Source organism: Semicossyphus pulcher, unplaced genomic scaffold, assembly GCF_022749685.1.
Source record: "Semicossyphus pulcher isolate SPU_LCO1_2020_fin unplaced genomic scaffold, fSemPul1.0.p SCAF_12, whole genome shotgun sequence".
NCBI classification, from domain to species: Eukaryota; Metazoa; Chordata; class Actinopteri; order Labriformes; family Labridae; genus Semicossyphus; species Semicossyphus pulcher.
The window spans coordinates 30,160,720-30,286,833 of record NW_027211626.1 but is presented as its reverse complement, the minus strand read 5'-3'; the positions used below and the strand labels follow the sequence as shown (position 1 = coordinate 30,286,833).

Below are 126,114 nucleotides of genomic sequence, written 5' to 3'. Positions count from 1 at the left end.
GATCCCCTTATTTATAGTATTCTTCTATGTTGCCTACAATACTTTAGTGTCTTTTGCCACCTGTTGACGTATTGATTTGATTTAAATGTCATTTGAAATAGTTAGTTTAATACTGACTGCATCTAGCTTAACATTACGGCAAGTTAAGCTAACTTACGTGCTGTATATTTATTTTATCTGTGCAGGAGTTGGAGTGGGCTGTGTTATTTACATGGAGGTTCTTTCCTACTGTCTTTGCAGGTATGCTCTGCTGAATATGTGGTTTTATTCCCTCTTTAATTTTATGCCAACACTAGAACTACCAAGGAAAATAAACCCATGTAACTATCAGACCCTGTTTTTTCCTAAATGTGTGTATATTTTATTTTAACATTGTTATTATTTAAATTACATAACACAAAATAGTCCTGAGTATTTCTGCCTTGAATGGCCACTTGAACAGGGCATCGGGTTGTTTTGGGGTCAAACACTGAGCGACACTTCAACATCACTGACGCTTGTTGATCAATTAGGCTACTCACAGTGAACACAGGTAATTTCCACCTTCCATGTTCAGCTCCCACACACTACCTTGAGAAATTTGTCGTAGGTGTTATTATTTTTACTTGCAGTTTCTTCGCACGTTTCATCTGCTGCTGCTCCTGTATGCGTCCTGGCTCTCGCATCATCAGCTGTGCGTTTGCGCTCATGTGGTCTGAGCAAAGTTAATTTTTGTATATGTGGCGCAAGAGCATGGATTTAGCAAGCTTTTGGTCAGCTGACTGGGGCTATGCATTTTTTCAAGGAGACCATGTCCTGAAACAGATTGTAGGAAATCATGCTACCACTGTTATTTTACTGCTTGATATTTTAATTACAATTCTACTGCATGGTAGTTTTGCTCAGTCAAATAAATATAGATTTCTAAATTAGTTCCTATTCCTGCAGTTTAGCGCATTTCATGTGTGACATTCAGTTCGACCGTTGACGTAGCCATTTTGGTATATATGTGTTTCATACAATAAAGGTTCCATAAAGAGTTTTAACTATATATTGAAATGCATGTTTTTATAAGTTATTGTATCCTAAGATCAAAGGAAGAATTAATTTGCTTCAATTTTATTAAGAAAATAACTAATATTGATCTAATTTGAATTTGTGGGTATAGTTACATTAGGAGGTTCTGTGGTTGTCAATTAACTAATACATGTTCATGTTCATTCGATTTAAATTTTGTTTCCTGATGTTAATAAATACCTGTCATAACATTGCAGATCCATTTATTCTTAGAATTGATGTTGATCACTGAAATAATATGCAAATAAAGTATGAGCAGTCAGAATGACTGCTATGGCCATTCTAGTAGTTGTTCCGGTAGTTTGAGTGTTGATATGATTCGGAGGTTATGTTCCACTGTGTCTTTGCCAGATTAAATAATAATAAATACTAATATTTAATAATGGTGCACAAGTAGAGATTCCCTGTGCCACAGTGTCATTTATCAGTTTCCAAAACAATACAGAAGCCCACCAGTTGCACATAAAATGCGATTTTTCCTGAGACAGACACATTGTTCTGTGTTTTTCAGACCAATGTGATGGACATAGGATTTTGTTCCCTAGGTGTCAGTGACACTATGAAAGTTTTGAGCAACCAGCAACAGTTGTTTAACTGATTTTACATTTTCAGGAGAGATGCCAAGCTATGAACTTGGTCATCAACATGCACAGCAAACAGCCAGTCCGATACGAGAGACGGAGGCTGTTTTACTGCATCCTTGACAACATCAATGTACAAATGGACACAAGATTTAAGATCTTGATTATAAAAGAGTTGACTATAAAAAGTTTACTAAGCTGTCAGCCCACTGCTCAAAGAGTTGGGACTGCACAGCGCGACAGAGACTTTCCAGAAGTTGGTGGATGAGGTGTTGAAGAGCAGAAGACTCCTCCTTGGCCTACATTGATGACATTGTGGTTTTCAGCACAAAGTGGGAGGAGCATCAGGAGCACCTTTCTGAAGTATCCCATTGCATAAATGCCAAGAAATGCCTTTTTGACAAAGTTGAAGTCCAGTATCCATGGCATCTGATCATTGATGGGGTAAGAAGGTGAAGGTAAATGGTCTGTACTTATACAGCACCTATGCCTACTGGAGCAATTTGGGGTTCAGTGTCTTGCCCAAGGACACTTCACCATGTAACTATAGCAGTCAGGGGTCGACCGACTACCACTGAGCCACTGACGCCTGTCTCCTACCATATATGTACTAAACCTGCTTTCCCACTGGTCAAAAAACCCACTAACACCCGCTTATTGAATAATGGGAAAGGTTACAATCGGCTTTCAGACCCGGGTCAAATGACTCTGCAGTAGCCCTGGGTAATAATCGCCTCGGCTCTGATCGGCATTGAGCGGCACAAAACCCGTGTTGAAACGCTAATCTCCTATCCCTTTCTGGCACGATGCTATGCTCCATTGGTACCTTCTGGAGCTCCTTGTCATCTCAGCAACAAATTCCGCCCGTCACCATCCGAGCAGCGCTCAAAAATCATTCCAAATTTGTGCGCACTATGTTTGATACACAGACTAAAGAAGTAATAGATACAATAAAGACCTAACCACTGTAACATCTTCACTGTTTACTAACCCTGTCTTCGCCGCGTTTGTGACGTCAGATGGTGACGCAGCAGAGAAGAGACCAAAAGCAGTATACTCCACTGGCAATGGGAAAAGAGACAATTGGCATCTATAAGCGGGTTGATTAGTAAGTATATCAACTCCAGGACAAATGTAAAGTACTTTACTTAAGTATTGGATGGCTGTGGCTCAGTGGTAGAGTGGGTCGTCTCTTAATTTGGAAGGTTGGCAGTTGGGCAGTCAGGCACTTTGCATAACAGCCCATGAATGTGTGTGTGTGAAGCTGGAATGTGACATGTAGCTTAAAGTGCTTTGAGTGGTCTGGAGACTAGAAAAGCTCTATGTAAGTGCGGTCCATATATTGTAATTTTTATTGTATTGCGACTGATTACTGCTGATACTGTAAGTACAGGCAGCTGATAATACTGAAGTACGATTTAAGATGCAGGATTTTATTTGTAACAGACTATCTAAGATTATATAATTTGCACCTTTTCTTCAGTAGGCTCAGAGTACTTCCTACTCCTTTGTTGTGTATGGCAGAGGTCCTGGGAAAGGTCCTGCCTGGTCTTGGTCCAAGTTTTGGACTAAATTCAGCTGGTCCGAGCCAGACTAATGAACCAGCAGAGACCCCACAAATCAACCTGAGACACAGACAACAGAAGGCAAAGTTTTTAAGTGAAGGAGATTTAATTAAAGGAATAGTTCACCAAAAATGAGCGAGCTGTCATGTAAAGGGGAGCACCTCCTCTTGCTGTTGTTTGAAACTGTTCTCAGATCAGTTTGTGGCAACAGGTGACCCAAGTTCAGATGATCAAGTTAATTTCCAAACATTAACCTTCAGCTTCTCTCCACTTCTCCTTTCTCCTCTACTCCTGTCTGTCCTTCTCCTCTTCTTTCCTTCTCTGCATCTCCTCTTTCTATGTTCCTCCCCTCTTAGTTTTTTTAACCGGCTATCGCAGCTTCCTTGCAGTCTCTGAGGAGATCTGGATTTGCTGTGGGATGTTTTGGTCAAATCCAGACTTCCATGTTGTATGAAAGGAGAGGTCTGATCCCTTCTCTCCTCCCCCCTTATCCTCCCGGCTGGACTTCCTAAAACAAGGCGTCCTCCTTAATGAAGACAATCAGCTATTCTTTCCTACTGAAAGACGCTCTGAGGACTCGATTGCACTGCCAAGGACAGAGACAAAGACACCAGGCGGCAGGGGTTGGGAGGGTGGTGGAGAGAGAGAGAGAGGGAGGGAGGGGGAGAGAGAAAGGGTGAGGAGGAGGAGGAGGAGAAGCAGAATGTCAAGGCAAGGGAGTTTTTTGTCGGGTGTTTTCCGCCTGGTGACAGCTGATTTATATTCAAATAGAGCTTTTGAATGGACAGTTCACACACACACACACACACACACAACACACACACACTCAGATACTCATTACAAAGAGGAATGTAGCTAAGAGAGTGATGTCATCCATGGAGGAGGTGTAAAACTATTAGAGAAGGAGAGGAGGAATCCAGTAAGGACAGGAAGAGGTAGGAAAGAAAATTAGGAGGTAAGGAATGCAAGGAGGACTTGGGAAATTCAACATGACTTTAATTTATGTTCATGTGATGTCATAACATGTCTGCAGCACATTAAATACAATGTCAACAGAAAATCCACAGACTAACCTGACTGAGGCCCCACAATGACAAAAACAGATATTAGTAGTCTTTGCTGTTGTCTCGTCGTGGTCGTGTTGAGTCTCTTGAGGTTGTTTTTTGTTCGCTTTGGGGTTGCTTTGAGTTTCTTCATGGTCCCGTCTGTGTATTTCTGACTTTGTGGCTGTCTCTTTGTGGCAATGTTTTTGCGAATGTTTCTTTGAGTTTGCTTTGATTCTCCTATGGTCATGTCGTTGTGGTCATGTGTTGGTGGTTGTCCCTTTGTAGTAATCTCTTTGCGGTCAGTTTAAGTCTCATAGTGGGTGTCTCGCTGTGGCCATAATTCCGTTTCTTCTCTTCAACCCTTTTCCCACCGAAATTAGCGCATTGATGCAGGTTTTTCAGACCCAGGAAGATCTGCTTATAGATGCCAATTCTCTCCAAAGTCTCTGTTCCCATTGCCAGTGGAGTATACTCCTGTCGGTCTCTTTTCTGCTGCGTCACCATCTGATGTCACAAACGCAGCGAAGACAGGGTTAGTAAACAGTGAAGATGTTATAGTGGTTAGGTCTTTATTGTATCTATTACTCATTCAGTCTGTCTAACAAACACGGCACGGACAAATTTGGAACAATGTTTGAGCACTGCTTGGACGGAGACGGGCGGAATTTGTAGCTGACATGACAAGGAGTCGTAGAAGTTACCGACAGAGCATAGTATTGCACTGGAAAGGGATAGGAGCGTTACGACCCAGGTTTTGTGTTCCCATCAATGGCAATCGGAGCCGAGGCGATAATTACCCGGGTCTGAATGCCGATTGTAGTCTTTCCCATTATGCAAAAAAGCTGGGTGTTAGTGGGTTGTTTGACCAGTGGGAAAGCGGCTTTAGTGGTCTTTTTGTATCCCCCTTGTGGTTGTCTCTTTAGGGTAATCTCTTTGTAGTTGCCTCTTTGTGATTGTATGTTTGTGGTCATCTCTCAGTGGTCGTTTAACCTCTTTGTGGTTTTGTCTTTCAGGTCTTCTCTTTGTGGTCGTGTCTTTGGGACTATTTTATACTATTTTGCTGTTATGCCTTTGTGGTTGCGTCTTTGTGGTCATCACTTTTGGGTGGTGTCTTTGGAGTAATCTCTTTGTGCTTTGTATTGTATGTGTGCAGTCGAGTCTTTGTTGTAGTCTCTGTGGCCGTGACTTTATGGTTGTGCTTTTTTGTTGTGTATTTGTTATCATCATTTTTTTGTCATGTCCTTTTGGCCATCCTTTTATAATTTAGTTCTCTTTCTTTTGTATTTTTGTCTCTGTGGTTGTTGGTTCTTTATGGCTGTCTTTGAAGTTGGGTCTTTTTTTGGTTGTGTCTTTGTGGTCATGTCTTAATGGTCCTTTCTTTGTCCTGTGTGTCTGTAACCAACCTTTTGTGCTTGTGTCTTTGTGGTTATTTTGGTTCTCTTTGTAGTTGTTTCACGTAATTTTGTGGTTCTCTCTTTGTGGGGATCTCACTTTGGCTGTTTCATTGCAGTTGTCTCTCGTTGGTTCTCTCTTTGTTGTCTTGTCCTGGTAGTTTTGTCTTTGTGGTTGTCTCTTTGTGGTTTTGTCTTTGTTGTCGTCTATTTCGGTTGTGTCTCTGTGATCATCTATTTGTGGTTGTCGTTTTTGCTAGTTTGTAGTCTCTTTGTGGTCATACATGGTCTCTCAGGTCATTTTGTGTCTTTGTGTGGTGGTCTCTTTGTGGTTGTCACTATGTAGTTACTCTTTGTGGTCATTTTGTATATCATTTTAGTCGTTTTTCATCTCTCTGTGGTCATTTGGAATCTCTTTGAGGTAGTTTTGTGTCTCTTTGTAGAAACTTGTAGCATTTTAATGTAGATTAAAAGGTAGTTATGGCAACACTCTGCTCTGCAACAGGTCGCTATGAAAACAGAGTCACTGAGTTGCCTGACCTTAAACTGAACAACTGAAAGAGAACTGAACGTTGGAAAGCTTCTCATGGTCCAGCAGCGGAAGGCCGTGTTGTTCTTTTTGGACGTTTTTGTCCTCAAGTGGGGGAACTGTCGAGCTGTCCATCAGAGAAACCGTGGATCTCGATTGGCTCTGCGGGAGCGGAAACGGATCTCAGACAATTTGGAGTTGATGCCAGAGCCAATTACCCCTCTCTTGGCAAGAGGGAACCGAGCCAAGATGGCATCTGAAAAACAAAAAAAGAGGAAGACTGTCACAGATAGCAAGGACAGATACAAATATGGGAGCTACAAACTAAACTGAACCTACTGAAGATGGCATTGATCTTGTGCGGGTCGAGCGCGCTGCGTTGTGGGTGAAAGGCTGGCCGGCGGCTCCGTCCACCTCGCAGGTTACTGTTCATCAAAGTGTTCATATCAAACACACCCATCAGCAGTGTACGAGCCATTGCAGTTGGAGACTGGGCCTGATTAGCTGCCTGCCATGAGCGGACTTCGCAGAGAACACCAGAGCCTGGGTACACCTCCACCTGGCTCAGCTGGACGGAGCAAGTAAGTGTTTTCAATAACAGGCTGTTAAAAGGGATGCTAAAAAGCTGATAACAACAAGTAACGTAGGTTGTAAAGAGGTGTTAACAGGCTGCCAAAGAGCTTTTAACTATACTAAATTGATCAAGTTGAACTAGTTTCAAGTGTTATATTTAGTGTAAATTGGTCCAGACGTATACTCACCTGACCATTAAGATGCCCGCTAGTGCACTGGCTCTCAGAACAGCTCCTTCTCAGCTCTTCCATGTCGGTTTGGCTGCAGAGTGGAGCCTCTTCTGCCATGTGGCTCCCAAGGCCCAAGTCTGCTTCTCCTGGCACCTCCTCATGGTCTGAGCCCAGGGGTCCCCAGGACTCTGACATGTCTCCGCAGAGCTCCTCCTGTAGCTGCTGAACATAGACCTGTGGGCTGAGGTCTCCTTCCAGATTGGCTGTTGGCAGTTGGTGATGCGAGTATGGAGTGTAACTGTCGCTCCTGCCTGTTGCCATGGAGACTGATTGGTGACTGTTGGCCTGGCCCAACGTCTGCCACATGGTGGACAGGAGCCCAGGGATTTCTTGGAAATTAAGTTATATTAAATGTTACACAATCATACCAAATAAAATTTAACCGGATCAGAACTTAATCAAATGTGAACCAGATCAGAAGTGAAAGGAAGTAAAAAAATTATTACATTTCTGTTTGGTCACAAATAGGTCACCCGTGCACAGGTTGACTAGGTGACAGTAATCTAGACCTACCTTGGACCAGCATGTTCTTCAGTGTCTGGTTCTCTGCTGACAGCTCTGCTTTCTCTCTTTCCAGCTCTCGAACCCGTGACCGCAGGAAGTGAAGCTCAGCGGTGTGTGAATGGGTGAGGACTGGCACATCCGACACACTTGACTCCACCTTCACTACCTGCAGGATGGTGGTAGGGAGGTCATCATTTAACTTTAAGTTACAGAGGTAACACCAGTTCTCTGAAAACATAAGTGAGGTATCTCACTATGATTTAGGCTCCTCTGCATAGTCCTCAGAAGCTTTGTCAAGACAACTACATCAGGAGGAGGTCAATCCTCTACCTACATAGGGGATGATGCAGTATCATCAGCTGTTCTCGCTTCTGACTCAGAAAGCCTTATCTCCTTACACGACTAACAATGGGACTGTTAGCTTAACTGTCCACGGACTGAGCTAATTACTCAATCACTGGGCACTAACTTCCCCGTGTTGTGTACAGAATCCTGAATTCCTCGCCATAAAAAATTCCATATTTCTGTCAATAAAAACCTATAAAAACAAAATCCTGCATCGTCCTGCGGGGTTATACGGAGGCATCATGTTAGTTGAGGGCGAACACACTACATGAAATGAATGTACACAAGCTACATTTTTTATCGACAAGTAACCAGTAAAAAAACGCTGATTTTAATAATGTTACTGTACATTCATATAATTTCTTAACCCCAATTCAATCAATATTATTTCCTTGACCTGAATTCATACAAGGTTGATTGCATGGGGAATTGTTTTCTCCCTTCCAATGAGTGTATTTAGAGATTCCCCTGAGAAACAGATGAAGTGGTGGCACTTTAACACTACACTACACTACTAAGACATAGGGTGGAGTCAATACGTTTGGACCATCATAGCTCTATTATTTTTACAGCCAATCACAATGACTGATCTTGCATTGTTGCTATAACACATATTGACATTTACCAATAGTTTTTATTGGTCTGAGAATGCTGAGGTGGGCGGGGCAGAGTGTTACATAAAGTGAAGGTGGGAAATTGTACGTTAAGTGAGCATGACAGCAAAAATGACTTATCACTAATAAGGGGGAAAAGAAATTGTATTTAAGTTTACCAACAAAGCAAAATGTTTATGATCAATTATTTGACAGGCTTTAAAAAATGTTACATAAGAACATTAATATAATATATTATGATAAAAAAAAACTTTTTGCACTGGCCCATTTTAGCTTAACCAGCTAGCTAAAATGGGCCACGAGTTTCAGCTAAAATGGGCCACATGAATATACACTCTTTTAATATACACTACACTCAGAAGTTGGACAGAAATTTAGGGTGCAAAACAAGTTCATAGCTTTAAACATGTATCCATATTGAGAAAAATCTTAATAATCCCTTTTTAAAATATGTGTTGCAGACGGTAAGGCAGGAGGACAGGCAGAGAAAACAAAAAGAGGGAGAAGAGAGACAAGAAAAAGACAGGGAAAGGAAGAAAGATTAGTATACAACCAGTGGAGAAAGGACAGAATGAAGGGTGCCATCAATGAGTACCATGAGATAGTAGAGAGAGGGAAGATGCCAAGTGTTTGCTTTTTAGCAAGAGCTTGGAATACTCCCAAGACCACTTTGCAAAGGCGTATAAGCGGCAAAGTTGCTGGCTCTGGCTATGCATCTGGTAGTAAGCCATACCTGCCAGAGTATTCTGAAAAGGAACTAGCCTGTACTGCCTCATCAAGCTCCTCTCGAGGTTTCCCCCTCACCAAAAGAGATATTCCGGGAATTGCATTTAGTTATGCAAAGGCCAAAAATATCAAAGGCTTCTCTGAAGTAAAAGCTACTGCTGGGTATTGCTGGTTTCATAACTTTTTGAAATGACCTCAGCATTAAGAAGCCAGAGGCTCTTTCAGTAGCAAGAGCAGCAGGGCGGAATCCTGAGGTAGTAGGAAAGTGGTTTCAACAAAATGAAGACCTGCTGGAGGAACTTGAAATCATTCCATCACATCTGAATTGTGATGAGTCTGGCATGCAAGACCAGTTTTGCTCCACGTGTTTGATTCGGGAGATGGGCAAGCCCTGTGTTGAGGTAATCACTGGGGAGAAAGAAGAGACCAACACTCCTTTCAGCCTTCAATGCGGCAGGAACATTCAGTCACACAATGGTCATCTTTAAAGGGAAGCAAGGAGTGAGTAGCTTTATGGTTGCCCAGAAAAGGTTGCTGTTAGGGTCTCAGACAACAGCTGGATAAACAGCGACCTGTTTCTGGAGTGGGGTCAGATCTTTACAAAATAGCTGCCCAGAGATGATCGAAGGCCCCATGTACTCCTGTTGGATGGCTACAATAGCCATGTCTACAATTTGGACTTCATACAACTGATAAATGCCCACAATGTGCATGTGATGGCCTATCGATCTCATAGACTGAGTGTGCTGTTGTCCATGCAACTTATGGTATCACAAGAGCTGTGGAGAGGATAATGGCATCTGTGATGAAGATGGTTACATTTGCAAAGACTAAACACAGTCAGGAAAAGCCCTAACAAGACCTGAGTGGGAGATGAGTGACTGATGTTGCTGAGCAACAAGAAATATTAATGCTTTTTGGTGTTTTGAGTTTGTCAAAAATGTTTGAGTTTTTAAGAAAATGTTTGACAAATGTTTCACACATGCATAAACACGCACACACACACACACACACACACACACACACACACACACACACAAATACAGACACCAATTCACAGAAACACATCCATGATCAGTTCATTTAAAAATGTATTTTTCAATTAAATATTTGTTTAACTTTATATTGCATGAAATTTATTTACAGTGTTGTTACTATGTTACTACACCAAAGACTTGTTGTGAATTTGCTGTTATAATTAAAAATACTGAAATCACTGTTCTCTGTTGGCCCATTTTGTGTGAACATTGGGGCGTAGCTCAAGATATTGTAGCTCTCGTAATTCAAATACAATTATATATATATATTTTTTTTTTTTAACAAATAAATCTTTAAGAGGCCATATATAAAAAATATCATTCAAACATAGTATCCACCAAAGAAACAGGTAAAGTCGGCACACGTGAAGTCAGGTACACCAAGAATGACCAGGGAGTGATTCAAGACAATCGATCCCCCCGTTTGCAAAACCTGCCCGAAAAAAGTTGTGGCAAAACACATCAAACTTGATGCAGCATCTGCGGATCACCACCCAGCACTTAACGTCCAACATAATTACTGAGTGGTTTTACATTTTACAGGGCGGCTGTGGCTCAGTGATAGAGTCAGTCGTCTTTCAATCAGTAGGTTGGAGGTTCGATCCCCAGCTCCTTCAGTATACATGTCGAAGTGTCCTTGGACAAGACACTGAACCCCAAATTGCTCCCGGTGGCATAGCCAATGTGTATGAAATAACTGATGGGCACTTTATGTAGCAGCCTCTGCCATCAGTGTGTGAATGGGTGAATGTGACATGTTGTGTAAAAGCAGCTTTGAGTGGTCGCAAAGACTAGAAAAGCGCTATTTAAGTACAGCCCATTTACGAACTTAGCTATTACGATGAAACATTGAGAAATTAAATAGAAACGTGTCACTTACAATCATTGACGTAGCAGTGAAAGTTGGGCTTTTAGTGCAACAGAGACAAACAGCAGTAAAGCGGCATGTAGTCTATGGAAGACAAAATAGTCCTCTCAAGTGCTGCAGTCAGTGGCTGTTTAACATTGCTTTCTACCATCTGTGTGGAGTAAATGCTGGGCATTGGAGGTTAATATACAGGTGTAAAACACTAACATAACATCAGGAGCTAGTTGACTTCCAGCACTATACCATGGGATTTAATTAATTGCAATTCAGTTATTAATAACCCTGCATGAGAGATGTTTCAATTTCTTTCTATTATTTTAACTTAAACTTCAAACAAACAATTATAGTCAGGATTTTCACAGGCCACATGTAATATTAGATTAATTATTAAAAATAGATGATTAAAAGATGACAAGAGGATGACATGGGGCATGGATGATCACAATAACACTTCATTTCACTTCTTTATTATCATTGTTAAAGTATTATGCTTTAAGAAAACAAACTGTTGCTGCTTCAAAGGGCAGCAACAGTCAAAACGCCAGCTAGATATTTTTTCATCCATGTTTCCCCTTCAAAAGGCAAAGAATTGTTTTTATCTTTACATATTATTTTTGGACTGTATTATTTCATTTGATTAATTAACAGTACAGTAACCTGCCGAGGAAAAGTGCTGCTGGTTGTGCTGCTGCATAAGAAATAATTGAAGTTTGTTGTCTGTATTGCTGTGTGCACCATTTATACACTGAGCTCTGTTGACTGAGGATGTTATTTAAGCAGTGTATGCTGTTATTGTATTTTTAATGCAGAATATTGCAAAGTAAATGTGCAGTTTGTCTGTTTGTCCTTTATACCTCAAAGTCATTTTTTTCTGGAAAAAAAGATTGTCCACCTATTTTTGTACTGGCCCACATTAACTACAATTTCTGCCTACACTTCTGAGATAAAGTTTGTGGAAATTGAGAAGAAAATTTAAATATTTAGGGATAACAGTGTGCTTCAAGGATAAAGAAGACTATACTTCTATGAAAAAATTAAAATGAAATTGTTGTTGTAAAGTCTAAAAAAGAACACATTAAGTATAGAAAACAAACTAAGTTTGTTGAATTTAACAAAATAAAGAATTTTGGTGGATCAGGATCAGCTTGGAGCTGCACCTATCAGCATGTTGCCTGTACAAATGCTTTAAACAGTTATGCAGAGGATGAGGATGCAGGTGGTGATTAAAATATGTAGTAACTTTTATTTTAAAAAGTTCTTAGTCTTTGTCTGTTTGTAGTTAATGTTATTTGATTTAGGGACTATCATATTAATTAATTCTCATATTCTGTCCATCAAATTGCTTCAAAATATCAAAATATCATCATCAAAATATCTTATAGCCTCACTAAAATTCCCCTGTTTATGAATGTATATATAAATTAATTTTATATATTCAGATATGAAGTCTGTTTTTAAATATTGCATACTGTATTTTTGTATTAATTCATCTTACAACGTGTGTAAAGGACTAGGTGAAACTTCTTTTCTTTTTTCATGTTAACGTAGATTCCTGAAGCTACACTGTGTCTTTGCAAAAGAAAAGATTAAAAAAATCTTACAGCCTGCGGAGTCACAGCCTTACATAAAATACACACATTCCTCCTGTATGATTTAAAGAAATATATATCCACATTCACCATTTATGCAAATATACCGTTTTGTATATGTATAAAACACAGTGACACACTGCAGGTGAACGTGTCTCCGGTGTAACCGTGCCTCACCGTCGGGCCGTTGCCGCCGCTGTGTGTCCGCTGCTGGACGTTGCTGTCCGGACTCTCCGTCATCTAAAGACACGAACAAGAGACAATAACGGCACTGTTATGACTGAGAAAACCCTGTAATGTACCGGTGCTGTGACCGCCAACCGCCGCTAACTGTAGAACATGAAGAACAAAAAAACAAGTTTATTAAAATTCATAAATACCTCAACTTCCGGTGCTGATCCGTACGTCATCTCCGCGTGACTGCGCTGTTGTACTACAGAGGGACGTCTGACGTTTCTTTTGCGTACAGCGGGACTACAGTTCCCATAGTGCTCAGGGAACAGCAGACTGTAAACATTCATGGAGTTTGAAGGACGAAGTGACGGATGATCGGTGAGTGTACGAAAATGAATATGAATTCTGCTGGACTGATTCTCATCGCAGTTTTGTTTGTGTGATACCGGGTCGGCCAATCAGCAGTTTCTGACTGCCAAATTTTGACCAATAATGTAATCCATTAGCTGGTTGAATAATCTCATCTATACCGTGCTCAGTAGGTCTGAGCGATGATTGAGGTTGTTGTGTAAATGAGATTCAAGATTTAATGTGGAGTAGAGCTCACCTCTTACATGTGTGCGTCTCCTCCAGTGTTTGTGCGCTATAATCTGGGGCCAGGTGTGGCTGTGGAGCTGCAGGAGGAGGCGAGTGTGGCCCAGCTGAAGGAAGTGGTGGGAAATCAGCAGGGCGTCCAACCGGAGCACCTCAGGGTGCTGTTCGCTGGGAGGTCCCTGAGAAGCAGCTCCAAGCTGCAGGTCAGTGGTGGAAAGATCTAAAAGGAGTGAGAAGAAAAAGGATGGAGGAGTCTTTACCTCGCCGTCCTGTAATATTCATGTTTATCTCCATTTGTTCTCTTTTTCTCCTTTTCTCCTCTTCTCCTCTCCTAGCCTCCTTTCCTATTCTTCCTATTCTTCCTATCCTCCTCTAATCATCTCATCCTCTCCTTCTCTTCTCTCCTTTTTGTGTCAGGATTGCGACCTCCCAGAGCAGAGTACCATCCATGTCGTCCTCCCTCCATCAGGTTCTTCCTCTTCCCAGCTGGGCCTCTTGCAGGAGAGACTGGCTCGAGGTGGAGAGGAGGAACCGGACAGTCTGACCAGGCTGGATCTCAGCTCCTCACGCTTGCCTTCCACTTCCTCAGGCCTGGCAGTGATCCTAGAGGGGAGTGATGGAGGAGGAGGCGTCAGAGGTGCAGAGGAGGCGCAGACTGCATGTTTGAAAGGTCAGTGAAGGTTATAACAATGTGTTCTCCTGGTCTCTTTCAGTACTAGTATTCTAACAGTGTGTACTTGTGTTTACAGACGTGCATGTCTGCAGTACTTTCTTTGTGTACTGTAAGAGTTGCAGGTCGATCCAACCTGGAAAACTGAGAGTGCGCTGCAGCCGCTGCAGACAGACCACACTGACACTGAGCAGGGTGAGCACAGTACTTATACTACATGGTACTTATGCTACACAGTACAAAAACTACACAGTATTTATACTTAACAGTTCTAATACTACGAAGGATTAATACCACCCGAGTATCCAGTCTTTATATTACTGTACTTAAACTAAACAGCATTTACATTGTGTAGAACTTTTACTGCACACATTTATTCAGTACTAGTATTATGTGTATTTTAAGTTCTTCCAGCTGGGGCCATTATGTGTTTTCCTTTGCAATTTAGATACATGCAAGTTAAGTTAATTGATGATTCTAAAATTGCCTGTAAGTGAGTGTGTCAGTGTCAGGGTGTACCCTGCCTCTCACCAATGTAAGCTGGGATCGACTTAAGCCCCCCCTGACTCTCTAAGAATAAGCAGTATTTTTAATTGCTTGAGTAGATATACTAAAGTATAGTACTTATACTGCACATGTTAGGGATGTGCACCGGTTAACCGTTAACCTACCGTTAAGAATTTTAATCGGTTAATACTACCAGTTAAACACTTAAATAAAATGTAGTCTTTTTTAATATACTGTACATATATATTCGGTAAACACATTATTTGATATCGTTAGCTTAGCTGAGCCTGAGAGAAAGTAAAATGAAATGAGCAGTTGCAAATGTTTATTTACTTATTGTTGCTGCTGGATCACATGGCTGTATGGTCACGTGCATGCGTAAAAAGGACACTGGACAGTGCATTCATGTCTGTGGGCCCAATTGTCGGTGCCACAGGTTATGGCTGAGGATGCTAATAAATTTACCTCATAGTTGTGTGTGTGTGTGTATGAGTGTGTGTGTCTTTCTGCGATTATTAGGGAGAGTGTGCATCAGAATGAGCGTGCATGATGGCGAGGTTGTTGTCAGTCTCCGGCTTTTCTTTCTAAAGAAGACTTTTATCCAATACAAAAATTCAATTTTCCAAATGCACATCCCTAGCACATGATTTATATTACAAGTGTTTATTGTACACAATGTTTAAACCACAATTACTTGACAGTATTTATACTGCAATTTACTTATACTACACAGTACTAAAACTACACAGGATATTCTACACAGTATTTATACTCTTAATTTAGTATTAACACTGTTGAAAAAGCTGTATTTCTACTGTTTAAAGGCAGAATTTTTATCTGAAACCCTGTGTGTTTCAGATACAAGTTTAATGGTTACCGATAAGGGAGAACATCAGCAGTTTTCCTCTCTCTCTCTGTCAGGGTCCGTCCTGTTGGGATGATGTCCTCTTGCGAGATCGTATCCATGGTTTGTGTCAAACGGAAGATTGTCATGGCAACATTGCGGTAAGGGGGCAGGGGTGCTGTTTAATATGGCAGTCTTGTTCTGAGCTGTGAAACTGAACATTTGTCTATTTGAGGTCAGTCCATCCAGTGGCATTCTGGGAGCTGTTGTTAATGTGTGTGTAGCTGTGCGTGTGTGTGTTTGTGTTACTGTCTTTTTAACTCTCTGTTTGTGTGCAGGAGTTCTACATGAAGTGTGCATCCCATCCAACCTCAGATGATGACCTCTCTGTGGCCCTTGACCTCATTATGACTAACAGCAGAGACGTCCCCTGTATTGCCTGCACCGACATCATGTAATACACACACACACACACACACACACACACACACACACACACACACACACACATGCTTTTGAATAATTTCTATTAAACATAAACATACATCTGGCTCACCTTCCCCTGTCTCTCTTTCTCTCCCTCCCTTTTCACTCTTTCCCTGTCATACTGTCTCAGGGACGTGGTCCTAGTCTTCCAGTGTTTGGAGCGTCATGTGATCTGTCTTGACTGCTTCCGTCGTTACTGTCAGACACGGCTAAACGAGCGACAGTTTGTGTGTCATCCTGTGGTCGGCTACTCGCTGCCATGTGCTGGTGAGTGTGTGTTGTGAATGTACTGTTGAAAACAGTGTGATGTCACTGCAGTTTTCTGAGTCTAAAAACTGGAGTCTGAAATTTTATCACTCATCCAACTGCTCCCTAAGATCACTCCACTCTTTAAAATGATCACAACAGTGCTCCATAAGATCAGTCCAGCACTCCACAAGAACCATCAGCATCATTGTCATCATCTCTTCATTATCAACTCTGCAGTTTTTTGTCTTCATTAATGGCTGGTTGTCATCACTAACATCAGGGTTCATTTAAGAGTAGAATCTGTTCCAGTGATTGACACAATATAGAACTTAATTTTAATGTGGTATATGTTTTTTTAATTACTATAATATAATTACAGGTGTTTAATGTCCTTATCTGTGTCTCCAGCTGGATGCATCGACTCTCTCATTAAAGAGTTGCATCATTTCCGGATTTTGGGAGACGATCAGGTTAGTGTTCCTCCTCATACAGTACACACACATACATACAGTAAATATGTATATCTACACATACTATTGCTGGGCGGTATGACTGAAAATCTGTATCATGGTATTTTTTAATATTCTGGCCGTTTTTTACGGTATATCACGTTATTTGTTTTTGTTTTTTCTCATGATTGGGTCTTTATATAGGTTTATAGTAGGGGTGGGCGATATGACCTAAAATTTGTGTGTATTATTATTTGTTTTCCTTTTGGTGGTATCGGTATTATCTTGCGGTATTAAAAATTGACATGGTACTCTACTCAAAACTAGTTGTAGCTCTTTTTGCTCTATTGTCGATACAAGGGAACACATCAATGTGTTTTCATGTACATATAAACAATTAACAATTATACTTTATATTATTTGGGACTTTATTTTCTATTTTACAAAACAAAAATCCACTCCTACTTTTACCACACTTGGTTCAGCGACTAAAAATAGACTTGTGGGCTCAATTCAATTCAATTTTTATTTCAGTTCTTTTTTAATAGACAAAACAAAATACAAAGATAGAACATAAAAGCACCATCAAAATCTTTAGCAATAAATCAAAAAGGTGTAGGCAGAAGCTAAAGCTTTAAAAATTGAACTTGTGGGCTGCAACTGGTTTACTTATCATCTACTGTTGGTATCTAATGGTGTTCAAATGTATGTTTAATCAGCGTGACCAGCCCTGTGACAGTAACTTTTGGAAACGAAACTCACACATCCTACTTCCTGTCACCAAAAGCACAACCTCATGCCGTGTGTGCGCAGCAGGTGAAGCTGCTAAAAGTAAACACTCCACGGCATCTCTGCTCCGTGAACAGTCCGTTCATGTGGCCACAGCTTTAAACAGCACCGGGGCGAGGTTACGCTAATAACGGGAACACATTCACTGAAAAGCCGACATACATAACTGCGTGTCTGACTCATCATCAGACATTATATTATGACGGCTGCAGCATCGTGCACATGTTTACAGGCAAGTGACACACACACAACACTGCATGCAGAGCGTCAGGTCTCTGTGTGCTCTGCAGAAGAGATGCACTATGTGATATCAGACAGACTTTTCTTGTAGATAAATTGTGGAAAACGAGTACAAAAACCAAAACATTTGTGTTTACCCCAATATTGACAGTATTGCAAAATCCTTGTCGTGGCAGAACGTGACACTGGTGATGGTGTGAAACCGGTATACTGTATACTACTACACTCTAGATTTTCCTTAAATCAGCATTTTATGGCCAGCCCGATCCAGATCTGATCCGCATTGAAAACCTCCTGAATGTGATCAAGAGGAAGATGGATGGTCACAAGAAATTGAACAAAGAATTATTTCCACAAAGAGTGGCATAACGCATAACCCAACCGCAATGTGACAGACTGATTGAAAGCATTCCAAGATTCATGAAAGCTGCAATTAAAAACCAGGTTATTCCACCAAATATTGTGAATTCTTCCTAACTTAAAAGATTAGTATTCTGTTGTCTTAACCAGTTGTCATGTTATGCAAATAAAAGACCTGAATAAGAATAATTTATTTGGGAGTAGGGAGAAATGTTGTATACAGTAGAACAAATGTTCATGTTACACAAACACATACCTATAAATAGTACAACCAGAGACATCGTTTTTTATGCAGTGGTCTCTTATTTTTGTCCGGAGCTGTATATGTGTGTTTGTGTACATACTGTAAACCTATACACAAACTCTGCAATGTTTCCACTCAGTGAAATGTATAAACCGCAGACTTCTTATTCTTATTCTCAGTAAGGCCAGATACATTGTTATGGCTGGACTTCTACACCAGAATCAAACTTAACTCTTTAGAAAAAAAAACTTCTGTCCTGTTATATATAAAGAAAAATTTCAAGGTGGCTCTCTGTGTTTATTGGCATAGAAATTCTACTAAAACATCAAAGAATATTTGAACAAACATTGAACATAAACATTGAATTGATTGTTTTTCTAGGATCCAGACTTCTTTTGGAAGACCATGATTTCAGACTTACTAGTTGAAAGTCAGTGCCCTGTTCTGACAGTACTGCTGTAGGAGGTACATCTGCTGCTGTTGTCCTGTGTGTGACAGCAACAGCAGGTCATCAGCATAGAGCAGGAATTTTCCGTTCTTATTATTAAGGGATCCAGATTGCTCCCACAGTACTGCTCATTAATGTAGATTTTAAATAGAGCTGGCCACAAGGTGTTGACACCTCTTCCTTAAGTGAAGTCTTCTTGGCACAGACTCCAGATTAATAACCTACATACAGTATATTGACTTAACTATGTCATGAGGTTTACCCCTTCACTTATTTGGGGAATTTGGTGATATTATACCTCTTGCCAAAAAGAATTATAAGCCTGTTTAAAATCAGTAAAACATGCAAAAATGTTTTGCATTGCATTGTTTTTTCATGATGAATTTTAAGCATCTCTGTCCTGATGCTGTCAGGTTCACATGCGTTGCCCTCTGTTGCTGTTTTGTTCGCTCTCGGCTGGCTGTTTGCTTGCCCTTTGTTTGCTATGGTGTAATATCCACTATCAATATTAATTTGCACTCTCTAACTAGAAGGTGCAGAACTCAAGTCAGTGACACTGATGCACAATGATGCTGATTTATTTGTGAAATGAGGGGGCGCCCAGTAGGCCCATGTGGGCTCTCTTTACTGTCAGCCCTCAGTCACATCTATGTACGCTCTCTGTCAACTCTTTGTTGACTTTATGTCGGCTCCTTCCGCTCTTTCATGGCTCTCTTTTGGCTCTCCTTTGGCCATTTGTTAGCCCTCTGTAGGTCTTCTGTTGGCTCTAAGTCACCAGCCGTCTCTCTCTGCCCTCTGTCGGCTCTCTGTTAACTCTAGGCTTTGTCTTCTTTCTTTGTTGACTTTCTGTTGTCTATCATTCACCTGTTGGCTCTATGTCAGCTCCCTATCAGATCTCTGTTAGTACTTTGTAGGCCTTTTGTCGCTGCTGCACAGATTGCAAACATGACAATTTTATTTTGATTTATAAAAGTGTTTCGATGCAGCTACTGATACAGAACAGAACTCTGTCTATCAAAACTGAAGGGAATATTCTTGAGCTGTCTGACTTTAACCTTTAATTTGGTCCACTAATAGAAACATCCAACATGTCAGCTGCTTATTTCTACTCTTTTCCTCTCTCTCCCTCTTAGTATGGCCGTTACCTGCAGTACGGGGCAGAGGAGTGCCTGCGGGAAATTGGAGGGCTCATGTGCCCATCACCTGGCTGTGGGGCGGGGCTTGTCCCACTTGAGGGCAGCAGAAGGGTGGAGTGTGACAGACAGCTGGGATGTGGCTTTGTCTTCTGCAAAGACTGCAGGGAGGTGTACCATGAGGGGGCTTGTCACACAGAGCCGGCCCCACCCCCAGGTGAAACCTCACAGGTAAACTAACCATTCACTGGGCTCCACTATTCACCTTGTGCTGCCCCACCCATTTTTCCTAGTTAGTTAGTTATTCCTGTTTATTGCTTGCATAGTTTGCTAGCTATGGCATTTTCAAATCAAAAAAGAGAAGGGTCTGAAGTCTTGCAGATATGCTTTACTGCAGCACACGCCCACTTCACTACACGCCTACCCCTTTAGTTTGTCTCCTAAACCTAACCTTGTAGTTTTAGTTCCTAAACCCAAGGGGCATTTCACACAGCATTGTGAGCGAGTCAGAGTAGTGCTAAGCTCGCGATGATTACACTAAACAAAGTAATTGTGATATTACAAAATGATGCGATGTGGAGGAATCCTAGTTAAATGGTAAATGGTAAATGGACTGTACTTATATAGCGCTTTTCTAGTCTTTGCGACCACTCAAAGCTGCTTTTACACTACATGTGACATTCACCCATTCACACACTGATGGCAGAGGCTGCTACGTAAAGTGCCCAACTGTCAATCAGATATCACATTCATACCCGTTGGCTGTGCCACCGGGAGCAATTTGGGGTTCAGTGTCACTGAAGTGACACTTCGCCATGTAGCCTGACGGAGCTTGGGATCGAACCTCCGACCTTCCGATTGAAAGACGACCGACTCTACCACTGAGCCACAGCCACCCCCAGGCAAAGAATTCTGTAGGCGGAGGACAAGATGTCTGGTGCTGGAAGCATTCTAGGGTGCCTTTGTAGTTGGAGTTGTATTATCCACTAGCGTTTCAATGGGCTTTAACTGCATGTGGGAAAACGGTAACAAAAGAACAACGGGAACAAAAGAGTTGGAACGCATCAGCCATCATCTGACAACAAAAGCAGACATCTGCATATGAGTGAAGCTAACAATCCGACCACAGACATCGTTTCTCGACTCCAATTCCATATTTGTTTCTCAAGTTGCTAGTCGGATGTAAACAATGTGAACACGTACTTTAAATACTGTAACAGTGCACAGTAAAGGAACTCAGTAGACCCGGAATAACCCAAAAGTTTCTCCTCTTCCCCTCAATCTGTCTCCTTCTCTGATCTTCCCTCCCTCTCTCCTTCTCAGGGTTTTGTGGTGGAGGAGGAGGCGTCCTTCAGAGCAAGGTGGGATAGAGCCTCCCTGCTCCTGCTGCAGGAGACAACTAAACGCTGCCCTCAGTGTTCAGTTCCCGTGGAGAGAAATGGTGAGAATGAACGAACTGATCTGAACTAGTCTGAACTTGTGTTAACTGTTGGCATCTGGTTTGAATTGGTGTGAACTGATCTTAACTGGTCTGAACTGGTTTGAATGGTGAGAACAGAAGGCCGTACTATGAAGAAAGTTAGACATACACTGGCTTTGTGTAAGCTGGCTCAACAAAATCTAAAGCCCCTATATTTTTGTGACAAATGCACAAACAGTAGTGGTGCTCCTAAACTTTGGATAAATCTCAACAGTAGAGTCAAGAAATGCATTAAGGTCTGCCCTGTCATATAATGAAAGAAATGTGCATATCTCTTAAATTTATGGCCAAATTATCCATCCATTATCTATACTGCTTATCCTGTTCAGGGAGCCCAGCTGTCATTGGGAGAGAGGCAGGGTACATCCTGGGCTGATCACCAGTCAATCACTGACACATAGGCGCATCCTACCACACTCACGTCACTGTGCAGCCCCTGGCCAAATCAGAGTAAGATTAATTGAACATAAACCTCTAGCTGCTGTGCCTTCCTCATTCTTTCAATGTAAGGATAATCTGCTGTGTGAAATTTAAATTGAAACCAACAGGAAACAATGAGAGGAGTAAGACTGGGGGGGATATCAGATTTCCTGTGGTGTGAAGCTTACAGATAGTGCTGCTGTAACCGCACAGCTTCACTCCATGACATCACCTATGCAAGGTTACAGTTCAACACGTTTTCAAAGGCTTGTAACATATTCTCTCTGCTGAGAGCTGAATCAAATCTGAATTCTGAAATGTTTTTATAGATGAAACAATAGCTGTGATGAAGAATCTGATGACTCAAACTCAACAGAGAAAAAAAATCCATCAATTTATGTCACATCTGTACTTTACCATTATGTCAGAAACCACCATAACACTATATCAATACTGGATGTTTCTGTTTGTGATGTGTGTGTAATGGGTGTGTGATGTATTATCTCCCCCTGCAGGTGGCTGTATGCACATGCAGTGTCCTATGTGCAGAGCAGAGTGGTGTTGGCTCTGTGGAGTCACCTGGAACAGAGAGTGTATGGGAAACCACTGGTTTGGATAATACACACACACACACACACACACACACACACACACGCTCACAGTTGTCCACAGACACTTCAGCAGCTGTAAGGAGGAGCTGGGAATCAACCCACCAACTCTGCTCATGCAGCTGATTTTAAATGAACTTTGCTTGGAAACCAATGAAACTGATTGGATGAGACTGACAAGTATAAGACATTCACAGGTGCTGTTTGCAACACAGAAACTCATAATTGCAATAACTCTTATTTTACATGAACGCAGCATAACAATCAGGAAGCTGCAGGTGATTATGGGAGATCTGGTTAAAAGTGGATCTATATCAGGATCCAGTGTATCTGAAATTAAAGAAAGGAAGTCAGATGTAATCTCTCAACAAAAACAACGACAAGCTGTCAACATTTAGGTTTCCTTTTATCTCATGTTCACTTTCCTCCAGGTGAAGCATCACCTGCACCTGTTGTCATACATGTATTTATTGTAATGAAAATGTCACTGGTTTGAGCCTGTATCCTGTACATTCTCCACCACCAGTCTATCTAATAAAAGTATTTTGTTACTAAAAGTTTATCTTTCTCATTTCAAATAAGAAAACAAATTGCAAAGAGGCGTGGCTGCTGTGAAGGGCATGATGGGCTCTTTCACAGTAAAACACTTTCTGTTCAGCAGCTAAATCTCAATTTTCTTAATTAAAAATATATTTCATCAACAATAACTTTTCTTCAAGTAATTGATCCTCTGTCTTTCCTGGAAAGTAAGTTTGGATCAGAGGTCTGTTAACCCTATTATATTTATTTATTCATTTATTTATTTACAGCAAACATTTTTATTCATTTAGCTCATATTCAAATATTAAATCATAGGGATCAAATAATCTTTTCATGGAATCTCTGTGTGTATACATTTCAGTAACAGCAGGAGAGAAATTCTCAAACAAATGTAGAAACAATTTGTACACCAGGAGCTCTGACAAGTCTGTTTTGACAAGTCTGTTTAATGTTGATCTTGTACACCTTGTACACTACATGTCACATTCACCCTTTCACACACACACATTTATACACTGATGGCAGAGCATTCTATGCAAACTGCCAAACCATCCATCAGGAACTAGCTAGTCATTCACAGATTGACAATCCCAGGCCTGGGATTAAATGGCTTAGAAGATGACCCGCTCTACCACTGAGCCACAGCCACTCCATGATTGTTAATCATCAATATGGGCAGATTACTTATGCACTATGTTTATCTGACGGCTTCAGTTACTTTACAGATTCAGATTATTATCGCAGAATAAAATCAGACGATAAATAAAGATGTATTATTAAAGATTAAACTACTCAGCAGCATATAAAGTCCTTAAAGGCAAGGCAAGTTTATTTATAGAGCACCATTCAGAGCAACTCAAAGTGCTTTACACAGTTAAAAACAGAGCATTCAGAACATTAAGAGCATTTAAAAGAAATTAAACAACATTAGTGACATTAAGAAAAAAACAAAATGTATTAACATATTAGATCAGGTTCGGTCAGAAGACTACAACAGTATATGCTTAAGCTCAAATCTACTTTCTCTTTAATTCTAACTCATCAGTTATAGAATTCCTTGAATTGTTTTTTTCTCTCTTAAAATGAGCTTCATCCCACCAACTGCAATATTAGTCCATCAGTAATTATTATATCATATCATATTTATATACCTTTAAATGATCTTATCATCTCAGCGAGTCCCTGTGGTGAGTAAGAAGTGTCCCATTAGGTGGAGCTTGTTAGTTCAAAAATATAAACTTCAGTTTTCCAACTGAAGGGGTGTGTCTGTCTTATTAAAAAACGTGTTGTTAAGAAATCATTGTCTTGATTTCAGTTATTTGTTTACATTCTGATTCTTGAAAAGCTGACTATTTTATTTAGAGCTGGACCTAGACCTGGACCCTTTCCACCCTATGATAAGACAAACCATAAAGGCTGATAACATCAGCTGACTTTATGGGTTTGTTTTGATCACCTAGAACAAAAACCATGAGGTTAAGACTTAGACAGCTCCAGATCAGCTCAGTCTTTCAGAACCACCAGGTGAAGACAGATCCAGATCAGAGACTAGACTGGACACAATCTGGAGATAGTTTTAAAGGTTTCCAAAGGTCTGGCTGGTTTTCAGAGGACAAACAGGTTTCGTAAAGTTTCAGGAGGTCAGGCTGCTTCCTGGAGGTCAGGCTAGTTCAACAGTGTGGAGGTCTGGAGACCTGAGCAGCTGGACTGAGGATTTAAAAAAAAACAGGATGAAGAGGGGGATAAGGGCTGGTCTAACAAGTCTGCAGAATCCTGGACTGGAGCTCGAAATGACAGGAAGCACCAACACAGCCCAGGTGAGACTGTGCTAGAAACAGTGTCAGGTCCACCTGCAGTATGAGTGTTTTTGATTCAGTCTGTTGGGAGTTTAAGGAGGAGCTCATCACTGAGCTTCAGAAAATGTTTTCTTAATAAAAGATGATAGACTTTTCTTTTAGAGAGTTTTTTTGACCAAAAGATTGAAAGACAGAAAGACATTTAAAAACATAAGAAATAAATGAAAAGTTTAAACAAAAGCATTAAACTCCACCCATCTGGCTCATCCAGCAGAATAAAGCAAACACTAACGCTTTATGTAACAGATATTTTAATGTTCCAAATACAAACACCAACAGATCAAAAAACATCATGTAACCTGGAAAACTCTTTATACACATCAAACTGTTACACTAACACTTGTTTTGCTGGTCCTACTACTGTCCTCAGATCTCAGGATGTACTCAGGTCTCAGGTGGTCCTCAGGTCTCAGAGAGTCCTCCGGGCCAAGGGTCGGGGTCCACTATGTCAGGAGCAGTAAAAGCTGTTGCTTGGTGGGCCTCGTACTCCTGCAGCCGCTGGAAACAGAAAATCAGAAAACTGAAAGGTGAGACACAAAGGCTCTGAGTCCAGGTGTTTTTTTCTGATCTGAATTTCTTTAATGATGTGATTTGAATTCAGGCATTCAGATGGAGACAAGGTACAAAGGTCTGGCTGAGGATGATGAAGGTGATGAAGAGCAGATGGACGAAACCGACACGACTAGTAAAAACCAGCAACTCAATAAAAAACTACTGAATCACTTCAGACAGCTGGCTGGTACCAACCAGGACACAGACCAGGTAACACAGACTTGGCTACACAGACCTGAAATCACAGACCAGGTGTCAGAAGTTTAGGCTAAACCCAGATGCAGATGAACAGTTAGGGTGTTAAATAACAGTGCTTTATTAAGAAGGGCTGGCAGGGAGGTAGCAAAGGGAGCTGGCTGGAGTTTGAGCAGGGAAGTGGGGCAGTTATCCAAGAGGTGGCTGGTGGGAGTCCTGGGCTGAGGATTGGTGGAATAATCTGGGAGGAAGTGAGCTGACAGGCGGGCTTGGTGAAGTCAAGGTGACAGGCAGACAAACAAAGAGGAAGGCAAATCAGGCAGGCAATGACTAGACTAGAGATGGACGAAAGGCAAACTGTGTATGGCACAAACGATCCAAGTTCTTGTAGTAGGTGGTGATTTGTTGAAGGTAGACAGGTGTGTCAATGGCAGATCCAGGGCAGGTGTGCAGAGTGTAAAAGAGACAGGGGGCAGGGGGGGGGGGGGGGGGGAATTCAAACACACCAAGTACTCCTCACTAAAAGGATAATGAACAAAAAAACAAACAGGCAGGTGTCACAGAGGAGAGACTGTGACACCAGGTAATACATATGTGTAATAACCAACCAGGTAACACAGTTCAGGTAATACAGAGCAGGTAACACTGACAGGCAGGGGGAAATTGGCAATGCAGATGGTGAGGTGGTGAATTAAAGCAAGTTTTTTTATTGATGCCTCTAACACATTTAAGTTTACTTAATATCAAAAGTTAATGACAGATCTACATCATTCAAAGTAACCATGTATGCTTGCCCGAAGTGAGCCGTATTCCATAAGCACCTTTTAAGTTGAAAAATACATACTGAGCCTGGTGATCAATAGATCTTTACACCTAAAGAAACATTCATCAGCTGGCTCATTAATATGCATACATTTATTTTTGCAGCACACCATTTCTCTGTTCTATGCATATGTAAGCTTTTAGTAGGGATTCTACGCACTGTTTTATCAAAGCTCCTGTGAGGAGTTTTTAACTGCTTATGAAACAGACAAAGAGAACAAACTGATAATTACTGCAAATGAGACCATGAGCGGGAAGATTCACTATTTCTTAAGTTATTTTTAATGCCTCTAACCGCTGCCATAGGTTCGGTTAGGTGTCAGATGAGGCTATAAACGGCACACTGCTGAAACAGACTTTATTTATATTTTCCACAGTGAGTGATGGGTTTGACTGTTAAAAGATTTTTCAATCAAGAAAACTACTTATGCTTGTAAGGCCAAGATCAGCAAAGAATTAAATCGTATCGCTTTTTCACAGGGGTCCCCAAGATTGCCACAAAATGTTCCTCGTAGCTTTAATCAGACCCTAGGGGGCTTGTCAGTTAGACCACAGTTTGGATGAATTTAAAATTGGTGTGGTGAAGAAAGGAGGGTATGAATGCTGTTTGACATGTTTTTGCATTTGGTGCAGGTGGATCTTCAGTTTCTGGACGAGGTGATCTCTGACGGGGCCGATCCAAACAGCTCAGACAGATATGGACAAAGCATCCTGCACGAGGTCAAGATTAATTTGAATATTTCTTGTGGGACAATTAGATAAAAACACTGTTAAGAATTGGTGTAATTTTCTTATTTTAATTCCATGCCCTGGGTTCAGATCTCCAGGGCATGGAGTGTGGATGTGATGCGGTTCTTTTTAGACCGGGGTTCAGACCTCCTCCGACCAGATCAATTTGGAGTCACGGCACTTCATGTGGCCTCGGCGCTGGACTACCAGGACATGGTTCAGTTTCTGCTGGACCGGAAAGGTCAGTGTAGGCAGTGTGTTAAAGCAACACTCAGACCAAGGGTCAGTCTACAGCTGCTGAGACTAATGGGTACTGTAGTCATGGATGGGATATTGACAGTTAAACTGGGCTCTGACCAGTGGCCACCTTAAAACTTAGGACAGCCTATAGACACAAAGAGACACAAAATGGCCCAAAACAATGCAGCTGCACCTTTTGCATGTCTCTCATTCTGGGGGTGTTTCTATTTTATATAGGATGGGGGGCTCTTATACATTCTGGCGCCTAGGGTCCAACTTGCAAAATCTGTCCACGACAGATTGTGTTCATTCTAACCATGGGTTTTCGCACAACTGAATTATGTCTCTAAACAAAGGTCTGCTGCTGACAGAAACATTTTAATACAAACAATGATAGCAAATCATCTAAATCTGAAAGCAATCAACTAACTCTCTTATGAGGTTATGATATTGAACTTTTGACAACGACTTATTGAAACTCTGGTTGTTGAATGTACGATCAGATTAGATCAGATCAGATCTCTGGAGCCTGATCAAAAGGTGTGCGTGTGTGTGTGTGTGTGTGTGTGTGTGTGCGTGTGTGTGTGTGCGTGCGTGCGTGCGTGCGTGCGTGTGTGTGTGTGTGTGTGTGTGTGTGTGTGTGTGTGTGTGTGTGTGTGTGTGTGAGTGTGTGTGTGTGTGTGTGTGTGCGCGTCTGCGTGTGCATGTGTGTGCGTGTGTACGTGTGTGTGTGCGGTCCTCAGCTGATCCAGAGGCTCTGACTTTTCTGGACCAACAGACTCCTCTTCACTACGCTGCCAAGAACGATGCTGCAGGTTCCATCAGACTGCTGCTGCAGGCCGGAGCCTCCATCAGCTGCATCGACTACAAACACAGGACACCACTGCAGCTAGCGGCCAACCTGGGTACTTCTGACATCACCCCTGATATCACCACTACAGACATCACAAATGACATTATCACTGAAATCACCACTACTACCATTACCCCTGACATCACCACTTACAGCATCACTGACACCACGACAGACATCGCAACTGACATCACCACTACAGACATTGCTCCTGACACACTACTTGCTTGACTGGATCAGTACTGGTTGTATGTCTTTTTAGAGCGCAATGAAGCAGCTCGGGTTCTGTTGGAGCTTGGGGCAGAGGCTGGGATGATAGACTCTGATGGACAGCTCTGCATAACTGCTCTGATTGGTCGGATGAGCCCGGTGGTAATGTCCCATTCATTAATCATCATGTAAACAAGACATGCTGCCATTGAGTTTTTCTTTTTAGTTATTGACTGATACTTTTACCATTTGTAAAACCTTAAATATAAGTCTGACTTTCTAAACTTATACCTGCTCCATCCAGGGCATAAAAGATACATTGGGTGCAACACAAATCGGGCTTCAGTCCAAATGTTGCACAGTGCATAACTTGTTGTGACTTACAGGTCTTGGTCCAACAACAATACACCCAGGCGTAGCTCAGCTGGTGCGCTCAGCTCCTGATGTTGCTTAATGGTGTTGTATGTTGTGTTTAGGCCATGCTGGCGCTCAGTCAGTTCCATGTGACGGACAGATTGACCAGACAGCAGTTCTACTACCTGAACCTGCTGGAACCAGAACCACACTTACCTAAGACTCCCCTACAGGGTAACACTGCTACTAATGGATTTTTTTCACTGGTCTTTGACTGACTCCCCTGTACCTCCTGTGGTCTTTCATTGGTCCTTTACCGGACTTCCACTCTCTCCCCACTGGTCCTTCTCTGACCTCACACAGCCCTCATTCTATTTTCAGTGTTATAACCCCCTGTGAAAATATAGATAGCATTTTGGTGCTACCTATGTACTGTTACTTCTACTGACCATCTTGTTGTGTTTTGTAGAAGCGGTCGTCAGTGAGCCAACATCTCCAGTAAGTTTCTCAATTTTACTTTAGTTCAATTCAGTGTGAAGTTAGCAGAACTGGGCCCGATTAACTACACTGTGTTGTATTGAACAGTTTTCAGCTTACAGTGTGCAGTCACAGTGTGCAGGGTTCAAACTACAGTGTTCAGTAAATAGTGTGTGTGAAAAGTGTATGGTGAACAGTGTAAAGTGGGCAGTAAACAGTACAGAGTGTACTAACAACAGTGTGCATGGAACATTGTAGGGTGTAGTGAGCAGTGTATGGTTAACAGTGTGCTGTTAACAGTAAAAAGGTGAGGGTGCAGTGAACAGTTTGTAGTGACCAGTGTATAGATTGCATTGAAGAGTGTACAGTGCGCAGAGAATAGTTTGCTTGGAACCATGTATTGTGTGCAGTGAACAGTGTATTGTAAACAGTGAACAGTATACAGTTAACTGCTCTGTGTTTATCTGTTTGGTTCCTGCTGTCAGCTGGAGGTGGTGGTGCAGCAGGCAAAGCTAGACCTCATCATGAATCCAGTCTTTCTCAAACTGATACAGATCAAATGGAAACTATACGGCAGGTACATTCCAATGTGACCAGTTTAATTCACTGTACATCTTCACTAAGAATACTCTAAGGTTACTGGTCCCTGTCCTAACTGTTCGTCTGTCCGTCTCTCCACCTATCTGTCTGTTCGAGCCAGACTGGGGGCTTGGCTTCTACTCATCCTCAACATCATGTTCAATGTCTCCTGGACGACAGTGGCCATCTCTGTGTCTGTCCACAGTGAATCACCTGATCGCTACACCCTCCCCAAGGTGACGTTCCTTTCTGTCTGTCTTTCTGTCTCCACCTGTCTGTCCGTCTTTTTAACTGTCTCTACTGTCTTCTGTTAATTTGCCTGTCTCAGGACTGGTGGCGTGTCCTCTCCGTGGTCCTGGCACTCCTATTGACTCTGGAGGAGGTGTTGAGGGAGGTGCAGGACATCTTGCGTTCCAGAAAGAAGATCCGCCTCTGGCGGCAGTGGGCAGAGCGTCGTCTCCATGACGACCTGCGCTGCTCACATCCTATGTGGCCTCAGGTAGAAGAATGATAAAAATACAGACTGAAAATAGGGGGACACAGCTATCTTAGCGTAAAGGCTCAAAACAGGAGGAAGGGGGGGGGGGGGTATATTGTTGGAACCTCTGATTTAATGTGTGTATGTGTCTGTGTGTGCAGGAGAGAGTTTTCCTCTCAGATCAGAATGATCAAATTCACAAAGCGAGAGGAAACTACCGCCAGGACATGTGGTAACACACACACACACACACACACACGCACACACACACACACACACACACACACACACACACACACACACACACACACACACACACACACACACACACACACACACACACACACACGCACACACGTATACACACACGCAGACAAAAGTGTGTCAAAGCTAAACCAGAGGCCAGGTCTTGGATAAAAACTCAAAAATGTATAAAACAAAGTCTGTTTAATCACAATCAGGTTTCGGTACACAGTAGGTCAGTCAGTCAGGAAGGGGTATCCAAATGAAAAGGCAGAGGCAGAGTCAAAAAACACAGAGAGGTCAGATCAAAGCTTACGAGGAACAAGAGGGAATGATGAAACCAATCAAGACAAGCTGGCACAAAAGGAGGGGAACACAGAGACTCTAGGAGAGTGGAAACCATTAGACACAGGTTAAACACATTAGGGTGGAGCAGGTAATCACAAACAAAAATAAAACACAAGACAAAACATAACGGTAACAAAAGGGAACTTAACTGGCCAGGCAATGTGACAAAGTGTTTGCAGTTTTATGAGGAAAAAGTATATAATATTACAAGTCATAATTTAATGACAACAACAGCTCATATTTAACACAAAAACACTCAAGTATTAAGTGTGATAGAAAAGTATAAATCTTTAAAAGTATAAGAAGATAATTGAAGAAATATAAAGACGAGTAAATAAAAGAAAATATAAATGTGGAAATGTAAAGACAAATGCTAAATACAGAAGAGTTAGTATTACATTTTTTTCATAACATTTAATGTTATAAAATGTCATATATATGCTTATCCCTTTTTCACTTTTTCCCCCCTATTGTTTTATCTATTCCAAGGGCCAAGTTGGGTGGGTGTTTCTTGTAATGCTTTTAATGATATATTATAGAAAGAAACAAAAATATATTTTTTTAATATAGCGAAAAAATCAGCAAATCAATTTGCATAAATGAAATCCAAAAATATTTTTTAATATACTGGTATAGACTGATAAATACGTCAGAAATGAAGATTGAGAGAAATTATTCATTTATATTTATGTATTAATTTTATCTTTATTTATTCTAGTCATTCTTTTACCATTTTAGATTTTTTTTTATGGCACTGCCATGACTCCATAATGAAATTACATAGAGGTCAAATTTGTGTGTGTGTGTGTGTGTGTGTGTGTGTGTGTCTCATCAGGAACGTGTTTGATTGGCTGGTGTACTCACTGCTTACGGTGTCGTTCAGCATCCACATGGTGGACGTGATTCATCCGTCGGTCGCTCTTCATACACTCAGTCTGCGTCTTTTCTCTGTCACCATCATATTCCTGTGGCTGCGACTGATGAAGCACGTCAGAGCCTTCAGGTAAACAGACACCTGTTTAGTTTGACGGTTACAATCTGTTGTTTAAACGTGATCATTTTACCGTGGTACTTTGTTGTCTATGGGATAATGATCTACATATCGGTGGTCAGGTTACAGCCCAGGCCCCCACCTTACAGTTGCCATAACAACAAAACAGCCCAGGGTGGCCATGTGTCCAAACAAAGATCGTCTCTACTGCAGGGAGGTCTCATTGTTTTGGGGACTCCTCTTTTAAACCTATTTCATACAGTTAATCAAGCTTATCACACTGTGATCAGGATCAGGGCTTTAATTAAATTCTATGACTCCTCGGGGCCCCTGGACAAGAGCCTGGTAGACTCCTTCAGTGATTGATTGATTGATTGATTGATTGAGTAATAGGTATCCGTACTTCTAACATGTTAATAAGATAAAATAGATTATTAACTAAACAAAAAAAAACTGCTAAATCAAACAAAAGGCATATAGGCATACTTGTTCAAGTAGTATAAAGCATAAACGTATTAATTTCTGCCCCTAACTGTAATGTTAACCTTTATGGACAATTTTAGTTGTCTTTAAAACCCAAATATACCACCAGTGTCGATAGCAAAGAAAACTGCTATCAAAACCTTTCCTCCTCTCTGTACATATCAAGAATTGTGTTTTTTGTACAATTTCTTCAACAGAATAAGATTATCCTGATGTCATAGGGTGCTTTTCATTATGCTTATTTGTGCTTCCTCGCATCCTCTCTCCTCCGATGAAACGGAAATCGTCGTCCAATTCCTTAAATGCACCTCAAGGAGCCGAGGAAAGAGGAAAGGGGAGTCTTATGGAGGGGCTTGGAGCAAGGAAACATTTAGTGTGTGTGTCTTTTATCTAATGGCATGTAAATAGAGAATAAACACCTAAGTGTAATAGAAAGCACCCAAATTGTCTTACTGTCTGTGTCTTACTGTTTACTGTGTGTGTGTGTGTGTGTGTGTGTGTGTGTGTGTGTGTGTGCAGGTTAATGGGTCCATTCATTGTCATGTTGGGGAACATCGTCGGGGATGTGATGTGTTTCCTTTTCCTGTACGCTGAGATCTTTATTCCCTACGCCTGCAGCTTCTGGATTATATTTGGAGGTCAGTGTGTGTGTGTGATTTCCTGTTTACTTTCTGTAGTTGGCTTGATTGGTTCTTGAAGGGTTCATGATACTGATACTATTAGCCAATAAATCCTTGAAATAATGATATTAAAGGGAATTTACATACGTATTAAATGAGAGATTACAGAGGGCTGAACAAGACACAGGAAGAAAAACATACAGCATAAACATTACAGATAAACCAGCCACACACATAAACACACTTAAATACATATATACATTTATAAATACCTTGATACCTTGATACACACATGAATACATACATATAAATGCAAATACACACATAAATACACTTAAACACAGAATTACACAAATTGTGTAAAATATTGCTACAGTAGCAAAATATCTACACACATTATTATTATTTTCTCCATTAATTGATAAGCTGTTTGGTTTGTACAAAGTTCCACATTCACCATGCTTCTTTTACCCAACCAACAATCCAAACCTGTGAATAATTACAAATACGCTGAAATTAATCAAATCATTTAAGGTAAATTTGAGGAGCTGTGACCATGAAATGTTTATACGTGAAAAAAGACCTCAACCATTTACAGTGTAGCTGTTTAGATTTCTGTCAATCGCCGCCTTCCCCTTCTAGGCTCCTCATCAGTTCCCAGCATGCAGTATGTATCAGGCCTGCTGTTCAGTCTGTACCGTATCACTCTGGTGGATGAGTACGAGTACACTGCCATGGCTACTGTGGACAACGTCATGGCTCCTCTGCTGTGTGGGACATTTTTGGCTGCTTCCTCCATCCTATGTGTGAACCTGCTGATCGCCCTGCTGACTGACACCTTCCAGAGGTCAGAGGTCACACTGTCTTCAAACACCTGTCCCTTCTCATACTGTAGCTGAGCAGCGTAAAACATCACTATTTTCACACTGTCTTTGACACAAAGTAGAACCAATGACATAACTATATATTAAACAGCAGCACTTTTATGGGATTGGGTAGTTAACTAATTGGTGTGCAGAATTTGTTCATATTGTAGCTGATGCTTTTCCTGCTGTAACCCTTCACAATAAGAGTTCTGTTGTATCATATTTCTCCTGATGTGATGGTTAGAGCTGTGGATGCTTCCTGTTAAATGATGTGTCATCAAAGGTGTACAAAAGTGTTTAGGTCTGTAAGGTGTCCCAAGTATGTCAGCAGCCAGCTTAACACTCCTAACAGTAAAACAAATGTAGTCAGTAGCTGTTCAACACTAACAACAATGAATACAATGGTAAGATACAAATAAGAAAACAGTGACTTATTAAATCCAGAGGGTAAAAACTTTTTTAAAAATTCTTTGTAATAGATATTTTTCCATTTCTGTCTCAATACATGGAAAAAAACAAGTCTGTTGTTTTTATTTAGTGAGATGTAACTTTAATTCTTCCAGACTGACGTCATTATTACCAGTATTTATCAAATATTTAGGTCAGACATGTCCACCATATTCCATATTACCGTTTTTACTCTTAACGGCAGATATTAGCATGCTAACATAGGCTTTGTCAGTTAGCTACATAAAAGTTACTTTTGAGGGATACACTATGGAGCGAGCAAGATTTATCGGTAAGAGAGGTATGTCGAGCCTAAAGCAAGAATGTTAGTAATTCCACAGAACAAAGCCACACAGTTACAGTAGCACAATCAGTACAGTATATGTATTGCATCTTTGTAATTAACATGTATTCAGTTAGTACTACAGAAAATGTATTCAATTTAATTTTGTATGTGTGTGTGTGTGTGTGTGGGTGTGTGTGTGTGTGTGTGTGTGTGTGTGTGTGTGTGTGTGTGTGAGTGTGTGTGTGTGTGTGTGTGTGTGGGTGTGTGTGTGCGTGTGTGTGTGTGTGTGTGTGTTTGTACATATATTGTGTATACATTCGAATGTAAACATATATGTAGGGTGCATGATAACTCTCAGGCGAATGCTGTGATGCAGCAAGCCACCGTCATTCTGCAGGTGGAGGAGTCCATGCCCTTCCTACGTCGTTTCTATGACAACCAGTATATCTCCAACCACTGTGCACCACTGGCCGAAGCCTATGACGATGATATTACAACAAACTCCCATTACCATGATGAGATGGGCCGCATCACTGCAGAGATTAAAGTGTGTGAAGACAAAAACTCAGTTTTTATTTAAAGTGAAGTTCTGGAAATAAAGTGTGTGTGTGTGTGTGTGTGTGTGTGTGTGTGTGTGTGTGTGTGTGTGTGTGTGCGTGTGTTTGTGTGTGTGTGTTTGTGTGTGTCTGTGTGTGTGTGTGTGTGTGTGCGTGCGTGTGTTCCCTGCAGAAGACTCTGGATCAGTTTTTGGTCCTGCAGAGAGACATGGACCCAGAAGGAGGCCCTGGGTATGAATCAATGAGACATCAATCGACTGATTGTGTGATGAACAACTTTAGAACCAAAACGCATCAGTCAAATAAACGTGTTTTACTCTACTTACAGCTAATCAGAACACAGTTTTATCAGAGCTCAGAGCCAATGAAACATTTTAATCACATTTCATAGACAGTACAACACAGTTCACTCTTAGCTCACAGCCAAAACACAGTTTACTCCCAGTGTTGTTAGTGCTATGAGATAACTGTATGACCCCACCTGCGCAGGGAGAACACAAAACTTTTCACATTTATCAGTCATATTACCTTCTGATGGAAATCTGTAAACATAATCTGATGATATACAAAATATGTATATATATGACAATATACTAGACAGGGAATAATGTCACTAAATAAGTCATGAACCAAGTACATTCAGGCAAGTACTTTTAACTACAAAGGGGTGGTACTTGTAGAAAACACAAAATACTTGTAGGTTGAGATTATTAAAAAAAGATGTAACAGTTATAATTGCTAAACCAGCAGCAACATCTATTCTTCTTTCTATTAGAGTCCAGAAAGATCAAAACCAGGAAAAAAACCTGCAAAATCAGGAGCTGTGTGACCAGAACCTGCACAAACAGGGTCTTCAGGGCCAGAACCTGTGCAATCAGGAGCTTCAGGACCAGAACATGCACAACCAGGAGCTTCAGGACCAGAACCTGCATAACCAGGAGCCTCAAATCCAGAACCTACACAACCAGGAGCTTCAGGCTATCCAAGCAGAGCTGAAGCAGCTCCGGACTCTGGTCCAGCAGCTGGTTCAGACCAGGTCTGAATCAAGTTAACAGATCTAAGTCTGAGGGGAGATAAAACCTGACTGATCTGTCAGGACCAGACCAGAAGAAGACAGCAGTCCTCTGTGGACTTAAGAAAAGTGAAAAGTGAAAGTGTGAATCAATACAAATTGATGCAGTTCTCTCACATGGCAGAAATAAACTAATTTTAACATACATGTCTGACAAGAAAATGGATTAAACTGCAGAATACTACTAATAATATACTTATATATAATATATACTAATTTTATACTACCACTAATAATAATAATAATAATACATTTTGTTTATAGCCGCCTTTCAAAACACTCAAGGTCGCCATAAATGGTAAATGGTAAATGGACTGTACTTATATAGCGCTTTTCTAGTCTTTGCGACCACTCAAAGCTGCTTTTACACTACATATCACATTCACCCATTCACACACTGATGGCAGAGGCTGCTACGTAAAGTGCCCAACTGTCAATCAGATATCACATTCATACCCGTTGGCTATGCCACCGGGAGCAATTTGGGGTTCAGTGTCTTGCCCAAGGACACTTCGACATGTAGCCTGACGGAGCTGGGGATCGAACCTTCGACCTTCCGATTGAAAGATGACCGACTCTACCACTGGGCCACAGCCATACAAGGCAGAGTTGAAAATGAAAAACAATGCAACAATAAATCAACAAAATTACTAAGGGGATGTTTGTTGTTTTTAAAGCTTCTTATACTCTTCTTATACTGTAGTATCCTGTTGCTAAATAGTGTATCAAAGCACAGTGCAAGGCAGATGGCTGTTCAACATGAGTGTGGTTCTGCTCAAGGTTTCTGCCTGTGAAAAGGGAGTTTTTCTGCCACTGTTATCAAATGTTGCTAAGTACTGCTCATGGTGGATTCATGTTGGGTCTCTCTCTAAATGATTAAAAAAGAATACGGCCTAGACCTTCTCCTTTTGTAGAAGTGTCTTGAGATAAGCTTTAAAATAAAATTATATAAAATTTGATTGATTGATTGATTGATTGATGGAGTTCCACTCGCACAAGACAAGACAAGAGAAGAAATGTAAGTCATTAACAAAGAAAATACACTTAAGACCAAACTCTGACTTATGATGAAATAATTTAGAGATAATTTATTTAGACAGTGATGAGATGGTATACCAAAGTCATGTGATCAAAGGTTCAAATTTTGAATAACTTAATAAAATAAGTAAAGAAATATTGACGTTATCATAACTCATTGTTTATCTATAGATTTTCTTTTACAGGCTGCCATGCTTTTGTACCTTTCGGAACTTGCAATTTAAGTAAACAACCTGGCCCCGCCCCCTCAGCTGTTGATGATTTCCGGCTCCGGGTTCTTCTTTACTAGGAGCCACAGAGCAGAGGGAGGAAAAATGGCGGCGGCCCAGTCCGACAGAGATCTTCCGTCCGCTTTATGTTCTGAATTCCTGAATTTCTCCGCTAAAGACACCGCGTCGGTAAGCGGCTCCTCGAGCTGTAACCCCTGCTGACCCTCACACTAACTGTCACTGCGTCACACTCAATTGTTTCACCTGCTGAACGACACATTCAGTGTTAAATCTGCCTCCGGCTCGGCTTGTTTTTCAGCCCAGCTCGGCTACATGGAGCTAATGCTAAGGCTAGCTTCGCTGCTTTGAGTGATATGTAAAACATCTGGATGTGAGATTAGAAATGCTAGAAACAGCTGTCTGTTGCCCCGAGCTCACTGCTTCAACACCAACTGTCAATGTTATTCAATCATGTCTGCTTGTTAGTATCGTTTAAAACTGAGTCCCTGAACGTGTATTTAAATGATAAACTCTGTAAACAGTCTTGCAGTTTACCAACCGCCACACTGGCGTTAAGGTAACCTCTGCGACCATTCACATCCTGGGACACAGGTTCAGATATCACGAAACTGCAAGCGATTATCACAAACTACATTACATATTTGACATATTTGTTTAAACATGGAGCCTGAACTACAATCAGAAGAGTTCAGAAACAATAACAGGAGAGTGACATTTACCTGGTTCAACACCTGGACCATAGCACAGTCTATGACTTCACACCTAAAGAAATGTGTGACTTTGTACTGGATTTATGACAAGCAATTCTCTATTCACAGCTGATTGAGCATGTGGCAATATCTGTATATTGTATTGTATGTCTATTATATGATGATATGCAGTGACAGACCAGGTGTTACACGGTCAGCTGTAGGCTACTGTTTGCTTGCTGCATTACTGAATGATAATCATGAGTGTGACACAGAATGACAGACATACAGGTTGTTACAACATGAACATACATGTTGTCATGTGTGTTGGTGCCAAGATTGGGACATGTTTCAGCCTAATTTGACCTGATGATGATGATGATGATGACTAATAATAACAAACATAATAATGATGTTAATACATTTGTATTCAGGCTCTTCCATTACTGACATGTTGTAAAATCATGGTCCATTGCTTCAATATATTAATGTAAAGGTTTAAAGGGGAATTGATTATTGATGTTAAATTTGGTCTCTAAAACAAAACAAAACCTTCTTTCTCCTCATTCAGAGGGGTGTACTACAAAGCAAGTTTGATGTACTCTGGCTTTCTCTGCATAAGCTGGCTTGACAAAACCTAAAGCCCAGTTATAGATAACCCTTATAATGAAGGTAGTTATGAGGTGTTTTTTTTTTTACTGTGAACCAAGGCTTAATGCTTATTATTATTATTATTATTATTATTATTATTATTATGAATATTACAATTATTGTTATTATTATTATTGTTACAGAAAACTCTGCTGCTAAATATAGGGCAAGAGGGGAATGCTGCAGAAAGTTGTTCATTTGTAAATTAATTTATTTGCTACTCGATGCACTCTCAGCTCAGGCCGTTTTTGTAACACTGCAAATTGTATAACTCTAAAACTTAAATATGGATACACATGATTTCAACAGTCGGGTCATTTAGGTCTGGCACTGGCTCTTAATGAAGGATACATTGTATTCATATAATCTGTCTAAAATATATAGACTAATAAACATTGTTATCTGCATTGTACCTGCAAAACCAGTAGTGGAAAACAGACTTGGCTGTTTTCACAACCCAGCATAAAAGTGTAGGCTAATCCACAGTTGATTGTAGCTGCTGTGCCTTTGTCATTTTTTCATTGTACTGATGATCTTGCTTCCTAGTACACTCCTTTATGTCTTTAAAGGGCCAGTTGGCTGATTTTCAACCTCAGTCCTATCATGCTATTATGGGGAGCTAATGCCATTATGGTAGAAAAAAAATCCAATTTTGCACTGTGCCTTTTGAGGCTATACGCTTCTCCAATGGGCCCTGGTTTTACGTAGCCCTGGTTTTACGTTGTCCAGGGAGCTTGCTAAACTACAATTCCTTTATATAGGATGCCTGCCTCGGATGTCTGCAGTGTTTAGTTAATAACCACCACATACTGTAAAATGTTATCATTTGTTCCGTGAGGTCCCTTGAAACGCTGCCTGCTCTCCTGTTTTCCCTTCCCAGACATTCCACATTTATAACTGATTCTTGTCTCATTCAAAATCGATTGTCAGGTTTGAAATGTAGACTAAAGTTTTTTTAGACAAGCCACCTGTATATTCTCGTCGTATTTTGGATTCTGTGCCGCTCTGAGCCGTTGCCTGCAGCGAAAAAGGTAGTATTTCACTCCAGTGTCTCTCGCTGGGCTGTTCCTTTCATAGGGAGGGGTTGTAGGGCTGTGGCTCAGTGGTAGAGTCGGTCATCTTTCAATAAGAAGGTCGGAGGTTCGATCCCCAGCTCCCTCAGGCTACATGTCGAAGTGTCCTTGGGCAAGACACTGAACCCCGAATTTCTCCCGGTAGCATAGCATATGAATGTGATAACTCTGCCTCTGCCATCAGTGTATAAATGTGTGTGTGAATGGGTGAATGTGATATGTAGTGTAAAAGCAGCTTTGAGTGATTGCAAAGACTAGAAAAGCGCTATATAAGTAAAGTCCATTTACCATTTGTCCATTTGTAGCACTGTGGAATGGGTGAAACCACAAGCTGTTTGTACAACTTTCTCCACAGCTATGGCATCAATTTCAAATATTAGTGCTTCTATCGGTTACAGAACTTTGACCGACAGTGGCATTTTCCAGGGGCGAATTTCTCCTTTAAGGTTTACTGTGATGGTTAATTAGATGACCACTAACCTACAGCAACACTTTCATATTCTTTATTGTCTTATTAATGTTCATGTCTTTCATCCCACAAACAGTCTAACATCCAAAGAGTCAGTTTACAGTCATAACCAACTAACTGACCTTCTGTACTACTTCAAGCTAATTTCAGCAGGTTAGCATTGTGGCTAACACACCACTGTTGCAGGGCATCCTTTGATCAGATCTATAATCCCTGTGTCAGGATGAATAATTGGGGATTGATGCTGTAGCAGGGTTAGTTTGATGTTATTCTGGTGTTAGCTAAATGTAAGCTCAGTATTAGCTGGATGTTAGCCTGGGGTTAGCAGTGTGGTCAGGAAGTATTCAGGTCAGTGTGTCACTGAGCCTCAGCAGGTAACACTAACTAACTGTGACGGAGAGCTGATTAACCTGCCGCTGATCACTGACTGCACACACACTTCTGCTGTACAATTTGAAAGGAGTACTACAGTAAAGGATAGGAGTTCGACAATACAGGGCAAAAGTGCATAACCAACTAAATGGGGTGGGCGGTATACCAGTTTCACATCGTCACTGGTGTCACGTTCTGCCATGACATGGATTTTGCAAAACCATCAATTCTGGGACAAAAGACAAACACAAACGTTTTGGTTTTCGTACACATTTTCCATAACTTCTCTACAGGCAAAGTCCATCTGATATCACATAGTGCATCTCTTCCACAGGCCAGACGGAGTGTGTGTGTGTGTCTCTAAACATGCACACGAAGCTGCAGCCATTGTATATAATGTCGGTGGGATGATTGATCAGATGCGCAGTTACGCAAGTCGGCTTTTCAGTGAACGTGTCCCTGTTATTAGCGGAACCTTGCCCTGGTGCTGTTTAACGCTGTGGCCACATTAACGGACCGTTTACGGAGCAGAGGTGCCGTGGAGTGTTTACTTTTACCGTTAGAAACTGTAGATGACAAGTAACCCAGGGACAAAGAGAGGTCTCTGCACAGGGGCATATAGCAATTTGGCAGTGTTATTGCAGAGCAATGCAGAATTTCTTTTTCCTCCAAGTGAGGAAAATCACAGTTCACATGATCCTGTTAAAATTCTTAAAGGTCAAATTTTTCATATTGACATTAAAGGTGTGTTGATTTTGCTTATTCACAGTTCAGCTCATGCATTAAGAAACATACACTAAACACAAGTGGGAACCAAACACACCAAATATCACTGTAACAGTTTAAATCCAATAGAATCTTTGATTTGGAGGATAGTTGCACTGTGATTACTTCTGTAACTATAAGCTGTAGGAGGCATTGCTCTGTACACTGTGATATCTGGTCATACATGTACTCTTCTCTCTTCCCCCCTCATCCTCCTCCTTCACAGCGATGGCTGGCGGCACCTGAACTGCAGCAGGAGGTTTACCATCACCTGGCCTTATATGTACCCAGAATCCTTTGCCTGGGCCCGAGCCGGGGCAGCAGCAGCAGGGAGGAGCAGAGAGAGGAGCAAAGGGAGGAGCTGGCCTGTCAGCTGCTCCTTTTGGCTCCTCTGGAGTGGCTCCTGTTGGGGGAGGAGCCGGCATCAGGCCTGGCTCTCCTCCAGGAGAAGAACCTGCCATCACCTCTTTGTGGACATGTGTTCAAGGTGGGAGAGCCCACCTACTCCTGCAGGTAACGCACACACCTACACCTACACACACACACACACACACACACAGACACACACAGACCAGGTTAACCACAATGTGTGTGCATGTGTGTGTGTTCTTGTTTAGGGAGTGTGCAGCTGACCCTACCTGTGTTCTGTGCATGCAGTGTTTCCTGGGCAGCGTTCACAAAGAGCATCGATACAGAGTGAGTACACACGCACACGCGCAACAGCTGGCTGATGTGACACTGCAGAATGCTGCAATTGTTACAGGTTTACAAAGACTCTGCTAATAGGAACACCTGCTGTATACCTGATGCGATGTCATCAACAGAACTAAGACTGTTAAAAAACATTCATACAGTTGAGTATTGTGATAAGAATTTGTAACGTTTTTTAGATGAATAGTTAAGGGGTTCATTTTGTGTTTAAACTCTGAGCAGTAGATGGCCTGTGTTGTAATCTATCTTGAGATATTCGATCCAATGACAAAATGTAAGTTGAGAAAGGAAAATTGAAGAACAGAACAGGTGTGATATACTCAATTGTAGCTCCTCAGTGTTTCCCTCACATAGACTTTACATATGTACTAGCTGCTGCCCAGATATATTAATGGCTGACCCGATATATTTACAGGCCAGGTGTATTTAGTGCCCCATAAGAGGGGTAAGTCCCTGAACCCCAAATTGCTCCCCAAGGCATAATCATTTTATGTGCATATGTGTGAATGGGATTAGATTTGATGAGCAGCCTGCAGTCAATTTACCATTTACTGTATGTCTGTGGTTGTAATAGTTTCAGCAGCTGTTGAAAATGGGAAGAGAACACATAGCTATTCTTGTGAATTCCTCTTTGTTGTTTTTCATTACGATCTCAAAATATACTTATCTGTTAAGTCTTTAAAGTGTTATTTGTGCAAAGTAGGCTACTTATGCTCAGTCGCGTTTTGAAAGTTGCTTGTTGTTTAAAACAAGAAGAGACCAAGTCACTTATTAAACGGAAAAACTGGTCCCCCGATGTTTGGAGTTGGGATGGGCATTTCCAGTCATCTCAATATTCGAGCAATCTAATTATGAACGAGTAATTGAGTACTTACAAATTCTATATTTTTATTACCGTTAAAAAACAAAAAACATGTCGGACACAGACCTCCCGGTCCGGAAATAGTAGGCTATATGGAACATTACTATCTAACACTTTTACATTAATGTCAATAAATCAACAATGGAAAACAAGTGCAATTTCATATGCAATGAACAACCTTAACAGGTAACATTCCGTTGTCAAACGTCACAGCGGTAGCGGACTGTATTCAAATGTTTTCAACTCTCGTAGCTGTTGTCCGGCGTGATGGTGGCTTGTACACCAGCTCAGCATATGCCATCAGCTTACGGAAGCCTTGTCCTTCCGCTAAACTAAATGGGAGCATATCTCCAGTCACTATTTTCCTTATTAGCAGGCTAATCTTCTCCGCTCTGGTATCATCACAATGACGTGTGCTAACAGGGCTAGCAAATGATGTGATGCGAGACTGTCTGTGGTCTGTCTCTGCTGGCATAGTATTTCTATGATATACAAGTTTAACACCACATATCTTGCACAGCACGTTATTGTTGTCATTTTTGTCAAACTACGCATGAGCGGGTGCGCGAGTAGTGTACCATTACTTGAATAATGACATCAACACTGAGTATTTGAGTTCTTGATTATTTGTCCCCATCCCTAGTTTGGAGGTATTTTGGGTTTAGGGCAGGTGATGTTAAGCAGTTAAAAAATGATATGCAATCAAAGAGTGCATGAAACCTGTGTCTGCAACACAGCTAACTTTTTCAACCACCTGAAAAAAAACCACAAAGTGCAGCATGTGGGGGTATAAAGGCCAAGAGGAATAACATCACTACTCCCCGTCCTTGTCAGACATCCACAACAGAGACACTGTACAAGACTAAATCTGCAATTAATCAATTAGTAGACAACCTCTTCTCACTCTATCTCTTGGCTCCCCTTTTCTATTTTTTGTCTATTCTGTTATAATGTTGTACTGCGTTGTGTAGGTGTTAAAACATAAATATGGGGAAACAGATTTTTCAATACTAAAACTGTGTGCCACCATGCATGTCTATTTTGCAATTTTTAGGGGTCGCACCTGACTTAAACTCTTTCAAAGCCATTCATCCAATCGACTGAAAAATGTTTTCAGTGTGTAGAAAAGGCCTTAACAAGTGAAAATCTTTGAGTGCTAATTTGGCACATAGCCATGGCTATGTGCCAAATTTCTCCATAAAACAGCAAATTGTTGTAACCCTCATACACCCTGTTCATCTGCCCCAAATTTCATATGTTCAAAAGATAGTCCAGCCATGAACACATTTACATGCCAATTTTTATCCCATAGCCACCAATTTGGAAAAAAAAACTTTGCAATTCAGGATAATCTTTGGCTAAATGATATACATGATTTTAAACGTTGGCAAATCACCAACTACATTTATTACCTTAAGAATTTGCTTTAATATACTCGTCATTTAAGCTGGTATGCTAATTTCTTTTGTTTGTAAATAATACTAGTAATACTACTAATAATACTACTGCATGTATCTAAGAAAGGCCGAGCCCCCCTAGCCCACACACAGGTACACCAAAACAATAAAGTGATTAATGCCAAATCTTTATTGGAAAAAATTAACACCAATCAGTCTATAGTTCTTTTTGTTTTTCAAAGTTACCTTAAGTTATTATAATAAACACCCCTTTTAGTTCAATTTAAATATGTGGATGTAGGAATTTCTGCATGCATGTATGAATGTATGTCAAAAATATATCTGTGTGGATGTATGGATGAATATGTTTTTTTAATAGTTGAACAGACTTTTGATTATCAAGTTCTTCTTTAATGATTTTATTTAACATCTACAAATCTAATCTTGACAATCTCAGTGCAGACAAAGCCTCGCGCACCCCCAGAGATCTTTGGCGCTCCCCTAAGGGGGGCCCGGACCCCAGGTTGGGAACCACTGAAACCCACTAACCCACTGGTTTACCTTGCCCCGCCCTTCTCTAATCCAAACATTTTAGCTTTTATACTGTTGCCTCAGTTTTTGTGTACCTCTTGTCCTCTCTATGTTCTGTTGTTAGCTGTTGACAAGTTGCTAGCTGGTGTTTGCAGACTTCACTGGTGATGGTAAACTTGGTGTGAGTCAGTTGTATTTCTCTTTTTATCTGAAATCACCTGAGTAAGTGAACCTCTGTAAAGTAAATGTGTGTGTGTGTGTGGAGTCCCCTGCAGCAGCAGAGATGTCATAGGCATTAACTGAAGGATTAGCCAGTGTTGTCACCATCATACCAAAGTACCTTTGTCTACTGCACACACATTTCGGACTGCTGCAGAGAGCTCCGCTGCACTGCAACATTATTGTAGGGAAATGTAGCTTTGCACTGCTTAGAGTTAAGCTACTGAAAAGCTTTTTAATGACGAAAACAGCAATGCTACCACCAAACTTCTGAGAAATGTAGTTGAACTACTAAGGCTGCTGTTTGTAACGCCAGTACTGCTAAAAAAAGTGGTCCCCTTTTATGGAAAACTGAGAAAGTTGATTACCAAGTGTGTTAAATCTGTTATCCTTTTAGGTTTTATCAGCTAGCTGTGCTTAACTGTCTTCATACAACAGCCCCCTGGAGTTACACTGTGGTTTTATTCATTGTGCACTGAACTTTGGTTTGATTCTGATGGTTGATTCTGTCTTGGTCTATAGATCCAACCTGGATCAGGTTAAACCAGTTCCTTGTGTGGTCCTTAGCAGAAAGTGATGCTGCAGCTCACAGGTTAAAGGTCAAGCTGTCAGCTGCACAAAGACCAGCTAAGACTATCACACACTTCAGCTAAGAGCCTGTCTGCTGCATGTGACGCTGCAGCACACACAAATCAATCATCATGTGTGTGTTTGTGTTTGTGTTTGTGTGTGTTTGTGTGTGTTTGTGTGTGTTCGTGTGTGTTCGTGTGTGTTCGTGTGTGTGTGTGTTCGTGTGTGTTCGTGTGTGTGTGTGTGTTCGTGTGTGTGTGTTTGTTTTACAGATGACAACATCAGGAGGTGGAGGTTTCTGTGACTGTGGAGATGCTGAGGCCTGGAAGAAAGGTCCTTACTGCCACAAACACACACCTACAGACAGCAGCAGGCACTCACAGGAGGTGAGACACATATAGCTACATACCTTTCTCTCTCTTTACCAGTCTGTCTCTGTGGCTCAACAATTCTCTGTGGCTCTACCTGTTCCTGTCTACTTCTCCAGCTGTTTTTCTCCCTGTTTGCATTGTAATTACTATTTACTGTTCGTCTCTTCAGGATCCTGTAGCTCAGCTGCCAGCTGACATGGTTGCCCGTGGTTACAGTGTCTTCTCCATCATCCTGAAGTATGCTGTGGACATGCTGACATGGGAACAAGAGGACCAGCTACCTGAGGGACTGGCACCACCGTACGCATACACACTCGCACACACACACACACATACTTACTTATTATGGTTATTCTTGATGAATCCAGAGATTTCAGTCGCAGCCGAATATTTCACATTCTAAAAGTACATACATTAAGGTCATTAGAGTAACAGTGGGGCAGCTCAGTTGAAAACACGCATATAATGGATGAATGACTTATGAGATAACATCTGTTGATTAAAACACAAAGACACTCTAAGAAAACAACACACCTGGAACCTTGTCCTTTCCTTTTTCTGGAGTTCTTTCACAGGCTAACGCTAGCAACCATAGCTAACTAGCAAAACTGTCTGTAATACAAAAAAAAATACAATACCTCTTAACAATTATTTGGACTGCCAAATACAGCAGGCAATGAAAAGTGATCTGTAACCTTTAAGACTCCACCGATTAAGCTGTCTTAGCCCTGTCTCCTGTACAGCAAAGCACCCCATCTGGGTCTCACTTTAGTAATGTTACAATAGGTTATGGCCTCTTCTTCATGACCACTGATTTTAAAAGGGCCTGCTTGCCTTCACCTACCAAGGTTTTTTTTACTCCGTTAATCATGAATGACAAATGACCAAATTCCAAAATCTGTGTTGAATAGATGACTTATTTTACACATTATGTAGTCATATTGTCAAATATCCTATTCCCTCTGCAAATCATATGCATTATACTGTTTTTTTTACTCTAATACTGGTACTTGCTGTGTTTGTGTGTGCTTGTTTTCAGGGAGAGAGAAGACACTTTCTACTGCATGTTGTTTAATGATGAAGTCCACACGTATGAACAGGTGATCTACACTCTGCAGAAAGCTGTCAACTGCAGCCAGAAAGAAGCCGTCAGCTTTGCCACCACTGTGGACAGAGATGTTAGTAATCGCTTTATAACCATGTTACTTATATTAAACATGCTATATATTATACACGTTATATGGAGCCATCCTGCACTTTAATTTCCTTCTGTATTAATAAAGTTATATCTTATCTTTTAAAAAAGTTTGATATACTTATTATATACATTTTATATGTATTAAACTTGTACATATTTGATATTATTCCTTTTCAATACGTTACATGTTATATACAATTGTTATGTAGATGTTATGTACAGCATTCATTATTTACAAATATATTTTCCAGTCATCATTTTTATTGTACATAACTCTGTAAATAAATATTTAACACATTGGTCATTATAAACATGATATATAATACTCAATATAAACATATTTAATACATCACTTTCATTACATACATCTTACTTATATTCACATTATACACATAACTTCCTGTCTTTGTGTTTGTGTGCAGGGCAGGAAGTCGGTTCGATATGGAGATTTCCAGTTCTGTGAACAGGCCAAGTCTGTTATCGTGGTGAGTCTCTGCCTCCTGCTTAAACTACTAACATTATTCCATTGGAAAACTATCCCACTGTAAAATTTTTAATTATTTTTAGGGTAATCATTTTAAATTTGTTCATTCTCACTCTGTTTTCCCAACCTCTTCCTCTTGGCTGCCCCCTTTTAATCTGTCTTTCCCCCTTCACACCATCTCTCTCCCTGTCAGAGGAACACCAGTCGTCAGTCGAAGCCTCTCAGGGTTCAAGTTATGCACTCATCAGTTGTTGCTCATCAGTGTTTTGCTCTGAAGGCCCTTAGCTGGTTGGGACAAGTCATCCAGTACTCTGGTATGTCTGGAGTTCTTTACCCACAATTCCTCTGTGTGTGTATGTGTGCATGTGTGTGTGTCAGTGTGTCAGCGCTTAATGTGTTTACCTTTCCTGTTTCAGATGGTCTGAGAAGGATCCTATGTCAGGTTGGACTGCAGAGAGGTCCAGAAGGAGAAAACTCCTCGCTGGTTGACCAACTGATGCTCAATGACTCCAAGATGTGGAAAGGTAACAACACTTACTTAACTTACATATGTTTATATATCATAAGGTAACAAAACTCATGCTAAATGTATTTCTATATATGTTAAGGTAACAAATTAAACTTTCCATTATTTTTTTTAAACTTTTATTTATTTAGTTACATAGATATATTTGCAATTTTTCTCTTCAATATTTCTACAATGTTCTTTGTGCCTGTCCCCCTCTGTAGGAGCAAGGAACATCTACCATCAGTTGCTGATGAACAGCCTCCTCATGGACCTCAAGTACAAGAAGATCTTTGCTATCCAGTTTGCCAAGGTAACACATCTTATACTGATATACCAAATCTAATACACCTTAATCTATACACCTGATCAACACAACTGATCATGAAACCTAATCGCTACAACTGATTGTTACACCTGATCACTACACCTAATTGCTACACTTAATAACACTGCTGTGTGGGTTTATCTTTACTCTGCTGTTTTTTTGTTTATATTCAAACAAGTTTGTATTGCTCCTCAAACAGTTTAACTGAACAGCTGCTGTCAAATTTCAAAACCATCTCACCTTAAAGGTTGTTCAGCTTTTGATCACACAACAGTTAAAAAAAACAACAACTCAGGGCAACTGGGCTCAGTCCATATGTTGAGAAACTTCATGTGATTTGATCAAAATGTTCTGCATGGTATCACTTATTAGTTAAGTGCCCACATTCCATAACAGTCAGTGTTACAGGTTTAAAACATTGTTAAATAATTCTGTTTGTGGTTGTATCAAGGATCTACAGCTGGGATCAGTTTACGTGTATGAAACTCATTTCATATTACACATATCAGAGTCACCCATTCACTGCACGGACCTACACCTACACTCGTTCACAATCATCAGTGTTTACAAAGTGTCACGGAATAACTTGAAAAGATTATTAACAGGAAAACAAAATCACTTGATTCTACTTGAATGTATGTATAAAAGGATTGAATTGTCGTTGTAAACTGTATGAAAGCTTGTCTGTTTGAGAAGAACTCATTCTGGGTGACAGAGTGTGAAAGCTGATGATTTAACTGCTGGTGTTTATGCACATGCACATGAACAGTGTTGTGGTTGTTTTTTCCCTGAGTGCATCTCCTCAGGCGCTCCACCTGACCTGTTTAGGTCAGTGTTTCTTAGCCTGGAATTGTCGAGATTAGTCTACAATCCCTGTGAGAAGCAAGATGTGACAGCAGCAGCTCTATGAAACAAAAAAGTGTATTTTTTTTAAAATAAACAAAGACATAATCCAGGCAACAGAATCTGCAATTTTGAAATATTATTATCACAAGATAAATCCGAGGGGTCACCAGATGATCAACAGAAGAGGAAAGGAGGACAAAGTTAGGCTAATTTTATTTTTCAGACGTCCCTTTTGTCTTTAACTTGTGAACTACTGCATACATAGAGTTCTCCAGAACTCTCTAAAAATTGTTCAGATAAATCACTGAAAATGTGGGCAGACAGTGAGCCGTTGCCAATAGAAGTTGGATCGTTTTTTAAGAGTTCACAAAGGTTTGATCAATCAAATAGCAGCCCATCAGCAGCGACCTCTGACCCAGAGGTGAAATGTCGTCCCCCTCTAGAACTACAGACGTCTTCAGACAGATTTTATGGAGGATGACCACGAGAGAGTGGTGTCAGTGACCTCTTTGTCTGTTCAACTCTTCACCGTCCCGACCATGGTGAGTACTCCTCCTCCTTCTCTGCACCCCCACACACCTTTCTCTCTCTTTGCCTGTCTCTCTCCTGCTGGTAGAGTTATGAACGCTTGCAGTGCGACTACGTGAGAGATGACCACGACCGTGAGTTCTCCATCACTGACCTGTCAGTACAAATATTCACCGTCCCGTCGCTGGTGAGTTCAGTCTGACTATCTGTTGGAGGTGAGAAGTAAAAGTGGGAAATGCTAGTCAGTGCAACAGGTTCTTAAACACGTAAACACATTTTGTCCCAGGAAGTATTCATTGATGGAATGCACTTTTTTTCATTCAGAATAAGCAGGACTCTAGTTGCAGTCAAGGTTTGTAACAAAGGTATAACAAAAAAAAAGTAACTAAATGCATTTTATCACAAGTCTGAGGATGTCGCATATAAGACCCTCAGAGGTGATTTATTATTACATAATTACATAATACAAAATTACCTTTACTCACTGATTGTCACTGATATTTCTGACATTTAAGTGTCAAACATCAACATACAGAATGAGAATAGTTTGTTGAACAATCAGAAACAATAAATAACTTAAAAAACTATTCTGTGAACTATGTACAGCCTCATGGTCCACGTTAGGCAGTGGATCACAGTAACGGCACACAGAAAGGTGTTACGACCAGGTGTGAGAGCCCATTTTATGTATGAGAACTCAGGCTGTAGGTCTGTTGATAAACAGCAAGATTACCACCCAGTTTGTATGCAATCCACTTTAACAGTGGGCAGGATAGTGGTGTTCTGCTGGGACTTATTTTACAGAAGAATTAAGGGTTACTGGTTTGGAGTGAAAAGCAGACACAATATTAACATTTACCATACCCTTTTTATGTGAGGCAAAACAGATACAACAATGGCATAAGGAGCTTGCAAGCAACAAGATGTTCAGATAATCTGCCCAATTTGCTCTATAGTTAAACTCTTGAGAGCCAATCAACTTGTGAGCACTTTTAAATCTGCTCTTTTAGTCCAATTTTTTGCCACTACAAACATAAAACCTACATTAAGACTTCCGGCAGACTCTACTGTTCCAGAAAATATCAACATTAGTTATAGTGAGGGTAGGATTTCCCCCAACCCTCTTTGCAGCACCTCTCAAGCTCCATCAGGTTGGATGGGAAGCGTCGGTGCACAGCCATTTTCAGATCTCGCCAGAGATGTTCAATTAGATTGAAGTCTGGGATCTGGCTGGGCCACTCAAGGACATTCACAGAGTTGTTCTGAAGCCTCTCCTTTGATATCTTGGCTGCTTGGGGTCGTTGTCCTGCTGAAAGATGAACCGTCGCCCCAGTCTGAGGTCAAGAGCGCTCCCGAGCAGGTTTTCATCCATGAGTCTCTGTACATTGCTGCATTCATCTTTCCCTCTATCCTGACAAGTATCCCAGTTCCTGCTGCTGAAAAACATCCCCACAGCATGATGCTGCCACCACCATGCTTCACTGTAGGGATGGTATTGGCCTGGTGATAAACGGTACCTGGTTTCCTCCAAACATGACGACTGGCATTCACGCCAAAGAGTTCAATCTTTGTCTCATCAGACCAGAGAATTTTGTTTCTCATGGTCTGAGAGTCTTTCAGGTGCATTTTGGCAAACTCCAGGCGGGCTGCCGTGTGCTTTTTACTAAGGAATGGCTTCCGTCTGGTCACTCTACCGTACAGGCCTGATTGGTGGATTGCTGCGGAGATGGTTGTCCTTCTGGAAGGTTCTCCTCAATCCACAGAGGAACGGTGTAGCTCTGACAGAGTGACCAGGGGTTCTTGGTCACCTCCCTGACTCGAGCCCTTCTCCCCCGATCGCTCAGTTTAGACGGCCGGCCAGCTCTAGGAAGAGTCCTGGTGGTTCTGAACTTCTTCCATTTTCGGATGATGGAGGCCACTGTGCTCATTGGGACCTTCAAAGCAGCAGAAATTTTTCTGTACCCTTCCCCAGATTTGTGCATCGAGACAATCTTGTCTCGGAGGTCTACAGACAATTCCTTTGACTTCATGCTTGGTTTGTGCTCTGACATGCACTGTCATGTGTGGGACCTTATATAGACAGGTGTGTGCCTTTCCAAGTCATGTCCAATCAACTGAATTTACCACAGGTGGACTCCAATTAAGCTATAGGAACATCTCAAGGATGATCAGTGGAAACAGGATGCACCTGAGCTCAATTTTGAGCTTCATGGCAAAGGCTGTGAATACTTATGTACATGTGATTTCTTAGTTTTTTATTTTTAATAAATTTGCTAAAATCTCAAAAACTGTTTTCTCAATGTCATAATAGGGTATTGTGTGTAGAATTTTGAGGAAAAAAATGAATTCTAATAATAATATATAATATAATAATAATAATCCTTCTTGGAATAAGGCTGTAACATAAAAAAATGTGAATACTTTCCGGATGCACTGTACAACTCTCTTGCTGGCTCCTCTATGCTCCCAAAAGCCCCCTTTACACTGCCAGATCAAGGCAGGATTATTACGCCTCTGTTGCACTCAGTCTTCTATGTAAAATGCATAGAGGCGGAATGGTGGGACGAAGTCGTTCTGCCGGCATAGTAACAGAGGTGAAACAGCGTCTGTGTGAACACCGAGCTGGCAGGGCGGAACAGTGCCGTGTGTGTGTATTTGAAGCACGCGCGTTTGTTTACACCTTGCGCACGTTTTGCTTCCGCAATACTGGAAGTGTGTCTGTGTGTCTGTGTGTCTGTGTGTGTGTCTTTTCTTGGCCTATGAATGTATCATGTAGATATGCATATTTAAGTTTGAGTTGAGTTTTGAACTTGCAACTGCTCCTTCCCCTAAAAGACTTGCTTGTACAATTTTTTATATGCCCTCTCCTTCTCTGCCTTATTTAAACAAATATTTGACATTGTGATTCAACATTATTTATGTGGTTTAAGCATCACTTTTTAACTGATAATGTCAACATTATTGCAAAGATTTGTGATGTGTCTGAAATCAATCATTTATTGTATTTTTATTTCATTTTGTTTTTTATGCATCATCATCAGCGTCTTTAAAACCCTTGAAAGGCGCTATACAAATTTGTTGTTATTATTTTTATAATTGTTTTCATCATCAACAATTATCATTTATTTAATTCAAATTCCTACCAGAACAAAACTGTTACAAATACATTTCAGTGTTTTGTTAACCTCACTTATTTTCAAATACTCATCTACAAACTACAATGGGCCTAAAAGAACCAATATAAGGAACCTTGAATAATTTTAAGCAATTATTGTTTTTTGGACATATTGATTCCTATGTAACATTTAGCTTCTTTAACCAGAAGTGTGCAGAGCTTCTAATGACAGCATTTTACAAATTCTTTGATAGTAAGATATTGTTTGCTGTTGTAGTTAATAATTCCTGCCTAAAGGTCAGTGAAATTTATCTGCTGTCCATAAAGTTACATATTATAATTTGAGATAAATCATGTCATGTGTGCATGTTATAGGCCCGGATGCTGATGGTGGAGGAGAACCTGATGACCACCATCATCAGAACGTTTGTGGATCACCTTCGTCACAGAGACCTGCAGGGACGATTCCAGTTTGACCGCTACACCGCCCAGCAGGCCTTTAAGTTCGGACGGGTCCAGAGTCTCATTGGAGACCTCAAGTAAGTATACGTGCATGCATTTATATACCAGCTTTATATCAGTTTATATTCCAGTTAAACACCTTTTTATACACTAGTTATATACCATTATATATGTCTAGCAGGTTTTTACCAGTTCTTATAGAGTATACTGTATATTCCACTAATACACCAGTTTATACTCCAGGTTATACACTAGGTATATACCATTTTATATAAGCAGTTTATTTACCAGTTTAAAAGAGTTATTCACCACAAACATATGACTTTATAAACTAGTTTATACATTTTTGTCCAGTTTATATAATTTTGATTACTCAAGTATACACCAGTTTATATACCAGTTTAGGTTGTGGTTTATATACCAGTTTACGCATATACACAATTTACACACCAATGTACTGTATATTGCACTTGACATACCAGTTTGTATTCCTATTATATACCAGTTTATATTTCAGTTTGTATTCTGGTTGTTTGGTTGAACCAGTAGAAATAGTTAAACCAGTATATGTGTGTTTGCAGGTACGTCTTGATCAGTCGTCCCTCTGAATGGAGCGATCAGCTCAGACTGAAGTTTCTGGAAGGTTTGGATGCTTTTCTGGAGCTTCTCAAGTGCATGCAGGTAACACACCTTGAGACTCACCACTTGCCTGGACAGGTACACCCTGTCTCTTACTGTCTGAACCTGTGTTTCGAACCCTGTCAATTTTTTTTAACCTGGCAGGCAGTTTTTGAACCTGTCTTTCTGTCTGTCTTTCTGTCTGTCTGTCTGTCTGTCTGTCTGTCTGAACATGTCTGTCTCTCTCAGGGTATGGACCCAGTGGTGAGACAGGTGGGGCAGCACATAGAGATGGAGCCTGAGTGGGAGGCAGCGTTTACTCTACAGATGAAACTGACTCACATCATCTCCATGATCCAAGAGTGGTGCTCCACTGATGTAAGTCTATTTTTACTACAAGTACTACTACTACTACTACTATTACTGATACTACTAGTGCTAGTATTAGTACTCAACAAGGTAACAGCTTTCACCTGTAACTGACCGTAATTCCCCCATAACTCTGTGGTAACCGCTAACCTCGAGAAACACAGCTGGACCAAACAGGTGTTGTGCCTAATGGTCATAAATGACACCAGGTTTAACATTTTCGATCACATGTAATACCTCATCATTAGATAGAATTTGCTGAACATTAACAGAAAGTCACAAAGAGTTCACACCTTGAGTGTTTATATCTAAGGTAAATTTCATATTGACATCAGGTGATATTCAGTCATACAACATTAAACGTAAATATAAGTGCATCTTTAGCAGAACACGGCATCTTTGTGGATAACACAAATAATTTTTCAATATTGATTTGTATTTATTAGTTTTGTCATATTTCTTTGTTGTAACGTCTCCAACTGAACACAATGAACACACTGTTTTTGTGTGAATGTGTACATATACTCTACATCCATGTGGGTTTCAGGAACACGTGCTGATTGAGGCCTACAGGAAGTGTCTGAATGCGCTCAGTCACTGTCATAGCAGCCTTCCAGATGGCGAGCAGCCTATCAGCTTGACATTGGCAGGTCACTGTGTGGAGACGTTTAGGTACCAGGTGTCTCAGGACAAAGTGTCCATACACCTGCCGGTCTGCAGACTTCTGGCAGGTGAATACACAGACACACACACGAACACACACACACATGCATATACCAGACTGTACTACCTGTTCTAAATGGACATTTAAAGAAGTGTTTAGTTTTGTCTGAGGTGTAACAGTTGGTTTGTGGTGAAACCAGAAACGGATGGTTTGAATAAGTGATGATGAAAATGAAATGTGTGAATTTAAAATGACGTGTGGGCCAAAAATGAGACTGTAACCTTGCTCACATAGAATTTAAAACAGATGCACAGGGTTTCAGACTTCATTAAATTGTGTATTATGTATGTTTTTAAGAACTAAAATAGACTTAAACTACCCCCTCCCCAGGGCTCCATGTTCTCCTCAGCAGGACAGAAGTTGCCTCACGTTTCCCTGAACAGCTTCCTCTGGTAAGTAACCTCTCTGTCTGCCTGCCTGTCTGTCTTCCTGTCTGCATGTCTGTCACTTTTAATCTCATACAGATCAATAGACCTGTCTTAATGTGTGTTTGTGTTTCCGCAGGGAGAACTCAGCCCCCCGCTCCTAATTGAACTCCCCTTGCGCTGCCTTGTGCTCTGTGCTCAGGTGCATGCTGGGATGTGGAGGAGGAATGGGTTTTCCTTGATCAACCAGGTGAGTGGATACCTGATAACAAATTCTGAGGTCATCAGCTGATCAGCTGTTGGGAAAGCAGTTTGTTTCAGGCAGGAGCAGACATCTCATAGCAATAATCATATTTTTATAACAATTATAATAATATTGTAACAAAATAGTGTATATATAATAAAAACATTAGTAACAGATTTTAAAATCTATTTTACCTTCATAGTAAAAAAAGTGGTGACAGTGTGATACCAATAAAAATGTACAAGTGATTGAAAGCTCTGTTGACAAATTCGGCTCCTGCAGCCACTCAGTTCCGGATAAGCAGAGTGGAGGACGATCCGCGAGAACAAACATAACAATAACAATCACTACAGTCATTGAAGTTTCCATATCTGTGGACGTTAACCTCAGACCAACACAGAGAAGCTATTCTGCTGTTAAATACGCTGGCTACCGCCACTTCCCCCGTCAATCTCTACTGCGCAGTCTCTGGCTCCAGATGATGTCACCATAGCAAGATGGCAGCGCCTATCACAGGGACTATTTTGGCATCACTTTTGTACAATGGGAGCAGATGGAGACGCGTCGTCAATCTGTATAGTCATTGTTTGAAACGTACAAAATGAGTCGTCGTGTGATAGCACACTTTGAGCTCTCAGCTTGTCTCTGCATTATTAAAAAATAAGAATGTGTTAGTTTGAATCTAATTATGTTTCTCTATTCAAACTAATGTTACTCTAAATAAATAATGTTCATGTAGATATTCATGTTATTGTGTATACATTTTTTTCTCTGAATTAAGTCTATGTTACTAAAATCATGTTGATATTAAATACATGTAATGTAACCCCTGATAACTTTGTGGGTCTGAATAAAGATATGTTTGTGTAAATGTAGTAGTTACTCTCAATAAAGTTGAGAGTAACTTGCTTTAAATACAGTTATCTTACTCTAAATAATATATGTAAGCGTGAATATAATTTGTTTTTGATGAATTAACAACATACTCTGTTTGTCCTTTTCAGATTTATTATTATCATAACGTCAAGTGCAGAGTGGAGATGTTTGACAAAGACGTCATCATGCTGCAGGTAGAGACGCACTTCACTGACACAGCCTGACACTATTCACTCTACTGGCACACCATGACTCAGCCGGACCCTACTAACTCGGCCTGACAATGCCTGACTCTACTAACTTAGCCGGACTTGGCCTGACTACTTACTCAGCATGACTCTACTGACTCAGCCAGATTCTATTTACATATGCAGTTTGCCTATACTGACCCTACTGTCTAAGCCTGACACTTCTGACACTCTACTGACACAGCCTTTCTCTGCTAACCCTACTTATTCTGCTGACACTTGTAGCGTAAATTGGTCGATTAATTATTCAATAACTAATTAGTCGTAGAATGTCTGCACTCTATTTTGACTATTGGAAATTAGAATTTAATTACAAGGTTTAACCTATTGTAGGTATTTATCTGGGCACCCTCCTATTTTGATAAAACAGGGAAAACGTATAATTAGTTACCTAATTATTTTAATTCAATCTCATAATCTGAAGGTAGCTACAGTCTAAAATTGAGTTCATTTCACGGTGTACAGAGGCTTAGTACGTCACACACACAAAACACTTAAACCAGTTCATTATAAATGAAGAATTTATTAACTAAATAACTAAAACACACGTGATAAATGACGAATGGTGATGAGTACGAAAACAATTAATACAGGATGAATACAACTGTAAAGTGGATTGAAATGGAAACCTGGTAGGGGAGTAGGGTCCAGCAGCTGAGATCTAAGGAGGTTTATCGCCCAAAAACGTATACTAATCTCCCTAATAAATCAAGAACTACAGCATCAACCCCGATATACAGTAAAGGCAAAGTTAAGCCTACTCGGAGGGTGAAAGGGTCAACCGCATTGCAGGTGAGGCTTGCGAAGCTTCTGATGATGGGTGGCTTTCCTCATAGTGGTGCTGCACGGCCGGTTCGGTCTCTCTAGCAGACGAGGTGCAGGTCACTCCGTGTTGTGACCTGGGGTGGATGGGCCTGCGTGCATCTTCGGGGCTCTGGGTTTAAGGCTTGTCAGAGCACAGGGACTGGAGCAAAAGAGGGCTGTTGTCTTTTATAGTTGAGCAGCTTGTAATTTTAGCCTGGAACAATGTCTACTTGCGAGGTCTTCAGCGCATCAAAGCGCACACAGGCTCTGGGCCTTCTCGTGGGGCAAAACTTAAAGAAAAAGGAAGGAAGTCTGGAGATGAGGGGGTGGTGGCGCAACTCGTCAGCTGCCGGGTCGAGGAGGGTGCAAGTCAGGCGAAGGATGGGAAAGAGAACGATCCTGGGGTATCGTCTCTTATTTAAAGGGTCTCTCCTCCCGAGGGCGGTGTCCGGTGCAGTAGCGTTCGTTTGACCACTCCTTATGTCCGAGACTTTCTTTATCAATTAACTATTTATCTAAAACCACAAAGTAGTTAATATTATCTATCCAACCTCCCCATATTTACCTCTGAATTCCCAGCTGCGCAGGGACTCCAAACACTACTGGGTGAAGATACACTGAATAAAACTAAATGGACAGTTCCTGAAAATAAAAGTACACTTCAATGATTAACATCCGGATCAACGTCCCTATTGTCCATAGTCCTCGGATCAAAGCATTTGGTTAGTTATCCCCAAAATACTTATCTTCATGCAAACATTAAAACAAACCCCAATCCTGGGGTTTACTGGATAAAGTCCTTCCTCTGGTCTCTGTGGAATGTTGGTCCCTTTTGGTCCCCCCAAAGAGAGGTTGTTAATAGAGATAGACCGATATGGTTTTTTCAGGGCCGATACCGATTATTAGTAGTCAAGGAGGCCGATAACCCATATTTGAAGCTGATATTCATTTGCAGTAAAAGTTAAAATATTGGCGCCAAAATTTTGAATAATACAAACTCCAACATTTAACTTTGTTTAAATGCCTTTAAGCATATGTTTATTAAACAAACAAAGAAAAAGCACAGGGAGTTCCCAGGGTCAGCAGCATCTCTTATAAAGTTAACTGAAAATGTAAATAAATAAATAACTTCCTGTTTTATAAAGTAAATAAAACAAAGTTAAATAAAATTTGCAAAGAAATGAACTCTAATCAGCTGTCAGATTAAAAAAAATAAATAAATAAAATAAAAATAAAATTTTTTAAAAAGGCAGATGCCGATATGCGTCAAAATGCCGAATATTCGGCGCCGATAATCGGTCTATCCCTAGTTGTAAACCCCCCCCTTGATTCCATTTGTGCCATCTTGATTAATGGCAGAGCTAAAGGTCGAGTTTGTTTCCTGATGGAGGTCAACTAATCCAGCTGGTAGCCTGATCCAGGCATATCCTGGTGCCACGCTACACACTACAAACTCTACTGGCAGAGTCTGACTCTACTCACTCTCGACTCATAACTCTTTCATCTGTCTGAGTAATACGAACGCTAAAAGAAGCTGATTTCCATCCTGTATGCACAAATAGTCTGACACTAGCAGTCTGACAGTTGTGCTTTTTTCATTTTCCATGCAGGCAGGAGCATCCATGATGGATCCAAACCACTTCCTGATGATCGTTCTGAGTCGATTCGAACTGTTTCACATTTTCAGCTCTGCAGACTGCAGGAAGAGATACAGGGAGGCTAACAAGGTGGGTACTGACTCTATTGTCACTCCGCTGACATTCTGCTGTTATTCCGGGAACATACTGAGACTCTACTGTGTGTGTTTGACAGGATATGGTCCAGCAGAACAACACTCTGATCGAGGAGATGCTTCACCTCATCATCATGGTTGTCTGTGAGTCTCTGCTGCAACTTAGCTAATACAATGTTTTAACATTTCACATGAGGAACAGAGAAATATGATCTCGGCTACCATGGTGAAATAAACATGATGTAAACAAGTAAAACAATACAATCGTGTGTTTGTGGTACAGGTGAGCGGTACGTGTCAGGTGTTGGCCAGGTCGAGCCCTTTGATGAAGTCAGAAGAGAAATCATCCACCAGCTGTCAGTCAGACCAATGGCTCACAGTGAGCTGGTGAAAGCACTGCCAGAGAATGTAAGATAACTGCCTATTTGTCTGCCTGTGCGGTTGTGTGCCTCTCTGGATGTCTGTCTGTGTTTCTTTGCACTTGTCCGTTTCTCTGTCTGTTTGTTTAACTGTTTGTCTCTGTGTATCTGCGTGTCTCTGTCCCTACAGTTTATCTCTGACTTTTCTTTTCTTTTCAGGGGAACAAGGAGACGGGTCTAGAGAGAGTCATCGACACCGTGGCTTCATTTAAGTCAGTCAGCTTCCTATAACACTACATTACTTCACCTGAATGAACCAACAATGTTTCTGTGTGCTGTGTGCATTAGTACTATGTTTAAAGGAAACCAGTTGTGAACTATGGATGTCTGTAGTAGTAACTGTAGTACTGTGTGTATTTGTGCTGTGTTTAAAGGATGCTAGGGTGTGACAGGTCAAGGTCTATAGCACTGACTTTATTACCTGTAACTCCTGGCTTCTTGTAAGCACGGTACAAATACACGGTACACAGGAACACCTGTTGGTTCAGGTAGACAGGTAGGTAACATATGTTTACGGTTGACTTGTGGAAGTAAGGTGTATTTGTACTGTGTGACAGGTTGAAGTCTATAGTACTGACTGTAGTGTTATGTATTTGTACTTTGTTCACAGGAAGCCAGGTGTGACGGGTCGAGGTCTGTATGAACTGCGTCCTGAGTGGAATAAACACTTCAACTTGTACTTCCACCACTACAGCAGAGCCGACCAGTCCAAGGTACACATATTAGTAAATGAGGTATTAAAAAGTTCATCATTGGGGGATTGATCTGGGTATGTATGATGGTATCAAACATGTTTGATTAAGAGATTGATCAGGGTGTTAATTTGGGGATTGTTCAGGGAGTAGTTCAAGGGATTGATTGGATATTGATCAGGGTTTAGACCAAGTCATTGATCCTTCTGTCATGATAACAGTGTGTGATGTGTGTTTCAGGCTGAGGAGGCTCAGAGGAAGCTGAGGAGACAGAATGGAGAGGACACAGGTAAACCTACCTGCTCAGTGTGTCCAGTTAATGTGATTAATTTGTTCAGGTGTGACAGCTGTTATCAAACTTAGGTGCGCTTGAAAAAAAGAGGCTGACACCACATGAACTTGAGGATCTTAGTCTTATTCGAAGTGGACTCTAGCGTGATTTACTTGTGCTCAAAGCAAACAGACGGACACATCCACAACAAACTGCTGATAGTGAAGAGATTATGATGTACCTTGTATTTATCAATAATACATGTGTATTTTAAGTGTAATGATCTCTAACTGAGATTATTATAAATAACATGTATTTACTGTGTGCCTGTGCGTGTGTGTGTTTGTCAGCCCTGCCCCCTCCTCTTCCTCCCCCCCTTTGTCCTCTGTTTGGCAGCCTGGTGAACCTGCTGCAGTGTGACGTGGTGCTGGCTATGGAAGGCGCTGTGCTGCAGTGGGCTGTGGAGCCCAGTGGAGGGTGCTGGACCGAGTCTATGCTGCAGCGGGTGAGACTTAAACAGAAACTATAGCCGTGTTCCCACTGGTCAAAAAACCCGCTTACACCCAGCTTTTTTGCTTAATGGGAAAGGTTGCAATCGACATTCAGACTCGGGTTAAATGACTCTGCATTAGACCCGGGTAATTATCGCCTCGGCTCCGATCGGCATTGATGAAAACACAAAACCCGTGTTGACACACTAATCTCCTGCCCCTCTCTGGCGCGATGCCATGCTCTGTCGGTAGCATACTCCTCTGCAACTCATTGTTGTCTCAGCTACAAATTCTGCCTCGCTCCGTCCGAGCAGCGCTCAAACATCATTCAAAATGTGTCGGCGCCGAAAAGAGAGTACAATCTGCATTTTTAAGTGGGTCTTTATTCTGAAAGCCAAATTATTAAACAATTTACACATGCAGTACAAGGCTTTAATTCTGAAAGTCATTAACATTTCATACAGGATGCACTGAGGGCATTCTGACAATCTCGGAACCCATCAGCTATATTCTGACGACAATGTAGCCTCTGGGAACAACAGTGAACATGTCAGGCATGTCCGTTTTAGCCAGCAGTTAGCGATAAACAACTTTCAGCCAAGACTTCCTTTTCCGTGCATGGAAGGTCGGATCGATTGTTTCTGATACATTCGAGGAAGTTGGAAAATCTAAACGGCTTTCGTGACACAGCATCAGGCAAATTTCTCTCAGGTTGATTTTTTGAACTAGAACGGATTGTTGCTGACAACTGACAAGATCAGCTGTTTATAGAGAGTCTACATTTATATGTAGAGTCTGTATATAGAGATTAGCATTCTGAAGTCCGAGCCATGGATTTATTCTGAAAATCAGCTGAATAAAGAGTTTACACAGAAAGGACTGCAGTCAATCTGAATCAGGCTTTTAGTCTGGAAGTCAGATGAATAAACTGTTTTAAAAGACATTATTGAAGTCAGTCCTAACTATGATTTTAATCTGAAAGTAAAATGAATAAACCATTTATAAATGCATTATTGAGGTCAGTTTGAACAAGGCTTTGATTTTTAATGTCAGATGTCCAGGTTCCATGTGCTCTCATATTCAGGCCAGCAATTGTTTGTTCAGTTTGACCCTCAGAGGCTGCTGTAGAGTGTCAAGATTATGCCAACAATGTAATCTCTCTGTATACTCTGTCAACTGTGTGTACAGGTGCTTCACTTGGTGGGCATGGCTCTACTGGAGGAGCAGCAGCAGCTGGAGAACAGCAGTGGAGACGATGACGTCACCTTCAACTACACCTGCAAGATCACACGTCAGTACATACATTTCAAAGAGAACACATATGGTACACACAGTATACAGTATACACATCAGTACAAGAAATACACAAATCAGTACGCACACAGTACATACTGTTAATGCCTGGTAGACACAGTGCACATTCCAAAAGTGTAGGTCATGGCGCCCTCATTGGCCTTAAATGAACAACAGGTGGGTGGGAGTCAATTATGACTCGCTGCTCGCTACTCCACTTGGTGGAAGACCAAGCAGTGTAAACTAAATGAACCAGGTAACTTAAAAGAACTGATATTGTTATTACTCTGACCAGCAAGGAATTGGGCACATTCATATTATACTGGGGAATAGTGTGTGCTATATGTCAAACCTGAGACCTGATTTTGTTAAAATAGTGAATTGAAGGAACATCCGTAATGTTTTATATAATCTTTTGTTTTTTATTTTACTCATTGTATATAAATACCTTATTGTAATTATTTGCAAATATGCGAGCCGGACTTCAACAGGCTTTTCTTTTTAATTATTTCACTTTTCCTGCCTTTTCCTTGTGCTACTTTCTCTCTGGTTGTATGTAGTTATGTTATCTTATTTAGTTGTCATCTCTTGAAACTGAAAAAAAGAAGTCTATGTATAATGAATATAATGAATCTAAGGCTAAGAGTCTCTGTTATTCTTAAAATCTACTATATTCTTAAGAGTGTTTACATATCAGTTCGCCTGTGTCTGTAATAACACCGTTTATGGAGAGAAAATAGAATTATAAAAAAAAAAAAGAACAATCCTCCAAAAGGCACCAACAACAAAAACACGGCTATGAGGTCTTCTGTGACATCTAGCAACCAGGCCCCAAATAATACATTATTCTCGGCCTAAAATAGTTTAAAGAGTGAGTTATATAGACATTTACTCCCCTACAGTTATCATGTAAGGGTGAATTACCTATAGAGACCAAAACAGTTGGGGGTTTTATGTACCAGGTCTTAAACATGATTATTTCTGCTGAAAATAATGGGGCTCTTCGAGGATTGAGTCTCTTTTGAGACAACCTCAATCGGCTTCTAAAGGAACTTCAATTTTTGGCATTTCGCGGTGAGCACAAACAAAGGCTCAGAGGTCATCCTAGACTGGATGAGGGACATTTTCTAGAAATGATAATATTAATAAACTTCTGTATCTGTCCCTAAATTAAGTCTCTAAAGGCATGTAACGTAATCAATCAGCAGCAGCACAATAGCTTTGCCATAAATCAGAATATACTTAATTGAAGAATGACTGCTACTTCTATTTCAGATGTTTTAAAAATAATCATTTGTTTGTAGGATGGCTGTTTTTTTTAGGATGAAGTTCGTCTGTCGGTGGATCGATTATTTTTGTTATTCTCGTTGGTTTATAAGTTAATTTGTCTATTTTAGCTTTATTATGACACTGGATCTAGTTTTAAATAGAGAACCAACAATTACAACCTATTTCACTGTCATATTAACTTGTAGATTAAGTTTTTTAATGTTATGTGTAATTACTGTGTGTTTTCAGGTCCAGGTGAAGCCCCCAGTACTTCAGGAAGTGTCCTGGCTTTGTTGGAGAGTCTGCAGAACGCTCCCCACCTGGAGGTCCACAAAGATTTGATCACCTGGATCCTCAAGGTAAACACTGATGTCACCATTATGTTATTATCATTTCACAACTTACAGAGTATTACTAATGATCATCATCATCATTATTCTGATCTGAAGCTAAAGGTTAAATTCAGTCCAGTCATGTTTTTGTGCCTGAAATAAAAAAATCAATTAAAAAATATATATATTTTCACATGTAAATGTCTGTCTGTCAGAAAAAACTAAGTATTCCATTATATTAAAAGGTATAAATACAGCAGGTGCTAACATGAAAATGTTCAGTGTGTCTTAGCAGTGGATTGTGAATTAATTTTGTTCATAGGCCTGTAAAATCATCAGCAATAGATAACTTTGATATTGCTGAAATGCTGAAAAGGGTAGTCCAACAGGTTGATGAACAGGTGAATCAACACCTGAAGTGAACAGGACAGATCTGTTCCTCAAGGCATCCAGCAGGGCTCAATCCTCTGTTGCTTTTTATTCTTAGTTACATCACAAAGTTTGAGGTATAAATCTGAATGATTCTGAGTCAGACATTCTCTTTCGATCATCTTGATGATTCTCTTGTTGATGTAAAGTTCATTTGTGTGTGCAGATGGTGGTAAACATCAAAACAATGAGAGAAAGGACGTCCTCCACCTCCACCGTCACCATCAGCCAGGGACAAGGCCTTGAGGAGGTGCAACACACAAACTCTTCACAAATAAACTGAACTGAAACTGAAATCGGACTATAATAAATGAGTGGTTTAGAGACATGTCAGGGCCAGCATCATCCCCTTTCTGCTTCATTTTACATCATGATATCTGATTCACTGAAGAATACAAATGAAAAATGCATAATTGATGTACTATTCACTGCAATTGGCTGTCAGTTTCACAGATTTTGAAACAAATTGAGATAAAGAATGATGTGGTGACTCAAATTGGCAGGGAGATCTGTTTACAGCGCTGAGTTTTTTTCAATTCAAATATTGATATTTGGTGCCAGCAGTACGATAATTGTATCAGACCAGTTGGGCTGACGATATATTGTGATATCAATGTTTTGTCCCACCCCTACCCTGCAATCTTGTGTTCCACCATGTTTTAATCTGCGGATGTTCAGCCATTCTAGATGTATCTGCAGTTGTTCAGCCTTGTTGACCCCTCCCTTTCCAAACACTATAGGCCTATATTTACGCTGCTATTTATCAAAAAACAAAATAGATAAAGTTGTTGCCAAACAACTCACTGTGTGATTGCATGCAATATACTGTAGCCTCTCTCACACATGCACTCCTGACAATTTCTTGAAAATTTCAGGACAGTTGCCCTTTCACACCTGTCTCTCACAGCGGGAGATTTTTCCCTGTTGGACGAGGCGGGGTTGGGTAGGAGGGGCATGTATATTTGACGACAAATTCTATCATGTTTCCTTTTTATCAGTCAAAAAGATCATCATCCATGATCGATTAACTTACTGGAAACCCCCTCCTATACGCTCTGTCTCTCACATACCTGGAGCAGTGTCTCCACACATGCTCGTCAGAAAAAAACACGCACACACACAGAGAGAGACATCCACTGGTACGTCCCTCCTGTAAATGCATTTATAGTGATGCAATGTTTTCTGTTAAATATTGGCCTTCTTATTCTGTTTTAAAAGATTTTAAGTGCAGCTGTGTAGTGTTGGTCTCATTTGTCAGCTCATGAATTTCAACAAAGCAGAACCATACAGGTAGTTAGAAATGGAAAGAACGGCTGTGTGTAGTTACGGCAGGTTTAGGCATGTAGGGAAAAATAAGTCGAGAGAAGCAGGGTGAGCAGATTAAATTAGTTTTGTGACACTAACATATGGTGGAGAAAGAATGAAGAACAGTTTTAATGGTATTATGTTACAACTATCGAAATAGGGTGACTTATTATTCGCTGCAATACCCCCAATTCCTTCTCCCACCCCTCCTAACCATATCGCTAGCTTGCCGCGAATGTTCCGTGAGTATTTCCTGCTGTGTTCACACATCAACTGACCTCACATTTTGCTAGGAGGCTGGCAGGAAAACATCTGCTTTTAGGAGTGCAGTGCTTGTGAAAGTGTGTGAATGTGTGAAAGGGGCTTGTTGTTTCAATCATGACAATCCACTCAAACACCTCAAACTAGAAAGTGAAAAATTATCTTTTCTGATTTGTGTGAATGCTCTGTTTTGGTGCTCTGGATCTTAATGCAGCTTTTGATACTGCATATCAAAGCATCCTGGTTGCAAGGCTGAGGCAGTGAATGGGTGTCTCTGATAGTACCCTGGACAGGTTTTCATCCTATCTCACAGATAAGTGTGTGTTGGGGCTGATGGATTGATTCATTCTGGACATAAATATGTTAGGGTTTTTCTCTTTCCAGACGGTTCGAGACAAAGACAAGGCCGAGAGGAAGAGGAAGGCGGAGATGGCTCGGCTCAGGAGGGAGAAGATCATGGCTCAGATGTCTGAGATGCAGAAACACTTTATCAATGAGAACAAAGAACTTTTCCAGCAGAGTCTGGAAGAGCTGGAGGCCTCAACGTCTGCTGCTGCAGAAAACAGGTACTAGTGATATCAATAAAGTATTATCTTATGTTAAAATTATTGATCTGATTTTATAAAAGTTGAAGGAGCAGAATGATTCCTGAAATGAAAAGTAAAGATCCTCTGGAAAGAAATGGCCTCCCTGTGTGTGATGTTGTTGAACTACAGATACACACTTGAGTGAAATTTGTATTTACCTCATAAAAAATATTTGATGAGTGTTGACACAAACAAGTTTAATTTAGTTCAAAATTAACATGAATTACTGCCAGTTTATATGATCTCAGTACAGAACTGCATGAGAGTGCAGCTGGGAAGAACCGCAGTAGAGTGATTTTTGCAATTGCAGAAGGGTGCAGTTAGGAACTTAGGCAGAGTACACACAAGTAAAGGCATACAGCCAATGAAGGTTCAGCTGTTTCTTGTCTCATTAACTGAAATCACATAACATTACGATGTTCCCTTTCTCCTCCCCCTTCTCTCCTCCCAGTCCTCCCAGTTTGGAGCCATCCTGTCTCTCTCAGGTATGTGTTGGTCCCAGGAGGGTGATCGGAGCCGAGCGACGTCAGCTGGTGACCTGCATCTTATGTCAGGAGGAGCAGGAGGTCAGAGGTCAGGGTAAAGCCATGGTTCTGGCAGCGTTTGTCCAGAGGTCGACTGTTTTGTCCAAAAACCGCCACCGCAACTTGCCTGACCCAGGTGGGTGGAGTCTTTCTCTGCGTCATCAGGACAGCAATGATTCAGTGTAAAACTGTTGACTGATGGATGTACAACTGTGTTGCAGAGTGCCACGACCCTCTGTTCATGCACCCTGACCTGTCTCTTGGGATTCACACGGCCAGCTGTGGACACATCATGCATGCCACCTGCTGGCAGAGGTGAGACACTGCAACTCCACACAGACCAAATAACTTAAAGCCCCTGGAAACCCAAATCCACAAAATCCTTCTCACTATGCAATTTAAAGTCTTATGTACACACTTGTAAGCATGTTAAACGTTTTAGAAATGACTTTTAATCCAAACTGGAGTTATTGCCATTCTTACTTTGTTAACTTCCCTGACGCTGGGGTTAAATTGGGCGTGGTCAGTGAAGATATTTATGTCGTCATAAATTTTCTTGAACCAATCGTGAAATAATCAACAGCAGTTGCCCCGCCCTCACAGGTGCAATAACACTTCTGGGCTCGCGATCAATCCCTCTCTCTGAGTCTGCGCTAACTCGTGTCCACACACCTTGAACATCTCTGCACACACCTGTTGCAGTTACCTACCTAACGATCGCCTTTTTTCCCCATCATGCCTGTGTGTGCTGTCCCCGGGTGCACATCCACCATCTGAGATGACAACATGTCATTCTTTTATTTTCTAAATGCGGCGGACTTGGAGAAGCAGCAGAGTTTCCGCCACATACATGTAATGAATTGTTGCAGCCGCTGCTTCAGAAGTTGTATTCGAACGACTCTTTGGAGATTTCCGCTGCAAATCAACGAACGTCCATCCTCTCCTCATTGAGGAAGACCACTGAAACAGTGAACTCGTGAAGTCTTGGCAACCACATAAACAACAGCGGAGCCAGTTTACTTCTAACGGCAAAAGAGGGTCCGCTCCGCATCGCTGACATCGGCATACATACGCAGTTCTATTACGCAGTGTAAACAATCCACGTGCCCATATCAGCTGTGCGCTCAGTATCAAACTCTCAGCTCCCTGGCGATCTCCCTCCAGCAAGCTGCACAATATTATACTGAAATGAGGAGATATTGTCTGTCTCGGGGGCGGGGGGGTTGAGCGTGGCCAGTAGTCGTGCAGGGAGCGGAGGTGCAGGTGTGCTGGGGGACTGAAGCAAAGTGATCAGATTAAAGTAGTTTGTGAATTAAAACTTAATGAGGTGAAGAAGAAAGTACAATTAAACTGTGGAAGTAAGAAACAACCATCTACAAAGAGGGTAAGTTACATGTGATGTGCTTCTCACAGAAATCATTGATATATGAGATTAATTGAAATCAATTAATTACAAAGCCTGTAATTAATTAGATTCATTTTTTTAATCACCTGACAGCAATAGTTTGATATGATGTGCACATGCGCACATACCTGGGTGGTACAACACCCTCTACCCTGCTGCTGAAAAAAATCCTAGAGGAAACACTGCTTTCCCACGCGCCATTGTTGTGTTGACAGTTGCCATGAGAACTCGGACAGGCAGACCCCGGCAGGTGTCAATCAACACGGGAGCTGTCACGCCTACACAGTCCTGAGAAATTGTCTGCACAGCCAAACGAGCTGTTTTTCAAGAAGATTTTCTAGTGGTTCTGAACGTTTATTTTCCCTCAGATTTTTGAGGATGCTTTATGTCTCACTCACAACTGATATTATATATGCATTTTTGCTATTTCAAGCTGAGTTTCCAGGGGCTTTATACAAAATGGCTAAAATATCTCCATACGAGTGAAAATGGCTACAACTGATTCGTTAATTTAGTGTCCTCCGCCTTTCCAACACTGTAGAACTGTCCCTTTTTAAAGCTGCTGTCGAAAATGTACAACATTTGTCAGGTATTTTGAAGCAGTGCAGTTGAAGGAGCAGAGACGTCAGCAGCGTCTTAGAGGTCACACCAGCTACGATGTGGAGAACGGAGAGTTCCTGTGTCCACTGTGTGAATGTCTAAGCAACACTGTGATCCCTCTGCTGCCACACACGCACTCACCTTACCCCAGGTACACATATACCTGACCACAGGTAAGCACACACATGACATCAGGAATACACACAACTGAAAAACAGGTATACACACACACACACACACACACACACACCTGATCATAGATAAACACACATACCTGATCACATGCTTACCTGTACCATATGTTTACACACTGAGCTGTCTATAGGTATATTTACACCTAATACATAACTGGCCACAGGCACACATAAATCTGACCACAGGTTTACACACACACACACACACACACACACACACACACACACACACACACACACACACACACACACACACACGACACAGTTATAGATAAAGCTGACACTCTCTTTCTGTCATTCCTGTCAGTGCGGATCATCCCAGTTTCGAGTTATGGCTTAAAACAACCCATCAGCAGATAGCAGCACTACGCTCTGCACACAGGAAGCAGCCTGACGGTCAGTCATCTGGTAATCTCTTAGAGAGCAGAGTAACGTTATCTGTGTGTGTGTCTGTGCTTTAATTTACATGTATTAAAATAAAGACTGAAATTAAAACAGCGTTCATGTTTGTAAACATGAGGTGTAACAGCTGGTGTTTGTATGAAACCAGAACAATACTGACTAAATGAATTATGACATGTGTGTTTCAGATGTAGCAGAGGGGACAGAGCCTGGTGCTCCCGAAGGATTCAGAGTCGACTTCACTCCACAGTAAATCAGTTGTTTGTATTGATCAATATGCAATATATGCAATATTTGTTGACCAGCATTAACTTGTGTGTTTTGGGACCTCACTCTAACCCCCCTCAGTCACTATAGCCCTGTTTGCCCCATGTATGTTACATGACACTCATAACCCAAGCAGAGACCAAGAAAATAATTAATCACTTAACATACAGATGAGCTGAAGAGCACTTCTGTTGTGTTAGAAATGCTTTTCCTCTCTGGGGGACCAATCACTGCTAGCTCATGAAAAACAGAATATTCTTAATAATAATATAAGAATGTCACCAACGACACAAAGTTTGTAACACTGCAAAAGAAATCAGTGGGCTACAGATTAAGTCACCATTAGCCCCTTTTACAGCCTGTTCAAGGTGGGACTGTTACGCTGATATTCTGGCTTGCTGTCTGTGTAAAAGGTCGAAGCAGAATAGTGTGGCAAAGTTAATCTGCTGTTAAGTCAGCAGCAGAGAGAGTAGCAGAGGCCAAACGTTCGTATAAAAGGGGGAATTGGCAGGACAGTATATGTGTACTTGAAGCTGGCGTGGTTTGTTTACGTGTCACGTCTCTTTTGCTCCCCCTACACTGGAGCGCTGTGTAAAATTGCACACTGAAACAGCAATATGATGCCATTGTTTGGTTCAATGTAAAAAGACAAACGCAGGATTATGGCAGAGCCTTGTTAACTGCGCTTATGCCGAATCTCTGTATAAAACGGGCTATTGTGTTAACTCATTCTGCAATAGATAGTGACTTAATTGACATTTATTTAACTGAAAGATTTTCAAATTGTAACTTTAATCTATAGGATACATGTTCATGTCTCTCTGCTGTTCTCTCATATGTTTGCTGTGTCTGGCTTAAATTTAGCACCATCATCAAATTAACATTCAGATTCACATTCTCATTAGCTTCAGTTGGACGTTTGTTTACTGCCATTAGCTACTATTAGCATGCTAACATGCTAAACCAAACATTAGCATGATGTTAACATTAAGCTAAAAGCTCTTTTGTGTTTAAGTACAGCATCACAGAGCTGTTGCATAACTGCAGAATCTTAGTCCGGGTTAAAGAACAACTGTGCTGCTGCCTCAATCACACCAGACCTTTAGGTGTGAGTTCAGGTCTGCATTTAAAGTGGGCTGACTATAGTCCAGTCTGCCCACTCTAATACTGTTCACTCTGAACAGTTCTGTTGTAGTAAGTGTAAAGTTAAACCGCTGCACATCTGTGACAACACAACTGGATCATGTCAACAGCGATGTGTCTGTCTTTCTTTAGGAACCCATTCTCCAGCAGCATTAATGAGATGATCACCACATTCAGCATGTCCACCTACAAGGTTGGACTGAAGGTGAACCCAAATGAGCAGGACCAGAGAGTCCCAGTGCTGATCTGGTCCACCTGCGCCTACACCATCCAGAGTATAGGTATATATACACCTGAGAGATACACACAAGCACCTGTAAGGTATATGGACACCTGAGAAGTCAGAGGTCATGCTAACAGTGTATGTTTTTGCAGAGCGCCTCCTGATGGACGAGGAGAAGCCATTGTTTGGAAGTTTACCTTGCCGACAGGTAACACTATCAATCTGTACAGAAGATGTAAAGAGAGAGGGGCCATCAGATTGAATGGGAGTGGATTAGAGGGATTGGGAGGCTAATGGAGCAGGATAAGCACGCTGATCCCTCCAGGAAGCTATATTTAGATCAGTTCAGCCTGCAGCTGATCACTAATCAATTGGAGTCATCATGTAGTCAACCTTATTTGTGTCAGGTGGAGGAATGTCGGAGCCTCAGGTGTTCAATCTTAAATGCAGCTGATTGACAAAGTGTGTGATAACAACACAGCTGCTGATGGATGAGATGTTTGATCAATAACAACAAAGCTGACTGATCCTTTGTTCAAAATGAAACAATACAGCTGATTGATCAGCTGTTTGATCAGAAACAATACAGCTGATTGATAATTTTCAATAAGATTCAATAAGAGACGTTTGTAAAGATGTAGTGGTGAATGGAGGTGCAACTTCTGTTAACCTGTTAAAATCAGGTACATCCTGACTTACATGAAGAGCAGACTGAAACAGTGATTAACAAAGTGTGTCTGTGTGTCTGTGTGTCTGTCTGTGTGTCTGTTTCTGTGTCTGTGTGTGTCTGTGTGTGTCTGTGTGTGTCTGTGTGTGTGTGTGTGTGTCTGTGTAACAGGACGACTGTTTGAGCTCTCTCACCAGGTTCAGTTCAGCCTGTTGGACTGCAGCTCCACTGACAACAGTTCACACACACTTCATCAGATTGCTCTCAGGTATACACACACATATATACACACACAATAAACAAACACAAACATTGGATACGGATACACACGCATACAGAGATTAACATTTGTGCATGTGTGTAATAAACATAATACATGTGTGTGTGTTGTGTGTTTCAGCCCTGGTTCCAGACTCTCGGGTAGAAAACACTCCGTGTATCCTCAACATCGACATGTTTCACCTGCTGGTTAGTTTCCCTTCATATCTAGTTAGATATGGTTTCAGTCATTCTTAACCTGGTTTAAATCCAATTTAACCAATGAACTCTGAACTAAAGTTTATGTCCATGTCCTTTCACTTTATCTCCAGTTTATATCAATTTAAATCAAGTTTTGATCCAGTTCATGTCCAGTGTCCATCTCCAGTTCAAGTTTGTTTTCAGTCCAAATCGGTTATATGCAGTTAAATCTAATTAAAACCTAAGAAAACTAATTTAAGATCCAGTAAACTCAATTTTAAATGGACCTGTCTGTGTCAACCCAGTGAACTGTCTTTGTCAATCCAGTTTAAATCCAGTGAACTGTCAGTGGGACTCCAGTTTGAATCCAAAAATCTATCTCTGTGTAAATCCAGTTTGTATCTAATTAGTCTCTATTTACAGATTCCACATTAAAATGTAGTGTTCTACAGTCTACAGAGTAAATCTAGTTTGAATCCAGTTAACTGTCAGTGTAATTCCAATTGTGAACCGATAACTGTCAGTTAAAAAATTAGATTGAATCCATTAAACTGTCCATGTGAATCTAGTTTGAATCCTATAGTTGTCTCTGTGTTAATCCAGTTCCATTCTAATTTATCTCTATTTACAGATTCTACATTAAAATGTAGTGTTCTGGTTTCCATTTGTAGTATGTTTGTAGTCAAAGGTGTTTGCAGGAAAAGCAGTCTGTGTGGTAAGCAAAACAGGTGTTGTTTTCTTCTCATCCTGATGACTGATCTGACAGTGTGAATGTTTTTTTTACTATAACGGTGAGACTGAGACTCACCAGAAACCGATAAAAGGGGCACTCCTCTGGGAGATGATATGAAATAATTGAATTTACAGTTTAAATTCAGTGAATTGTCTGTGTGAATCCAGTTTGTATCCAGTTAACTGTCACTATGAATCCACTTTGAATCAATACTGAATCCAGTGAGGTGTATTTCTCTGTCTGCAGGTGTACAGTGTATTGTCATACAGCTCAGTTCACAGTCTAGACCAATCAGGATGGAGTGGGGTGGACTCAGCTCACCTCCATCTCCTTTACCTGGTAACTGTGGCTCACCTGGTTCAGATCCTGCTCACGTCTACCATAGGTGAGTCACACTCACACACAAAAAATACTATAAAGCATACATACACAAACACACATGTTCATATAAACTGCAGGTGATTAATTTAGGTGTCTCTCTCACCAATCTATCTCTGTCTCCCCTCTGTCTGTAGAGGAGGTGTGCATGGATCAGGACAGTGGGGAATCAGAGGAGGAGGAGCTCACATGTAAGCTCTACAACACGCTAAGGAATCACCTGGGCAGGTAAGCTAACACGCAAAAACACACAGAAAGGTGTTTAGGTTAATGGTTATAAATAAATTAAGACTGTAATCTATTCTGTATTTATTGATTTCTACAATTTATAAAATAATTTTCAAAAGAAATTCAGAAAATACAAACTGTCCATTAAACTATTCATCTAATCTCTGATTTTATGGATTATAGATAATGGTCATTTATTTATTGGTGTCCTGTTTCACTTTCCCATACAGCTAAATTTTTGTCAATCACACTCTGTGTGTGTGTGTGTGTGTGTGTGTGTGTGTGTGTGTGTGTGTGTGTGTGTGTGTGTTTTACATCATTAATGTGTGTTTTGTTTGTGTGTGTGTCAGTGTGTTACCTGAAGTCACCTCTGGGTGGCAGCTGTGTCATTCTGTTAAAGCCGGTGTTCTGCCATTCCTCCGAGCTGCTGCCCTCTTCTTCCACTACCTGAACTCTACAGCGCCACCTGCTGACCTGCTGGGTAACCACACACAAAGCAAAAACACAAAAACATGAACACACAATAACACAAATATACAGTTAAAAACTGAACACACACACACACACACACACACACACACACACACACACACACACTAAAAGAAACTAAAACATTGAACACAGACACAAAAGAGACTGAGCATACACACTGAACACAGTTATCATTTTATATGCAATGAAGATGAGCTGCATACTTTATTAAAACACTCACTAGTTATATACTTGAATAAGGTATTCACTTTAGTGCAAGAAGAGGAAGAACATATGATGTAGAGCATGAGTGTTGAAACAGCAGGAAGAAGAAGAAAAGGAGAAGAGTTGATTTGATCTTGTAAATTAAATGAAAGTTTGTGAACTGCCACTGTTGGATCATTGACTCTGTCAATGTCCTGCTCCACACTGCCTGTCCAATCCCCGTACCAGCTAACCTCAGCATGTTAGGCTGGTGTTACTGGTCGGTGCAGGTGTGAATGTGAGTTGAAGCTCAGCAGCAGCAGAACTGATCGGGAACAGGTTCAAAGTAAGATCAAAGGTATTATTTTCTTTACTGCGTGTGTGTTGTAGTTGCAGGTCCTGGTCAATGGGAGTCACTATGCAGCTACCTTAGTCTGCCCTCCAACCTGCTGCAGCTCTTCCAAAGCCAACACACACTGCTGGAACCACTCATACACAGGTAACAAACACAGCTAACACACACACATGCACACATAGGTGACAAACACACCGCTCCCACTCCATGCTATATGGTGTGGGATGGCACCTGTAACAGACCCTCCTTGGAGCGTACAAATGGAGTGGCAGCGTATATAAAGAGTGTGTACAGGGTTTGAGAAAGGGCCAATGTTCAGCATCTTATTCACTTCTTGTTCACACAGCTTGCAAACAATTAGTCAGTCTGGATTCATCAGTTGGCACATTTCAGGACTGCAGGACTCACATGTCTGTCTCTGTGTGTGTGTGTGTGTGTGTGTGTGTGTGTGTGTGTGCCTTCGTGTGCACACGTGCTCTACAGGTGGTGTTGTCATCCAGGTGTAAGACAGACACTGCAGGGGGCCGGAGTCATCATCAGGTTCCCCAGAGTGTCGAACCGACTGATTGAATTGCCAGAGGATTACAGTGTCCTGATCAACCAGGCATCCAGCTTCACGTCAGTACTATACTTAGTACACCCAGTAAACAGATATATGACCTCTCTAACCTATACCGTTGTGTGTATGTGTGTATATATACTGTATATATCTAGATATATGGACTTTTGGAATGCTTTCCCTCAAAGCCCTGCCCTCATACTTATACAGTCCCTGCATGTTGTTAGGTTTGCTCTGCTCATGCTATATGTAACTCTATGCTTGCACTCAGATACATTGTAACTTGCTTCTAGGGATGTTAACTGTTAACTGACCGTAAAGAATTTTTAACCAGTTAATACTACTAGTTAAACGGTTAAATACAATTTTGTCTTTTTTAAAATATACATATAGTATATATTTGTGAAACACTTTTTGTTGTCATTAGCTGAGCTGAGCCTGAGAGGAGAGCAAAGTGAAACGAGCACTTAAACGGTTAAAAAACTGAAAAAACAAAGCTTTGTTGCATGTCTCTGCTCCTGGGACATCGGTACCGTCTGAGCGGGTACCGTGGTGGGTCTCACAGTCAAAAGACTAACCCCACAATATGTCGACATGTTGCGATTTCTTCACTAAAACCAGCTGACAAACTGCAAACTGTCTCCTATATAATAAGGACTGGTGTAGGCCTGGCCTTTTTATTTGAAGTTTCCAGAGCCTGTTGTAAGTGTATAGACTCATTATTTATGCAACTCATTAATTATTTAAAACTCCAGACACGCTGTCGTCAGGGTCAGACAGGATCTTATGTTAATTAAAGTTCTGTTTGCTAATCATCAAAGAAAGGTCAGCTGTAAATGTTTGTTTACTTATTGTTGCTGCTGGATCACATGGCTGTATTCTCACGTGCGTAATGGACAATGGACAGTGTATTAATATCCGTGGGAAGTGAAGGGAAAGTGTGGCCAAACTTTTGACTGGTAGTGTAGTTATGTCTGAGGATAATAATACATTTACCTCTTAGTTGCGTGCGTGCGTGTGTGTGTGTGTGTGTGTGTGTGTGTGTGTGTGTGTGTGTGCGTGTGTGTGTGTGTGTGTGTGTGTGTGTGTGTGTGCGTGTGTGTGTGTGTGTGTGTGTGTGTGTGTGTGTGTGTGTGTGTGTGTGTGTGTGTTTCTGCGAGTATTAGAGCGCACATCAGAATGAGTGTGCATGATGGAGAGCTTGTTGTCAGTCTCCGGTTGTTCCTTCTAAAAATTATGTTTAAATCTCATCTGTTAAGGATTAATGACCGTTAACAGGGGGGTCGGCTATCGGTCAGAAAAAATCAAAATTGGCATCCCTAGTCCCAGACTTATCTAATCCAAAAATTACATTTTAATCTTGTTGGTTAACCGGTTATAACCGTTAACAGTGTCTGTTAACCAAAAAAAAAATTCCAAATGCACATCCCTACTTGCTTCATGTCCTACTTTCCAGCATAGGCCCTTCTCCTGAGTCGCACTAAGGCTGTTTCTTCGAAACGTCCACTGTAAGGCTTTTTAAGCAGCTACCCTGTCAAAACCACCAAATAAATGGAATGCAGGTGTGGTATGGAGAAGGTTACGGTGACTATCGCTTTTTGTCAATATGGATCCAGTGGTAGAGTGACAGGGCTTATTTAAGCTGTTGTTTAAGATAGCCAAGAACAGGGTTGTGAACAAAAACAGTTTTGGAATTCGAAATGAATCACAAATTGAATTTCAGTTCTGCTTTAAGGTTCCTAACTGCCATAACCTTTTAAAACTGGAGACAAAGACTTCATTTGTTCACATACAAGTTTTCATGTCTGGCTAACGTCACATCATGTGAAAGATGGACATGTCGAAGTGTCCTTGGGCAAGAGACTGAACCCCAAATTGCTCCTGGTGGCATAGCCAACAGTTATGAATGTGATAACTGATTGACAGTTGGGCACTTTATGTAGCAGTCTCTGTCATCAATGTATGAATGTGTGTGTGAATGGGTGAATGTGACATGTAGGCTAGTGTAAAAGCGGCTTTGAGTGGTCGCGGTAAGTACAGTCCATTTACAAAGTGCAATGCCTTTGGGAAGCTGAATAGCTGCAAGTTAGGTAGCATATCAACTCTGACCAACATTTGAGGCAGCATGGTGCTGATCTGCAAGACGGTATAGTGTTTGATGTGTGGCGGTATCTGAGCCCAAGTATGTCATCAGCCATAAGACCTGAAGAGGCCGTGTGTTTTTCCTGTGTGTGACCTGTGCTGTGTGTTTCCTGTGCTGGGTGTTACCCATATGACCCCTTTGTGTAACCTGTGTGGTACTTGTGTTTGACTTGTGTATCTTCATCCCTGTGTGCGACATGTGTTACCTGTGTGTGAACCATTTGTTTCATATGCAGGTGTCCGCGGTCAGGAGGAGACAAGTCTCGAGCACCCACCCTTTGTCTGGTCTGTGGCTCCATGTTGTGTTCTCAGAGTTATTGCTGTCAGACGGAGGTGGACGGAGAGGACGTAGGTGCCTGCACCGCTCACACCTTCACCTGTGGAGCTGGTCTAGGCCTCTTCCTCAGGTAACATACCTGCACTCTTATATTACTGCGGTTTCTTCCTCCGGTTACACTACTGCTAATGTTAGCAAGTGATGTAGCTCCAACACCGTGACTGAAATATGTCAACATCTGTTGAATCGATTGAAATGGGGTTTAGACGTTCATGTTCCCCTCAGGATTAATTCTAATAACTTAGGTGATCCTCACAGGACATCATTTTAATTAGTCCTATACTTTGGTTATATTTTATAAATTTTTACCATGACATCAGAAACTGTTTTATATTTACCATAAAACTTCTTTAACAACGGCAAGAGTTGAGAGATTTAGAGTGAGAAAATAAAGCTGAACCTCAACTTCTGTTTTATAAAAAAGGTAAATGCCGGTATGCATAGTGGTCAGGTTTTCAATTGTTTGTTTCACTGAAGAAGTCACTTTTAAAAAATATTTTTGCTTGCAGCACTATACCTTTATTAAATGCACACCTGTTCACCTATGAAGCATACCTGCAAAGCTAGTGAGGTCATCAGTGTTTGCTGTACAAAGTTCATTGCCAATGTTAGAATGCTAACAGTGTGTACGTGTGTGTGTGCGTGCATGTGTGCATGTGTGTAGGGTAAGAGAAAGCCAGGTGTTGTTTGTAGCAGGTAAAACAAAGGGCTGTTTCTATCCTCCACCATACCTGGATGACTACGGAGAGACAGACCAGGGCCTCAAGTAAGTAAACACAAATACTACAACCACATACACACTAATATTTACATACTCACATTAACACACCTCTTAACTGAACATACACAGATGCACCAACATATATATATATTTTTGTGTGTGTATTAATGTGTAATGATCTGTATATAAATGTATCTCTGCAGCTGGGGAGCGCCTCCACCTGTATTCATGTGTTTAATAATGTGTTATTTATGTGTGTGGTTCCCTGCTGGAAAGGGCACCCCCTCTACCTGTGTCTAAATATGTTTCTTAATGTGTGTATGAATGTGGGTGTCTGTTTGTGTCAGTCCCTGCAGGCAGGGGAACCCCCTCCACCTGTGTATTAATGTGTCTGTTTGTGTGTTTCCCTGCAGGCGAGGGAACCCCCTCCACCTGTGTTTGGAGCGCTACAGGAAGATAGAGCGTTTGTGGCGTCAGCATGGCATCGCTGAGGTCATCGGTCATGCTCAGGAGGCCAATCAGACACTGGTTGCCATCGACTGGCAGCACCTGTGATGTTCAGCCCCGCCCACGCTAAGCACGATAGCCGACAATTGGCTGTCCATGTTTGTCCTGCCTCTTTTTAAAAACAACTCCTTCTCGACTAATCAGCTTCCCAGAGCTGAGCTCAGGTCAGCTTTCAGGGATTTTTTTGGGACTTCTGGCTTTTTGTTTTCTGTTTAACGGAGGATTCTTACCTTTGACCTCTGACAATACTGAGAGAGGCAATAAAACTGACTCTACATTTCTGCTTGCACTCACACAGACAGGAAGTTAATAAAGTTTCTGTCAGTTTTTTTATTAAAGTTTTTCTCTGATTTTGACTTTAGTTTTCGGGAGATTATCTGTGAATCTTTGAAATCAATATAAAGTTCTGCAGTTACGTAACAGGAAATCAAATGAAGCTAAAGGTGGCTTGTTTGAGACCTCCAAGTCTAGCTCTCATGTCTGATTTCTTCAACAAGTGTGTTTAACAGGAATGTTCTACAGGTGTGCTCTTTAGTGTTTCCGTACATGTGTGAAGTGTGAGAGCTTAAGTCTTGATCAACCATTTTCAGTGCCGCTGACTTAAGAGTACACTTTGTTAGAAAATAAGAGAGAAGTTAAGTACAACTCCCAGGGTGCATTTTACTATCAGCCAATCACAGAGCTTTACATTAACAAATCACTAAAGCCAGAGATTACCCTTGAGATGACTGTCAGCGCAGCAGCAGCAGCTGAGGTACACTGGTATTGTTTGATGATCACTTGATCAATTAAAAAAACATTACAAATATGAACAAGGCAAAGCAGCTAAGGTGCAGTTATTGGCTGAAAGACAAACAACTTAAGAGCACAATTTATTATTTGATGAATTATACAAATAATTATTATTTAAAACAAATGACTAAACTAAGACAATTACAAGTCTTTTATTTTGAAATGTCTTCCTGTAGCTTGTTTTGTTCAGATTCCTGATGTTCATGAGAAAAGATTCAAGAGTTCAGTTCATCTCCTGCAGAAGCATCATGAATGATCAGTGGAAACAAAAATATTACTTACTGTCATATAAATCATATTTTGTCTTATTGATCATATCAAATTACATATCAGAAGTGTGTGTTGATTAGGAATGAAAGGCAGATCTGATGTCAGCTTTAGTTTTTTAAGTTTAGTTAGTTGTTTTTAAGTTTTTATTTAAAGAGACTTTGTGCTTTGTGTGTGACGTCACTTCCTGTTAAAATGGGTTGAATGTGTTTTTTATTCATTTAGTTTGATGTGAGATTCAGACATAAACATGCTGAACAGACAGAAACACAGAAATCTCCTTCATTTATTTATTTATTTATTAGTTTGAGATAAAAATCAGATTTTTTTTTCTAATAAGTGAAAAACATTTTAAATGATCAGTTTATTTCTTTCAGATGTTCTTATTTGTGTTAACGTGTTTAAATAAAAGGATTTTCAGATCGTGTTCACAGCATGTCGCCTTCTCACGCTGCATCATCTATCACAGCTAGCTTGTTAATATGTGAATTTTGTATAAATGACTAAATGTACATTATTGTATAAGAATAGCAAAACAAATAAAAACTTTAAAATAACTTATATTTTTTTATTATTATTAATTCTAAAGAGTTGGCTCTATGGGGATCTGACCGCTGTAAATTAAGAGTCTAAAAGAGTGAGTGAGTGAGCAAACTTACAAACACTGATGATATAAAATAAAGAAATGAGTTGGAACAAATTTTAAATGATCTGTGCTGTTGAGCCATTGGAGCGGTTTGGGTCGGGACCATACAGTCATTGGTCGGCACCAAGGTAAAGGTGTTTTGAGGGAGTAGCAGCTCACTATAGTTTTTCCCTTTGCCTGCATGCTGTTCACTTTAAAAATTAGCTTAGGTGGTCAGAAAATATACCTGTACGATGGTTTCAGAGTTTCTTAGTTAGGTCTCATTCAGGTGAAAATTCAAGAGAAACCCTTAAAAAAACTCCACTGTGTTAATATTAAGCATCTTAAATACATCAAGTGTGTTATCCTCCTCCTATGAGACAGTCACGCTGTCTGACATGGGTTTCATTGAATCTTCAGAAAACACAAGAAAATCAGTGAAATTCAGTAAATTAATTTTGTGTGACTCATATCAAATCTGTTGTGTAAGTGATCATAGCATGAGATCAAGTGTTTCCTGCAGTGTCTGGTCTGGTTTGACCTCTGGGTCCTCTGATTGATCATTAGCTTAAAATGTACGAGAAATGAGTCTGTCCTCACGGCAACATGTCATGAACATGACAAATGTTGTAACGTTGATTGTAGCACCATATGATTGGTAGTATGTTGCCATGGTACCAGCATTCGCATCCTTCACAGCTGCTTCTGTCGACGTTGTCACTGGACGTTTCTGGTTTCTTGTTTGCTGAGTGGACGGACCTTACTTCATCTGTTCTTGTCCTACCTGTGGCTGAGGCCCACCTGCAGGGCAGTGAGGCAGGTGAGCCTCTCTCAGCAGAAGTTAACTTTGAGCTGTGACAAGACGAGAGGAGGAAAATGCTGCTTAACATCAAACCAATTAACAGTAAGTCGGAGGATTAGAGGCAGCAGCTGATCTGCTGTTAATGGGATCAGAGCTAATCGGAGGTTGGGATGACAAGTCGCAGCTCACTCTCAGTCGCAACTTTTCTTCTGCAGGAAATTTTTCAGCGTGGAGGAGCTAAGTGCTTAGACAACGGGTTTTATGTGAAAATTCACTGGTGATCTAATGGCAGACCCCTCTGCCCCCCTAGTAGTATGGACTGTCCTGACTTACAGCTCGACATTATGGGTCTAAAACCAGGAGTTCTGGCGGAGTCGCGTTCAGTTGCTTTTTTCTGGAACCAGTCAAAACTGTAAAACTCCGACGGATTTTTCACCAGCTCGCCAAAGGAAACCGTTCATTTTGATACCAGTTGTCTAGTGATCGTTGATTTTAACTGAGTGTTGCTTTCACGCTAAGAGTTCAAAATGCCGTTCATGCCGGTGAAGTTCAATCTGCAGAAGCGGGTGAAGCTGGCTCAGGGTCTGTGGATGATCTACTGGCTTTCAGTCATTGTAGGGATCCTAATCTTCAGCCTCGGCATCTTTTTCAAGATCGAGCTGCGAAAAAGAAGCGAGATGATGGACAATAACGAAGGCCACTTAGTGCCCAACCTGTTGATCTTGGTTGGTTTGTTGGCCTGTGGGGTCAACGCCTTCGGAGGAAAGGTGTGCCATGACTCTCTGGACCCGGTGAAGTTCGCCAAGTGGAAGCCGATGCTGAAGCCATACTTGCTGATGTGCTGCGGCTTCAATGTGCTGTTGCTGTTAACGGGGCTGCTCTGCTTCCTCATGCAGTTCGCTGTTTACCTGACGCTGGCTGAAGGCCTGAAGAATAGCATCAAGTTCTACAAGGACACGGACACGCCAGGACGGTGCTTCATGAAGAGGACGCTTGACATGACGCAGATCGAGTTCCGCTGCTGCGGCAACAACAACTTCAGGGACTGGTTCGAGGTGCAGTGGATCAGCAACCGCTACCTGGACATGAGCAACGACCTGGTCAAAGAGTGAGTACCCCGGTCGAACACTGCACCCTCAAACGATACAGCTGATGATCGATTAACCATCAGTTATTAACCAAACCAAAAAAACATCTCTTTGGGATTTTAAACAGGATGGTTATATACGTCACGTTGGACAGAGAAACTGACGTAGGCCTAATGAAATATTTATATATTTTCGCTCTTGTGTTTTTTATAGACCAAACAATTTGTTGCACAACCAGTCGGCTAACCTACTAAATTTCCTATTTGATTATACTAATTGTTCGTTACCGTCCAACAATTTAATGACCAATCTCCTTCAGTGGACCTCTCACAGACGCACATCTCATCCTGTCAGAGTTTAAGGTGTTGCACAGTTAAACATCTGAAGTTAGGACCTCCAACAGTTTTTACTTCTAACTTTCCAGGAAAGTTAGCCTCAATATTTGGCTTCGTTTCTCTAAATCTGGCTTGTTTTTTGTATGTTGAGGTCATCAAGAGCACAAACAGGGATCATCTCTGAGCTTCCTAATGGGAAAAGCCTTTTTCAAACCTTCAGCATCAGAGTGGGGGGTGCTTTTCAGCTGAATCACACCTTCAGAGCTCAGCAGGCCCACAGTAAGAGTTTTGTTAAAACGGGTCAATGGAGGATAAATGAAGGAATTAAGTGGGTAAAAGTTACCGTGCAGGAGGTCGATGCACTGGCTTCCCCTCCTTAAGTCTATAATCTGTCAGGATCTTATTTCCACCGAGCTGCAGATTACACCCCCACAACGACAAGGTTAAACAAACCATTCCTCTCACAATGGAAGCTGCTGAAAAAGCTAATTTCTGACAAAATATGTAATATTACAAAAATACAGAAGCAGAACACGTCTGATATGATCAATTACTATCTCCTGTCAGAAACACGTTGGGCTGTGGTTGCGTGTTTCAATGTCCTGTTACTGTGTTAATTCACTTAAGAGATATTACTCTCTCTCTCTGAGATGATTATTTCCTATCATCCAATCTTAACCCCTCTGTCAGGCACAGGCCGCGCCCACAGGTTATTTCCGTCACTCTGAGACCCGCCCCGTGAGAGGAGACTTAATGTCTTTTCACAGGGAAAAAATAAAGAAATGAATATATATATTTTTTATTTAAATGAATTCACATTTTATTTTTATGTTGATTCACAGTCACATACCTAACACCCAAAACTAACCACAGTCAGAGTTTTCATTTTTGTCACATAGGAAACATGAAAATCATCTTCTGCTCATATTGACCTGCTGAACTCTGCTGACTCTGCCCCATCCCCCACCCCCTCTCTTGGCCTGTCAGTCGGAGGTCTTTGTGTAAACCAGGTTTCTGCTGTGAAGCAGTTCATACTCTGACAGAGGAAATCAATAAAACGGCATGTGGCCTAATAAGCTACCATAGCTGTCTCAATTTTGGACCCTGCAGCTCTTTGTTGTTGAATAAAAGGGCAGCTCTCTGGATGGTTTATTCGTTAAGTGGGTGAATTCACCGTGTAAGACGTTGCTTTAAAAGCGACACTTTACATTATTAGCTGGTCTTCCTCTTCCTCATCTTGTTTAGTGGCATGCCTCAGGGTTTTCTACTGGGACTCTTACTATTTGCTTACGTGTAATCAAGCTGTAATAATTCATATTGTTAATTAAACAATCACAAAGCCTCTCCTGATGGTCTTTTAACAGTAAATGAACAGTCGCTTCAAACAGGCCCCAGCAGCCTGTGAGGTCAGGGGCCCTGGTTGGCTCACTCAGTATTTCTTCCATACAACTGTGGATATTACACCCAGTGTGTCTGACCTCTGACCTCCATGTAGAGTCCAGTAATCATGAATTCAAAATATCTTTGTTTTGCAGTCGAGTCCTCAGTAACGTGGAGGGGAAATACCTGATGGACAGTGTCCCGTTCAGCTGCTGTAACCCTGGGTCCCCTCGGCCCTGCATCCAGCATCACCTGACCAATAACTCTGCCCACTATGACTACGACCACCGCATTGAAGAGCTCAACATCTGGACCCGCGGCTGCCGCGAGGCCCTCTTCTCCTACTTCAGCAGCATGATGTCCAGCATTGGAGTGCTAGTCTTCGCCACCATCATCCTAGAGGTAAGGGTCTGTCCACAACCAGTCAATCAGCATCAGCACCAGCCTGGGCCAAACAAGGAACAGTTTTCCTCATAGTGAGATCAGTGTCTCCTCTATCTCTCTATGAGTTTCAGATTGACACAACTCTCATATCTGTCCAGTTAATATGAAGCTACAACTATCAGCTGATAAACTTAGCTTAGCATAAAAACTGGAATCAGAGAGAGCCCAACTTGCTCTGTCCAATGGTTATTAAATCCACCAAAAAATCTTATACATTAATTGTATAATCTGCAAAGAGAAAGTAGATAATAAGAAGTTCAAAACCAGATTACTTCTGGACAGGGACCAATAACTTCTTGGAGTCTTACAGCCAAGAAACAGCCAGCACCCAACCCTGTAACACTTTTGTTCAGGTTAGCTGCATCTCACCTGCTACCGTTTCTAATGTGAGGAGTTTCTCTTGGAGGTGAACACAGGATATGTTCTTTTCTTAATCTTCTGATTTGAAACAAGATAAATGGAGCACACTTGCAATAAATTAACCGAAGCAACCTCAAATGAACCAGGTTAGTTGCATAATTGATTAGCAAGTGATTTGCATTAGTGCTGAAGGAGCTGCTGCTCATGACAAACAAAGGTAGAATCAGCTCCACAGACTTCACACATCCAGACTCCGTATGGAGTTGTTTTTTTAAATCATTTTCATTTCACAGTTTAAAAATTAGGAAAATGTATATATACATATATATATATATATATATATATGTTCATGTTATATAAGTGTGCAGCTCCGTTTGTCTTCAGTGTTAAGATATAAGCATCACATCAGTAAAAGTTTAGAATATGAACAGGGGTTTGTGGTTTCTGTAAAGTATTTCACTGCCACATGTGAGGAAGCAGAGTTCATCATGTTTTGAGTTGACTCAGGACTCAGCGGTAGATCAGGTGATGCACCATCGTCTTCAGTGTTAAGCTGAAGACCGTTGGTCAGGCTCATCAAGGATCAGGGACTATTTTGGGGGGGTTAATCTGACCACAGCAGCAGCAGCTTGCATTCTGGGAAGATCAGGATGAGGGACGGTTCCTGAGAGTGAAAAGCGATTCATTATTAGGGTCAGAACAACAAGTTTGACCTGAAGAGTCACGACAGGCGGCGGATTTAAAAACAACATCCTGAACTCAATCACTCTGTTTGTATGCTGCTGCTGTTTTCAATTTTTGTTTTTGTCTTAGTCCAGAGCACGTAGCTCACTGGACCAATCAGCAGCTTTCTCCACATCATATATAAGTCATAACAAATGAACAACTAGCGAACAGGGACTTAGAATTAACTGATGTACTTTTTTAATTACTCAGTATACAGTATATATAATAAATAAAATGTTCAGTAATATTTTTTGATGGGGAAAAGGCTAAAAACACAGTTTAAAAGGCAATAGTTGATTATTTATTGATTTATTTACAACTCTATATTGTTTAAATATAATGTATTTAAATTCATTTCAGCAAACGCAGAAGTGCTGTAAAACTGCAGTTCCTCAAATGGCCTCTAGAGGTTTACTCCAAAAGTGAGCAAATCTTCATAGAGCCGATGCTACAATGCCAGACAGAAATAAACATTTTAACAGCCTGGGAGTGGTTATAACTGGCATGCTTCAATTAAATCTCTAATAAATGGACTATTCTGGTCAGCTACCACCACGACAATCTCATTCTGTGGGAAACACTGTCATTGACTAAATAATTAGCCAGCTAATGAATAAGCCATGGGCATTGACTGTATTACAAACCCAGCTCCTCCTGAGCTCCACCTTGTTGTCCAAAAATGGTCACTTCTTGCTCCAAAAAATCCAAACATGATACTTCAAGACACCAGGCCTTAGTGGTTAAGGGCCTGCTGCCTACATCCAAGGTCAAGGTCAGAGGTCAAGGAAGGCTGTTTATGTATTAATGTTTTTCAAGAATTGTTCTTAATAGCTATAATAACCTTGTGCCCCCCTGCTTAACCCTGTGTGTATATGTGTGTGTATGTATATGTGTGTGTGTGTGTGTGTGTGTGTGTGTGTGTGTGTGTGCGTGTGTGTGTGTGTGTGTGTGTGTGTGTCGTTTTGTCAGTCTGTGGACATGGCAGGGTTAAAGTACCTCACCACGGCTCTGGAGACAATGGAGGACCCAGAGAACCCGGAGTGCGAGAGTGAGGGCTGGCTGCTGGAGAAAGGTGTAAAGGAGACATTCGGTGACATGCTTGCCAAGCTGAAGACTTTGGGGAAGGCCAATCAGGTGGAGGAGGGAGGGGACGCACAGGAGGCTGCCACCTGAGAGCCCTGCCCACAACAAAGGACTAAGGTCTCCCCCCTCTCCCCCCACCTCCACTCGCCTCTCCCAAAGAAAACAGGGAGCGAGAGAGTAGAGGTCTTCTCCACTGTCTGTTCATACGCCATTGTACATCAGTTAAAATACCACCAGATGTGTACTACTCACACTCACACACACACACACATATACACACACATTCAAAGTGAACAAGTGAATGTTTTCCATTCTGTAAATATGTTGAACAGAGTTTATTTTTAAACCACAGGAACAGAAACCTGCAGCTGTAAATAAGTCTGGGTTTTGAAGTTATTATTATATACAAAAATTAAATTACCCCCCCAGAACCATTAATGCTTCCTGTCAGACACCAACAGGCCTAAAAAATTTGACAGCTGTCTTTACCAGGCCCGACCGATACACCAAACCACTGATCTGTGATCAGCTTGTCACACAAATATCAAACATGTCTGTTCAGAAAATGTTGCAGTTCCACAGTTTATCCAGCAGATAGCACAAAGAACAAACATTATTATAAGCATTAAATATTTTTGTATCTGACTGATTCCTGCCAAAAATGTTTGTTTATGTGGAAAAACAAACATAACTTCCATAATCAGCTGTTTTTTATTTCACAATTTGGTATCTGTGTGTCAGACATCTACTATCGGTCGGACTCTGGTCTTTACTGTCTGACCTCTGACACGCCTGGTTGACATGGAAACAGACGGCCAAACATCTGGATAAACTAGGAGTGCTCAGTAAATACAGGTACATGCAGACGTATTTACAGGTCTATGCAAAGGAAAACACAGCTATATACTGGTACAGGCATATACAGATATGTATACACAGGTGTAGACAGGTATATACAGGTATACAGTGTACTATGCAGCTTCATAAATCTTACTGGTACATTTTTTTTTAAACCATCAAACTATTGCACGGTTTGTTGATAAACTGTGTTTTCTAATCCCAGATTCAGTTTCCTCAGTCAAAGCAGCAATAGCTATTTTTATAGCTATAGCTACGTCTGTTACATCTGTTACCTAAAGCATGTGAGTGGTAGAGCGTGTTGGGGCTGGACTGAGTTCAGGGAAAGAATGTCCCGTTGTGGCCGTCTGGATCCCTGTCAGAGTGACGCTGGTTCAGACTGAAACAGGAACTTTTTTTATACTCTAAAGATGCAGCCAAACCAACACACAAGCTTTGATGAGCGAGTTCATCCACAAACTGTACATTAATATTCAGTGTTTACTCAATTAAAAGTAACAGGAAGCTGCATCAAAGAGTGTGTGTGAATTTGGTCTGTGTTCAGTTTCACAGAGGTAATGAGCTGTATAGTGATAAAAGAGTTATTCAGTTTTCGGTGACAGGTTGTAATATTTGTATGTTTGTTTTTTTCTTGTAATAAGGACAGTTGTGACGTTGTCAGCCAGTTGTTGTGGGTTGGTTGGAGCTTGTAGTTGCTCCGCTGTGTACGATAATACCTATAAAGAGATTGTGAATGACACCAAACTGTCTGACTCATCTTTTATAAAATTCATGAGCATGATCTCTGAACATACAAGTATATTCAGGTGTATAAATGAGTACAGATTCAATGTTATTATAATATGTTTAGAGGGGTTTTTAAACAGGTTTATATAGGTGTATACACAGGTATATTCATAGAGGTTTATACAGAGGTATATACAGGTGTATATACTGGTGTACATCATTTTGTATATAGTTGTACTATTGGGTAAAAAAACTTTGTTCAAAGTATATGTATATACAATAAAGACAAAACTTAATCTTATACAAATAGAGTTTTATGTTATTTCCATCTAAGTTTGGAGGAAGCAAAGCCACCGTTTGTGGGACATGTGAACAACTGATTTAGTCCCAGACAAAAATAAGCTGGTATTCATTTTTTTTATGGAATGGGATGTTTGTCTCTGTGACTCGCATGTAAGGAGAGCAACAAAGTGTGATCATGTTAATATCTGACGGTTAGTAATAATAATACTATAAATGATTTTGTAATTCTGGTATTTTACACAGCAACAAATCCAGAGAAGACTTTGAACAATAATTGAGATTAAGTACAGAGGGAAACATTGAAGGTGAACCATCTTAAAGTTTATTCATGTTAAACAGTGCTTTTAATGTTTAACAATATTTTAGTTGTATTTTGACATGATTTTGCAGTTTTTTTAATAGTTTTAAATCATGTCCTACACAGTATCACAGTGTGATATAGCATTTTATAGTGTATTACAGTGTCTCTGTGTTTTACAGCATTGCAGTGACTTACAGTGTGTGCAGGTGGATAACAGCGTTTGAGCAGATAAACAGTTAATCAGCTTAGAAGAACAGATTAACTGCTGATGTCAGCTGAGGGGCCAAGGACAGCGGCCGTGACGCAGAGGGACACCCAGGGGGGCCAGGGGGAGGGGGTGGGGGTGTCCTTTGAAGGACAAGTTCACTGCTGTTTAAACCTGACTATGTTATCAAACCTATGAATTGTTGATGCAGCAAGAGACAAGAGATAGCTCTGCATATAGAGCTGCTGGTGAGTATGATTAGCACTCGTGTCCACGCTGACTATGAACTTGGAAGTTATGCCTTCCAACCATGATTCACATGATAGTAACAAAATCTTAACTTTTGTTACTTTACATATAAATGCTAAAACTTACTTTTTCTTTACCGTGTTATTTCCACTGTTAGACTTCCATTATTTTTCATTATTCTTTTCTAACCTCCACCTCTGGACTCAGGATGTGAAATCCGGTCTCTGTTGTAAAGTCTGAAATTTAATATGTCCAAAATCCACTACGACCTCTGGTTTCTGATTGACCTGTGACCTCTGACTGCTGTGTTTCACATAAATGTCTTGCATAAAAGAAAATAGTTCAGTAACAATTAAGAGTCTTGAACAATTGGGACCTGACTCTGAATCAGAATGATGACAAGTCACACAGAGGTCAGAGGTCAAGGTTGTGTGTGTGTGTGTGTGTGTGTGTGTGTGCGTGTGTGTGTGTGTGTGTATTCTTAGCAGCAGCTGTGATGAGATTAAATTGAACCTGAGGAGAACCAAATCCTTTAAATGCGACACGCAATACACACGCACTTATTCAAAAGCAGTGTCAAACTGTGAGACAATTAAGGGAGAGGAGAGTCCTAAGATATGAGGTGAGGTCACTTCCTGTTCTGTCATTCTGTGAGGGACCAAGCAAAAAGGCAGACAAAGGTATACTAAAGAGAAAATGTTACTTTAATTCAATTGTAGAATCTCAAAACCTAACAAATGATTAGGGTAAATCTGAGTAAACACAAGACAGGGCCAGAAATCAAAGGAGGTCAACAAAGCAATAAAGAACTAAAGCTGTAACTTAACAAATCAGAACTAAATAGACCTAACTTCAAATAACACATGAGGGGGTTATTAACACAAGGGACAAGTCCAAGACGGACACAAAGGGGAAACTTAAGTGACAACCAAACTACATCTAACAAACAAAGAAATATACCAACATAAATAACCCATGAAAGTAAATTATTTATAAGGAATAAAATGTCTATGGTGACAGAAATACACTTTTGGCAGATCAGAAGACCGAGTCTCCCCTTCTCGAATCCCTCTTGTGGGTACTTGACACTTCCTGTGGGCAATTAAGGTAAGTATAACTAAAAATTAACCATGCGACAGAATGTAAACTAAATTGTGTGCAAGGGCTTGTGGTTCAGTGAGTCGGTCATCTTCGGAAGGTTGGTGGTTCGATCCCCATCCCCCTCAGTCTAGACTCCCTACCTTAGGCAAGACACCTTAGGCGAAATTGCACCCTGGGGCATAGCCATCGGTGTGTGAATGTGATGACTGATTGACAGTTGAGCACTTTATGTAGCATTAGTGTATGAATGTGTGTATGAATGGGTGAATGTGACCTGTAGTGTTAAAGCAGCTTTGAGTGATTGGAAGACTAGAAAAGCGCTATAAGTGCAGTGCAAAAATACTTTCCCTCTTACTGCTGCCTCAAAAAGATTTTAAAAAACAAGCAGCCGTTTTTGATCCCTAAAATGTTAATTTTACACAGTAAAAAAAGAAGATCAAACTAAAATGTTCATTTTACACAGTAAAAAAAGATCAAACTTAGTACACAGTGTGCAAACCAAGCGGCAACCTCTGGTGTTGAAAAATGAAGCCAATGCGGAAGTGCAAAAAACTGCAGTTCCTTGAGTGGCCACTTGAGGCTGGCTCCAGAAAACAAGAAATAACATTACAGCAGGTGGGAAAATGCCCATTTTTACAGCTGAAATAAACATGTTTACAGCCTGGTACAAAAAAGGGTTTTGTTATAAATAGCTAATTTCATTATTCAAGATAACTGTACGGGGGGTGAATTTCACACCCGTTTTAATTATATTAAGCCTTAAATGATAGGGGCCGGATCACTTGATTGACAGGTGGATCCTGCTGGCTGTCTGCTAGACGTCAACACAGACACACAGACACTGAGCTTAACTTCACCTGTTTGTGTTGTTGAAGCCTTTTGGGGATTTTTTCATTCAAAGTTTGGACAAATAATCTCTCTGTGGGATTTATGGAACTTTATGGCCGTGCATGAAGTCTGAGCTCCAGCTTTTCGGTGAGTTAAATGTTAGTGTTACTGTATTGAAATATTTTTAGCACTAAGTAGCAGATATACTGTGCTCCCTTTAGCTGCTTGTTAGCCTGTGCAATGTTTATCAAACATTTATTTAATCGTCGGCCAGTAAATAGGAGTCAGGAATTTAAGAGATTACAGCGGAATGCAGTGATGAGAAGATCAGTTATTTTACGTTTCCGGTTACGTGTCGGCTCACCGCTCTCTCACCGGGCGAGCGAGCAGCGAGTCCGCTACCTCTTTAGTCTGATAACTAAACACCTGCAGTCAGTCACCGACAGAATCTCCTCCTGGCAAAGTCAAACCAGCTCATTCATGATTTATACAGTCTATGGATAATAACTGTTAGCTACGCTGAGGAGCATATAGCCTAGCTTCATAGCCGTAGCAGGCTGATTCATGCAGCCCGCCCATAGTACTCAGCCATAGGCTTTAGCTCGTTCACGCTCCGCCTCCTTGCCTGCCTCTGGATTAGCCGGCTCTGGCATTTCCAATATGGCGACCCCCAGCGGCAGGGCAATTCGGGCTTCAAAACGCTGCTTCAGAAACCAATGGGTGACGTCACTGAGACTACGTCCATTATTTCGTCCAGTCTGTGGTGCAAACCTATGCTGCATGCATCTGTAGGATTTTCATTCTCTTTAAATTTGAATGAGTCCATGGTGTTTCCTCTGGCGCCTGCTTCGGAGAGACTCAGGTCCGACTCCACATTCTCAGCACATTATCTTAACACATGCATTCATCTCAGCATCCTTTGCTCTTCTCTTCCTTCAGCTACTGATCATGCAGCTCACTCAGCCTCCTCCTCCTCCTCTATTATAGTTAACACACTTTGGTGTTTCTGGTCAGCAGTGATAAAGTTTTTTCTGACAGAAGATCCTCTCTTCTACAGAGAACACAGATACGCTGAAGATCCAAACCTGTTCGACCAGAAACCCAACCCAAACCCAGGATAAAGAGGTTCAGTGAATGTGTTTTTGGAGGTGTGGAGGTTTATCAGTGTGTCAGAGGAGACTTCATAGAAGGACAGAGTGCCAGCAGGACTGTCCAGATACACTGCTACTCTGTTAGAGACAGGGGAGGAGGAGGTAATGTAATTTGCTTTGTTATTGTGCCAGACACAGTAACCATCTTCAGAGCACTCCAGACTCCAGGACTGATCATTCCTTCCAAACCTGCGGTCATATCTGTCTCCTCTTCGGCTGATTCCTCTGTAGCTCAATGATATATAAACCAGCCCACTCCACTCGACCTCCCAGTAACAGCGACCAGTTAGTACAGTTCTACACAGCAGCTGAGGCCACTTGTCAAATCTGTCTGGATGACCCGGATAAGACTGATCCTCCTTCACATATGACCCCCTTCTGTTTCCGTCAGTTAGTTGGATGTTTCTGTTCACTGTGTTTGTGTCGAAGGCGAGTTCACAGGAATCTGATGGAGAGAATTATAGATATACAAGATATAATAGAGCTGCAGTTATCAATCATCAACTGTTCATCGAGTGACACACTCATGACATCAGAGACATGAATGATGTCACAATTTGAAAATGTTGAATGTGTTCTGCTTTGTTTTCATGAATCAAATTTAAAACACACTTACACTTCCTCAGACCTGGTCTCAACCAGTGGACTCCTCCAGGCTCCAACCTGAAAGGAGTATGGGGGTCAGACCAGCACATCCTCTCTCAGCGTCAAACAGATATTTCATACAGAGGTTTGTGATTTCTTCAAATGAACTCACATGTTCACGTTAAACTGATTATTAATCAGCTGACATTATTTTAGTTCAGTGGATTATTTTGTAATTTCGTAGATGACTACTACTTATTCTTTTCATTATCCATTGGTACTGGAACTCTATTCCATGTGTAGCGTTTCCAATTCAGAAATGCAGAAAGCTCTGAACAGTGACCAACAGGGGCAAATGCAGTGCAACGGCCCAGAAAAATGTCCATAAGAATAAACAATCTCCAAATACAGAAACATTATAGAATTAAAAAGACATATGAAAGTCCAAAACTGCAAAAGCGCTGCAAATAAAAGGCATTAACAGTCAACCAGTGCAAAAACATTAACGATGCAAATTCAAAGACTCACAAACCCAGAAGAAAATTGCAAAAGAAGCATGCCACACATCCAGTCATCCAAAACATACGTGCTACAAGCCTGTAGGTCTGCGCTAATTGGAACTGGATTTGTTGAACATATTTTATGTAAAATAATTTACCAAGGAGATTTTCATGCCCCCCAAAGGAGACAGCCCCTAGATCAACAGAGATCAGTTTGATGGCAAAAAATACACTAGCAAGCTGGTTTTCTTGCTGAAACTGGTTCCTACAACCCATCCCTATCATGTGTTGTCCTGGTTGGACACTTAATTTCTTGGCTAATGTAATATTAACGTTACTCCCTGTTGCGAAATTCATCATCATCCCCCTACTGAGTCCCCGCCTGCCCTTGGCCCAACAACTTCAAACTAGTCTCAGCGGTCCGAAGCCCATTTGCTGGTGAGAGGCGTAGACACCAACACTCCCCAGATGCTCACAGTTCTGATAGAGAGTGAGGACAGCTATTAGTACCGCCACTAATAATGTAAAAAAGCATCTTTGAGTGGTCGGTAAAAAAGCAGCTTTGAGTGGTCGCAAAGACTATAAAAGTGCTATATAAGTACAGTCCATTTACCATTTACCATTTGCCACCTGCACTAAGCTAACTAAGCTAACTAGCTGACAGCAGCTACCAGCAGTGGCTGGTCACTCCCTCTTCCATCAAAGAAAAAACGGTTAAACTTCCCCCCTACAGTCCTAGAGCACATCTGTTGTGATTAGTGGATGTGATTTGTTTCACATTGTTTATATAACTGCTGTCAATGCATTTGTTGTGCTGTTGTGTGTTAAAAAAAAACAACGAGCCCCCTGTTTGCAAGGCAGGGGTCTGTGACTGTCGCCTTTGTCAAGAAGACACATTTCCTTGCTCCTCCTGGAGGATCCTTGGGCATTCACAGGCCAGACAAAATACATAATCCCTCCAGCAAGTTATGCGTCTTCCCATGGGTCTCCTACCAGCTAGACTTGACCGGAATACCTCCGAAGGGATGCGTCGGTGAGACAGCCTAATCATCAGTTAAAATCACCTTTGCATGTAAAGTAATGATGCTGGACTCTGAGCTTCCTCCAGATTACTGAGCTATTTAACCTGCTGAGGAAACTCAGCTCAGCCACTTCCACATCCAGCCACTCCATCGCTTGAGGCTATATACACTCCTAAACAAGAGGGAGCAATCCACCATTTTCCAGCAGACAAACAAGGCTTCAGAGTGGCTGCCTTTCATCCAGACTGCTTCACACTAGGCTGCACACCAGTACCTGGAGGTCACAGTTGATGCTAATCTCTATTTACAGATTCTACATAGTAGAATAGTCTACATAGTAGAATCTGTAGGCAGGGACATGGATTTCCGGGAAGTAATATTTACCAATCATGTATCAGCAGGCTGCGGCGTATGGAAGAAAAACAGTCTGTGAGGAGAGCAAAAGCAGGCGGAACGTAATCCGCCATAATGACATCCTGGCTCCCATCAGCGTGATCTGACGACGATTTAGTTTCTTATTAATCTCTATAAACAGACATCTGCATGTAAGTTCAGCTAACAATCGTTTGTAGATCTAAAATTTAACTTGAGATTAATTCCCATGACGCTGACATGAAAGCCGTTCAGCATACAGATTTCACGACTTCCTGGAATGCATCAGATCAATCGGACCTCCGTTCAACAAACGAGCATTTTAACAGTTTTCCTCTCCTCTTGAGGAAAGACCTGACAAAGCTTGAGTTTTTACTTCTTACAAATCTGCATCATGATGTTGAAATTTCGGCAAAGGTAAGACCTGTTAATAACAAGTAAATCACAAGACAACGTTTGCTCTTTCTGTAACAATGCAGCACGGGAAGTCATTTACCTTACCGCCCGGCATGTTTACCGGTGTCCACATGTCGGCATGTGGCTATGTCGTCTCAGACTACAGCCGACGGGATCCGAGATTGCAGTTGATGTAGACCCACAACCTCTGCAAAAAGCAGTGATGCAATTCTGTGGTTTCTCAAACTGACACTCTGCTGTTTTATTTTGTTGCAAGTCATCCTTGACCACAGGGTTTTTTTGTGAATAGCTTTGATCAGCCCACTAAAGCATAGAACTACAAAAACAAAGTTGTCTGCTTCTTCAAAGCTCTATAGCAGCACTGATTATTTGGTGCTAATAATGAATGTTTCACACCCCAGCGATGCTGAGTACCAAATAAATTAAACAATAAATAAATGAGGTGTATATTGAAACCCTGCTGAAGGTCACACACTTTTTACAAGTAAGCCTCTAGCAGCAATGTGCATCTGTAGCTGCAACAGACGACAAGTTCCCTGTTATGCCTACAGAGAAAAATCAGGCCACTTGGTGAGCTGTAGATGAAGACTGAGGACTCAGTACTGACAAAAAGGGAGAAAAGGCAGTTCAAGGACATCTGCACACCAGCCAACGGTAAGAGACACCTCTGCAGCTTTGCAGCTATTGACAAAGACAGATTACCGTTTGCTGAAAACAATCAAACAACCTTAGAAGAAGCACCGGTGGGACACATCAGACCCCTACAGTACTGACCCAGATTGCTGGGACAAAAGAACATACCAGGTGTGCACTTACTGGGCCAAGATGGGATCTGAATTCTGCCAGAGGCTATTGTGACTGGAAAGCGGCCAAGTAGCCACATAGGATGGTTCCACAATTACCTCTCAGATAGATGGCAGTGTGTAAAGGCAGGTAATGCCCAATCTCCATTTTTATCGTTAACAAAAGGTGTCCCTCAAGGTTCAGTTCTAGGGCCTATCCTTTTTACAATCTACATTAATGATATTGTCCAGGCCCTAATTACTTGTACGGTTCATTTATATGCTGATGATACCGTTTTATATTGTTGGGCAGATTCAATACAACTGGTCATTGATAAGCTGCAATTTCCATTCAATATTCTACAGGAGGCATTCATTGGCCTGAAACTCACGTTAAATGCAGAAAAAACAAAATATATGGTATTTACAAAATCTAGGAGAATCGATTACAGTATATTTCACATCAGCACCTTATCAGGCACAGCGATCGAAAGAGTCCCACACTACAAATATCTTGGCATCTGGATTGCTGAGAAACTCACTTATAAATTTCATGTTAATAATCTGACTAAACAATTGCAGATGAAACTCAGCTTTCTCTACAGAAACAAATCTTGCTTCCCAATGTTTAATAGGAAAAGAATTGTTGAATCTGTTTTACTCCCTGTTCTTGATTATGGAGATGTAATTTATAGACATGCAGCTGTTACATCCCTTAAGCCCCTCGATGCAGTTTACCACTCAGCTCTTAGGTTTATCACTGGCGATACCTACAGTACCCATCACTGTATTCTGTACAATAAAGTTTGCTGGCCGTCTCTCTCTATGAGACGAGACCAACATTGGTATTTGATTATCTACAAAGCCCTCCTTAACAAATCATCAACCTACCTTACATCTTTATTGCACTTAAGGACAGGAGCTTATCAGACCAGGTCTCAGGACTGGATAACACTTCATGTTCCTTGTGTCAATTCTGAACTAGGAAAGACTGCTTTTAGGTTCTGTGCTCCTGACTCATGGAATAACTTGCAATGCACTTTACATTTAGAGTCCCTGATAACTTTGGGAGATTTTAAAAACACGCTTAGACATTTTAATGTTCTTACATGTACATGTTTTAACTAGGAATTATCTTAATCTGTTGTAGAATTCTTATTGGCTGTTTATTTTATTATCTTTTTTTCTTGTTTTGTTTCTATTGTATTTCTGCTTTGCTGCCTAATGTAATCACGGCATCATTGAAAATGAGGGCCACCCCTCAATGTATTCCCGAGAAATAAATAAAGGTTGAATGAATGAATGAATGAATATGCCTATTGTCTTACACTGAGGAGTTGTCTTCACTGATAAGGAAGGCGCTCCATTTACTGTTTGTCTCTGTCCATTAAGAGGGGCGGGGTGGGGGGGTGAAATGAGATATATTGATGTGAGTTCTATCTGAAATATCGTGCATCAATTAGTCCAAGTCTTTTTTATCAGGTCTCCATACCTGAGAGTGTCCAGTCTCCAGTCTGGATTCTCCAGGCCAGCAGACAGCAGCTTCATTCCTGAGTCTCCTGGATGATTGAAGCTCAGGTCCAGCTTTTTCAGATGGGAAGGGTTCAAATGCAGAGCTGAGGTAAGAGAAGCACAGCCTTCCTCTGTGATCAGACAGCCTGACAGCCTGTAAATATACATAACATCAGCTGAGTGTACCATGAGGGCTTGAAGGTTAGTGCAAGACAACAATTCCATCAGGGGTTACATTAATATTATTATTAATGTCTTTCAAGTCACAACCAGCTTCCAATAATGTCCATCAATCATATAACAACATTACTGATACCTCTCTGATTCTATTAAAACTTGACAAAATGGAAAACATAACCTGGTTGAAATAACATATGAAGAGACAAATTCATGCATGTGACCAGTTTATACATTCATATAAATCAGGATTTAAGTTGTCATCAGTTGAAAAAGTCTATGAATCCTGACCTGATAGTTTCCAGTGTGCAGTGCGGACTCTTCAGGCCAGCAGACAGTAGCTTCACTCCTGAATCCCGCAGATTGTTATTACTGAGGTCCAGATCTCGAAGACTAGAGGACTGGCAACTCAGAACTGAAGACAGAGCTTCACAGCTTCGCTCTGAGAGGTTACAGCCACTCAGCCTGAAGAGAAAATTACAGAAATTATTTATTGGTCTTACCTCTTTAAAAGATTGCAGTGTATTTATTATTATTTATCTTACTATCTCTGTGCTTACACAGCTTTGCTTGAGACTTTGACCACTGGCAGCAGCCTCTGAAGTGCATCCTCTGAAGCAGAGTATTTCTTCAGGTCAAACACGTCCAGGTCTTTTTCTGATGACAGTAAGATGAAGACCAGAGCTGACCACTGAGCAGGAGAGAGTTCATCCGTAGAGAGTCTTCCTGATCTCAGGGACTGCTGGATCTCCTCCACAAGAGAACGATCATTCAGTTCATTCAGACAGTGGAACATATTGATGCTTTTCTCAGAAGACAGAATGTCACCGATCTTCTTCTTGATGTACTGGACTGTTTCCTGATTTGTTTGTGAACTACTTCCTGTCGAGGTCAGCAGGCCTTGCAGGAGAGTCTGGTTGGTCGGCAGTGAAAGGCCAAGGAGGAAGCGGAGGAACAAGTCCAGGTGTCCATTCGGACTCTGTAACGCCTTATCCACAGCACTCTGGTAGAACTGTGTCTTTGCAGCTTTCATTTCAGACTTCATGAATGTTGTTCGTTCTGCTGAAAGCAGATCTACACCAGAGTTACAAAACATCAGATGGACATGAAGAGCAGCCAGAAACTCCTGCACACTCAGATGGATGAAGCAAAACACCTTATGCTGGTACAGTCCTCTCTCCTCTTTAAAGATCTGTGTGAACACCCCTGAGGTCATCGAGGCTGCTCTGATATCGATGCCACACTCTGTCAGGTCTGATTCATAGAAAATTAGGTTTTCTTTCTGCAGCTGCTCAAAAGCCAGTTTTCCCAGGGACACAATCATCTTTGTGTTTCTCTTATTCCAGTGTGAATCCATGTTAGCTCCTCCATTAAACTTTAAGTTCTTCCGTTTGGTCTGCACCACCAGGAAGTGGATGTACATCTCAGTCAGGGTCTTGGGCAGATCTCCTCCCTCTCTGGTTTCAAACACATCCTCCAGAACTGTAGCAGTGATCCAGCAGAAGACTGGGATGTGGCACATTATATTGAGGCTTGGTGATGCCTTTATTTGGGAGATTGTTCTGCTGGCCTGTTTCTTATCGCTGAATCTCTTCCTGAAGTACTCCTCCTTCTGTGGGTCAGTGAACCCTCTGACCTCTGTCACCGTGTCAACAAACTCTGGAGGGATCAGATTGGCTGCTGCGGGCCGTGTGGTTATCCAGAGGCGAGCATCAGGAAGGAGTTTACCCCGGATAAGGTTTGTCAGCAACACATGAACTGAGGTGGACTCTGTAATATCAGTAAGGATCTCATCGTTGTGGAAGTCCAGAGGAAGCCGACATTCATCCAGACCGTCAAAGATGAACACAACCTGGAAGTCTTCAAACCTCCTGATTCCTGCTTCTTTAGTTTCACTAAAAAAGTGATGAACGAGTTCCACCAAGCTGAACTTTTTGTTTTTCAGCACATTCAGCTCTCTGAAGGTGAATGGAAATGCGAACTGTATGTCCTGGTTGGCTTTGTCTTCAGCCCAGTCCAGAGTGAACTTCTGTGTTAAGACTGTTTTACCAATGCCAGCTACTCCCCTTGTCATCACTATTCGGATTGGTTCATCTCTTCCAGGGGAGGGTCTAAAGATGTCTTGTTGTCTTATTGTTCTTTCTGGTTTGCATGGTTTCCTTGATGCTGTTTCAATCTGTCTGACCTCATGTTCCTCATTGATCTTTCCAGTCCCTCCCTCTGTGATGTAGAGCTCTGTGTAGATCTGGTTCAGAAAGGTTGTGTTTCCTGCTCTAGCAATCCCCTCAAAAACACGCTGGAACTTATCTTTCAGGTTAGATTTAAGTTTATGTTGTACACAAACTTGAACAGGATATACTGAATGAAGAAACAACGAGAAAACATTTTAAAATTAAATTTTCTTATTACATGAGTATATGACCATATAATTTGTGAGATGTAAGTGAAGCCACAATTCATCCAGCATATTAAATGTAAATAGAAATTCTCTTACTGCATTGCAAACAGTCAGCCAGCTCCTCCTGCTTCATTCTCCTCAGGTAGTCCACTGTGATCTTCAGGAAGGCTGCTCTGCTGCTTCTTCTCTCCTCATCCTCCATCTGACTCTCTAAGCCTGAGTAGTCTGAACTCAGAACCTTTTGGATCTTTTTCAACTCTTCCTTCACAAAAGTAACAATGTTTTCCTCCAGCAGCTGAAATATATAGAATATAAATGACACAATTAAACTAAACTCATGGAATCAACAGATCCATGTTAGAAGGACTGACCATCTACTGTTTAAATAATAGTGCAAAATAGGGAAAACTTTGAGCAGAAAAAACGTAAAAGTAGTTGTTGCTCATGTACAAACCATAAATATGTTGTCCAGGTGTGTTTGATACTGCTGGGCAGAGGGACCACTGGGAGCCTCTGCACTCTGCTGGCCATTGCTGTGGAGTAATCATGAAGAATTAACTCATATTATGTCTGTCAACACAGTAAAACACAAGGTAAACATCAATAAAGTATTATTTCAATGTGAACAATTAATCAATCCCTGTAGTGGGAAAGCTTTACTCATCTTGGTAATCCCTCTGAGAATTAACAGCTCAGTCTGTAAGTAAAGTATTTTTAGCTTCTGGTCTCGTGTTTAACTTCACCAGTTTGGTTGGAATGGTTGTACTGGGCAATTCCAAGATTATCAGGTGGGTAAGAATGAGGCAACAAGGAAAAAGCAATCAAATGCAGAGAATAAGGCAAAAGGGAAAAGTGAAGATACATCATCTTACAAGCAAAGGTACAAACAAAAGGAACAGAGATTTTTGTTGTGTACTGGTTTTAGTTTGTAGTCTGAGCAGTTTGGTCGGCTGGCAAATTCAACCAGGAATTGGCTGTACGCAGGAAAACAATTTGTGTGGAGAACAAGAAGCATAGCCCATCAGTGTAATGCAATGCTATAACCTAGAGGCTAGAGGCTGACATGGATATAGCATTTTATTAATGTCTGTAAACATCTTCATATAAGTGCAACTAGACATCATCTCTCTTTCTCAAGTAAAGCATGATATATTGCATTAAGATTGGTTTCCTGTTTACTTTTTGTGTAAGCCCACATGTAACAGTATGAACTAACCACAATAATGGAGTTAAATAAAGGTCAAAAAGATTTTGAGCTTGCAAATAATGTTCATAAATAATTTCACAGCCAACAGTTGTATTTCACGTTTTGTGTGCATGTAAATTTGCATGCAAGTATCTAAATTTGAAAAAATCTGTCCTCACACATTAGAGTTTGTGAATTTGTAAATACGTTTTGAAGGTGTAGAAATATTGTGTGCTCACAGAAAAGATTTGCAAATGCGTAAAAAGTTTTTGTAGCAGTAGAAACTGTTTGTGTATGTGGAGAATTTGTGCCACAATATTTTCAACTTCAAGATTTCATAAAGTCCGGGTTACAGCCACACACATTTCCTATGTGCATGTGTGACCCTGAAGTTACAAGCTACGAGCTGCGAGTTACAAGCACAAATTTTGACCCTTTTTTTCACTCCTCAGCTAACCAGCCAATCAGATCGCCCCCATCAGAGAAAGCTAAACTGTCCAACAGTAAAATAAATTCCATGTTATGTAAAACATAGAGGCAAGAGAAACAGGCTCAGGGAATCCAGGCTGGAGACTAGCTGACCCAGGGGAGGGAGTCAGCAGGCTACCTTGAGCACGGTTAGTGTAACGCCATCCCTCATGTAATGCTGGTAAACCCTATAACCCTGGATTGTCTAACTATAAACTTGATATACTTAATTAAATTAAAGGTATACTGTATATATGGCTGGCCAAGTATATTTGGCGACTTTTAATTTGTCCAAGATCATCATCCATGACCGATTAACAAATGGACATTTTCCCCTCGCGCTCTGCCTCCCGTACCTGTCATGAGCAGGGTCTACACACATGATCGACAGAGAAACACACACACACATACAGAGACAGAAGATTTCTTGTACGTCTGTCCTATATAATCCATTCATTGAAGTGCAACGTCTTCTGTTAAATATTGACCTTCATATTCTGGTAGTGTCCTTCAGTACTACATTACTGGCTCACCGCCTGATGTGAAAACGGAATCACCAGTAAAAAAAATCAAAACGTGAGTTGTTTTGTTTGGGCAACTTTGTAAAACATACAGCTCATGGCACTACAATTTCTCAACCATACAACTACCTGTGTGCATTCCATGCACTGTATCAGATCAGCTGTGTACATAAAAATCGGACTTTTTTGGAGTGGCTTGGCTGCCTTTTAACGCAGACCCCATCCACACGATTACATACCATACCATTCATGTTGCCCTATCCAAGAAAGGGCCATGCTGACCACCATCTTCTGTAGGTAATATACTATTAATTGGTACCTCATACAAGTATCCCTTTAATATATTATTATTGTAGGCTGATTCATAGAGCAGTATTAAACAATATAATTTCTCTCTATGATGGCCGGCTTTCCACGACAGATAGAAACACTTTGTTCAATCAAGATCTTTTCTCACGCTTTTTGTCAGTTACAGCTTACATCTGATCAGCAGAGGGAGGTCCTCCTTTAATGTCCTTCGACTGGTCGGTCTTGGAGGACAGACAACTGGGTCCAGAGGAGACTGGTCTCTGCTGCTGGAACCTGAAAACAAAAAGAGCTCAGTTAAATTTGCATGTTGGATAGAAACTAATGGAAAACATGTTACTACAACTGAAATTATTTAGTTTTAAATTATTACCTTTTACCAGCAGATTTTTCAAATGTAAGAGGATACGTCATTGACCAGTTACTCATCATGCACACATAATTGCGTTCAGTTTCAGGAGAGTCTGGGCTCTGCTGCTGGAACCTGAATCAAAATCAGCTCAAGTAAATATTAGTGCTGTCAAAATAATGCGTTAATGGGTTAATGGGACAGCAAGGTCAACAGATTGAAGTAGTTTGTGAATAAACACTTATAAATGGTGTAAAATTAAGAAAAAAACAGCTACAATCAGGGTAACGCAGAACGAGTAAGTTTACCTAAAATACAATGCTTCTCACAAAATGAATAATATATGCGATTCATGTCGGTTAACTAATCACTAGTTTTTTAATCGCTTGACAGCACTAATGATATCCATGTTGAATAGCAACTGATAGAAAATATGTTCAATCTTTAAACACAGACAAGAACATTTTCGCTTATTAATACTTACCTTTTATCAGCAAATGTAAGAGGATACGTCATAGACCAGTTCAAGGACACACAACTGGGTTCAGGATCAGGACAGTCTGTTCTCTGAAGGATCCTGTAAGAAAGAAATTCATTAGAGTTCACAGAATAACTCTAACTGAATGAAAATATTTATTGTAAATATTTATAATTTACAATTAATACAGAGCTGAACAATAAAAAATGTTTTGAATTACTGAAATCATAGACCTTGGATGGAACAAATCAAGAAAAAAGACACTAGTCATGGTTAAGGGCAGATGTATTGTTCTGTTTATTTCTGTTTATTATGCTCTTTCTGCATGTACAGTTTAGTACAGTTTTTATGTATTGCCTTGCAAGAGATGATGTACTGTATAACCTCACAGTCAAACAGGCATGCACAGAAAAATCTTGAAATAAGGTTCAGGTTCGGTTCCGGTTTATTAATGGTCACTATGGTCCAGGTCAGGTCCCTTCCTTTAACTGCATGGTTTGTCATGATGTATAGATCCTGAGTGGATTAGCCCTGACAACTATGGAAACACGAGTGCCGTTTGTATAACCTTTGTGAAGATTAGGGTGATTCAGGATCAGATTACAAAAGTAATGAATGAAATGAATTGTGCAGCACCAGCAGACAGTTGTAGACAGTGAATCAGAGAAAAGATGGACACCTTATTCACTAATGCTGCTAATGGTCACGTAACCCTGAGTGTTTCTGTTCAGACCATGCCACAACAGCAGCACAATTACTGTAAAAAATAACATAGCATATGCATCTGAAACATTATAAAACATGATATATAGTACCATTTTAAATTAAATCCGTTTTTTGTTTGCACTCTTTTCTTTTAATAATAAATAAGTGTTAGTGTTCCTCATGTTCTGAGTCAGAACTTCATTAAAATTAGATAGTTGTCCATTTGTTTGGGAAAAATAAATGAAAAGCATGTTTATTTGGTAACCCCCACTCATACCTAGAATGTACAAAAGGAACCAAAAACTGAAAGCTAAAATATGTCCTGAGAGGGGAAATAGGATGAGTTACGAAACAACATTTATTGATAGAAAAAATTTCAACACAGAATTCTGTATAATTAATGTGAAATCAGCAACACCTAACCACATGTTTGACCACACAATCAGCTGACAGTCCAGGCCAGAAAAGTAGAATTAGGAAGTGTTCAGACAGGAGAGCAACATGAGGAAGGAAACTGACTGATTAATTGATGCACATGCTTCTTATATTTGTCATTGTGAATCTCCTCCTAAAGCTGATCTGAGATCACAGTGTACGGCTGTTTTTAGACTGACCACTTCTTACTTCTTATTATGACTTATGTCTTTATTTTGAATAAAAGTCAAAACCCTTTGTGTCACGAACAAGAGGTGGACAGATGTTGATCTCACCTCTGAGTTTCAGGTTCCCCCCCAAACAAGGTGGTTTTAGAGGTGTGGGCCGCCTCCTCTCTGTCCTCACTCTGATCCATGGCAGAGCTCCCACCTTCACACAAACATGACACCTGCTGGAAGAGCTTATGTATTAATATTTAGCACCTCCGTCTGTCATGTTACCAACACTCTCTATCGGCTCATGTATGTTTCTGTTTATTTTATTTATGAAGAGACGTTCAATATGAATGAAAATATAAGATCTTCATTCATCATGTAAATTTGCCAGATTAACCTCAAAAGGTTCATTTTCATGCATTCTCTGCCAGGTTTATGGCATAATTAAAGACATGAAAAGAAACATATTTAAACATATTAATGCCTGTTATCACAAACAATAGTAAAACAATGACCTAACCACTACTCCAGATCATGATTTCATGATTTTTTTTCCAGTAACAGCAGGTTATAGATTTACAGACGAGGTTGAGCGATGTGATGTTCCTCAGTTCTTTGGTCATAGTGTTCAATTTATGTGCTGCTGGACTGCCCAAATGTGTGTCTTTCTATATGAAATTCATAGATAAGTTTTGATTTGGTTTAATTAATTCATTAAGTGGAAAGGGGGGGGGGACATGGAAAAACATGAAAAGTCTCATATGCAAGAAAAATATTAGCAAATTTGATCATATTTTGAATTTAAAAATCATATTTAGTTAAAGCTTTACAATGATCATATGAATTTGGCTTCTCATCGCATGTGTTTAGAGCCTACTTATAAAGTGTTTGTACTAATTGTAATGTCTTGTCCAGCTGTAGTTTATGTGAAACAGGATCACTGAGGTAACAGCTCTAAGGCATTGATACTTAATTTGCTCCCAATTTTGTCTTAAATTTGAAAATTAAATTAAATTAATTTGTATTTTGAATGTTATTCTGTAAATAAAGGATCAGCATCACATTATAACGCAAAAAGTGCATTATTAGAACTTATCATGTAACAATAAACGTTTCTTGTTATAACAATATACTAGGCTAGGTTATACATAAAAAAATAAATAAACGTGACGAAAATATCGTTAAATAAAATGATAATCATGTCTATCTGACTGACTAAAGTTGTTCTCTGTTTCCAGGTCTTTAACATCCAGCCAGAGCAACCAGAGGCAGCTCGTCCAATAACTTCAATCAATCGTCAAGTGAGCTCGACAGATTAGCACACGGACTCATTTTCTACTGAATCTAAACGAACAAGACAACATAAAAAAAGGGTCACACAGGAATCGAACAGAGAAAAATGTAAAAGTGTCTCTTACATACCTTTAGATGAAGAAAAAGCCGCGACAAACGAGCTAACAAAGTGAAACCAGTTTAAAGAACAGGAAGCGGCCGTCACGTCACGCCTGTTGACGTCAAGGCCTTACTCAAAACAAGAAACATGAAAACAGAACAGAAGAAGCCTATAAGCATGATATGTATCTACTGAATGTCTCAGACAGCTTTCCTGTCACATGATGTGGTGAAGATGAACTAGATACAAGGAAAGACTGAAACTGCATTCAGTGCAAGCATGAAGTTCTGTTCGAAAATAATCCAAACATCTGTTTACATTAGCCCAGTGATTCTCAAACTGTCTTGCCGCCGTGGGGGGGGGTTCGTTTGGAAAATGTAGCAGGCGGAACTACGTTTTGACGTCGGACGACCCGGACTCATTTTCGGGTGGCACAGTACACAAACGCGTTGCCCTCGCATATGTCAATGATTTCTGTGAGAAGCACATCCCATGTAGACTTCCACACTCTAATTGTTCTCTTTTCTTCACTGTATTAAGTTTTAATTCACAATCTACTTTAATCTGATCACTTTGCTTTGCTTCAGTCCCCCAACACACCTCTACCTCTGCTCTCTGCACAGCTGCTTGCCCCGCCCCCCTCTATCTGTCTGTCTCTCTGTCTGCTTTGTTGACTACCCTCATCAGCAGTCTGTTTAATTAAGTCACAGAAGTTAAATATTTTCTCTCGCAATTCAAAACAGCACGTGAGCCGCGTGTGCACGATGGACGTTATTAATGACGTAGCGACCAAAACGATCGATCGATTGCTAACAAATGACATCTGCACCTTTTTAAAAGCTTTATAAACAGCGACAATCAATGCATTTACAGTAGGGACGTACGGAGATACACAATATGAATGTTTAGATTAGATTGCGTAACAGAACTGCATATGATTGTGTGATTGTGACAGAGAGCGTCCGATGTCGGACCCTCTTTTACCCGTTAGAACACTGTGAGGAGTAAACTGGTCCCGCTGTTGTTTATTTGGTTGCCACGACTTGACGTGTGATTGATGTCTTGTGACTGCTGTCACTGTTTCAGTAGATACAGTTTGTTGTTTTTTTTAGCACTGATTGAACTTTATTGTTATTGTTCTGAAAAAGTTATTGCACATTTTATTATATTTCTATTTGAAAAAGTCTGATGGAGCAAATGAAATGGTTGGGGGGTTTTGCACAGCAAATTACTCAGAGAAAAGTGAAAAGAATGGTCACAATCTTGACTTCCTTTCAATAAAAGTTAAACTTCACACGTTTGTGACATTTTTTGGGGGGGGGGGGGCTGGACATTTTTCTGTCTCCAAGGGGGGGCTTGACAGAAAAAGTTTGAGAACCACTGCATTAGCCTATAAGTGTCTGCTTACTCCGTTTATTGACTTCATTCTATATGCCCCATCAGTCATATGAGGGGAAACAAGCACATCAACGGCAAAAACGCCATCACTGTAAATACCGGTACTCTGAGAAAAGTCAGCAGCTAATGACTTTCACCTATAGTTCAGGGGCTGTAAAGATAATGCGGAGACACAGAGGAAACAGGCTTTGAAGGTGCGTTTTAAACAGTCTGTATTGTCATGCCGGATCCTCTACTGAGCTCATGTTGATCGTTCTGTCTTCTCTGCTGGCTAAACCAGTTTGACAGCATTAGTTTCGGGCAAACAGAGACGACAACAGTATGAAATATGGGCGAAAAAGCATGTTCACCATTAGCTCTGTTCTAACAGGAAGTGGTAACAGCTGTTACTTTGATCCACAAGTACATTCTGTATGTTTATTGCTCAATGTTCTAGGACTAATAAACAACAAGAATTTATGTATGTAGAAGAAAACTCTATTAGTCCCATTCTATAGCTGGTTCAGATTACTTTTATTAACTGTGCAGTGGCAACAAGAGCTGACAACAAACCAAATTCTCTCTGACCAGAGTAACTTTATTTTATATTCAGGGTTGCAGGAAGTAACAGACTCACCAGAGGGTGAGACATAAATAGAGACAATGCAACAACTAACACCCAAGATGTGCTTTCTGTGTCAGCCCCAGGGCATGTGACTGACCCAAATCACAACAAGGTACAGATCATCTTTGAAGTGGTCTATACAGAGAAGGGAAGTGGCATTTGTCTCAAAGTCTCATGTTAAATACCTGCATGTAAGGGAGAAAACTACAGGGATTCCTTGGGGAAATGTCACACATTCACTAAACTGTGATAGAAAATACAATCAGAAACATATCTCGATCAAAATAGACCTCAGTAAGAATACAAAACATATTGTCAGAACTTGTACAATAAAAATGTAAACACTCATTAAGCAAAGTGATCAGGGAAGTGTTCTATTGCTATATTTAATTGATTTATTATTAAATTGCATTGTAGCAGCATTGTAATGTTGTAGCTGGTGGAGATGGAGTTTATACCAGCTATTACTAAGTACTTATTATACTGTTTGCTTGTTGAATCAGCCGTACAGCATCACATTTTATAAAGGTATAAAAACATGTATGTCATGTTTCAAAGGCTGCTCAGCTGTGGTTTGTGGTGGCAATTTTCTGATGACGAGACCAATAAAGTTCTTAGGGAAACAAAGTTGTCTTTTGATGTCATTTAATTGAAGAATAATAATAAATGAGTAAAAGCAATTAACAACTCGAGCTGGGTCAGACCAGTACTACACAGCACGCAGCTGTCTAGCTGACTGACACAGAATCAAGGTTCACAGAGTATGTTATACATTACAGAAAGAACTCCCTCTCACAGAGACACAGTAAGGTGTTATTGTTATGACTTTAGCTGAAGCGCCTGACTATCTAGAGTTTACCCCTTGCCCTGGAGCTCTCAGGCCAGACAAGGCCACCAACTATCTCTCTGAGACAGAAGGAGCAACAGTAAATGTATGTGTCTGTTGTTGTTCATGTAACAAGGACATATGTTGTTGTGGTAACAAGAACATATGTTGTTGTTGCTCTCTTTGCCTGTCTCTATCCTGCATCTCCTTCTATCCCATTTTCGGCCCATCCAGTCGAGGCAGATGGCTGTTCAACATGAGTCTGGTTCTGCTCGAGGTTTCTGCCTGTTAAAAGGAAGTTTTTCCTTGCCAATGTGCCGAATTGCTAAGTGCTACTCATGGTGGATTGATGTTGGGCCTCTCTTTAAATAACTTAACAAAGAGTCGGTCTAGACCTGCTCTTTCTGTAAAGTGTCTCGAGATAACCCTGGTTATGATTTGGCGCTATACAAATAAAATTTGATTGATTGATTGATTGATTGATTAAATCATGCACAAGACCCTGGAGAGGAGTAGACAATACATATCCTTAAAATTAACCTTAGCTGATTATCCCATGATTATTGATTCTAGAGTAATAAAGAAATCAAACACCTGATCAAACAGGTTAACATAAAAATTTCCTTCACAACTCCCCACTTTTTATCATTAAATGATAATTACATTCGAGTATGTGACTATATAAGCCTTCAGCAACATCAGAATGTAAACCCTGTTTTACAGTTTAATTACACTCGTCACACAGAAGGGGAGTAAAGGAATCATGGTAAAAATCATTGTTATATCTGCTGTTCTGTGAGAATTGTCAATACTTACCCATGTGTGATATCATGTCTGTGTCATAGTCGGGGAAAGGGCAAAGGTCAGGTGAGCGGGGGTCATTAGGGAGGTCAGAGTCAGTTTGGATCAGTGCTTTGAACATCTGCTGTTTAGTCAAACTCACGCGTTGGTCTGGTTTGTTTTATTGGTCAGGGGTCCGTTTCACAAAGCAGGTTTATTGAAAACTCTGAGTCTGTTAACCCTGAAATGAGGGAAACTCTGAGTTTTCCGTTTCACAAAGGGAGGTAACTCAAACCAGAGAAAAAGGGGTAACTCTAGCCTGTTTCACAAAGGGAGGTAACTTAAGCTCTCGTTCAGTTACCGTAGTAACAGACTCTGTGAACCTAACCTGGTCGCGAGCAGGTTTTCTTCAGGAAACTCAGAGTTTCGCTCCGTCTCCTCCCTCTAGAATATAAAACCCTCATTCGACTTCCTCATTCATTCAGCCCGTCTCACGCGTGTGTTTAAGCGGTTACCGAATTACAAGAAGAAACGTTTCGTCTCTGTGCTGCTCTGACCGCTTTGCAAAAGTCTTTTATAATTATGATAAAAAAATCAAAAGACAAATCTGTGTCAAAGTCATCATTTTTAGATTTTCCACCACCACTGCCGAGAGCACTCAAATAAGACACCTTAAGTTATTGAATTTTTGTATTTATTTAAACTAACACAATTCAGTTTAATCAACATAAATTATAATGTATGTGAAGTCAGCATCATGTTAGGGATAAAGCTAATCCACATTAAAACAGCCACTGAATGATATTTAATTAGTTTAATATTTAAAATATGATTGAAGTGCTTCCATGTATGTTTTTTTCTCTCGCTGCATTGCTCCTAAATTAATATACATTTTAGCTTCCGGTCGTGATTAAGTATTAAATAAATAGACCAGTTTAAACTTGCGCATTAACTCGAGCAGCAGTTTCTTCCCACGCCGCTTCTCTCTCTTTTGCAGCTGCAGCCGTGTTACTTTATTTTTCTAAAAACATGCTCGTATTCGCTGAACTGAGCTGTGTGGTGTTAGGAGGACCTGGAAAGGGCCAGTGAAACGCCTTTGCTTCCATTGCTTCCTCCTGAAATCTTTGAGCACCCAGTCACCAGGCTGGGTGTTGTGTTGAGGACCAGTGGCCTGTTTAGGCAGTGCAGCCTTCACTTGGAGGTGAAGGGACTAAACTAAAATTTTCTGCAAGCATCTGGTGTTTGATACAAAGTGAAATTTTACACATCTTAGACTGGTAAGGGCTTACGTTAAGCAGGTTTGGGTGAGTCGTTGTGTGGCGTTTGTGTGTGTCTGTGTTAGTGTGTGTGGTGTTCTTACTGTCAGGGTTCGTGGGAGGTTGGACTTCACTCTCTGGGGTCCACCACCCGGCAGTCAATCTGAAGAAGGCACTCTCCATGTTTTTGCCCCTCCCTTCTTGTCCTTTGGATGCAGGCAGTCTGCAGCCCAATGTCCACTTTCTCCAAAGTTGAAACACACATCCGGATCATAGCCATGTCCTCGACACCCAAAGCCGCGTCCACATCCTCTGTCTCTCCCAGATGGCCCATGTAACACAGGATATAAGGGTTGGGTTGGTGTGTGTTTTTCTGAATTGTCTTGTTCCTTTTTTCAGCTTTATCTACATGCTTCTGTTCTCCAATCATTAACTGTTTTCCAGTCAGCCTGAAATGGCAAAAACTTTTTTCTTTTAAATTTAGACTTTTTTTCTCCTTTCTTTCCGTCCTTCCGTCCTTTGCATGAACGTATTCTAAACTTATATTTCACGTAACTGGTCAAGTTGGCGGAGACTGAAACTGCCCTGTTGAGGGAAATCCAATTCTACCCGTTTTGATAACTGATCACCACTTCCTGGGTGCTTTGCCTCCATCACTTTAATCATGTCTGATTGGAATTTAGGTTTCGGACGTGGGTCCGGTTCGCGAGACTTCTTGCTCTGAGCCTATCCCTAGCCTTAACTTACCTCCTCTTTGAATAAACAACCTTGGTATCAGTTATCTATGAGTCACCGGACTCCCAACTACTGACTGGAGTCAAGCCAGCCTCCGCTTCGAATAACACAGCCAAGCCAGCCGCTACGTTTTTTTGGAGTGCGCATATATGCTCGGCAGTACGGTAACAGCGTGACAGAACTGATTTCAAAATAAAAGCGACTTTTCATTCTCAAATTGAAATGGAATTTCAAAATAAGAGCCCTCTAAAATGGCTTACATAAAAAAAATTTCCTCTGATTTCAGATTAGGATTAAAACGAAACTACCTGTTATCACACACTCATTTCACTCCAGGGTGATAGTACAACACCCCAGGGTGTAGCTCAGAAACTATCAGGTCATTCTTTCACTTCAGGGTGATAGTACAACACCCCATGGTGTAGCTCAGAAACTATCAGGTCATTCTGATGTGGAATTTCAAAATTAAAGCCCTCTAAAATGGCTTGCATGAACTAATTTCCCCCATGATTTCAGATGAGGATTAAACGGAAACCTTCTGTTATCACACACTAATTTCACTTCAGGGTGATAGTACAACCCCCCAAGGTGTCACCCAGAAAATATCAGGTCATTCTGATGTGGAATTTCAAAATTAAAGCCCTCTAAAATGGCTTACATGAGATAACTCGCTCTTGATTTCAGATTAGGATTAAAAGGAAACCTTCTGTTATCACACACTAATTTCACTTCAGGGTGATAATATAACACCCCAGGGTGTAGCTCAGAAACTATCAGGTCATTCTGATGTGGAATTTCAAAATTAAAGCTCTCTAAAATGGTTTACATGAACTAATTTCCCCCATGATTTCAGATGAGGATTAAAAGGAAATTACCTGTTATCACACACTAATTTGACTTCAGGGTGATAGTACAACAGCCCAGGGTGTAGCTCAGAAACTATCAGGTCATTCTGATGTGGAATTTCAAAATTAAAGCCCTCTAAAATGGGGAATTTCAAAATTCAAAATTAAAGCCCTCTGAAATGGCTTACATGAGATAACTCGCTCTTGATTTCAGATTAGGATTAAAAGGAAACCTTCTGTTATCACACACTTCAGGGTGATAGTACAACACTCCAGAGTGTCACTCAGAAAATATCAGGTCATTCTGATGTGGAATTTCAAAATTAAAGCCCTCTATAATGGCTTACATGAACTAACTTCCCCATGATTTCAGATAAGGATTAAACGGAAACCTTCTGTTATCACACAATAATTTCACTTCAGGGTGATAGTACAACAGCCCAGGGTGTAGCTCAGAAAATATCAGGTCATTCTGATGTGGAATTTCAAAATTAAAGCCCTCTAAAATGGCTTACATGAACTAATTTCCCCCATGATTTCAGATTAGGATTAAAAGGAAATTCCCTGTTCTCTATCGTATCGAGACTATCAATCAATCAATCAATCAATCAAATTTTATTTGTATAGCGCCAAATCATAACCAGAGTTATCTCGGGACACTTTACAGAAAGAGCAGGTCTAGACCGACTCTTTGTTAAGTTATTTAAAGAGAGGCCCAACATGAATCCACCATGAGTAGCTTCCTTTTAACAGGCAGAAACCTCGAGCAGAACCAGACTCATGTTGAACAGCCATCTGCCCCGACTGGATGGGCCGAGAATGGGATAGAAGGAGATGCAGGATAGAGACAGGCAAAGAGAGCAACAACAACATATGTTCTTGTTACCACAACAACATATGTCCTTGTTACATGAACAACAACAGACACATACTTATGGTTACAATGCCAATAATAGTGGTAGACTAGGGTGAAGATTAGCTAAATAAATAAATAAATTAGCGAGAGAAGCAGAGTAATGATAAAGGCTAAGGTAATCGTAATTGTAACAGTTGAAGTCAACAGGTCTACTATTAGCATTAGCAGCAACAATAATGATACTATGGGGAAGGCTGATGTTAGTAGTTGTTGCAGTCGAGCAGGTCCACAGCAGCAGGTGGTCTGCAGCAACGATCCTCAGGAACCTTCAAGACAAGGGAGCACAAGAACTCCTGGGAAGATATGTGGTTAGTAATGTTAATGGGATCAGAAGATACAGAGTTAATGAGCTGCATTAATATGAGAGAGAGAGAGAGAGAGAGAGAGAGAGAGAGAGAGAGAGAAGCTTGGTGTGTCAGATCCCCCCGGCAGTCTAAACCTATAGCAGCATAACTATGGGCTAGTCCAAGCCTGAGCCAGCCCTAGCTATAAGCTTTGTCAAAGAGGAAAGTTTTAAGTCTATTCTTAAAAGAAGAGAGGGTGTCTGCCTCCCGGACCTTGACTGGTAGATTGTTCCAGAGGAGGGGGGCCTGGTAATTGAAGGCTCTACCTCCAACACTACTCTTAGAGACTTTAGGTACCACAAGCAGGCCTGCATCCAGGGAGCGCAATGTTCTAGAGGGGTAATATGGCACTATGAGCTCTTTTAAGATATGATGGTGCCTGACCATTAAGAGCTTTGTAAGTAAGAAGAAGGATTTTAAATTCTATTCTAGATTTTACAGGAAGCCAGTGCAGAGAGGCTAATACAGTTCTTGTCAGCACACGTGCTGCAGCATTTTGTACCAGCTGCAGAGTTTTTAGTGACTTATTAGGGCAGCCTGATAGTAACGAGTTACAATAATCCAACCTGGAAGTAACGAATGCATGGACTAGTTTTTCTGCATCGTTTTGAGACAAGATGTGTCTGATTTTTGCTATGTTGCGAAGATGAAAGAAGGCTGTCCTTGATATTTGTTTTATGTGGGAGATGAAGGACATATCCTGATCAAATAGATCTCCCAGATTCCTAACAGTAGTGCTGGATGCCAGGCTGATGCCATCTAGGGCAGCTATATCATTAGAGAAAGAGTCTCTAAGGTGTTATGGGCCGAGCACAATAACTTCAGTTTTGTCTGAATTAAGTAGCAGAAAGTTTCTAGTCATCCAGATCTTTATGTCCTTAAGGCATGCTTCTAGGTTAGATAGCTGATTGGTTTCGTCTGGCTTCATAGATAAGTATAATTGATTATCATCTGCATAACAATGAAAATTAATGGAGTGTTTCCTCATGGTATTACCCAGAGGAAGCATATATAAGGTAAAAAGAATCGGTCCGAGCACAGAACCTTGTGGAACTCCATGACTAACTTTGGTTTGCATAGAGGACACATCATGAACATTAACAAACTGAGATCGATCTGATAGATAAGATTTAAACCAACTTAGTGCAGATCCTGTAATGCCAATTAAATGTTCTAATCTCTGTAACAGGATGTGATGGTCTATCGTGTCGAAAGCGGCACTAAGATCTAACAGGACGAGTACAGAGAGAAGTCCTCTGTCTGAAGCAGTAAGTAGATCATTTGAAACTCGCACAAGTGCTGTCTCAGTGCTATGGTGGACTCTAAATCCTGACTGAAAGTCCTCAAATAAACTGTTGTTATGAAGAAAGTCACATAATTGATTAGCGACTGCTTTCTCAAGGATCTTTGAGATAAAAGGAAGGTTAGATATAGGTCTATAGTTAGCTAAGGTGCCTGAATCTAGGGTAGGCTTTTTAAGAAGTGGCTTAATTACAGCTAGTTTAAAAGACTGGGGTACATAGCCCGTCGATAAAGACATATTGATCATATCTAGTAAAGAAGTGCTAATTGACAGAAAGACTTCCTTAAGCAGCTTGGTTGGAATCGGGTCTAAAAGACAGGTTGATGGTTTAGACGAAGATATCAGAGAATTTAGCTCAGGAAGGTCAACTGGAGAAAAACAGTCAAGGTAAACATCAGGTTTTTGAGCAGTTTCCAAAGATATATCTGCACCAGTTGACGGCAGGAGGTTACAAATTTTGTCTCTTATCTTTAGGATTTTGTCATTAAAGAAGCTCGTGAAATCATCACTGCTGAGGCCTATAGGAATACTTGGCTCAGTGGAGCTGTGACTCTCTGTCAGCCTGGCTACAGTGCTGAAAAGGTACCTGGGATTGTTTTTATGTTCTTCTATGAGGGAGGAGTAGTAGACACCTCGAGCATGCCGTAGGGCCTTCCTGTATTTATTTAGACTATTTTGCCAGAGATAACGAGACTCTTCTGTTTTGGTGGATCGCCACATTCTTTCAAATTTACCCGACTTTTGCTTCAAGTTGCGAGTTTCTGAGTCATACCATGGAGCTAGCCTCTGTCGTTTAATAATCTTCTTTTTTAAGGGGGCAATCGAGTCTAGAGTACTTCTCAGCAAGCCTGCAGTACTATCAACAAACTGATCAAGCTGAGAGGGAATAACATTAGCATAAGAGCTTTCTGTAGTAAACAGATGTGGTAAAGAATTAAAAGCAGCTGGAATTGTTTCCTTAAATTTAGCTACAGTCCTATCAGACAAACATCTTGTGAGTACATTTTTGTTAACTGGAGAGTAGTCGGTTAATAGGACATCGAATGTTACTAAATAGTGATCTGATAAAAGAGGATTTTGTGGGAAGACAATTAAGTTTTCGGTTTCAAGGCCATAAGCTAGAACAAGGTCGAGGGTGTGGTTAAAGCGGTGAGTAGGCTGGTTTACACTTTGAGTGAAACCAATAGAGTCCAAAAGGGACATAAATGCCATGCTAAGACTATCATTATCAACATCTACATGAATATTGAAGTCCCCTACAATAATTATTTGATCTGAACTCAGGACTAAATCTGATAAAAACTCTGAGAATTCAGTTAGAAAATCAGAGTATGCGCCAGGAGGGCGGTATACTATCACAAATAAAACAGGCTGTAAAGTTTTACAGGCTGGGTGTGAAAAACTCAGAACAAGGCTTTCAAAAGAGCAGAAACTAAGTTTTGGTCGAGGGTTGATTAGAAGACTAGAAGTGAAGATAGCTGCCACTCCACCACCTCAACCAGTGTCTCGAGGAATATGAGTATTAAGATGACTGGGAGGAGTGGATTCATTTAAGCTGACATATTCTTCCTGACACAGCCAAGTCTCAGTTAAAGAGAGTAAATCAATATGATAATCTGATATCAGATCGTTCACTAATAGAGCTTTAGATGACAGGGATCTGATATTTAACAGACCACATTTAATTCTCATATTTTTTGGCATAACTTTGGTTGTTGTTTTAATTTTTATTAAATTTTTTTGATTTACTCCTTTTTTATTTGAGTTTGAATTAACTGTAATAACAGGCCTGGGTTGGGGGGCAGACACAGTCTCTATAACATTAACATTGTGGCTGGGAAACTGCTCACAGGGAAGCTCAGAGGAGTGTGTAGGACTACAGCTCTGCCTCCTGGTCTCAACTCTGGTTTGTCAGGTTTTACGACTAACAAACTTAGCCATATTACGAGACAAAAGAGCTGCACCATCCAAAGTGGGATGAATGCCGTCTCTTCCGATAAGACCAGGCTTTCCCCAGAATGTCTGCCAGTTATCTATGAAGCCCACATCGTTTGCTGGGCACCACCTCGACAGCCAGCGGTTGAATGATGACATGCGGCTATACATGTCATCACTCGTCAGATTGGGCAGGGGTCCAGAGAAAACTACGGAGTCTGACATCGTCTTTCCAAATGCACACACCGACTCAACATTAATTTTAGTTACTTCCGATTGACGTAACCGGGAGTCATTAACGCCGACATGAATTACAATCTTATCAAATTTACGATTATCCTTTGTCAGCAGTTTTAAATTTGACTCGATGTCGCCCGCTCTGGCCCCAGGAATACATTTCACTATGGCCGCTGGCTTCGCTAACTTCACGTTTCTGACTATGGAGCTGCCAATAACCAGAGTTGGTTTCTCAGCGGGTGTGTCGCTGAGTGGGGAAAACTTGTTCGAAACGTGAATTGGTTGGTGGTGAACCGTGTGCTTCGTCTTGCGGCTATGCTTCCCTCTGAGAGTAACCCAGCCACTGCATCCCGGCTGCTCGGGAGTTGCCGGGGGAGAAGCTACGCTAGGTCGGCCCGCACCGGCTACTGGCCCTGGGGGCTTGCTGCTGACTACAGCAGCTAGCGATGCTTGGTTTTCCAAGGTGCGGAGCCGCGTCTCTAATTCCGTGATCCTCGCCTCCATAGCTCCAAAAATACTACATTTCATACAAGTACCCTTATCCGTAAAGGAGGTCGAGGTAGAGCTAAACATCTGACACACCGAACAGGGCAGATCAGGAGAGCAGGAGGGAGAAGGAGAAGACATTTCAATTGATTAAGCTAGCTGCTAAGCTAACGGCTAAGCGAGTATAAAGTTAAGGGTTTAGCAGATATGACGCTAATGCAACAACGAGAGTGCTTGATGAAAACTAGTGTCTGTTTAAGTACACAGCAGCTGAATAACCACAGTGATGATAATTACAGCAGATTAATCGATTTAGCTCGAGCTCTAGCAGCAGCTACAAACAGCACAGAAGAACACAGTAGCAGCGAGAAAACAGGAAATGACGCAATACGCTCACCTATCTCTCCACCCAGTTACATATTTCATATGTATGGGGAACTGACCCACGGGGGTCAGGTGACGTGGATCATTTCTTTAAGACAAACCACCTGTGAGGTGGCCAATCACAGTATAAAAGCACCTGTGCGCCACACCATCACTGATCATTTTGTGTGTGAGGAGACAGTCTTGCCACTTACCGGGTGTAAGAGAGAGTGTGAAGTTAAGCCTCTCGGGGCGGCTGTTTTCTCCATAGATTGGGCTGTGTTGAGGGCTTTGTTGAAACCGTAGCGGTGGAAACAGAAGTCCGCTGTTTGCCGTGCATCGGCATCAGTTTGCCTGCCAGCCACTTTTAATCCACTGTGAACGTTACCTGGCATATCACTCTGACGAAGGATTAACGCGCCACAGGTACAGAGGCTAGCCGAACCCGGAGCGGGGGAGGCAGCTGCCTTACGTTTGCCGTGTTGTCGGCATTCCGTCTGTTTTTCCATTCCACAAGAATATTACCTGGCGTATCACTCTGGCGAGGGGTTAACGCGCCATAGGTACGAAGCACAAAAACACACCATAATCAAGTGTTTGGGAGGTAACTTGCCATCTTGAAAATCCCGCGGGATTTTCAAGATGGCAAGTCGCGGGGATAACTGTGTAGGCTGTGGCATACAGATGCCCATAGAGGATGGGCATGATAGGTGTGTGATGTGTCTTGGGGAGAACCATGCCTCTTTAGCTAGAGAAAATCCCTCCTCCTGTATGAACTGCTCTATTTTGCCAGCACGGTCTTTGGAGGCCCGTTATTGGGTATTTGGGAAGCGTAAGCAGGCCACTCCACCTACTGGGCCACAGCAAGCCAAGCATCCCAGGGGGGTGGAGTTTGGGTGTGGTTCTTCAAAACCCCTTTCTGTTCCCCCACTCAGGTCCTTTTTGGGTGACACTAGGATTGAGGTTGGGGGTTTGGCTGAGGAGCAGGAGGATATTGAAGAGGTGGATGTGGTAGGATCTCACTCTTCAGATAGTGATTTTCCTCTAGGGCAAGGGGAAGTGGTCCATGAGCCAGAGGAAGGGGAACGGGCCAGCGTGCTCTCCCAATTCAGAGACCTGATTTGAAGAGCAGCCCAAGCATTGGGAATAGATCCCACAGCAGGTCAGGCACCTCCCCCATCATGGTTTGATGATGGATGGGGGAGACAGCCTGCCCCATTTCTGGTGCCTCTCCTCTCTGATGTGGAGGGGGTGATGACTCGCTCAAATTTTCCAAGTCCTCTAGGCAGTTGTCAGCTATGCAGGATAGGGAGAAGGTTGGTTGTGCTGGCCTGCCTCTAATGGACCAGGCCATTGCAGCTCTCATGTTCCCTTCTAGTTCTGTGTTAGGGAAAACTAGTTGCCAACTAAGGGATGTAAGATGCTGGACGCTTTGCTGGCTAAAGTGCATAGGACTATGGCAGTCCAGGCACAGCTGGCTAATACTGGGTCCATATTAGCACTGTATCGCCGGCAGCTGGCACGTGAGCTGTATGTCGGACACAGGGCAGACCTTGTCTCTGAGCTGCATCTTGTTTCATCTGTCATGACACAGCTGATGACAGAGCAGGCAGCAGCTGCAGGGTAGGGTATCGAATCTCTCTGGGTGACAAGGCGCCAGTTATGGTTGTCCCAGTCTGGATTACAACCAGAAGACCAGAGCAGCCTGTTAAGACTGCCAGTTGATCCCTCAGCCATGTTTGGTCCTGGGGCTAATACCATGTTACAGCAGGCCCAGGAAGCACGTCGCTGTGCCAGGGAAGTTTCCGATGCACTGGTCAGGCGCCGCAGGTGGCAGGGGAGTGGACAGTCGTCCAGGCCCCCTGCACAGACGCAAGGGTCAAGCTGGGGCTCGGGTGACCTTAGGGCTACCATAGAAGCTCGGCGTAACAAAGCTAGGGGCAAAGGCAGGCAGAGAATAGGGGCTCAGGGGAAGGGGCAACCCAAGCCCCGCCTCGCTCCTGACACTATACCAGAACCGGCTTGCCTGAATCAGGTGCGGCTTGCAGCTTGGAGGGCACTGGGTGCGAGCCCTTGGGTAGTTTCAACCATGATTCAGGGGTATCGTATTCAGTTTGCTTGTCGACCTCCTACCTCGAGGACCCCGACGGTCCTCACAGTGTTCGATTTGAAATGCAAGACAGTACTCCAGGCAGAGGTTTCCACCCTGTTGGAGAAGGGAGCCATCAGGGAGGTGCCACAAGGCAGCAGGCAGGCTGGGTTCTATTCCAGGTATTTTCTCATCCCCAAGAAGGATGGGAATTTCCGCCCCATTTTAGACCTCAGGGGACTCAACAAATATCTCCGTCGTCTGCCATGCAAGATGCTGACAGTTCCGAGGGTGAGACAGTCAATCAGCAGAAGGGATTGGTTTGTCACTATAGATCTGAAGGATGCCTACTTCCAGATTCCCGTCTGGGAAGGGCACTGGCGGTTCCTCAGGTTTGTCTTCAACCACAAGACATACGAGTTTCGAGTCCTGCCGTTTGGGATCTCACTAGCTCCCCACACCTTTACCAGGTGCATGGAGGCAGTTCTGTCACCTCTGCGACAGAGGGGGATCAGGATCTTGAACTATCTGGACGACTGGCTCCTGTGTGCACGTTCAGAGGACCAGTGTCGAGCTCATCTGTCCATACTGCTGGAACGCCTGCAGCACCTAGGCCTGCGTCTCAATCAAGAAAAGAGCAGGCTGGAACCTTCACAGAGGATGCAGTTCCTGGGCCTAGTAGTAGATTACCGGACTGCATTATTAATGTTGACGCAAGAGAGACAGCTGGCTCTAGAAGCTTGCCTCTCACATTTCAGACTGGGGGCCAGGGTTACATGGAGGCTGTGTCTTCGCCTCCTGGGGCTCATGGCATCATCAGTGCAGGCTGTTCCTTTGGCCCTCTTGCATATGTGCCCAGTGCAGAGGTGTCTCCTCAGTCTGGGATTGAGCCCCAAGAGTCACCTGCAGTCCACTGTGCTCATCACCAGACGGTTACAGTTAGCCCTCCGCTGGTGGGAGAACAAAGACAATATAGGCAGGGGGAGTGTACTGGGCCCAATAACGCATCGCTATCTGGTGGCAACGGATTCTTCTTTGACAGGTTGGGGAGCAGTGATCAAAGGGAACGGCATCAGCGGTTGCTGGCGTGGCCCGTACACAGCCCAGCACATCAATATTCTGGAGCTGAAGGCGGTCCATCTGGCCTTCTGTCATTTCCTCCCCTACCTTCAAGGCCAGCACGTTCTGGTAAGAACAGACAGTGTGACCGCAGCAGCCTACATCAACAGGCAGGGCGGCTTGGGTTCCCTTCGCCTTTGCAAAGTGGCACACCAGTTGTGGCTGTGGGCGTACCCCAGGTTTCAATCCCTAAGGGCGGTACATGTGCCAGGGCGGGACAATCTAGCAGCGGTCCAGGTCAGTTGTCCAGGGGAGGTCCAGACCCAGTAGGGTGGAGACTACATCCTCAGGTGGTCGCAGGTCTGTGGCGTCGTTACGGACGAGCAACAGTCGACCTGTTCGCATCACGGATCTGCCCACTGTCCCCTATTCTTCTCTCTAGGGAGAGACAATCCTCCTCTTGGGGCAGACGCCATGGCCCACCCATGGCCACGCAGTCTCCTCTATGCTTTTCCCCCCTTCAGCCTTCTTCCATCCCTCTTGCAGAGAGTGCGAATGGAAGAAGTGAGACTTATCCTGGTGGCCCCATATTGGCCTCACATGACATGGTTTTCGGATATCCCGGCACTGTTGGACGGGACTCCGTGGGAACTCCCAGTCGACCAGACTTACTGTCACAGGAACTCTGGTTCATCCCTTTCCCCAGGGACTCAGGCTCTGGGCCTGGCCCCTGAGAGGACTGAGCTCTTAGCTATGGGACTGTCACAGTCAGTGGTACAAACTCTGCAGGGAGCTCGCGCGCCATCAACCAGACACTCTATGCACACAGATGGAGGGCGTTTGTGGCGTGGTGCAGGGAGCATCAAACAGACCCTCTTACATGCTCAGCTCCTGAGATTCTGCAGTTTCTGCAAGAACTCTTGGATGCAGGAAAGTCACCCTCCGCCCTCGGGGGAATGGTGGCTGCAGTCAAAGCAGCTCGGGTAAGGAGATACCAGTTGTCTGAGGACATGTCCAACCTTGTGTCCAGGTTCCTCAAGGGGGCTAGGAGACGTGTCGGCCGTCTTTGTAGGCCGTCTCTTCCACCCTGGGATCTAGAGCTAGTCCTGCAAGCCTCGGAAAAGATCCCATTTGAGCCCCTGGAGTCAGTAGAGCTGAAGTGGCTGTCCTTGAAAACGCCCTTCTGCTGGCGATGGCTTCTGCCAAGAGGGTGGGGGAGCTACAGGCTCTCTTAGTACAAGAGGACCTTTGTCAGTTCCTGCCTGAGGGGGCAGGGGTGGTCCTGCGGCTGAACCCCGAATTCCTCTCCAAGGTTCTTTCTGACACTCAGCAGAGTCAGAGGGTGGAACTTTGGTCTCTCTACTCTGCACAGACAGAGGATGGAGAGAGCAGGCACTCACTGGTGTGCCCGGTCAGGGCACTTGAAGTGTATATACGCCGAACACAGGCACATAGGAAAACAGACCAGTTGTTTGTCTGTTTTAAGCAAGAGCTTCTGGGTCAGCCACTGTCCAAAGCCCGTCTTTCCCACTGGATTGTGGATGCTATCCAACAAGCTTATGTGGGGGCGGGGGCTCCATTCCCTCCGGGGGTGCGAGCGCACTCAACCCGGGGCATGGCGGCATCTTGGGCACTGTGGCGCGGCGCATCTCTAAGTGAGATCTGTGGAGCTGCCACTTGGTCTGTCCCATCTACGTTTGCCCGGTTTTACAATATCAATGTGACTGCAAGCACATCCTTGGGGAAGGGGGTGCTTGGCATTACCCAGTGATAGAAGTGTTATTTTAACTCTGTCAGTCAGCCTGGCGTGGGCTGATCTGAGTGGCCTCTCCACCCATATAGTTGGGCATTGGCGTCTTGCGGGGCTCACAAGTCATGGTAGCGTCTGGCATCAGGGCTGGAGGCAACAGTACCTGCATTTGGCGGTACTTGTTAGCCTGAGGGTGTGTAAATAGTGTACATTTGTAAATAGTTAATTCACATTAAAAAATTTTTAGAGCACTCCTGGTGGCGGTGACGTCTCATTCGAAGGACACTCTGCTCTATCCCCTCACGGTGTGTCTTACAGAGTCCCCATACATATGAAATATGTTACTGGGTGGAGAGATAGTCTCGATACGATAGAGAACGGACGGTTACATGTGTGTAACCTTGGTTCTCTGAGTAAAGAGACTATCTCTCCAGCTCGAGGCCGCTTGGGGATCTGTTCCATCAAAATTTAGACCAGTGATGGTGTGGCGCACAGGTGCTTTTATACTGTGATTGGCCACCTGGGTGGAGAGATGGTCTCAATACGATAGAGAACAAGGAATTTCCTTTTAATCCTAATCTGAAACCAGGGGAAAAGTGCTCATTTTTGCTATTCTAGAGGGCTTTAATTTTGAAATTCCCCATTTTAGAGGGCTTTAATTTTGAAATTCCACATCAGAATGACCTGATAGTTTCTGAGTGACACCCTGGGGTGTTGTACTATCATCCTGAAGTCAAAGTAGTGTGTGATAACAGAAGGTTTCCTTTTAATCCTCATCTGAAATCAGGGGAAAAGTGCTATTTTTTGCTATTTTAGAGGGCTTTAATTTTGAAATTCCACATCAGAATGACCTGATAGTTTCTGGGTGACACCCTGGGGGGTTATACTATCACCCTGAAGTGAAATTAGTGTGTGATAACAGAAGGTTTCCTTTTAATCCTTATCTGAAATGATGGGGAAGTTAGTTCATGTAAGCCATTATAGAGGGCTTTAATTTTGAAATTCCACATCAGAATGACCTGATATTTTCTTGGTGACACCCTGGAGTGTTGTACTATCACCCTGAAGTGAAATTAGTGTGTGATAACAGAAGGTTTCCTTTTAATCCTAATCTGAAATCAAGAGCGAGTTATCTCATGTAAGCCATTTCGGAGGGCTTTAATTTTGAATTTTGAAATTCCCCATTTTAGAGGGCTTTAATTTTGAAATTCCACATCAGAATGACCTGATAGTTTCTGAGTGACACCCTGGGGTGTTATACTATCACCCTGAAGTGAATTTAGTGTGTGATAACAGAAAGTTTCGTTTTAATCCTAATCTGAAATCAGAGGAAAATTATTTTATGTAAGCCATTGTAGAGGGCTCTTATTTTGAAATTCAATTTCAATTTGAGAATGAAAAGTCGCTTTTATTTTGAAATCAGTTCTGTCACGCTGTTACCGTACTGCCGAGCATATATGCGCACTCCAAAAAAACGTGGCGGCTGGCTTGACTGTGTTATTCGAAGTGGAGGCTGGCTTGACTCCAGTAACTAACTGTTAAGTACTATGACACGTCTATCACCGACCCCGTGAAGCCCTCTCTCTACTTTAATAAACGACCTTGGTATCAGTCATTTACGAGTCAGCCGGACTCTCTCCTTGGCGACACGGTCCGTGGGATTTTAAGCTTTTTCTGCTTTTACCGGTAACCTTTAGCCTACTCAAAAATCAATACTCAACAAGTAGACATCATTGGAAAATTTCAAAATTAATTAAAATTTTCTCTCACCGTTGTATTGTTTCTTTGCACGCGGTTTTGGATTGGTTCTTTTCCCTTTCGATAGGATCCGAGCGCTGGCCGGGCTCCGCAGGGCGGTCAGCTGCGCTTTTCTGCCAGTCCGACGGAGTCCGATCAGGCGTCGAATCCCATTCTCGTCGCCAAGTTGTGGTGGCAATTTTCTGATTACGAGACCAATAAAGTTCTCAGGGAAACAAAGTTGTCTTTTGATGTCATTTAATTGAAGAATATTAAAAGATGAGTAAAAGCAATTAACCACTCGAGCTGGGTCAGACCAGTACTACACAGAACGCAGCTGTCTGACTGACTGACACAGACTCAAGGTTCACAGAGTATGTTATACATTACAGAAAGAACTCCCTCTCACAGAGACACAGTAAGGTGTTATTGTTATGACTTTAGTTGAGGCGCCTGACTATCTAGAGTTTACCCCTTGCCCTGGAGCTCTCAGCCCAGACAAGGCCACCAACTATCTCTCGAGGACAGAAGGAGCAACAGTAAATCATGCACAAGACCCTGGAGAGGAGTAGACAATACATATCCTTAAAATTAACCTTAGCTGATTATCCCATGATTATTAACTCCATAATATTAAAGAAATTTAAACACATGATC

At 41.4% G+C, this 126,114-nt stretch overlaps 7 protein-coding genes and 1 pseudogene across 10 annotated transcripts; 6 read left to right on the top strand and 2 right to left on the bottom strand.

The window, feature by feature from the left end:
- Nucleotides 1-6,302: 6,302 nt before the first annotated feature.
- LOC138588885 (uncharacterized) lies at nt 6,303-12,913 on the bottom strand. Its single transcript, XM_069659134.1, has 5 exons — nt 12,832-12,913; nt 7,485-7,641; nt 6,930-7,300; nt 6,508-6,736; nt 6,303-6,424 (listed from the first exon to the last, which is right to left on the bottom strand). Exons 1-5 carry the CDS (start codon nt 12,892-12,894, stop codon nt 6,303-6,305), a joined length of 942 nt encoding a protein of 313 aa, XP_069515235.1. The 5' UTR covers nt 12,895-12,913.
- Nucleotides 12,914-13,130: 217 nt separating this feature from the next.
- Nucleotides 13,131-22,851, top strand: prkn (parkin RBR E3 ubiquitin protein ligase). Of its 2 annotated transcripts, none has more exons than XM_069658777.1 (11): nt 13,131-13,206; nt 13,462-13,625; nt 13,840-14,092; nt 14,172-14,287; nt 15,521-15,604; nt 15,782-15,897; nt 16,060-16,196; nt 16,587-16,648; nt 19,842-20,072; nt 21,165-21,282; nt 22,257-22,851. In XM_069658777.1, exons 1-11 carry the CDS (start codon nt 13,200-13,202, stop codon nt 22,358-22,360), a joined length of 1,392 nt encoding a protein of 463 aa, XP_069514878.1. In that variant the 5' UTR covers nt 13,131-13,199; the 3' UTR covers nt 22,361-22,851. The 2 variants fall into 2 exon arrangements, with proteins under 2 accessions (XP_069514878.1, XP_069514879.1); XM_069658778.1 differs by lacking the exon at nt 22,257-22,851 and adding an exon at nt 21,651-22,240.
- A 1,828-nt stretch (nt 22,852-24,679) lies between these two features.
- LOC138588883 (transient receptor potential cation channel subfamily A member 1) lies at nt 24,680-35,098 on the top strand. The gene is made up of 17 exons (XM_069659133.1): nt 24,680-24,706; nt 25,116-25,272; nt 25,347-25,507; nt 26,948-27,034; nt 27,134-27,290; nt 28,027-28,188; nt 28,399-28,508; nt 28,823-28,934; nt 29,170-29,198; nt 29,663-29,754; nt 29,878-29,992; nt 30,085-30,255; nt 30,396-30,466; nt 31,661-31,828; nt 32,819-32,943; nt 33,574-33,766; nt 34,858-35,098. Exons 1-17 carry the CDS (start codon nt 24,680-24,682, stop codon nt 35,096-35,098), a joined length of 2,178 nt encoding a protein of 725 aa, XP_069515234.1.
- Nucleotides 35,099-35,256: 158 nt separating this feature from the next.
- Nucleotides 35,257-36,366, top strand: LOC138588171 (involucrin-like). The gene is made up of 2 exons (XM_069658077.1): nt 35,257-35,306; nt 35,851-36,366. Exons 1-2 carry the CDS (start codon nt 35,284-35,286, stop codon nt 36,125-36,127), a joined length of 300 nt encoding a protein of 99 aa, XP_069514178.1. The 5' UTR covers nt 35,257-35,283; the 3' UTR covers nt 36,128-36,366.
- Nucleotides 36,367-37,499: 1,133 nt separating this feature from the next.
- Nucleotides 37,500-81,025, top strand: ubr2 (ubiquitin protein ligase E3 component n-recognin 2). 3 transcript variants are annotated; one of them, XM_069658200.1, is made up of 47 exons: nt 37,500-37,583; nt 41,661-41,947; nt 42,052-42,130; nt 45,997-46,110; nt 46,265-46,395; nt 47,135-47,273; nt 47,716-47,778; nt 47,971-48,091; nt 48,194-48,301; nt 48,507-48,595; nt 49,900-49,998; nt 50,073-50,171; nt 53,475-53,638; nt 54,143-54,242; nt 54,429-54,557; nt 55,096-55,279; nt 55,603-55,664; nt 55,777-55,887; nt 56,886-56,951; nt 59,420-59,536; nt 59,622-59,685; nt 59,825-59,949; nt 60,120-60,172; nt 60,571-60,673; nt 60,893-60,941; nt 61,274-61,428; nt 62,603-62,705; nt 64,226-64,335; nt 64,904-64,987; nt 66,688-66,869; nt 67,342-67,550; nt 67,636-67,729; nt 69,409-69,570; nt 69,921-70,009; nt 70,204-70,264; nt 71,558-71,706; nt 71,801-71,856; nt 72,487-72,583; nt 72,716-72,783; nt 73,754-73,892; nt 74,023-74,113; nt 74,464-74,594; nt 75,179-75,287; nt 75,627-75,761; nt 78,081-78,251; nt 78,846-78,947; nt 79,316-81,025. In XM_069658200.1, the coding sequence occupies exons 1-47, from the start codon at nt 37,500-37,502 to the stop codon at nt 79,455-79,457; spliced, it is 5,379 nt and encodes a 1,792-aa protein (XP_069514301.1). In that variant the 3' UTR covers nt 79,458-81,025. The 3 variants fall into 3 exon arrangements, with proteins under 3 accessions (XP_069514301.1, XP_069514299.1, XP_069514300.1); XM_069658198.1 differs by lacking the exon at nt 50,073-50,171; XM_069658199.1 differs by lacking the exons at nt 50,073-50,171; nt 70,204-70,264; nt 71,558-71,706; ... (9 more) ...; nt 78,846-78,947; nt 79,316-81,025 and having other exon boundaries at nt 69,409-69,592; nt 69,921-69,996.
- A 1,397-nt stretch (nt 81,026-82,422) lies between these two features.
- On the top strand, nt 82,423-87,401 carry prph2b (peripherin 2b (retinal degeneration, slow)). Its single transcript, XM_069659326.1, has 3 exons — nt 82,423-83,003; nt 84,854-85,100; nt 87,198-87,401. Exons 1-3 carry the CDS (start codon nt 82,423-82,425, stop codon nt 87,399-87,401), a joined length of 1,032 nt encoding a protein of 343 aa, XP_069515427.1.
- Nucleotides 87,402-90,639: 3,238 nt separating this feature from the next.
- Nucleotides 90,640-106,888, bottom strand: LOC138589047 (protein NLRC3-like). Its single transcript, XM_069659325.1, has 12 exons — nt 106,824-106,888; nt 105,522-105,634; nt 104,113-104,205; nt 103,653-103,763; nt 103,454-103,555; nt 101,253-101,331; nt 100,895-101,093; nt 98,961-100,758; nt 98,692-98,865; nt 98,204-98,377; nt 93,650-93,696; nt 90,640-93,478 (listed from the first exon to the last, which is right to left on the bottom strand). Exons 2-12 carry the CDS (start codon nt 105,599-105,601, stop codon nt 92,934-92,936), a joined length of 3,402 nt encoding a protein of 1,133 aa, XP_069515426.1. The 5' UTR covers nt 105,602-105,634; nt 106,824-106,888; the 3' UTR covers nt 90,640-92,933.
- Nucleotides 106,889-120,581: 13,693 nt separating this feature from the next.
- LOC138588882 (uncharacterized) lies at nt 120,582-122,957 on the top strand (annotated as a pseudogene).
- The last annotated feature ends 3,157 nt before the right edge of the window (nt 122,958-126,114 follow it).

What these genes read in the sequence shown, in the direction of transcription:
- LOC138588885 (XM_069659134.1), bottom strand. Translation starts at nt 12,894, where the DNA reads ATGACGGAGAGTCCGGACAGCAACGTCCAGCAGCGGACACACAGCGGC. An exon ending in GAAGAACATGCTGGTCCAAG is followed by an intron (nt 7,301 to 7,484) that starts GTAGGTCTAGAT and finishes TTAATTTCCAAG; the next exon opens with AAATCCCTGGGCTCCTGTCC. An exon ending in CAAGATCAATGCCATCTTCA is followed by an intron (nt 6,425 to 6,507) that starts GTAGGTTCAGTT and finishes TTTGTTTTTCAG; the next exon opens with ATGCCATCTTGGCTCGGTTC.
- prkn (XM_069658777.1), top strand. An exon ending in GAAGCAGCTCCAAGCTGCAG is followed by an intron (nt 13,626 to 13,839) that starts GTCAGTGGTGGA and finishes TTTTTGTGTCAG; the next exon opens with GATTGCGACCTCCCAGAGCA. An exon ending in ATTGTCATGGCAACATTGCG is followed by an intron (nt 15,605 to 15,781) that starts GTAAGGGGGCAG and finishes GTTTGTGTGCAG; the next exon opens with GAGTTCTACATGAAGTGTGC.
- LOC138588883 (XM_069659133.1), top strand. Translation starts at nt 24,680, where the DNA reads ATGACAGGAAGCACCAACACAGCCCAG. An exon ending in GAAAATCAGAAAACTGAAAG is followed by an intron (nt 25,273 to 25,346) that starts GTGAGACACAAA and finishes ATTTGAATTCAG; the next exon opens with GCATTCAGATGGAGACAAGG. An exon ending in GCAGCTAGCGGCCAACCTGG is followed by an intron (nt 28,189 to 28,398) that starts GTACTTCTGACA and finishes ATGTCTTTTTAG; the next exon opens with AGCGCAATGAAGCAGCTCGG.
- LOC138588171 (XM_069658077.1), top strand. Translation starts at nt 35,284, where the DNA reads ATGGACCCAGAAGGAGGCCCTGG. An exon ending in GACCCAGAAGGAGGCCCTGG is followed by an intron (nt 35,307 to 35,850) that starts GTATGAATCAAT and finishes TCTTTCTATTAG; the next exon opens with AGTCCAGAAAGATCAAAACC.
- ubr2 (XM_069658200.1), top strand. Translation starts at nt 37,500, where the DNA reads ATGGCGGCGGCCCAGTCCGACAGAGATCTTCCGTCCGCTTTATGTTCT. An exon ending in AAGACGTCATCATGCTGCAG is followed by an intron (nt 56,952 to 59,419) that starts GTAGAGACGCAC and finishes TTTTCCATGCAG; the next exon opens with GCAGGAGCATCCATGATGGA. An exon ending in GCCACCTGCTGACCTGCTGG is followed by an intron (nt 74,595 to 75,178) that starts GTAACCACACAC and finishes TGTGTGTTGTAG; the next exon opens with TTGCAGGTCCTGGTCAATGG.
- prph2b (XM_069659326.1), top strand. Translation starts at nt 82,423, where the DNA reads ATGCCGTTCATGCCGGTGAAGTTCAATCTGCAGAAGCGGGTGAAGCTG. An exon ending in AGCAACGACCTGGTCAAAGA is followed by an intron (nt 83,004 to 84,853) that starts GTGAGTACCCCG and finishes TTTGTTTTGCAG; the next exon opens with TCGAGTCCTCAGTAACGTGG. An exon ending in TCGCCACCATCATCCTAGAG is followed by an intron (nt 85,101 to 87,197) that starts GTAAGGGTCTGT and finishes TCGTTTTGTCAG; the next exon opens with TCTGTGGACATGGCAGGGTT.
- LOC138589047 (XM_069659325.1), bottom strand. Translation starts at nt 105,601, where the DNA reads ATGGATCAGAGTGAGGACAGAGAGGAGGCGGCCCACACCTCTAAAACC. An exon ending in GGCTGACTGTTTGCAATGCA is followed by an intron (nt 100,759 to 100,894) that starts GTAAGAGAATTT and finishes TTCTTCATTCAG; the next exon opens with TATATCCTGTTCAAGTTTGT. An exon ending in TGGAGACTGGACACTCTCAG is followed by an intron (nt 93,697 to 98,203) that starts GTATGGAGACCT and finishes TACTCCTTTCAG; the next exon opens with GTTGGAGCCTGGAGGAGTCC.